Source organism: Equus caballus, chromosome 24, assembly GCF_041296265.1.
Source record: "Equus caballus isolate H_3958 breed thoroughbred chromosome 24, TB-T2T, whole genome shotgun sequence".
Classification (NCBI taxonomy): domain Eukaryota; kingdom Metazoa; phylum Chordata; class Mammalia; order Perissodactyla; family Equidae; genus Equus; species Equus caballus.
This window is the reverse complement of record NC_091707.1, coordinates 42,926,944-43,071,122: the sequence shown is the minus strand read 5'-3', so window position 1 is coordinate 43,071,122 and position 144,179 is coordinate 42,926,944. Positions and strand designations below refer to the sequence as shown.

The following is a 144,179-nucleotide window of genomic DNA, read 5'->3' as shown; positions in this document are numbered from 1 at the left end:
ATTTTATGAGTCTGTGTGTGTGCATCCACCAAATATTTTACTTGATTTACAAAACTGTCCCTTTAAAAAAAATACAATAGAGATTCTCTTTACATTCAGTTCAAGAGTTACCTGATGTTTTGAGTCAATTTGTTTAAATAACTGTTGAGAGTTCCAATTATACATTTTATTTGTAAACGCTTTTAAAATAAGTTCGAAAACTTTGTTTCCTCTTGCTCACCATCTTGCATGGTGTTCAGCAGGAGAACATATATTTTCCAGATAACTCTGAAAAAGCAATACTGAACACTTTTTTTCTCTGTGAAGAAAAGAGTGATGTCAATAGAGCCCATTAGATGGGAATGCTTTTATCTTTTATGTTAGCAGGTTGTGTTGCCTTTAGTTTGGTGAAGGTTGGCTGCTGAGCTAGAGATAAGCAAAAAGAAAGTCACATCAAATAACACAGTTGGAATAAACTAGAGATGTGATAGGGCTCAACTCATCCATGCCCTGCCTGTAAACTCAGATATAAACTCTAAATTCAATACTTCTTTAAATACACCAGAAAAGCATGTTTAGATAGCCTGAAAGATCTGGCTTAGTAAAGTCCAAAAAGTAGGGAAAAAAACCCTCATAATTTGAAATATGCTATCACTAGAGGGATCTGGCATTCTAAGATGAAACTGAACTTTCTCAATCTTCTTCCTATCATTAGACCCATTTTTGTTGGTACAGATATAAAATTCTGTAAATATTCTATAATTCTGTAAAAGAAAAAAGTCCTGAAAATATTCCTATTTTCTTTCTCTCTGCCTTATAAATAGTATTATTATATAACTTTAAATAAAAGATTGTGGTAGTCCGGGTCCTCTGAGGAAGACTTCAAGGCCAAATTAGCCATGAAATAATTTTGTTAGGAGGACTCTGAGAAAGAAAATGAAGAAGGAGCCATGAAACACTGAGAGAGCTGTCACACCACAATGCAGGTCTAACCCCCAGTGAAGAAGAGAGGGAAGATGAGGTGCTGTAGAGATTCTAGACAGCTGGCAAACTAAGGAAGCTTTGGCAAGGCCACCAAGAAGTTCTTGAGTCATCTGAGTGCACTACGTCTTCCAGGAACAAGCTTGCCTTAGTATAGCTGACACTCTCAGTCGCTAGTTTGGAACAGCCCATGGGAAATGTGAACTTTTTCAACGTGGTGATGAGTTTCTGTTCAATGCAGCAAGCAGCTGGAACCCTTCCTCCATTACATTCCCTCAAGCTGGAAACCTGCAAGGCATCTTGTCTTAGTCGCCACAAGTACAGTTTGTTTTAGAAAATACCCTTCAACCTTGCTTTCATGTGTCACAAAGAAGGATCAATCTTTTAGAGGAAGAGTAAAGATCAACAGGATGAAAGAAATGCTATAGCATGGTAGAGCATAGGCAATAATGTCACAAGATTAACAGTAATATGGCATTCTGCATCAGGATCAAGCTACTCTCGCTCACACTCTCTCTCTTTCCAGCGTGTGAGAACAAGAAGGACCTCCAAAATTACTGAGAAGCCCAAAGAAATTGACAGAGAGTTCACTTCATTTTGAAACATGGGGTCGAACCACTATATGGTTGATTTAATGAATAGCACTGTTACTCTTCAGGAAGAAGAAGCAAAGAAAAAGATAAAAGCAATGCTGACTGGATTTGATTAGATTTTACTGATCACATATGAATATCATCTTCCTCTCAGAGTTGGAAAAAACCTTTTTGAAATCCAGTCTGTCATACTTCCAATATGACATTTTCTTTTAATAAATAAATGTCTTCGGGCATTTTTTTCTTGTTGTTAAAAGGAGCAGCAAACTACATAGTGGTGCAATGTATATTACTAAAATAAAGATAAGTTAACTCAAACTCTCTTACAAAAATGTTTATTACTGATGAATAATGCAGAGCCCTGGGAAAGCATCCTTTGATATTTCCATGTAATATTTGCCTTCACTGTTTTAAAGAAACAAGAATGTGAAGCTACCAACCCATGAGAAATTGATCTTCAGTACTTTAATGCAATTAGTTCTTAATTCCCTCTCCAGTTTTTCTGGATCTGCTTAAGTTTTGAAACCAATTCAAAGCAATGTTTTAATTATTACAACATGTAACTTAGTGGGAGTTCTTTTGCATCTCAATGCAAACACCTAACAAATCGCTTTCACCCTCATCCTTCTGATGTCTGTATTTAATTTTCAACTTTCCACAAACCAGGCATGCATTTGCCACAGAGCAATGAAGTAAGATGATCACTGTTACACATTAACACACATCCTGGACTTGCCATTTTGGGTTTTGGGAGAAAGAAATCAAATCTTCCTTCATAGACCTTGGAGGTGGCAGCCATTAGTTATCCACTGAGGATATTTGATCTATTTCTCCAGCAAATTCCTCTACTTTCATTCCATGTGATATTCTACTTTTTATTTTTTTTGGTCATAATGGGAAAATTCAACACTTAGAGCCCAAGTGTTTTACAAACAGAGAACCAGACCCCATGATTCTGTCAGATGAATAAGTTGTCTTTTAGGTCTAGTTCAGGTACTTTCCAAGGTGTCAGAATTCCTTTGGGTCATGAGGGTGTGATAAATTACAGCGACACATTAACTAGTAAGGTACGAACAGAAAAGAATGAGGTTCTCCAAGTGGACACATAAACTCATTTGCAAACAAAGGAAGATTTAATTCATTTTTCTTCCTCAATAACTAGTCTCTTGTTAGTCAGACTAAATTCAGTCTTTTGTTTTCTCCCTTCAAAAAATTTTGTGCGTTTAGCTGCCTATAGCATCTCTATCTCAAGGGGTGATATAGTCATTATGAATTGGCAAATTGATTATAATAGCCTTTTGTAAACCAGTGTTCTGTTTTGTTTTATTTTAAAGAAATTCTTTTCTTTGCCACCAAAAGAAAAGTTTCTAAAAGAGCTACATTAAAATACATGTTTTACTAGAACCATTGTCTCTAATGAATCCAGTCTTAGGTTAACATTAGTTTAATGTTTTATGTTCTAATGAATGTTTAATAAATGTTTTCTAAGCCCTAATTCCAAAGATATAGCTTCATCTCTCTTTGTCTGTTTATTTGTTTTTTCAATATAGGGCATAGTAAAAATAAATTTATTTGGAATTATTAAAGAAGTATACAAGCTATAGTTGAGAAAGAGTAACTAAAGCATACACATAATTGCATTTAGACCAAGGCAGGTAGAGAAGGTCCTGAGCTCAATAATAAAGTAGATGTAGTGTGTTTTCAGTGTCCTTTGTTCTGACCCACCCAGGTATCCAACTGCCAGAATCCCCACAAGTTACTCCAGCCTCATCTCTTTGTCATGGCTTCTGTCTTCTCCTTTATCTAGTCCTACTTACAAAGTTTTCCACTTTCTCATAGCTCTTAAAAAAATTGAAAGAAATGACTTCAAAATAAAGTATGAATATAATAGGTAGATTAGTGGGACATATCTTGGAGATATTAAACTGGTAACTTCTGGAGATACTATACATGAAACTCAAAAAGTATGGAAATCATAAAATTCCAGGAATAGTACTAGCCAGCAGTCAGACTCTTGGGAAAATAAGAAATACACAGTTGCAAAACACCTCCAATGAGCCAGACATTTAATCATTCAATTATCACAAAAGTGTCTGGAAGTAGATCTCATGTTTTTGGATAAGGAAAGTGAGACACAGAGAAAGTTGACTTGAATTGCTTAAGGTCATGCACACAGGAAGTGACAGAGGGGTTGTCTGAACTCGAGTTGCAGGCTTTAAAAATGTGTGTCCTTCCCACTACAATGCTATGATTCCTCTTAGGAGGCCATTTTAGTGACCCTTGAATAGCACTACAAAATTGGCAGTTTATGTTCTAACTAATGCTTCTTTTTATAGAGTTTCTTAATATACAGAAAAATGAATTCACAATCTGGACTTTAAAATGCCATAATGTCGTGACATACAGTTATGTCCCACATAACAATATTTTCGTCAATGAGGGACCACATATGTGATGGTGGTCTCAAAAGATTAGTACCATATAGCCTAGGTGTGCAGTAGGCTAGACCATCTAGGTTTCTGTAAGTATATTTTATGATGTCTGCACAATGATAAAATTGCCTAAATGATTCATTTCTCAGAATGTATCCCCAACTTTAAAAAACGCGTGACTGTACAATTACAAAATATCTCATTATATCATATTATAATAAAATATGTCAATAAAATCTCTCAAACTACCCATTTTGAAATAACTCATCTGTAAATCCTATCATGTACTGAAGTGGTAAAATTTTCTGGTACTGGATCATGTATTGGTGTCTGAAATCACTCTTAAAGGCCTGCTCGACACCTTTCTCCATCTTTTAGACTTTCTTCCCATTTTCACCTTTCTTTCTAATTCCTCCTCTATTTTTCTACTCTTCTCCAATTACCCTTTCTCTACTGCTTCTTTCATAATACTCTTATCAAAGGCATACACAGACATTGATTAATTTCATTTTTGTTCCTTTTTGCTTAGATCAGCAACTCTTAATTAGGAAACCTTGAAATGTATGTCTACCTTTGGGGAAGTGGGGAATAAGTTCCAACCTTCCATCAGATTCTCAAGGAGCTTCTTGACCAGAAAAGATTATAAATCTCTGTGTAGAAACATTTCTTCAACCAACTTTGCAAAGTAGTTCCTGACTTTTCTTTAGAACTATTATTTCTTTCATTTTGATACTAATACAAACTGTGGAAGTCCAGTAAGAATCTAGTGGCAGACTTTGTGATGTATTTTTAGATCATTTGCTTGTGGAAAAAATGCTTCAAATGTTAGCTGCTGTAGGAGACCGAAATCTAAGACGGCACCCCAAGATTTCCATTCTCAATCAAACACCACTCTAGGTACTACTGTGAAGGAATTCTGCAGATGTGATTAAAGTCCAAATCAATTGATTTTAAAATATGGAGATTATTTGGGTGAGACTGATCTAAAAACAGGAGCCCTTTAAAAGCAGTTTCTTCTGTGGGCAGCAAAAGAGAATGAGAGAGATTTGAAGTATAAGAACGATTTGACATGAAGGAAATTCTCTGTTGCCAAGATAGAAGAGGCCACATGGCAGGGACCTGTGAGGGGCCTCTAGTTGCTGAGAGTGGCCCCTGGCTGATAGCCAGCAAGGCAATGGGGACGTTAGTCTCCTACAACAAGGAAGCGAATTCTGCCAAAAACCTGATCAAGCTTGGAAACATATCTTTCCCTAGTAAGGACTCCATATTAGTAGTTAGCTGACTGACACTTGGTTTCAGCTTTTTAAGACCCTGAGTAGAGGACTCAGTTAAAATCTGCTGGAATTCTGCCCCAGGAAATCCGTGAATAAAAAAAATGTTTTCATTTCAAGCTGCAAAATTTGCTGTAATTTCTGATGTAACAATAGGAAATTAATACAGTTGCTAACTGATAAACCTCAAGTTTTTAGTATTTTTTATGGAATCAGGACATCCATTTACCTAAACTTAACAACTGCAAAACTGTTGACATGTTAGTAATTTCTCACTCTGGCAGGAAGTGTTCTGTGAGCCAGACATAAGAAGATAAAAATGGTGAATTGCTAATTTATCTGTTGATCATTTCCTATTTAAAACCTACAGCAATTTGGAGAAAACGTACATTTCATTATCCTACTTTAAAGGATGAACAATGATACTTAAAGTGATGGGAAAGAGACCATGGCTACAATTTCACTGTTTGCTTAATAATCTCTAGTATTTTTTAATGTTTAAATTGAGCTCTCTGTGCTCACATTTTCTTTATGTAAATTTGTTCTGAATCAAATCAATTAAATAGACCTAATCTTTAAATAATTATAAGAATAAATTTGGTTGTGTCTTATAAATATAAATTTCCAAGCATCTCCAGAGGAAAACTGAGATTCAGTTCTCTAGGGTAAATTCAAGTAATCTGTATTTTTCACAACATTCGAGGTGGATCTTATGGCCACAGATATGTGGGAAATTCTGTCTCAGAACAAGTGCAAACTTACTGGAAAATCTGACCTGGTTTATCTATAACATGTGGCATTAAAAGGAAATGGAGTGCTGATGCCCAGAGGAAGTTCCCATCTTGCAATGAGAACAATATAAAAGCATTAAAAGATATGTAAACATACCATGTAACATATGGTAAATTAAGGACATAGCCAATGGAAAGGAACATGGGAATCTATTGGTGAAAGTCTTTACCACAAACCACTGCGGTCAGAGGAGATCTACTTTGTTCAACGAACCATAAACCAGATTGTTTCTAAAGCATGAAACCAAGGAATTCTGAAGTTCACTCACCAAAACAATGTTTCCGGATAGTTTGCAGATATCACAGGACATAAACTGCAAAAGATGGAGTCTGCTTTTCCACCGTTCTTTTTGTCCCTTGCACTCTGAGTAGTTCGTGCGTCACAATCCGTCTATGCCAACTTTTCAGGCATTCAACAATCCTTCTCAAAACCTTGCTGTGAAGAAACTAGACCAATATTCTTAAATTTTTACTCATTTTTCATAATAACATTTCACTTTACCCTTTTAAATCATCTCTTAATTCTGACAAAATTTGTACAACTAGTTGTACATATAGAGATAGTCTAACATCTTGGGAATGAATTTTAAAGGGATTTTCTTTCACATCTGCAAATAATTTCACAGAAAAGCATTTATATAAACCTTGCCAAGTTTAATGCCATTTCATTAACAAGCTGTAGCACTTGATTTGGTTTTTAGAGCTCCTGCACATCCTATTAATCAACTGATAACCATTAATTGTAAATTTCTCAATAACTAACCTATATCAGGTACCCTTGGATAATACAGAAAAAGTATGTAATTTATTCCTATCAGAATAAGCTAGTTGCTCACCTTTCATTTATTTCAGCCTGAAACACCATCTATACTGCATTTCAATGCTTAGAATTACTTCGGTTTTTTACATCATTCTTGATGTTCAGTAATAAAAATCTGTATATGTTTATGTATTTTAAAGACTTGTGTTAAACGCAGATGCCATGGGACTCCAGAAAATTTCTCTACCTAAAAAATTGGGGAGAGGCTTGATCATTTCTACTTTGTCATAATCGGCGTGTATATTTACCCTTGTTTTATAGATGAAGAAAATTAGGTTCAGAAAAGGTAAGTAATTTGAACTAGATCAAAATACTAAGAATTGGGACAATTAGAGTTCAAATAAAATCAGTCTCCTGCAGAAATTCATGCTTTTTTCACTGCAATAATCCCAGTTAGGAGTGAAGACTCTGTCCATAATTGCAAGTATACTTAGCACAAACCTAAATAAAAAATGTTTTTCAAACAAATTTAGGTGATGAGTAACTCATATTGCTCTATACACACATACATATATAAAAACACAAAAATGCACATGTAAACTTTTAAAATACATAGACATTTCAGGGCAATGATAGGTGGTGGCATCCTAACTAGGATATTTGTAGTTACATGATGCTCTTTTGATAATATTCATCAAAAATACAAAGCTATCGGCATTGTGTAAATGCACTCCAACACAATCAACCCACTACAATCGAATACCCTTAACCTTAGCAGTAGAATTAAATTTTATTTTTAATAATGCCCACCAGGGGGTGCTGGCACATTGACACTGGAATGTGGAAAACATTGAGTGTCCTATGAGGTCAAATAAAATATTAACAATTAACCCTCTTTGCAAGAATCTATTTCTGTGGATAGTTTTTAGAGAATAAAAGTTATTCACACGTATTGGCTAAGAATGGCAATCCTAGAGAGAAAATTTAGAATTGTAAGTCAACTAAAGTTTTTGTGATTTAATAATATTTTTTATAAAAGTACTTGGACTCCAAAAGTGGATTTGGATGAAACAACTTTGATATAAAATGTTTTTTATCAAGAGTGATTGTTAATATAGACATGGCTTATAACTATCCAGCTATCCTTAAGTTTCTTATTAAATATCTCAAAAAGAAACAATCACTTGTGCTAAATTATCTATACAAAATGTAAACATAAATCACTTCTGAAGATATCTGGAACCTGAGATATACTATTCATTACTAATTTAGGAGGTAAAAATAAGGAGGTTATTTTTAATCAAATGGAACACTAAGCAAAAATATGAAATGCTATTAATGTCATTGCCTGATAACTATTTAATATATAACTGCATCATTTCTATCGATAGAAAACAGTCAGTTCAGTAAAATACTATTTTCAGCAAGTTATAAGGTATTTTAAATACAAAACAATCTCAAAATGAACTAAACTTTATTGGGGGGCATTTTGATGATATAAGTTGGACACAAATCTAGGATTTTCAGTAGAAACAATCTCCTTCCTCTTCGTCAAAGATATTTTTACCCATGGAATGCAAATCATTCGACCATAAGCAAAATCTATATTCTTCCATTTGTGGGCGAAAGCTATCTGGCCACAGCATCCCTTACTCAATCATTTCCAGGTTTGATTCAGTTGGTCTGGGCTGCCAGGTACACTCCAAAGCTGCGTCCTTGATTCTAAAGACAATCTTCCCAAAGAGAGGAGAAACATTCTTTGTTACTAAGTCCTTGAGAAGTTGTGCCCTGCCAATTTGGATCATCATTAAGTTCTTCAGGGGGAAATGAGGAGGAGTTTATAAGAGGATGGTGTTTTGTTCCATTGTGTCTACCTCAAATGGTATAGGATTGTCTCCAAATGTTTATGGAATTAACGTATATTAAATTTCTACTCTGGATTTATCCCTCTTCAACTTTTCTCAACTCTTTTCAAGCCTATTTATATATGTCCAGCCCATCCTGCCACTTTAGATCCAAAAGTGTATTAACCTTTTTATCATTAGTCTTAGTACCTTAATATATTCACAATTGTCTCCTTGAAGTTTAAAGAGATCCTCAACATACTAATAATCAAGCACTTAATGAGGATATTTGCATTCAGGCAATTCAGATCCTTCAAAATCCCCTAGACATTAATCATATCTTTTACCCTTCGTTTTCCCAGATGAGTCATATGAAATACTCAACCCTATTGTCATATGCGAATTCCTTGCTTTTATTGATGTGGTAATCAATCAACAAATATTTCTCAGATGGCTGCTTTGCCACTAACATGCCATGAGTTTAGGGGCACAGAAGAAATGGCTCTGCCTCTTAGTCTTCCCCTGTCCCAGCCTTTTCAAACTTCAAAGGTATTTGGTGCAAGTTCTATCCATCCACTGAGCCAACCATAACCAAGACTAGTAGCAGAATATGTAATCTTATCCTGACCAGCAGGGGAGATTTAGAATCAATCTTATTGTCTCATATTCAGGGTGGAGCATACCAGGAATGAGCTCCAACTCTGCCCTAATTTTAGCTGATTTGTCAACAGTATTTGACAGTCTACTCTTTTTTTAATTTAAAAAGATATTTGTTCTTTCCTTATTGAATGCCATATACAATATATACACAATTCTCACTATTTCATATTTAATTTTTATGAGAATATAAACAAAAATGGATAATGAAATATAATTGACCGCTATATTTACCGTTACTACTACTTACAATAAACTCTGTAAAAAGAGCTAAATTTCCTCCAAGAAATGAACAGATATATACAATTCCTTTATAAAAGTAAAAAAGACAATTCCAATTTTTAATGTTTCATGCTTACAAATATGCAAACATTTCTCCATACCTCCAACTTGTTGCTTCTAAAACTGCAAATAAGAGAAATAGGCATTTTTTTTTTTGCAGGAAAAAATACTAATATTTGTTTTATTTTTGTTTTTTTTCCTTAGTGTACTGGAATTTATACATATATGTATGTATATACACACATACATACATTTATTTATGTTTACATTTATATTTACATACACATTTAATGAGTGAGAAAAGATTCATCACTATAGATACCCACCTATGCAAAGAATTCACTTGTATAGACAACAGGAACCTGGTCAATTGAAAACAATTCCTAATGTATAAATAATTACTTTTATTGAAATATTGTTGACATACAATATTCTGTTAGTTTTGGGTATACAACATAGTGATTCAATATTTGAATTCATTAAAACATGATCATCATGATAAATGTAGTGACCATCTGTCACCACAAAAAGTTATTACAATATTATTGACTATTCCCTACGCTGTATATTGTAGTCCTGTATTTAGTAAAATATGTACTTTTTTTCTCATGGTTTCCAAAACTCCACATTCTCTCTTTTTTCTCTTACTTCATGAGCTCCTCCTTCTCAGTCTCTTTTGTTTTACCATTTTCCTCTGCTTTACCTCTAAATATCAGAAAGCCCCAAGGATTGAGACTGGACCCTTTATCTTCAACATATGTCAATCCATGAATCAACTCAGAAAGAAATGTCTGGAAGCTTCCATTTACCTGACAGCAAGAATCACTACTGCCAAAAGGCTTCTGCCACCATGTCCTTCATGTAACCCCATTAACTTTGGAGCACAGAATATATGGGACCCTGTGTGTGGGACTGTTTATTGGTCATCCTTTTCAAGAAAGTGACCTTTAAAGCTGCACTTATTCTGTAGCTCAGTTGGACTCTCACTTATTCCTCTCTTCTCTGGTTCTCAGCCTCGCAGTAAGGTCTCCAAGTAACGTGAAACCAAGTCCACATTTTTTGAAATGTTTTCATTTGTAATTGAAGTTTAACAAACTATACATATTTAAACTCTGCAATTTGATCAATTTTGACATATACATACAGCCATGAAATCACCACTGCTATCAAGACAATGAGCATTTCATCACCTCAACAAGTTTTCTTTTGAAACTGCAATTACAGAGATTGCAATCTAATAAGAAAGAATGAGTGTATGTCACAATATGAAACATAGCATTGCACGGCCATCAGTAATGATGGGAAATAATGGTATGGATGATAAGTGGTATAGTAATTCAGAGGAGGCAGAGAATTATTGTGGGCAGGATAATTGGAAATGGCTTCATCATTGCCTATCCCATGCATTTTCTTATAGTATTTTTCTCTCTGCATTTTACTTGATTACTGGCATTAATTATTATCCTGTGTTTTCTCCAGGTATTGATATAAAATAGGCAATACATTCTATGTTTGGACTCCTTTGGTCTTCATATAAGGATGCAATCTTTTCTGCTTGGGCTTCTTAATCCTTCTTCATGCCAAATAATCTTGACTTTTGTATCCTGGATGCAGTCACAATATAAAATAATTTTAACGTTAGAAGAGATCTCAGATTGCCCTTTTACAAACTCCACGATACTGTATAAGTCCACCTTCTCTTTTTCATTATTACCACAAACATACCAGTACGAGCTTTCATGTCTCCTATTTATATTAGTGGCTCAGATAAGTTTTAATTATCAGGATTGTTTTCATTTATTTTCTGAACCACCATCTTAGACAGAACTCCTTATGTTGCCAGTGATAGAAATGATTCTTTGACTCATGTAACTTAAATGTCCAAGGTTCCATTGATTTTTGGCAATGTTAGATATAGAAGCTCGGATTGAGGTCATTATTCACTGGTGTTTTTCTGAAAATTTTCCCCTGGACTTATTTTTCTGTTTACTAACTTCATCCTGTGCTTCTCTAAGTGGTTTTGAATCACAGTGCAGGTTTGCTTTTTTTTTAATTGTGTCATTCTTGAATTCCAAAACTATATGTCTTTCCATATCTTGAGCTGTCTTTAACTGACCCTATGCTGTAGATGCATATTGGGGCAATGTCTTCATGGAATTTTCAAGATCACACTTAAATTTCATTCCTTGATAACATTTTGTCCATTATACTTTTAGTATGATTTTACCTATTTTTACCTTTCCTTTACCAAAACATAACTGTCCCTTATCTTGCACGGCTGGGATCCTGGCAGATCCTCCAATCTCTTTCTCAAAATTTAGTATTTTTTCACCCAGAAGAATCTAGTTTGAGTAGGATGCTTAGAAATTTCAATGTGAATCCCCTTTTACAGATAAGTTACAAAATATTATATATGACCAATTTGAGCATTAATTCTTGGGGGAATAACCATATGTAACAGAAGATAATGTGTAAGTGTTTCTTTACAACATTTACTTAAGTGAGGACAGAAGAAATGTGCCTGGATTTCTGTTTTTATCCCACGTCAACCTAACAGAGTTAAACTGATGATAGATAGGTAGACAGATAGATAAGCAGATAGACTATACATGTAAGTCATTTAATGTACATGAAAATACATATAATAAAAATTCTTAACCAAATATAAATCTTAAGAGGAGATCTGAGTGTTATATCTTGTAGGCTTTGAAGCTGATTAAAGTTGCCAAATTCTCATTTCTGAGACTCATTACAAATATCCATACTGGCAACATGTATACCCCACTCAGAACTTCAAGGCTTTAGAAACTGAAAAATAGTTTCTCCTCATAAAAAATGTTGAGGAACTTCTGGAAAAAGTCTAAAGTGCAATGCTATGGAAAAGGCAAGTGATACAGAATCTGAAATCCTGTATTTGAAACTTCATTCTGCTGCTTACTGCTTAACCTTGGACAAATTATTTGCTTGCTCAGCTGGAAAATTAACAATAAGGTGAATTCAAATTCAACTTCATAACTTACATGTTATGTGACTTGGATAAGTTATTTTTCTTCTCTTTACCTTGTTTCCTGTATGCATAAAAATACTAATACAAAAACTTAAATTCAAGACTTATGAAAATGAAATAAAATATTATAAAGCTTTGTACATATTGTCTCTCACATACTATGAGATATATGTGTGTGTGTGTATATATATATATATATATATATATATATATATATTAGATTCCTTATTCCTTCAGTTTCTGAATCAGCATCATTGGGGTTTTTGTGAAAGCAGCTAATCATTAAATCCTCAGAGGTTTGTTGATGAGATAATGCATATTAAAGAGTTTGCCAAATTCGAGAGTTAGTTTTACCATTAAAATACTAAGAATCACTTCTTTTAATACTACACTACTCTTGTAATAGAAATAGGGATGAAGTTGGAACAATGCTTAACTAGGAATAAGGAAATTTGAGTTCTAGGCATAATTAGCTTTTCACTTATTATCTACTGTTGGGATGTAGCATTATATGGAAAGTTCTATTCATCTTCCCTGGCACTCAGTTTCTTCATTATTATATGATATTATATTTATATATAAATATATATATAAAACCATATTTGTATCATTACAACCCATACATTCTCTTTGAATTATAACGTACTATAATTATGAGTATGGCATTTGACATGACTGACATGAGAGCTAACTGTCAGTGGCCAGCAATCCCTTCGAGACCTTCCTCAACATGACAACTGCTGAAGAAGGAAGGTCCATGCAGCCAGCTGAGTCCCTTGCTGCTCTCTTTCTTTGGTGCTAATTAACTTCCAAAACCGGAAACTACCACACATAAGCAAACAGCTTCTAGAGAGTTTTGCCAGACCAGTTGAGTTTTTTTCTTTCTGAATCCCAGTTTAAAACTCTTCTTGATTTTTCTGTCTTTGAAACTTAAAGGAGATTTCACATTTTATTGCATACAGGAAAAAAAAATAGTTATCCGTGACTCTACATCTTGCTGATATGGTAATCTTTTATAATTCACTAAATGCTAGCTTCTTGTTGTTTCTCATGTACATTTGAAATGTTCTTAGATGTTAGATTATAGGCAATGCCACATCATTACGACACAATGAGAATACGCTGCCTTTACTGTTACCAGGAATGCAGGTTAATGCCATCTTGTGAGACGATCTAGCACAGTCTTTGTCAGCGCTTTCACTAAAAAAATCCAAATTTGTAGCCATTTATAACATCAGCAAACAGGATTTCAGAGGGAGTAATACCATCTGTTGTTATTACGAGTGACATTGCCCAAGGTTAGTCCAGACATGCAAAAACCCTTTCATCTTCAATATATCCTCGTTTCTCTCTGTTTACTATGAACTCGTCTAGTTGAGTTGATGAAAGTATGCAAAGATCAATTTGGATTAAATCCATACCCTAGTGAAAAAGCTGTGAATCAACTGAGGGAAGGACTGATTTATCAGCTCTTGTTCTCTTTGTGATGTGATAACATCATGTATATACATAAGAATTTATCATTGTAATTCCAAAACCTGTAAAAGTCTTATCTATCCTCAGAAAAACTCAGACAGTTAGAGTCTCTTTATTCATGTTCTGAAATAAGTAACTCCTCAGAAGACAGTCAGCATTCCAGAGTCTGGGACAAATTCAAAGAAACTGAATTCTGAATGTAGAAAAAGCATCTATCTTGGCATATGAATAAGTGAGAGAGTAGAATGATATATCAGCAACCACAGAGTTGGATCAATACATTAAGCAGAAAAGAAACCAGAAAATAATAAGGCACAGATATCATGCTAGTTCAAACTATCATTTTATATTCTTGGAAGACAGGATTACCAGAAAAAGTAGCTAAACCAACTCATTAGGATAAAAACATAAACTATTACTATATATCGTTATTATTATTAACAGAATTCTGTGTAATCTATCTCAAAATAATCTTTAAGGTTCATTAATTTTCACATTTTTCCTCCAAGTTTTGGAAAGTTACTATGATGATCTCTATAACTATAATAAACAAATATTTAAAGGACTTTTAAAATGACAATCTCAGTTGGAAATCTGCAGGGGTTAACTATGTCTGAAACACAGTGTAGATTCTTGTCACCATATGCTTTCCTTCCTTCTCACTTCATTTTTAATTTTGATTTCCTTCTTCCACGGTCCTGCCCTCAATTCTTATTAGTGGTCCCACATATTTTGTCATCTTTTTTGTGACTATTCCTCAGGCATGTCAGCAGCATCTAGTGATGACAACTACATCAAGGCTTAAAGGTGTTACTAATTCTTGTCCTAATGAACAAAAAGTGACTTCTTTTTAGAAAGTCCATTCATTGTTTTGAGAACCCTAGCATACAATTTAGCAAATGACTGTGTGATAATAATAACTTATAGTTATCTGGCACCTTGAAATTTACAAAGTGCTTTTATACACATAATATCATCTGATCTTTGCCACAACCCATTGGAAAAGGTTGAAACAAAAATGACTTGCTGAAGTCATACATTTAGGACATTTGACAAGTCTTCAGTAAAACCTTTAAAAATTTATAAAAATTTAGAAGATGGTATTTTAATTCCAGTACTTTTTGACCAAAGGACACTAAACTCATTATTTTGCAGCCGCTATCCTCTATAGCCTGTGAAAGTTTTTTTCAACCATCAAACATTATTCATTTAGATACTTTCAGTGGCAGGGAGGAGTACAGATCCATCCTAAACTAATAAAAAATTTACCCCAATCAAAAACGTAACATACGTATTTATTTAATAAGACATCAGTAAGGCTAGTTTGTGATAATACAATTTCCTTCAGGAACAACAATTTGACCCTATCTGTGGTTCTAAGATGAGTTCCATTGGAAACTTCTGTGTATAGACATTGTTTTTCCCAAATACATTATTTTGCTTTGTTATATTTTTAATATTGGTGATTTCACCATTAACTCATCATGTTTTCTTTTCACATTGGTAAGATGTAGATTTTGCTTAAATACACAACCATTTCAATACTTTTGGTGATGAAATCAGTAACAATACCAAAGCAAGTCCAATAACTACTTCTTTAAAATAGACATGCATTTGTATTGTTATTTTCTATTATTATTTTTATTTTATCTTTTTTAATTTTAATTTTTGTTTTTATGACAATAACATTGGATTATAACATTATATAACTTTCAGACGTACGTCATAATATATTTCAAATTCTGTGTAGATTACATCATGTTCATCACCAAAAGACTAATTATAATCCATCACCACACATGTGCCTAATCACTCTTTTCTCCCTCCTCCGCCCCCCCCCTCCCCTCTGGTAACCATCAATCCAATCTCTGTTGCCATGTGTTTATTTGTCATTGTTTTTATCTGCTACTTATGAGTGAGAACATATGGTTACATTGTTAAAAATTAAAAACAATATATATATAAATATATTTTTAGTTCCCATTTCTCCCCATCAATTTTCCTTTAAGTGGCTACTTTTATTTCTGCTTTATATTCACCAGAGTTTATTTATGCCTATACATAGACATGTAACTATATACTCCTAACATGATAAAATTCTTTTTTGCACTCTCCTTTGTCACTTACCACTCAAGATAACTGTGCTCATTTCATATTTGTGTAGAGAGAACTTGTGATTCTTTACAGCTGCATTATATTACATTATATAGATGTATCAAAAGCTATTTAATTGATTTGCTATTAATGGATAATTTTTCAACAATCTTTTCCTCTCACAAACAAAGTTAGGATGAATACTCCTATAAACCATTTCCCATCTGGGTGAAGAAATATGTACAACAAATTCTCAGAAACGGAGTTTCCTGGGTCAGTGGAGTATATGCATCTGTAAATGTGATAGATATTGATAAGTTGCACTTCATGGGAGCTGTACAAATTAATGTTCCCAACAGCAATATGAAAGAATGCTTATTTTGCCATAATTTCACTAAAAAATCATTTATTCGACTCAGACTTTTGCCAATCCGATGTGGAAAATGTTCTCAGTGTTGTTTTAATTTACATTTCTCCCTTTTTTTGGTGCAGAATATTGGCCCTGAGCTAACATCTGTTGCCAATCTTACCCTTTTTGCTTGAGGAAAATTGTTGCTGAGCTAACATCTGTGCCATTTTTCCTCTATTTTCTGTATGTGGGACACCGACACAGCCTGTCTTGATGACCAGTGTATAGGTCCACACCCGGGATCTGAACCTGCAAACCCTGAGCCACCAAAACAGAGTGAACGAACTTAACCACGATGCCACCAGCCTGGCCCCCTCCTTTTTGTTAAAGAAAGAATCTGGTGGCATTTAAATATGGTTAAAATTCAATTGTGTCCCCTATTCTGTGAATCCTATACTTTTTTCCCAATTATTCAATTAAATAGTCTTTTTTGAATCAATTTCTAAATACTCTTTATATATTAGATTTTTTTTAATGAATTGGCAATCTTATTCTTTTTTGTTGTCTTATTTATGTATATGTTGGTTTTATTTACCATGCATATAATTTTTAATTTTATCTGGAAAATTTTATCAATCATATCTTTCATGACTGAGTTTTGAGAACTAGAAAGACTTTGCATACATGAAGCTTATAAATTAATTTGCGTATATCTTTTTCTAATACTTGTATAGTTTCATTTATACATTTAAATATTTGAGTTATTTGGTAATTTATCCTGTACATTGTGAGATATTAATCTAACTTCATTTTTTTTCGCATGACTACCAGATGGTTGCAGCATTAAATATTGCTCAATTCTTCCTCTCACCCATGATTTTAGAGTTTTTCTTTTTGATATTCTATATTGCTGAATATAATCTAATTTTGCACTTTCTTATTTTGTTTAATTGTTCTGTCAGTATAGAAAAGAAAAAAGCTGTTTTAATAATGGAAATTTTTTCATATGTTTTAATATCATATAGGGCACAGGCCATCACCAAATTTCCTGGCAATTCTTTTATTTTTTTATTCGGTAATTCTTTTTATTGTAAAGAGTTTTAGATTTATGAAATTATTTGGAAGAAAGTATAACAAGTTCCCATATGACTTATAACCAATTTTCACTATTCTTCCCATCTCACATTACTATGAAACATTTGTCACAATTAATGAACCAATATCGATCCATTATAATTACTAAAGGCTATACTTTATTCAGATTTCCTCAGTTTTTCCTAATATCCTTTTTTGCTTTTCCAGGATTTTTATGCAGGATGCCACATTGTATTAAAAAATACTAAAAAGTCGCATCTCCTTAAGTTCACTTTGGTGGCGTTTCTTAAACTTTCCTTGTTTTTGATGACCTTGACAATTTTGAGGATTACTGGTCAAGGATATTTTAGAATGTCTCTCAATTGAGATTAATCTAATGTTTTTCTGACTAAGTTTTTTTTAGCTAACTAATTTTTTTTAGACTAAGATGATGTATTCTGGGGAGGAAGCCCACAGAGGTAAAGTTCAGTTCTCATCCCATCATAGTGAGAACACATGCTATCAACAAAATTAATCACTGTTGGTCTCAACCTTGATCACCTGGCTTGCGATAGTGTCTTTTAGGTTTCTCCCCTGTAAAGTTACTTCTTTTATTCCCCCTTTTTATACTGCGATTTTTGGAAGAAAGACACTATAGACAGCCCAAATTTAAAGAGTGGGGAGTCATGCTTCCCTGTGGGAAACAAACTTATCAACTAGAATATAGTGCTTATGTACTGTTCCTTTTGCCTTTAGACTTCCGGACTCTGCTCATTTTCAAACTTACATAGGTTAGCACTTTATCCCCACCCTTTTCAGTGAAGTTCTTTCATTCATCTGTAATACATTTAGATTCTTTTGTCACATTCTGTGTTCCGTCAGTAAAACCTCCTGATTTCCTAAATATATTTAATTTGCACACCTTACCGTTTACTCTCTGTTTTGTAAAGTTCTACAAATTTGGCAAATTCTTCATATTTTGTATTCATTCTTATAGTATCATACAGAATAGTTTTACTCCTCTAAAATACCCCCTGTGCTTTACTTATTCAACTTTCATCTCCAACCCATCAAACCTCAGCAAAACGGTACATTATTGCCTTTTCCAGAAGATCGTAAAACTGGAATCATACAGCATGTAGCTTTTTCAGACTGATTTCTTCTACTTAGCAGTATGCATTTAAGACCCATCTATATTGTTTTATGGCTTGATAGCCCATTTCTTTTTATTGCTGAATAATATTCCATTATATGGATGTTCCACAGTTAGTTTATCCATTCACCTGTTGAAAGACATCTTGATTGCTTCCAATTTTTGGCAGCAATGAATAAAGTTGCTGGAAACATTCGTGTGTAGATTTTTGTGTGAAAATATGTTTTCAAATCAGTTGCGTAAATACAAAGGAGCATAACTGTTGAATCATATAGTAAAATTATGTTTAGTTTTATAAGAAACTGCTAAACTGCCTTCCAAAGTGGCCAGTACTATTTTGAATTCCCACCAGGGATGAATGAGAGTTCTTGTTGCTTTGCCTTCTTGCCAGCAATTGGTATTGTACTTTTTTTGAATTTTGGTTCTTCTAATAGGTATGTAATTGCTCCCCATTGTTATTTTAATTTGCAATTCCTTAATGACAATTCATGCTGAGCTTCTTTCTATAATCTTACTTGACATCCATATATCCGCTTTGATGAAGTATCTATTCAGCTTCTTGGTTCATTTTTAATTGGCTTGTTTCTTATTGTTGACTTTTTAGGATTCTTTGTATTTTTTTTAAAGATTTTATTTTTCCTTTTTCTCCCCAAAGCCCCCAGTACATAGTTGTATATTCTTTGTTGTGGGCCCTTCTAGTTGTGGCATGTGGGACGCTGCCTCAGCGTGGCCCGATGAGCAGTGCCATGTCCACGCCCAGGATTCGAACCAACGAAACACTGGGCCTCCTGCAGCAGAGCGTGCGAACTTAACCACTCGGCCCTGGGGCCAGCCCCTGTATATTTTAAATATAATATCTTTATGAGATATGTATTATCTTAGAGTCTGTGGCATGTCTTTTCATTCTCTTAACAATGACATAATCCAGATATTCTCACTTTTAAGTCCAACTTATCATTTTTTTTCATGGGTCCTCCTATTGGTGTATTTAAAAATTCATCACCAAACCCAAGGTCATACAGAATTTCTTTTTCTTTTATATTTTTTCTAGAACTTCTGTAATTTGTATTTTATAGTTGGTTCTATGGTCCATTTTGAGGTAATTTTTGTGGAAAGTATAAAAATGAGTATAGATTCTTTTCTTTTTTTTGCATATGGACATCAAATTTTTCCAATACTATTTGAATATCCTTTCTCCACTGAATTGCCATTGATCCTTTGTCAAATATCAGTTGACTATATTTGTGTGTATCTATTTCTGTATTCTTCATTCTGTTGTCTTTATTTATGTCTTTTCTTTCATTATATCTCAACCTTATATCTTTATATATCAATTAATGTAACTTTATAGTAAGATTTGAAATTGGGTAGTGTAAGTCCTTAAATTCTGTTCTTCTTCAGTATTAGGTTTGATATTCTTGGATTTTTGGGGGTTTTTTTTGAGGAAGATTGACCCTGAGCTAACATCTGTGCCAATCTTCCTCTACTTTATGTAGGGTACTGCCACAGTATGACTTGACAAGCAGTGCTAGGTCTGCACCCAGGACCCAAACCTGGGAATCCTGGGCTGCCGAAGTGGAGCATGTGAAATTAACCACTACACCACTGGGCCGGCCCCCGGATATTCTTGATTTTTGATGTCCAAATTTACTTTAGAATGAGTTTGTCCCACAAAATAGCTTGCTTAATTTTGATTGAGATTGTGTAGAATTTAGATATCAAGTTGAGTTGAGAAGAATTGATATCTTAACAATATTGAGTATTCCAATCCATGAACACAGAATATCTCTCCATTTATTCAGATCAACTTTTATTTTTTTCATCATGTTTTGTAGGTTTTCATGTATATAGCCTATCTATATATTTGTTCAACTTATACCTAAATATTTAATTCTTTAAGTGCTATTATAAATGATATTTTTTAATCTCAATTATTCACTGTTGATATACAGTCTTGCTCCAGTCACTTAGTTATGGGATTTTTTTAATTGATTCTTTGGTATTTTTTACTTAAATAATGGTGCCATCTTAAACAAAGAGAGATTTATTTCTTCCTTTCCGCTATGCAGACATTTTATTTTTTTCTTGTCCTTTTGTATTATCTAGAATTCCACAACAGTGTTGAACAGAAGCAGTGAAAGAGGACATCCTTATCTTATTACCAAACTTAGGGGAAAGTGTCCACTGTCTAACCATTATGTATAATGTTAGCTGTAGGTTTTTGTTGTTGTTGTTGTTTTGGTGAGGAAGATTTACTGAAAGCTAATATCTGTTGCCAATCTTCCTCTTTTTTTCCTTGAGGAAGATTAGCCCTGAGCTAATATCTGTACCAATCTTACTCTGTTTTGTATGTGCGTCACTGCCACAACATGGCTTGATGGGTAGTGTAGTTCCACATCCGAGATCTGAACCTGCAAACTTGGGCCACTGGAGCAGAGCACACTGGGTTTAACCACTACACCATGGGGCCTGCCCAAAGCTGTAGGTTTTTAATAGATGTTCATTGTTAAGTTGAGGAAGTTCCCCTCTGTTCCTAATCTGCTGAGAGTTTTCATCATGAAAAGATTTGTATTTTGTCAAGTGTTTTTTGACAATGATTGATATGATTGTTACTGGCACATTGGATTTTTATTGTCCCCCAGGATGGAAATCAAGAGAGACAACAAAAGAGAGTATAAAAGTAAAAGTTTACTAGCTTGTACACAGGAGAGGCACAGGGAGCCAGTGTAGAAAGGAAAGGGGCAGGTGATCCGCTCATTAGGGAACAGGATCGTGGGCCTTTGGTTACACAAGGGTTGGGGAGGAGTGCCTTGTCATGGCATGTAGAGGTGGGGTTGTGCTTGTGCCTGCATTGTCACATAGCATGCACTACATTCGACACATGTATCATTAGCATGCTAGCTCTCCACCCCTGGGTGTGATTTTTAGTACGGTAATGGGGCTGTGGCCCTTCAGTGGACTCCTGGGTGCCAGGGCGCATGTGTAAGCCGGGAGAAGTCCTGAAACTGCAGAATGTGGATCTTGCTGGCCTCTGTCTGATTCTCCTAGCTTGGGGATTGGTTAGGGGCCTTATCTTGATAGGCCAGGGGCCCTGCCGATGGCCCTGTCTCATTAGGCTGATTCTTGTCTCATGATTATATGAATTTTCTTGGTGCATTACATTAATTGATTTTCAAATGTTGAACCAGCCTTGTGTGTATGTAGGCTCCCTAATATATAGGAATGTTTGTATTTACTTTGCACTTTAAAATTACATTTATACAATAATATTATATAAGAATTTGCTATATGAAAGTTTAGACATTTCATTAGCTAACCTATTATTTACCTGATATAATTAATGATAAATTAGCATTATTCTTCCCCCTCCCTCAATTCTCTGTCCTCCTCTACCCCATTTCCACAATATTTATCTTTCTCAGTACTTTTAAATGTTTATGAATCTATCACATGACTTGTCAGCTTTAGAGAAGTAAACACTGAACTTACACTATCTCCTAATTTCCTTATCCCTTTTCCTCCTAAATTTTTGTGTTATTTTTACATTGTCATAGCATATATAGTTACGTTATGTTTTGCAACCTAATCCCACATTTGTTTTAGTATTAGTTTTGCACTTAAACATTTTTAAAATGTCTAATACCAGTGCTGTAATAGTTTCCCCAGACATCCCTTGATTGGTCTAGTTTATCTTCAAGTAGTTCTCTCAAGAAGAGATCATTGGGAAAACATCCCCTGATTCTTAACAGGTACAGAGCTCTCTATAGACTTGATAGTTGTAGGAAAGCTTGGCTCACTGTGCGCTCCATGGCTGAAACAATTTTCCCCGGAATATCTTATTAATATTGCTGCATTCTCTTATGACATTAAATGTTGCCAGGAGAAACTTGGCCAGTCTGATATTTTTGTCCCTCTATGAATGACACACATACAATGCTTCACATGTTAGCATTCTATGCTTGTCCCGGGGCTATAATATTCTTTTCTATATCATTCTAATATTAACATGTGTCTACAGAAATGAACACAAATAGTTTTTGAGTAGATTTAATCTTTATTAGAATGGATGAATTAGTTGAGCTTGTAAACAAGTATTTTGAGGATTTCTATTCAGTTACATGAAATAAAACTTTACAATTCAGACATATATCACAATGTCTTAAGCAATGAATTACGATTATAGTTAGAAATCTAACATATGATTGCTTTGTAAATTGAAGTCCCCTAAAACACTTTCATTTGAAGCGTGTTAGTATATACTGGTATATCTATTTCCAAAGTTACTAGATTCACAGACATTTATTGAGATTTCTAAAATTCAAATGCTCTCATCTATACTATCTTCTTTTCCCATTTAATGAGAGTTCCTTGGATATAGTATTAATGTTTTCCAAAGTTTTTCTTCATTGTCTACTGAAAGCATGTTGGAAAAATCATCACTGATCTCTAACATTTATTCTGTTTTATATCAAACATGATGTATCTAAGTTTTATTTTAATAAGGACACACTAAGACAGTTTTTCTCTTTCTCAGTCTGTACTGTAATTCATAGCTTATTTTGTCAGGATTTTATGGATCTAATAAGCTATAAATTACAAGGTTTTGATAGGCATTTGTTTTCTTTCAGCAGTTATTCTTTGAGTGCATGCTATCTGCTAAGCACAGTTCAAAACTTTAGGGATGCAGGAATGAACTAAGCACATAAAACTAAAGTCCCCTGGAGTGAAAACTGGTGCCATGTCAGGTGTGATACAGCTGTGCCCCGGCTGTTGGAAACATCCAGTGCTGCTGGCCAATTGCATCCACCCTTGGGAACTGCTCTTGGCCATAAGAACTGCCCTACCCACGGCTATCGCTCCTCTCCTAACCCTGCTCTCCACCCTCACTAGGAGTAACCACTCGGAAAGGTCATCTCAGCTCCAGAGCTTCTTACAGGGCCAGGTAAATCTCAGTTGGAACTGCTTCCCAGGTCAGCTTTGCTCAGGCCTGCCTTTCCAACTTCTTTATTGGTAAACCTCCCAAACGCTGCCAAATAAATCTACAAGTCCCCCTTCATTGCAAAATCTCTTTCTAAGAAACCCACTCTACAACCCTCCCCATGACACATATTCCACTTGAGGAACAAGATAAGAAATGAAAAGGCAAATCTCTGGTTGAGATAAATGTTAAAATATAACTACTGGGGCCAGCCCCGCGGTGCAGCAGTTAAGTTTGCATGCTCCACTTTGGCAGCCTCGGGTTTGCCATTTTGGATCCCAGGTGCAGACCTATGTGCCACTTGTCAAGCCAAGCTGTCGCAGGTGTCCCACGTATAAAGTAGAGGAAGATGGGCACAGGTATTAGGTCAGGGCCAATCTTCCTCAGCAACAAAAGAGGAGGTTTGGTGGTGGCTGTTAGCTCAGGGCTAATCTTCTTCAAAAAAAATAAATAAATAAATAAATAATTATTAAGTATTTACAGGGACTAGAAGTAGAATGCATGTTTGTGTGCATTTGCATTTATGTGTATATGGGTTCTGAGTTATATTTTAGACTTTGAAACATATGTAAATAAAAACCTGAGGCTTCTATTATCAGAAAATTCTTAATAGCTTGTTTGCTGCTCTGAGCTAAGCAGATGTTATACGTGCAAATAAAATTAAAAGACCCAAATGAGAAAAGTGAGGATCACATGTTTCTGGTTTGGAAGTGCCTAACTAGTAATAGCAATAAACTTGAATAATAAAATATCCTGTCAATATGGGAGGCCCCCTAGTAATACTCTAATAAAATAGTAATGATATAATTTATGTTATTGTGAAACTATGATGGTATAAGCCCGGACTATGGGACTCTGGGGATCAGTATTCCCTGGATCCTTTTAAATTTTGATAGTGGCTACTGGCAACATGCGCATCCTTGATATCCTCTGCATCTCAGCTCATTCCACCTACACGTTTGCACACAGGACTCCCACTTAGCAGAGCCTGCCTATGTTATATCGAAAGAGAGAACCAACCTGAAATTTATCTATAAATAGACATGGCCCTTGTATCTCTGTTCGATTTTAGTTTTGCTTTGAATAGTTGTGCCCATCAAACAAGTTGGAGATCAGTGAACACACAGTAAATAGTAATTATGAGGTCTTAAAAACCAGATGGTTTCTACAGAAATGCATCCAGTCCTTCCTTTACTGACATTTCAAAAGGTGTCTTTGCAGCAACTCAGCATCCAAGTAGTATCTGAAAAGCTGATGAAACACTTTAATAGTGTACATTCACTCCCCAATCATTATTGTTCTACAGAATTGCTGGATAAGTTTGACATTTATAAAGTTGAATTTTTACTATTTTTAAGTACTTTTTCTTGAGGCAAAATGCACACCCCAGGTCTCCACTAATTGAAATCTAACGCTTGTGGACATTGGCTTGGCTAGAATTTAATATTTTTTCGTTTGGTATAAGAAAAACATTACCAAGAAAATTAGTAGTTTAAGGACATTTTCAGTATGTTTAATATGCTTAAAGAAAAAGGCCAATGGTAAACACTAGGAGTCAAAATTAAAGATGTGATAATTACAAGTTATTTATTTTCATTGAAATAACTCCCCCAATCTTTGCTTTATAGTGCCAATTTTGAGTTATTGCTTATGGTATAATGTAACAAGAAAGCTTTTAAAACATGCATTATAGAATCCATATAAGTCGCTAGATCACACTAGTCTGCTCCCGCATTTAATAAAAACGCGTTAGCCACTACTTCGTATGTCTTCGTTAACAGTGTTGCAGTTATGTGTTAACTAAGCTCTGAAATAATTATGCTAAAAACACAAGTGCTCATAAATTTCTATCCATATTTTCAGACCATACTGAGAATCTGCCTGGTCACAGGCCTGTTTAACCAAGGTGCATGAAGCCTACCATTTAATTGGCCCAATAAATCTATAAATCTATCACTGACACTTCTCCAGCCAATAGAAGTCCTCATGGTGCCATCCCTTCCGAAAATAAAATAGTAAATAATATAAAATTGTTTATAATATTTTTACTAGGGCTTATAAAATCAGTGATATTTTTCTACTTCATGAAATTCTCTCTTGATTGGTACTCAACATGAAAGCAGCAAGTTCATATATCTCTATTTATTTTAATATCTATAAATAGAGGGGCATAACCCGTGTTGAATTTCTCCATGTTGCCACACTGTTAGAGCCTTGGTCAAAAAAGAAGGGTTCATTTGAGGACATATGTCAGTAGGAGCTTGAGAAACATTTCCTTGAGGAACACAATGCTGCCTCTTCAACCTGGGCCTCCTGTGGAGATTCATTAAGCGTGCAATTAACAAAAGTGCATTAACAAAAGGAAGCCTCTTCTGTTCAAATGGAAAAACTCAAGGAACCTTTGATAGGGGATAGGTTTAAAAGGGAGGCATAGATGAGTGCATTTTTTAAGTATTCAGAAAACTGTCTTATAAATTATTTTTTAATGTTGCAAGTTTCCTTGACACATCTGAAACCCAGCTATTCTTGTAAAACCAGAACAAAAGTATTTGATGTCTACTTAAAAAAGTGCAATAAATATTTTTCATATTCCTCAGGGTCATCATTATGACTATGAAAATTATTCTAGGCGATGGTAGAGATGTCTTCAGTATAGCATATTAGCTCTTAACTGGATGGCTTCATTTTGTTTCTTGTATTTCCTTTCGATATATTTTTTCTCTCTTCTATCACTGTTAGATTCACTGTCACTTGTCACTGCCTTCAGAGAACCTGACTCTACCTACCTTCTGTTTCCAAGTTTCTTGCTTTAAATGTGCTGTGTCTTGTAGTGATCTGCATTCATCCATCCGTCTAGCTAATCTATCAATTATATATGTATATACATATACCCATATACTTACATATCAAAATATTGATGTTTTATTTTTATATTTACATAAAGTGTTTTTATATCTCTGTAACCTTATATTTGGAAAATATAAAGTGTCATATTCATAATTCATAAAATAAATTATTCATGAAGCAAATTCAATAAGATGAAAAATGAATGCATATCTAACATAAAAATGTATAAACATTTCAAAACGACAATAAAAACACAAATTTACTATATTGTAAATGTTAAACAGTATAATCATTTTAATAAAAAATATTAACTGCTACTGGCTCTCCTTCTTCATTCTAGTTCTGCCCCCTGCAGTTGCACCTGCTCTCAGCATTAATGGCTTCAAGGCCCCTGGTCCAGTGGGCTCCTGCAGTGTTCATCTTCCCTGACTGGATCATTCAGAACCAGTGCTTCTGGAAAGCTCCTCTGTCCAGCAATTTTAATTGCCCTTCCCACTAAGCTGGGAGAGGTAACCTTAAATTTATATTTTTTCTGTGGAAAGATCTACTTGCTTCAGAGGATCCTTCTGCAAGATCCAAGCAAAGCTCTTGTCTTTCCTTGGCATGGAACAAGATGAGATAGGAGGCTGGGAGAAGTTTGTTGCTGGAGCAGAATAACAGTGTAATGAGAGTTAGGTTTTCAGGGACGGTGAAGAAGGGCAAAAGTGGCAAAAAAAACCCCAAACTCTTTCATGTCAAATAGAATGACTGAGGCCACTAATCAATGCCTGAAATAAAGTTATTGCATAAACAACAATACTGGCATTCTAGAATATCAGAAGACCCACTCCTGGTGTTGCAATTTTATGGAAAGCAAATTAATGAAGGTATTAAAGAATCAAAGAACTGAGTTAGGTTCAGAGGTACTTTCTTGCGAGCAAATTAATGAACTTTATTGCTGACGTATCTTTTGCTTGTTTGAGATCTTTGGTTATTCATCTTCTGATTCTCAACCGTACTTCAATGTGTAAATGTGTCATGTAAGATGGATAAGTGAAATATAACTATTATATAAGATGAACTGAGAATACTCATGTAAGAGTGAGGCTGTGTGTGTTTCCCGTTTTTCTGAATGGGTTTAAGTTCAAGGATAGACAGAGCCTTCACCTATGAAGCAGAGTTTCTGGTTTAAATTTATAAATAGTTATGAGTTATTGCCTCCTGTTCTGTCCTCACACCCAGGAGGTAAGATGGATATAGCTTCCAGTTGATTCAGGACATAAGCTTACTGGCAGCGTGATTTCCTTTACTTATTGTTTACATGCACCTCTTTCTCCATCTAAATGTCCTCATTCTCCCTGAATTGATTATAAAACCAGTGCTAAAAAGACCAAATATCTTATTTAAAATTTGGCAAAGCCATTTAACCTCCCAGAGGCTGAATCTCTATAGCCAAACTGTTGTAACTTTTCAGAACGTTGGTTTAATTCCAATCCTCTGGTTACCCACAGATTCTTTAAGAAACACAACTAGATACTTTTCTATTTTCTAATTTGTCGTTTGGGATTAGAAGTACCTGACCGTACTGCTTTTCAAGCTTATAGAGAACAACTCTGATGACGCTTTGTAACATGACATCTTCGCTCCAGGAAGAATATTGTTCTCATTTTATTTTTAAAGTGTATTATATAGAGAGAAAGGAGTACAAATCATAATAGTACAGCTTGATAATTATTGAAAAGTAAACACATCTGTGTAACTACTACCAGATTGAGAAATAGAACACGACCAGCTTTCCAGAAGACTGCCTCAGGCCCATCCCAGGTGTTACTCTGCTGAAAGAGAAACATTATTCTGACTTCTATAATCATCAACTCATTCTGTCCATTTTCATTTTCACGTGAGAAAAATCACAGAGCATGTACTCGCTAATGTATGGTCTTTTTACTCAAATTTGTGTCTGTGAGATTTATGCATATTTGTATGTATTTAAATTTAATTTGATAATATTGTTAATATTTAGGAAGAATATATCACAAATTATATCTCAAATTCTACTCTTGATGGGCATTTGCATTATTTCCCCTTTGGGTTATTATGATTAATGTTGCCTTTAACATATCCATTGGTTACATATTTATGCATTTATGTTGAACATATCCATAGAAGTATACTTGTTGGATTATAGGCTATGCATATATTGAAATTTAGACGATGATAGAAAACAACTTATGAAAATGGTTGTACCAATTGAAATTCCCACTAACATTTTATGACAGTTCCAGTTGCACCAAATTCTCTCCAAAACATAATCTTTTTGAGTATTTTATTTTATTTTTCTATTTATTACTTAACTGGGGTTTTGTGATTATATTTCAATGTGCTTTTCACTTGCATTTGCCAAATAACAAACAAGATTGAACACTTACTAATGTTTATTGGCGATTTGAACGTAGTTGTTTGTAGAGTGACCTTTCAGTCCTTTACTCAGTTGTCTTTCTGAGTGTTTTTTTTTTCCTAATGACTTTAATAATATCTTTATAATGCACAGCCTTTTTGTCTCCTACTCTATGGCTTGACTTCTGATCTTCTTGATGTTGTTCTTTGATAAATAGAATTTCTTGGGGCCGGCTCCGTGGCCGAGTGGTTAAGTTCGCGCGCTCCGCTGCGGCAGCCCAGGGTTCGGATCCTAGGCGCGGACATGGCACCGCTCATCAGGCCACATTGAGGCAGCGTCCCACATTCCACAACTAAAAGGACCTGCAACAAAGATATACAGCTGTGTACAGGGTGGGTTTGGGGAGATAAAGCAGAAAAAAAAGAAAAAGATTGGCAACAGTTGTTAGCCCAGGTGCCAATCTTTAAAAAGAAAACAAAGGAGAGTATCTTTAAAAAAAAAAAAAGAATTTCTTAATTTAATCTTGTCAAATTTTTTGGTCTTTTCCTTTATAGTCAGTTCTGTTCATCTTCAGTTTAAGAAATATTTGCCCACCGAAAGTCATGAATATATTTTCTTACATCATCTCCTAGCAGCTAGGTGTTGGTTTTTTGCCATTGTTGCTTTATCTTTCACATTTAAGTGAAAGAGCTATCTGCAGTTGACTTTGTGAATGGTATAAAGCAGGAAACAAGAGTTTTTTAAATCATTATTATTGTTGGTATCCACTTGTCACTGCACCATTTTAAACAGACCATCCTTTCTTCACTGCAATGAAGTGATACTTCTCTCACTTACCAAGCAACTATATATGTGGGCTCATTTCTCTAAATTCTGTTTTATGATCCATTGGTCTGTTCCTGTCCTTTTGCCAATACCATATCATTGTAATGTCTGTTACTATATGTCTTGACACTCGGTATTGTAAGTTCTCCAACTTTATCTCTGCTAGATTGGCTCTTTGAATTTTTGTAGATTATTGGAATCAGCTTGTCAAGGGAACTTATTGGAATGATGATTGGAATTGCATAGATTATTTGAGAATTGACATCTTTACAATATTGAACCTTCCTCTGAAGCCTAGTAAATCTCTTCCTTTATTTAGGTCTTTTCAATTATTGTCCAAAATGTGTTGTAATTCTCTGTGTACAGACTTCACACAGCTTTCTTAGATTTATTTTGAGTGTTTGATTTTGATTTAATCATAAAAAACATTGTTTTTCAATTCCATTTTCTAATCTCTCTTTGCTAGTTTCTAGAATTAGAATTTATTTTTTATCATGATCTTAAACACAACAGCCTTACTCAATTTACAAATTCTAACAATCTCTTTTGAAATCATGTTAACTTTTCTACATACACAACCATGTATAAATAACAACAAATATAACTAATGAGAGTTTCATCACTTCCTCTCCACTCTTTATATATTTAATTTTGTCTCACTTTATTACAATAGCTGGGGTCTCCAGTACCATGTTGCATAGAAAGTGATCGGTCTGTTTCTAATCTCAAAGCAACAGCTTTCAATATTTACCATTTAATATAAAGCTACCTGCATGTTTTTAGATGGACAAATATTTTTGTAAAGGTAGATTTCTTTTTTCTCTTAAATCATCATCGTTATTGGATTTCATCAAGTACCTTTATTTCATCTATTGAGATAATCATTATCATATGATTTTTCTTTTTTTTTCTCTTAAAACAGTGAATTATATTGACTGAGTCTGAAATGTTAGGGAAACTTTATATTTCTGGAATAAAAAAATTACAATATATTATCCTTTGTGTATATTACTGGGTTTTATTTATTAATATTTTGTTAGGAATTTTACATCTGTGTTTGTAGGAAAGATTGGACTGTGACATCTCTTTTTTTTGCACATATTTTGGTACCAAGGTTCTCTTGATCTTACAAAACACTTTGCGAAGTATTTCCACAATTTTAATTTTCTGAAATATTTTGTGTAATATTGATGTTGTTTCTTTGTTAAATGTTTGGAAGAATGCATTGAGAACTCTTCTGGGGCTCGAGTTTCCTTGCTGGAAATATTTTAGTTAAGGATTCGATTTTTTAGTAGATGTGATATTTCAAGGAATTTGTCCAATTTATGTAGGTTTCCAAATATATAGCCTACAAATGTTCTTAGAATCATCTCAATATTTTTAATGTATAAAATATGATATAACGTCCATTTTTAAATTTTGAATATTGTTAATTTTGTATTCTCATTTTATTTATTGTTCATTCTTTCAATTTTATTATAATTTTCAAAGAAATAACCTTTGGCTTGGTTTATGATTTCTGTTGTACATTTGCTGTATATCTTATTTTTTCCTTCTTCCAATTTTCATTGGGTTTACTTTGCTAATCTTGTCCTAACTTCTTTCTAAATCAAACTTTACCTATGTCCTACAAGTTTTGATCTTTTTTGTTCTCTTTTGTTCTTTTCTTGGACTGTGGCTTATTCAGAAATTTATTGTTTAATTCCAAAATACTTGCAGGTGCTTTAATTATTTTCATGTCAGCGATTTCCTATTTGGAAGGTTAGTTAACTGTTGATATGTGTTCTTTCCTCTAGCCCCAGCAACAGCTGAGGGGGATGCTTGCCAGAATCCTTTTACAATAATAAATCAAGAAATTTGTAGGAGCAAATGGATCCATAATATGCTGTGTTTTGATTGAGCACTTGTACTTTATCGTTGAGATGGTTTACTGAGTAACCTCTAATTGATGAGATTGAGTCACTCTCAACAATGGGAGTGACATACATCTCCATGAGGAGGATATGTAAACAGCACATTATAAAGCCTGAAGGAGTCCCAAAGAGGCTGCCTTCTCTGGGCTGAAGTGCTTTTATACACACTCACCCCAGTCCCTCATTACCATGTTCATCCCAAGAGTATATTGGCGACCTGGGCTGCTATGCCTCAGATTTCTGCTGTGCTCTTGACATTCATGCTGTATTGCAGCTCTTGTATTTTTTTCCTCAAGCTAAATAAATTCGGCAGTAGATAAAGCCTATTGTGTCTTGTAAACTTTTTTCTTTAAAGATTGGCACCTGAGCTAATATCTGTTGCCAATCTTCTTTTTTTCCTTATTCTTCTCCTAAAAGTCCCCCAGTACATAGCTGTATATTCTATCTGTAGGTTCTTCTGGCTCTGCTATGTGGGACGCGACCTCAGCATGGCTTGATGAGTGGTGCTAGGTCTGTGCCCAGGATCCAAACTGACCAAACCCTGGGCCGCCAAAGCAGAATGCACAAACTCAACCACTCGGCCACAGGGCCAGCCCCTGTAATTTTTAATTTACAATCAAATCTAAGACCAATGAATCCTGTCAAGCTGAATGGGAAATATGTTAAAATTTCTTGAAACTTGCTTTACAGCCCAACATTTTGTCAATTTTGTAAGTGTTCTGTGTGTGCTTGAAAAAAAATGTGTATAGGGGCTGTTCCCGTGGCCAAGTGGTTAAGTTTGCCCACTCCGCTGCAGGCGGCCCAGTGTTTCGTCAGTTCGAATCCTGGGCGCTGACATGGCACTGCTCATCAAGCCACGCTGAGGCAGCATCCCACATACCACAACTAGAAGGACCCACAAGGAAGAATATACAACTATGTACCAAGGGGCTTTGGGGAGAAAAAGGAAAAAAATAAAATCTTTAAAAAAAAAAAAAAGAAAAAAATGTGTATTGAGCAATTTGGGGATTCAGGGTTCTACTAAGTCAATCTGGCTTATTATATATATCCTTGCAGAATTTTTTGTCTGCTTGATCTGTTAGTATTTAAAGAAAGTGTTTTAAAATCTCTCATTATGATTGCAAATATATCTATTTCCTTTTTGTTTTTTTTAAGATTGGCACCTGGGCTAACAACTGTTGCCAGTCTTTTTTTTTCCTGCTTGATCTCCCCAAACCCTGCTCCACCCCCCCCCCCCCCACGCCCCGTACACAGTTGTATATCCTAGTTGCAGGTCCTTCCAGTTGTGGGATGTGGGACACTGCCTCAACATGGCCTGACGAGCCGAGCAGTGCCATGTCCGCCCAGGATCTGAACCCTGGGCCTCCGCAGCAGAGCACGCAAACCCAACCACTCGGCCACGGAGCCAGCCCCTATCTATTTCTTTTATTTGTGTTAGTTCTGTTTTTCTTTTCAATGGTGCTTGCATGGTATGTCTTTCCTCCTTTAATTTTCAACCATGTTGTTGTAGGAAGTGTATAGTTTTTGTTTTTGTTTTAATCTGATCAGATAATTATTATCTTTAATTTGTCTTTCTTTATTTCTATTGAAAAGCTAGCCACCAGTCTTGTTCTTGCTCCTTTGAAGGTGTTGCATCTTGCTTTTAAGATTTTCTCTTCATCTTTCAGCAATTTTGGTGTGATATAACTCAGTGTGGTTTAATTATAAATATTCTGCTTTGGTTTAATAGATCTTTGAGAATCTGCACTTCGAGGTCTTTCAACAATTTTGAAAAGATCTTTCCAAGTGATTTTACAATATTGCTGTCATCTCCTTCTATTTCTTCTCTCCTTGTACTTTAAGCTAAAACTTTTCATTCTGTCTCATATGACTCTCTAAGTTCTTTTCTGTATTTATCATTTTTTCCCCCTCTGTCAATTTGGATATGTTTTTACTTAGCCAGCTTCCAGTTCACTGATTCTCTCTTTTGTTGTTCCTAATTTTCTGTGTAGGTCATTAAAATTATAAATTTCAGTCATTACTGATTTCAGTTCTAATTTAATTTCATGATTTTTGATGTAGATTTCAGCACTCTGGAAAAATGATCTGTATTGTGTTCTATTTTCTTCAACACTTTTGTACAGTTATTTTAGTGTTCATGACTGATAACTCCAACATATGGACAGCCTGTCTGCTTCTGTTGTCTAAATTTTGGGTTGTTTGTTTTTATCATTTATTCCTGTCTTCAGGCATGCCTGTAATTTCATTTTAAATTCTGGACTGAGTGTATGAAACATTGTAGAGTCTTTAGGTATTGTATATTTTTTTTTCCCCAGAGAAGATATAATTTTCTTCCAGAGGATCACCTATATCAATCCATAACAAGATGATTCCAGTCTGAGGGAGGCCTGATCCACTTCCAGTGCTTTTATTTTAGGAAATAACCTTTTAGGAATCTTAACTAGAACCCAGGAAAGTTTGCCAGGGTTGCTTCTCCTTGATGGGCTCTAAATTTCTAAATTTCTTCTTCCTGAAACTGTGAAACTATCAAAACTTTTGCTTATATTTTTTAACTCATTACATGCTGTTTCCTTGACTTTGAGAAGAAAAGCCTTGGGGAATATCAGGCTAACCACAGTGCATCTCTGATCTCTCTGGCATCTTGTCCCCTCAAGTCCTGGCTCCTTGGACATGCTTTCAGAGAGCTATATTTTAAAAAGTATTATCCATAACTGGACAATGATAATGATGATATGTGGCTTAATGATTGGATAATCCATAGTTATGATTCTACAAATGGCAGATGCACGGCTTAATGATCGAATAATTCATGCCTATATTCCAGTTATCATAGCCAGATCCAGAAGTTTCAAAGGAATGATTCCTAATTGTGCAGTTTACTTTAAGAATTTTAATACTTTTCACTTTTTTACATGACTGTACTGAACTTATGTGGAAAAAAGAGAGGAAGAAAGAAGGAAATCCATAAGAGATCTAATATTTGAAGGACACCTATTATATAGCAAGTATTTAAAACAGATAAAAGTACTTAACCCCAAGAACTAATCCACATAGCATGAAAAGACATGGGATTCGAGGAATTATAGATTTCCTTTCTATAAAACTATTATGTTGAGTATGCTGAGTGATCTTTCCAGAAAAGCTAAATTTTATTTCAAAGAAAAAATATTATTGAATTATAGAGGAGAAAGTAGACCTCTAGAGGGCATTTAATTCTTATTTTACTGATGAGTAAACGCACACTCAGGGCAGAGAGCACCTGGACAGGTAAATTCAGAGCTCTGGCTAGAAGCCATGCCTATGGACTCTTTGTCCCGTTGTCTTCTCATTGTTACCCTGTCCTTCCTGATAACCACAATGATCAGGAGATAAAGATACTCAATGATAAACACATTTTTTTACCATTTCAATGATAATGAAAAAGGAAACAGAGATTCCTAGCATTAGGGTCTTGATAATTATTTCTTACATGGCATGAGGTTTTAGCCTTTTCTCATTTGGTTCACAGGTTCAGTATGCCCATTGTGTATTTTAGTGATCCAAATGAGGCCTTCAGGAACTATTATCCATTAGAAAAACTGATGAGAATGTGAAATAAATAGACCCAAACTGTGGCTGCATACCAGTATTACAAGCGAGCATGTCTGTCTCAGCAATCAAACAGAAAGCAGCCCACTGCATAAAGCAGAGCACTCAGCTGAGTGCTAATCGAGGCCTATTTCCTGGCAGGCTCCCACAGACCATCTGTCAATGGTCACTGTCACATGCAAACACGTGTGTTTATCTGATTGCTGAGACAGCGCTCAGACTTGGCGTGCTGCCTCTTACAGATCTCCGAAGAGTTAGCCTCACAGAAACCTCTGGGTGAGTTTTCAATTGCAGATTTCATTTTCTTTGCCGGCTCTGACATTTCTAAATATCTCTTACCAACTTGTGGCTGAATACTAACCATCATGACACACCCCAGAGATGCCTAGCTAAGGAATGAATCATGTACTGTCTCTATTCAGATTTTACAAAGTCCTCAGGGGTAGCTCTAGATACACAAGGGAATGAATGTCATTATAACAACTAGCTCAGTTTATTATTAAGACTTGATATCCAAACTCATAAATGCAGTTTCCTAATGAGTATTGGGTTACAAAGCAATAAAGAATGTGCTCCTTTAGAAACAGAGGCCTTAATACTGCAATTATGCATCTGAAGTAGCTACCTCTCCACTTTAGGACTAAATTATTATAGAAATTTAAGGAACATGATTTTGTTTTTAGTCATTAATTCAATGAATAAACATTTATTTAGCATGTGCTGTATCAGAGGCCCTATACCAAGTTCTGGGCTACAACGTTCAACAAAACAGATGTAGTTTCATCCATAGTAATTCAGAGTTTAGTGAAGTGGTATAAATACCACTGGATTGGCCATCCTGAGGCCTGGATCCTAGTTCTGGATTTGCTCTAGTGAGCAATATGCCAGCAATCATTTCTTTTATATTCATTAGGAGGCAGTACCCTACAAGTAGGAGTAAGAGAAGTTTTCACTAGAAAAAACTGATGAGAATTGGGTCTTATTTTGAATCCCAGGTCTCCTTCTCACCCTAGTTTCATCATCAAGAAAGTGAGAATGATAATAATAATAGTATCTATTTGGTAGAGTTATTGTTGGGATTAGATGGAGTTTTATATATGAAGCACCTAGACCAGTGCTTGGCATACAGTAAGTGTTTGGTAAATTACAGCTATTATTGTTTTGTAACTAAAGCAGTTGTCACATCTCCATCAATTTAATTCAGCAAACATTTATTGAGACCTGACCACATTGCTGGTATATATAAAATAAGACACACTTCTTTCTCTCCTTGGAATGCTCACTATCTGGGGTGAGACGCAGAACTCTTAGACCCCAAAATAATTCATTATATTATGCTAAAAAGAAACAGAGATATATGCATTGCTATGTATGTGCAAAGATATGTGAGAAACCAAGTTTACCTGATAGACAGTGATAAATATATTCTGAAGGATGTAAATTTGAACTGGTTTTCCTAGATGGGTGAATCACTATAATTCTAACAGATGCAATGATCCATGAGAAAATAATTCTAAGATAAATTCCAATTCACTCTCCATATACATTTTTTCTCTCTCATATACACACATCTACACATGTACGTACACACACACAATCATACTACGAATATTGGATAGTATACAGAATTTACATCTCAACTCCATCTCATTTTTTCCATGCCAGGCAGTGTAGATTAAATGGGAACACATGGCTGTAATCAAAGTTGGGTTTGATTTCTGGTTCTTATAATATAGCCTCCTATCCCGCTATTGCTAGTTAATCTAGAGAATCTGCTGTATGCTTACTTGCTCACTAGGTATAAGTAATAGGTGCAAAATACTTCTACAAATTCCTGGGCATTTACAAAATTGGATGGAATGAAAGGAATTTTCCAGGAATATTGTTCAGCAGATCCAAATATCAGACTTGTCTCAAGTATGTCCTGTACCTTTGGAAAAATATGGAACTCATATAAGTTTCCGTTCCCAAGGTGTAAAATGGCTATAAAATTTAATAAGATATTTATTGCTACATTGTTTGGAGGATTTGAGACTTATTCAGCAATATTCAGTAAACATTCACTGACTGTCTACAAGCACTAGTCTAGATATTGGAATGGGAGCAATGAAGAAGACCGTCAAAATCCTTGCCTTTTGTAAGCTGACGTTTCAAAGATAATGTATGTAAAGTGAAGTCACAAACTGGTCTGCCTGAAATAATATTAGCTTCTATCACCTTCAGCATTATTATCACCATTATTTGAAGATAACTTCCTATGTTCTCTGTAACAAGATTTCACCATTGTAAAAATGTTGGGTAATGGATAGTTGAAAATACAGTGTGTTTCATGTGCAAAATACAGAGGGAAAGGACAAAAACGATATAGAAGAGAAGGAAACTATGAAGAAAGGATAAAAGCAAGACAAAGTTAATTCAATTAATTAAATTGCAGTTGGCATCATATGTTTTCCTTCTAGTAAATAAAAGATTTCAGGAAAGATTTTTCACAAATTATTTTCTTTGTGACAGGTTTTTTTTTTCTTCTTGAAACAAAACTAGAGAACGTAAGAACGTGATTATATGGAACTATAAAACTAGTCCTAAAATGATTGATGGGTCCAAAGATAGTAGAAGTGAGAAAATAACAAACAAAGATTACAGCAGAAATAAATGAAATAGAGACTAAAAAGATGATTGAAAAGATCAATGAAGCTAAAAGCTAGTTCTCTGAAAAAATAGAAAAAATTGACAAACCTTGGGCTAGACTCACCAAGAGAAAAAGAGGACTCAAGTAAGTAAAATCAGAAATGCAAGAGAAGGTATTATAACCGATTACAAAGAAATACAAAGGATCATAAGAGATTACTATGAACAATTTTACACTAACAAATTGGACAAGCTAAAAAAAATAGATACATTACTAGCAACATACAACCTATTAAGACTGAATCATGATAAAATAGAAAATCTGAGCAGACCAATTACTAATAAGCAGATGGAATCAGTAATCACAAACTTCCCAGCAAACAAAAGTCCAAAACCAGGCAGTGTCACTGGTGAATTCTACCAAACATCCATAGAAGAATTAATATTAATCTTTTTCAAACTCTTCCAAAAAATAGAGGAGGAGGGAACTCTTCTAAACTCACTTACAAGGACAGCATTACCCTGACACCCAAACCAGACAAAGACTCCAGAAGAAAAGAAAATGACAGACCAATGTCTCTGATCAAAATAGACTAAAAAATTCTCAACAAAATATCAAACTGAATTCAACAATACATTAAAAGGATAATACAGTATGATCAAGTGGGATTTATTCATGGAATGAAAGGATGGTTCGACATTCACAAATCAGTCAATCTGATACACCACATTAACAAAACAAAGGATAAAAATCATATGATCATCTCAATAGAAGCAAAAAACCCACCTCATTTAACGAAATGCAACATCAATTTGTGTGTGTGACCTCTCTTATACATGGATCAGTGGTTGCCAGAGGTGGGGGGTGAGAGTTGGGAGAAATGGGTGAACTATTTTTGTGGTTTTTTTAGTTTAAATAAATTGAATTAAAAAAATCAGTAGACCCTGGAAAGGCATTCAAAAACATAAAATATCAATCCTTATAAATTTTTTTAAAGTTAAAAATAACAAGATACTTTCTAGACATGATATATTGGAGACATTTCTAAACTTAGAAGCTTTGGAGGAAATCGTAGAGGAAATTTTACATAGATTAAACAACTTCCAGTTTTCAAAAAAGATGTCTCAAATTAAAGGGGAAAAAAAAAACCCTGAGAAAATACATTCAAAGTAAATACAATAAACAAGGATTGATATTCAAATTAACAAAATAAGATTGTTGGAAAACAGTAACAGTGAAAGGAACAACGATAAGAAAAAACAAAGCAGTTTGGATGATCATCCATCCTAGTTACATATAAATTAAAGAATTGAATATGACTTAATTAAACCATATAAAACTGGAAGAAAAATATGCATTTTTTTAAATCTCTATACTCTAGAGTCCAGAGAAAAAAGACTAATAAGCATATAAAATAGATAGAATTTAAAAAAAGATTCATAGATTTGATTTCAAAGAATCGGATTTGATTCTATAAAGGTCAAGATTGTCTACATGCCAAGAATAAAAATATAAAGAACAAAATCAGAAGAAAGTGTTTGTAGCACATGTAGCTGAGAAATCTTTAATATAGAAAATATCTATTAATATCTTTAATATAGAAAAATTAAGAAAGAGCAATAAGAAAATGATGGTGTATAATTTACAAATGAAGAAAAATAATAGAAATGCAATATATGAAAAATGCTCAAACATCATAACATTCTCATAAACCTGAACTGCGTTACCCAAATTCAACACATGCACTCCTGCCAGATTTGCAAAGTTTAAGAAATGATGGCAAAGACATAAGAACAGTTAGATAGTTGATGTATCAAAAACTTAAGCTGTTCTTATCTTTTTACTAGGAATTCCATTTCTGGGGCCCAAGCTTACAAAAATAAATTCAATAAAGAAAAACGTTTTTCCTAAATATGTTCATTTAAACCTTATTTTTTAAAGGAAAACCTCAGAGACCACACATTTCAAAGTCTATTCACAGAATAGGATATTATAATATTGTTCATTAAAACTCATGATAAATGTGTATATGCTATAAGGAAAGAAAAAGTGAAAATGGAAATCATGTGTGAACTATCATACACACTGAAAGAAAAATCAGCCCGCATAAAAACAAAATAGCACTGAGGGAAGACACTCCAAAGTGTAAATAGGATTAAAGTCTTTGGTTTGATTGAACTGTGGGTGATTTTTTTTCAAAATTTCTCTATTTTCAAATTTCCAATGATTGAGCATAAAATTCTGTAGTCAAAATAAACCTTTAAAAAATTAGTAAATATAGCAATCAAGAAGTTATCCTCTACAAACGTAATAGATATCAATGTGCTATGAATGTGGTATGTGTGTGTTTTCAAGGAAATAATCATGAAGCATTCATTATGTGCCAGAATCTATTCTAAACCCTGGAGATTCTGTTTACCTGGAAAGTATGATGAATCCAAGGGTCCTCACGCTAATTATGCCAGTGCATGCTGGGTTCATTTAAAATTTTTGTTAACTCTGCATTAGTTTTCATGTTTGTGGATTTCTCTGTTTCTCCTCAGAGTGTCTGGGACAGTGTCTGTTTAGCAGATTTGCCCTGCAACTAAAAGTCTGAGTGAAAAAGCAATTTCTAGTCAACCTGTTTAACCCTACCTGGGTGTCTATACACACATACACGTTCCAGGCTTTAAGAAAATGATATCCACTTAAAAGAATCTGATGATGACATTTACAGAACCATACAGCTCCAAAGCCATTCAAGTAGAAGTGTTATATCCACTCACAGTGGGAGGGACACGGTGGGAAGTATTTTCTCAGTCTAGCACTCACTTGTAACACACAGTATGAAAGAAAGTTCATGTCATTTTCCTGAAGGATCTTGGTTCCTACAGGGAAAAAAAATAGCCCTTTTATCAAATTTTTATAATAAAAATTCTCCCAGACCTCATAAGATGTTTGTGAAACTCAAGTGAAGAAGACAATAAAATTTTCTGCATAAGTATAAAATATTATTATTATCATCAAAGTTTTGTTAGTATGTTTTTTTCCCCCAAACAACTCACAGTTTGTGTTGGATCTCAAAATTAACTAGTTTAATTGTTGGATAAGTTCTGCTCATATAATTTACTGATTCATGTTAACTATATAATTTATACATTAGAAAATATAACAACAGTAGTAACAATAGGAACAATGGTTTAGAAAGTGTTGTTGGAATTTCTAACCCTCAAATAGCATACTTGAGAAGTCAGCTAGAAGATAGACGACGTGTCTGATCCATATAGCAATGACTGCACGGGCCAAGTATTCAAATTCAGGACATCCATTTGGAGGTCCTGTGCTCTTGATGCTCATCCTGTGATGTCTAAATAAACCCCACTTTAGTCATACTGGTCATATTAATAAACAAAATGTTTGATTATTCATGTTACCATTCAGAGGAACAACCTGTAGCATTCAACTGAATATTTTACTCTCACTTGGGAAGAGTTTATGGCTTCTCACTCAAAAATAGGTGATAAGTTCACCTGTCTTTGCAAAAACAGTCAGGGAATCGTCGGGGGATTACTGTTTCTTCTGGCCTCACTCACCACTAACCCAAGTACAGCTATGAATAAACGCAAGTATAAAAAATGAGGGGAGAACTCTTTTGGCACATCATCCCCCTTAATTAGTCTGCCAGCAAATATAAGTGCCTCTTCTCCAGACCCGGGTAGCAGTTAACCCACAGAAGCACAAAGTCCTAATGCAAGATTTTGACCTTGCCCACATCGCTCAGTTTCTAATAGGTGATGACAATGCGCTGAGTCCTTTGATGACGTAGACTGTTTACTTGCCGTCCTTCCACCAACAGCTTAATGTTTGACAGAGTTCCATGAAGTGGTTTGCAGCCCTGTTGTCCAAAAATAAAATACATTGTCCACAGTGTCCTGGAAAACTGTTAACACGTTGTTAGTACTTTCCAAGCAAGGACATTGTTAACCATATTTCATATTAATGTAGTCTAGCTCAGTGGCAATTTTCTCCTAGTAGAGAAATATGGGGTTCCTGAAAGGTTTAAACAAATAATACAGAGTACACTTGAAACATTCACAAGTCACACATTGAACTTTCTCTCTTGTATCTTAATAACCAAATAATACATTGTATACCTAATTACAAAGTGTTTTTTTATGTTGACTTCCAGAGGGTTATATATTTTTTAGAAGTGTTATATTAAAAACCCATAATGTAGAGAGAGATAGCTATTTTATGTACATTTGGCTGGAAGTTTTTAAGCAAAGTTAAAAGGTGGAATGTGATTTCTTGTTCACTCTACAGTGAATTGTTAATCAGAAGAGGTTAATGAGATTCAATTAAGGATTAGATGCTTATGAGAAATTTAATAGCGTGTTCTTAGGAAAAATAAGACTTTCTCTGTAACAGTAGCATGGAGATAAATAGTTATCAGGCCTCAGGCACCATGGGATAAACTAACCAGCTAGCAGAGTTAAGAGGAAATTTCCTTGGCAATGTTATATTTCTCAATTAGGTGCATCATGGTGAGTTTATGGCTTTCTCCTAAAACATCCATCATTAGACACAGTAGGAAGCAGGATGCTCGACTGGATGGACCATTGGCCATTTCTGGTGTGCAAATTCCTGTTTGGAACTACAAAACTCTTCATATCCTAGAATCCAACAGGATTTCCTCTGGGCTCTGGAGACTAAATCATCCTTTTGACCAAAGGAGATAGATTTATGCTGCTGAAAAGGAATGTACATTGTGGAGCAGAGGAGAGAACAGCTATACGGTCTGGAGAGTGTGATGGCACTTTATCTATCAGCGATTTTAACCCACTAAATTATTTTTTTTCCCCAGAGAGTTTGTGTAGTTGTTAGTTTATTATTTATTTTAAGACTGATCTGGATTTGGGGGGGTCAAATATATAAAATTGAGTATTTAGCCCAACTTCTAAAACTTCAGAAAGGACATATCCCTTCTAATATGACTATTAAATGAGCCACAACACTGATTTATTGTCCACTAAACATTGGAGAATGTGTAATATTTGTTGGAGGCAATGAGGGAAAACTGAAATGTTGAGATTAATATGTTCGTATTAAAATCTAGTACTCTCCATCAAGCAGCCATGCATTTTCTGGTGATTACAACTGAAAATGAGAAGGAGAAACTTGCCTCCTGATTCACTACAGATATTTTAATTATTACACAACTGATACAGCTTCAAGGACATTGGTAGAAGGAAAAAAACACAATAGTAATGACAAGGTACATGAGAAAATTGGGTATTTAAGAAGATAGGTGATAACTACTGTTCCCCAAAGGATTGTTTTTGTATGAAATAAAGGATAAAACTTAAGTGTTCAGAGTATCTGAACAATTACCACCACCAAAATCCTTGCCTAGAGTTTGAATTACTCTGCAACATCCATTCATTTAACATTCACTCTGACTTACTCTGTTTTCTAGAATTGTTATCTATTACCAAGCAACACTTTTCTGTAAGGAATTACCTACATGCGCCAGTATCCTGTTTCTTGTTGAGACATTTTTATCATGATAAAATTATTATTTATATGAAGGCAAAGTTTATTTCCTTGTGGCTCCCAGACATATATGCTTTTGCCTTTCAGGCCCAATGGAACAGCTCTAATCCCTCCATGACATACATCCATTTATTGTGAGTCTTCATTGTGTGGCAAACATTGTTCTAGTTGCTGGGATTTAAGAAAAAAAGAAAAGTAAAAAGCACCAGAATGTGTAAGAGAAGGCTTCCTCTGCTATGGCTTTGCTGTGTCTCTCTGGTGCCTTCTATTGACAAAGCCTAACAGCGTGCCTGTGGGCAAAAGAGAAATAATTATCAGTTCTGTCCATCATATCACAAAGCTGGGCAAACAAGGGTGGATTTGAAGTGGAAAGGGAATAAACTGACAACAGCATAGATGAAAAACAAGAGTAAGAAAAATCAATTCAGAAACCACTGCAATAACACAGGAAAAACTATAAGGCCAAGGAAGGACAGAGAAAGTATATAAAAGGGTGAATGGATGTAAATGATATCTCAATGACAAAATATATAAGACTGATATTGTCTTTCCTCTGTGAGACCAATGTATGTTGAGAAGAATATAAGCTTTGGAACCAGTGAAGTAAGATTGAACTTGCATTTGAATCCTGGCTTCATCACTTGCTGTCTGTGTAAATGTGAAAAATACTAATTTTCTTCCAACTTCAGATTCTTCCCTATAAAAGGTGGTAGATAATAATGTGTCTTCCAATGTCGAGGTGCCTAGCACAGAACCTAATACATAACAGCTACTAAATAAATGATACACCTCATTGATAAGTATATTAATAGAAAACTTTTCCTTCCTCTTTTAGACTTTCTTTACGGTGGCGAACATCTATATCTTGTTTATTCCTTATTGTTCTTTACCACCCTGCTAAAACTCCATCTTTTCTGTTCCCTCCTGACATCCTATGCATATACACTATAGCTATTAATCATAAAGGATCAAAATTATGAGGCAGAATCAATAAAAATCAAATACTAATTGCTACAGAAGTGTTGATTAGTATAGTCTTATTCTATTACAATCCAGAAAATAGGAGGAAGGACTCTGCAATAATTTTCCACTTAATATGAAAGCTAATTATAAAAACTATCTTTCCTGGATAAATGTTTTACTACCTATCACAGATATATCTTGTAACCAAAAGCTTCATTGAGCCATTATTCCAGGTTTAATACTTCAGAGAATAACATTACTTCTGCATTACATACATTACATACAGAGAACACTGTATGTAGAAAAATGGTTGATATTTACATTTCCAGACTCCTCTTAGATTTACATTCCTTCCTTGGTCAGTGGCATTCAGTGAGCATCCCATTTTCTGAGTGACTCTATCTTTATGGTTGGAGCTGAGTGAGAGGGTGAGAATTACCCTAACTAGGAATCACCTGTTCAGGGAGTTCCTTGAGGGTTACATCAGAATAGTTCAGTCCCCAAAAATGTGGCAGCACATATCCCATGAAAGGATTAGTGATCCCTTTCTGCCTTTTTCCACAATTGACATTTACTCATCCAGGGAATTTTCTGGGCTTCAGACACAAATTTATTTCCAAGTGGAATAGTTATTATAATATAAAATCAACCATTTCTAAGTTCTGGTTTTCATCCTTCACAATCCAGGCAATTCAGACCTTATTTGAGTATATTCCTTGATTACAGTAGTCATTCAGTGGAAGTAATTTCTTCCTCCTTTTGCCTTCCTTTAAAAATGGTTTACACGTCTCTTATGTCACATTACATTTTGCCTTTCATTGCAATTAGGGGACACCTATCTCTCGATACCAAGTTACAAACTTTTAAGGCTTTTGCTCTTCATCTTCTCCTACAGTCGAGCATTTTATCTTGGATGTGCAGGGGCAGAGCAAATGAGTGGTGAATTCAATTGATCTGAGACAAATTACTTTCCATAGCAATGTACATGGATCATCAAAAGACAAGTGATCTAGAAGAAAGGTAGTTTAAACAAACATTTTAAAAGGTCTTAATCCAGACCAGTAATGGTTGGTTTTATGTGTCAACTTGACTGGGCCATGAGCACCCCAGATATTTCATTAAACATTATACTAGGTACGCCTGTGAGGGTATTTATGGATGAGAATAATATTTGCATCAGTAGACTGAATAAAGTGGATTGCCCTCCCAAATACGAGTGGGCCGCATCCATCCATTTACTATAGGCTGAATGCTTATTTCCCTCTGCAAAATTAATGTATTGAAGCCTATATGCTCATCTTTGAAGGTGGGCCTTTGATAGATGATTAAATCATCAGGGCTGAGCCCTCATGAAAGGGATTAGTGCCCTATGGAGATCCTAGAGAACGCTCTTGCCCCTCTGCCACTTGAGGGCACAATTGAAAGGCAGTCATTTCTGGACTAAGAATGAGTCTCTCATCAAAGATCAAATTTATTAGCACCTTGATCTTGGACTTCACAACCTCTAGGACTGTGGGAAAGACTTTTCTGTTGCTCATAAGCCATCCAGTCTCCGGCATTTTATTATAGCATCCCCAATGGATTAAGATACCATTGAAGAACTGAATAGAACAAAAGGCAGGGGAAGGGAGAATTAGCTCTCTGCCTGTCTATCGTCTAGCTGGGACATTGATCTTCTGCCTTCAGACTCAGACTGGAACTATACCATCAGCTCTCCTGGGTCTCCAGCTTGCCAACTACAGATTTGGGATTTCTCAGACTCCATAACCACATGAGCCAATTAAATATATATATATATCCTATTAGTTCTATTTCTTTGGAGAATCCAGACTAATACACCCTCATAACTGTTCTGTCAATCCAAGAAAGAGAGAAAATCATGCATGAAATGCACATGCCGCATAGTCCCACACTGTCTTGTCTCTATGGCCACACTCAAATGTCAAAAATGAGAATGAAGGAGTTAATTATGACCCTCACCTCATAGATTCACGCTATATAGGGCCATTCAACTGACAGGAGTAGTGCTATTTTCTTTGCGTGGCCCTCGACGACACTCTTTCCTTCCAATCATATTCAAACTAAATAACCACCTAACACTCTGTGGGTACCCATCTCCCTCTCAAAGGCTTACCAGCGATAGCTGCTACCCATCCTGAGGGACAGCGATCGCCCTAAACAAAAATTTGATGCAACTTAGATGTTGGAGTCTGAAATATTTTACCTGGATAGGTCTATTACATAATCTCTTCAGAATACTTGTTTCTCCCACTTTAAAGAGTATAAATAACTTCTTGGGTAATTACCAAATAATGAAATAACAAAAATTACAACAGAAAAAAGTAAATACCCTCCCTCCATCCCCACCTCTACCCTCATGGAATTAACAATGCTAAACACTAGTTTATTTGATTAACCAGGATTAAAGAATAACAGTTGCATTTTGGTCTCATTGTGGGAAGAGCGACAGAACAAAACCTAGGTAAATAAATAAACAATCATACATATCAGTGGTGAACAGGAAAATACATAAACAATTATGCTGTAAATCACTTAATCAAATAGTTTAAACAAGCAGGAATAGTTATTAAAGTCTGATTTATCTTGTGTTTTACTTAACTTCATTATTTTCTGAATAATTGTACCTCTTATATGAGAAACGAAGTCACAAGAGTACAATTAAACTTCCCAAATGCCTCAGGAAGTATGTCCTTTATCTGTCCTCCCACCATAAAATTAGAAAAGGAAATTGATGCCTTTAAGCTGAGAGGAGCTCTGTGGGTGACTGGAAACCCGCTGAGGAGGGACAGAGAAGAAAGACATTAGCTCTATTTGAACGGTGGTCAGTATCTTGGAGGGAGCGGAGTTTTGCCTTAGGACCTATAATACTAAACTCTAGACTCAGAAGCTACACACTGACTTAGCGTTTCAGGAAAGTACAAGTCATGCCTGTATATGTTGAAATAGAATCTAAGGAGACACAGGTACAGATTTACCAGTATTTGCTGCATATGATTCTAATATGCTCTAGAGCGACACTAGTTCAACATGGAAGTTACATATATCCATGTAACTACGGAAAAACAGACTTTCTGTGAAGCACTAAAAGACCATGGATAGGTCTTTATTTTCTCTTGCCAAAAGCACATGGTTTGCATAAGGATCGATTGGAAGAGCAGAGGGCAAAGTGTCATGAAAGATTGGAATTATTATAATCAGGAATTATTCCTCTGATTGTTGTTGCTTTGGCTGTGGTTTTCTCTCACAGCACCGTAATGAAGCAGAATTCCATTACTGCCAAATTTCTTGATCAACAAAGAATAACAAACTAAGGTAATTCACATCTCGTCATAAAATGGAGCTCTTCCAGGCCCCCAACATTGTTTGTTTCAGTGTAAACGTAGACTTGTTGGGCTTTGCAATGTCAGGATAACTAGTTAATTTCTCAAACTCTTTTTTCATTTTAAACTTTCTGACACATGAATCAATTTTCACTCTTTGACCTACGTCCAACAATGAGAACACACTCAAAACTCCTCTCCTCTCAATGCAAAGTTGACTTGATTGATAAAATAATCATGAATATCAAGCTACACTATAAATTGCTTTTTATAATTCAATGATCTTTAATTTTTTTTCATTTTTTTGTTTTTTTGCTAAACAAACACCAAACCCATGTAGATGTCCTAATATGATTGACACTTTCAATGAGTGCTATGTGCTGATGCATATGTTTGCTTACAATATGTGCTGGCAAACATAAACGATGAGGGTGAGAAAAATACTTTGAAATTTAAGATAAAAAGGGCTTCTTTCAAAGTTGATTATCTTACTCCTCTTTTCTTTGGAGTCATTTCCAGTCATTGCTGGGTGGGGTGATTAGAAGAATTGATTATTTAAATGGGACTTTATCTTTAGAGGTTGCACTCAGGGCAAGATGAATATTGGATATCTTGGTAATGGAAGCTGTCCCTAAGGGTATTAGAGTTTCTTTCAGAGTGGTTTAAGTGCCATGATAAATACTCTGAGTACTTATTGTCTGCTATGTTATCAAAAGATGTGAACAACTTGACATAGAAAGATGATAATTCACATTTGCCACAAACTAATGCAGTTTCAGCCATTTTCCAAGGCCTGGGTACATGAAATGCTGCTGGAAGATTGTCTCAATAAATCCAAATTGTCCCTTTCTTCTTTTCCTTCTTGCACAGATTGTTATCTGGAAGAGAATCACATTCATGTACGAAGAGAATAACTTATCAGAAATGGGAAACGGCTCAGGGAATCCAGAGGCTCAACTGTTCCCATATGCGCTCAGCTTCTGAGTCATTCTGGTTCTCAGGAAATGGGCAAATCTCTTTTTCACAGCAATTTTCAGAGCCATTTGGGGGTGTCTGGGAGGCCAAAAGCTACTCTGAGCATGCATGGGGAGGTCATGTTACAGAGAAGGAGAAACGTTAGCTTTCAATGGGAATAAAGAAGGATAAAGAAGGAACTAGTTTGTGTTTTGTATGTCATTTATCTCTTTCCTAACGTTAGCAAATAATTTTCTTTCCAGTAACAGAGAAATAGTATATTTCAACATTGTCAAGTATGTTTGTCAGAATATTTATATGCAATCTGAGTCATTCCCAATGATTTCCCTATTTCCAGGCACTGGCAAAGGTAGATAATCAACGTTACCCAGTGACTACAAATAGTTTTCTCAAAAGACTGTCTTCCATTTCAACAGACAGATTGTCAAACTACCAAACAGGAATGTTCAATGTTCCAGAAATAGCACTTACTTGACTAATTGCAGATTATCGCTTTCTAGACTTCAGTGGTATTACAAAGTTGCGACGGCTGTAGGACTTTCTTTTCCTTAAAGAGAAAACAATACAATAGTCCAGGGCCCATCAAAGAAGTCACTTGCACGTATAAAAGCACTTAGCAGCTACTTTTTCTTTCTTCATACAAAACTAGCATTCTTAGTATCAAACAGATGTCTGGAGGATGAAGGAAGCAATGTGAAATACTATAAGTTTCTTTAAAACAAAACAGAGGAAAGTTTGAGCAGTAAGAATATATTCATATATACATAATAAAATAATTCAAAAATAAGTAGGAAGATGATTTATAAAAGTATTAAGAATCCAGTAATTTCATCAATAAAATGAAAAAGCAACCTCGTGAATCGGAGAAGATATTTGCAAATGATATATCTGATGAAGGGTTAACACCCAAAATATATAAAGAACTCCTGGAACTCAATATCAAATAAACAAATCATCTGATTAGAAAATGAGCACAGGACCTGAATAGACATTTTTCCAAACAAGATATACAGATAGGCAACAGATAAATGCAAAAATGCTCAGCATCACTAATCATCAGGGAAATGTAAATCAAAACCACAAGGAGATATCACCTTACACCTGTCAGAATGGCTATTATTAAAAAGACAGCAAATAACAAGAGTTGGTGAAGATGCAGAGAAAAGGGAACCCTTGCACACTGTTGGTGTGAATATAAATTGTTGCAGCCACTATGGAAAATAGCATGGAGGTTGCCCCCAAAATTAAAAATAGAACTACTATATGATCCAGCAATTCTACTTCTCGGTATGTATCCAAAGAAAATAAAAACACTAATTCAAAAAGAAATGCGCATCCCCCTATGTTCGTTGCAGCATTATTTACAATAACCAAAATATGGAAGGAGCCTAAGTGTCCGTCAACAGATAAGTGAATAAAGAAGATGTGGAGTATATGTATACAATGGAATATTAGCCGTAAAAAAAGAATGAATTTTTGCCATTTGTGACACCATGGATGGACCTAGAGAGTACTATGCTACGTGAAATAAGACAGAGAAAGACAAAAAACATATGATTTCACTTACATGTGGAATCAAAAAACGAAACAAAATAGAAGCAAACTCATAGATACAAAGCACCAACTTGTGATCACGAGATTGGGGGGGTGGCGGTGGGCTGGGCAAAACAGGTGAAGGAGATTAAGAGGTAAAAACTTCCAGTTATAAAAAAAATAAGTCACAGGGATGTACTGTAAAGCCTAGAGAATATAGTCAATAATATGGTAATAACTTTGTGCGGTGACAGATGGTTACTAGACAGGCTGTGGTGATCATTTTGTAATGTATGTAAATGTTGAATCACTATGTTGCACACCTGAAGCTAATATAGTATTGTATATCAACTATACTTCAAGTTAAAAATCCAGTAATTCATAAATAATGAAGGCAATATCAGGATGCTGGCTAGAGTACAGAGCATTTAAAGGCTTCTGCTTTCCTTCCCAGATTGAGTAACTCCTCTTCTCAGAAATCGCTTCTGACACTTTTTCCCTATACCGTGAGACTCTATCACTCCATTATTTATAGAGCCCTAAGTTGTATGATGGGAGATGCCTCTGTTTCCCAGAGTTAAAACTTCTGGGGGATCAATTCCAATATTTCTAATATTTTTTAAAAACATCCTCCCAGCATTAGTTTGATTCAAAACTTCAAGGGTTACATGAGTTGTTTTGTAAGAAGGATAGAGTTTGAGAGGTGGGAAAAGCTTAATTTTCAGCCCAGGTGAAAATTTTGTAACGTAAAGTGAGGTAAAACTCTGATAAACTGAGAAAACCTGAGCAAAAAATGTAAATTATCAGAGATTTTATTTTTATGGTACAGAATTCTTTAGTGCTTAAGAGCATGAGTGTTATGATCAGAAAGCCTGGGTGTCAGGTCATGGCTGCCACTTACTAGTGTGTGATCTCAGGCAAGTTATATACGCTTAGTCTCAGATTCCTCTTCTGTAAAAGTTGGGGTAATAATTCACAAGAGGTTTGGTGAAGATTACGTAAAGCTATTAGCACACTGTCTGGACTATATTAAATGATCAAAAACGGCAATTATAACAATAACAATTACTTTATAATATGATTAATAATTATTATCATTGTCAGGGACTTTGAAGTATTATATGGGAATGCTCTACACATATGACTGGCCCAGGATGATACTGGGGGAAGTAATTAGAAGATAATTTAAGCTGGAAATTACGTGATCTCTTGCTTCTGATAAAGTTTTTCTCCTTCCCACCTGACTCTACATTTCTGACCCTGTCCTGAGTAGGTACTCGCTGTCTGCTGAGGATGCTGTTTCTAAAATAAGAGATAAACCTCGAGACTGATGATGAACTTTACTTAATTTGCCCAGTTTTCTTCTGAATTTTCCTTCCTCCTGACCTCATGGCTGTGATTTCCCTAGGACACATGTTTAATTGTAAAAGCATCTCCAACCTCTGTCAGGCAACATACTCACAATCCAATAAATGAAAAATAAATCCAATCAGTCAAGTAGTATTTATTGATCTCCCGTTGGGTCCCACACACTGTTCTAGGTGATGAAGATGCATCAATGACAAAAGATAAGCCTTCTCTCCTTTATGTACCTTATAAGGAATGATTGTGATTTTCACAGGGAACTACTTTAACTTTGTCAACTAAGATCAAGTATGCTCCAAATATGAAGATTTCGGATTCATTTCTCATTATTTCCTCTCTGGTACAACATGTGTTTGCCTTCAGTACCTTTCTAAGGATAATCTCTGCCCATGCTTCTCCAGGGATGAAGTGAACAGACAGAGATAAGTGCTTGGACCAATCTAAGAATAAGTTGAGAAAAAATATATATGTACAGAATAAGAAATCACAACCATTATAATTTTCACGTAATCCAAGACCTAATTGAAAAGGCATACTTTCTACCACATGAAAGATTGACTTTTGCACAGGATTGAATGCTGGGGAGTAAGAGTGAAAAAAGAATCTGAAGCTATATATCCAGGGACCAGCCCCGTGGCTGAGTGGTAAAGTTCACATGCTCTGCTTTGGCGGCCCAGGATTTGCTGTTTCGGATCCTGTGTGTGGACCTACACACTGCTCATCAAGCTGTGCTGTGATGGCATCCCACGTAGATGAATTAGGATGACTTACAACTAGGATATACAACCATGGACTGGGGTTTTGGGGAGGGAAATAAAAAAGAGGAAGATTGGCAACAGATGTTAGCTCAGGGCCAATCTTCCTCACCAAGAAAAAAGAAATATAAATCCTTCTCTCAAGAAATTTGGAGGAAGTGTTTTGGAATCAATGATGTAACAAACCACATCAACATCTTCAAAAGAATAAAGAAGTTAAGTAAAGTAATAAAAGCAAGAGGATCTACATCAAGTATGTGCCTGTTTATACAATACCTTTTTGGAAATTTCTCTCCATTGAAAATTTTAATGTCCTTAAAGTTAGACTCTCCCACTATCCTAACTTTATTAATATTAATTTAGTTTGGTCAAAGAATTAATCAAAAAATTATCGGTAGAATTAGCAGTGAGAGAATGAGATTTCTAAATTGGCCACAAAATAAAGAATGCTGGCTTTGGAGGATGGCATAGAATGTTCAGCTCTTATTGATCAGTGCCAAAAACCCAAGGGCAGTAGAATGTGTGTTATATGCTCAGAAAATTATAAAAGAAACTGAAAACAATAGGTGGCTCAGGGGAGCGGTAGCAGATAGCAAATTCAGGAGTGAAAATGAGACATTTTCCTATTTATAACTTTTCAATTCTATACCATTTTAATGTATTTCCTGCTAACAGAGTTTTCAAAAGTATTCATCTGACCAAAAATAAAAGTATCAAAAATTTTTGATAAAACATAGTAGTTGTGGGGCTGGCCCCGTGGCGGAGTGGTTAAGTTCGCGCGCTCCGCAGCAAGCGGCCCAGTGTTTCGTTAGTTCGAATCCTGGGCGCGGACATGGCGCTGCTCATCAGACCACGCTGAGGCAGCGTTCCACATGCCGCAACTAGAAGAACACACAACGAAGAATACACAACTATGTACCGGGGGGCTTTGGGGAGAAAAAGGAAAAAATAAAATCTTTAAAAAAAAAGAAAAAAAAAGCGTATTGGTTTTAAAAAAAAAAACAACATAGTAGTTGATCATATATGTAAATCTCTGGTCTTCCCCAGAGCTTCTATTAAAAATGAATGATTTCTTTCAAAGGCATAAACCCATAAGCATAAAAAGAATGAATGGGAGAGAATCATTGGTCATGGTGAGATATCAATAAAATGTTGCAAATTGGAGAGCAGATGAAGAAATAGAAAATGATTCAAAGCTGAAGTTCAAGCCTCCATAAGTAGACATCAACTTGCAATTTACATCCAAAACTGGAATGGATCGAGATTTGTAAAAGATCTATAGATAAAGATATACAGAGGTCCTCCAACTAAAAAGCCACATTTTCGCTCTTATCTTCCTACAGTGAAGCCCACCAAAAGACGTCAGGTTCATACATACCCAATTTTCCAATTTGTTAAGACCTCTCTCTTAGAAATGAAAGCTGGCTAAGGATCAGAAAGTGTTTACGGAAAGCATCTAAAGTGAAAGAAACAAAACCAAGCCTACAAAATAAAAAAAAAAAACTTCAAGGAAACAGAGACACTGCTTGGAATAGAAGAAACATATAAAAACACTATAATTAATATTTTGAAAGAAACAAGAAAAAATGTTGCATCAACCGAACAACAGAACATTCTAAAATATTAATATAACAAGAATAAGCTCTTAGAAATTAAAAATATGGCAGCAGAATTTTTAAAACTACAACAGACATTGGGAAAACAAAGTAAAAAGTTTTTAAAAACCATGTAAAACAAAAAAGGAAAACGATATAAATTTGGAGAGAAAGACATACAAATTAGAGTATACACCCAGAATGTGATTAATATGAGTTCTGGAAAAAGAGAGCTGGGAAAATTGAGAGGAAAAAGTATACATCAAACAACCAAATAAGCAGAATTTTCCATTCTGAAAGGATGTGAATATTCAAATAGAAACGGCCTGCAGAAAGCCCAAAAAAAAAAAAAACACATAAAAATGAGACTTTTGTCAGGTTACACCACTAGAAATCTTAGAAGACAAGGGATAAAAGTTTCTGAATGTCTGCAGAAAAAAATCAGGTTTTTAGTTCAGAAAATATCAAGACCAGAAGCTAGATCACTTTGCAGGAATGCTTTGAAAATTCTGAGGAAAATAATTTCTATTCTATAATACTGTACCCAGTAAAAAACAACAATCAAATGTGAACATAGATTTGAAATAATTTCAGACAATGTCTCAAAAAATGTACTTGATGTCAGAGCTGCCAATATAGTTGTGTGAACTATGCACCATCCATCTTTAAGTGTTACCATCCACATAGACTGCAGACTTTATGGAATTTCTGGATTTCTACATCAAGGTGATTCTATTTTCATTCATCCTTTGTAATGAAGTTACTGGAGAATGGGCTCAACAAAATAAGATATTAATGCAAGAAAGAAAGAAGATCTGAGGTCTAGAAACCGTAGCTCCAACGTGGCAGAGAGGAAAAGAAATTCCCAGAATTGTGGTTAAGGGAAGTTCTAAGTCTAGGATACTCGTTGTCCATTAGGCCTAGAGAAAAACAAGTCTATATTGGACAGAGAAATAGAAGTCTTAAGTATTCTTCCACAAGGAATGTGAATCTGTTGATTCCCAGATGTGTCTTATCATTTTGAGACAAGATTTACAACCACAAAGGAGAATTTGGTAACAAATTAGTAATAAGGACATTGAAGATTAAGAAAATAAATAATCTAGGCAATTATTAACTTTAGAGAAAATAAAAAGATTACAAGTAAGAAAGTACATGTTGCATGTTTTTACTTTGAAGAATATTTATGTCATAATCATGATCATTTAATGCTGAATATTAATTAAACCCAAAGAAATATATTGGGGGAAAGGGGAGAGGGGAGGAATGTGTGGTTGAAGTTGTGATATATGTGTGAATGGTAAATCTTCTTTGCTTGTGGTAAGAAATCAGAAGATACTATCTCAAGTTAAAAAATTAAAATGTATTATGTATAAATATGCTGTTTGAGAATGTAAAAGTAAATAGCAGAAGAAGGAGCTAAAAGACTTGAGAGTGATTGGCTTTTAGAAATGGAAATCAGTAAAGGGTAGGAGTGAAAAATGCATTTATACACATATTACTCGGATGCAAATACAAGTTAAATTAAAAAATTGAAAAATGTTCATGTCAATAGCTTATCTTTTTCAAGCAGCCTGTTTAATAATTTTGTTGATATGATTCTTCTCAACTGTTTGCAAAAGTTTTTATAACCTTTTTAATTAAATGGTCAAATATTTTAGACACAAACGAGAGTTCGATTGTGGTACAATTGCTTGATTTTGATTGTGGTACAATCGACACAACAGTAGAACTAGTGTGCACCTCCAGAGAAAACTGCACACTGTATTATCATAAAAAACACTTGAAAAGCATTTCTTCCATAAAACCAAATGCCCCTTGCCTTGTCTACATGTTTATTTCTGTCTATCTCAGTTAAGTTTTGCTGCATTAACAAACCAACCCCAAAACTTGGCGGCTCAAAATGGCTTAAATTATTAATAAATTTATTTGCCCAGGATGCAGTGGTCAGCAATTCAGTCTGAGGTCAGCTGGACAATTCTCCTGATAGTCTCACCTGGGGTCACTCATGTGGCCACTGTCATCCGGCAGCTCATCTGGGGCTGTACAGGCCAAGTCATAGTCTTGATGGCTGTTGCAGGCTATCTGCTGGATCCCTTTTACAGCATGGTCTCCTATCCTCAAGATGACTAGCTCGGAATCCTTCAGGGGTAGCTTCAGTGTTTTGAGAGAATTAAAACCGACGTTGTAAGGCCATTTGAGGTGCAGGGTCAGAACTACCACATCACTTTCATCAAATTCTAGTGACCAAAGCAAAGTGTAAGGCCAGCCCAGATTCAACGGCATAAAAAATGTCTCCATCTCTTGAGGGGAGAAATTGAAAACATTTTCTGGTCTGCTTTAAGCCACTACATATCCCAGCATTGACTCTAATCTTAACCAGTTTGCAAGTGAGCGAATTTAAAGTAACATCATCATCACAATTTGCATTTGGAGGTCTGACATCAGTTTACACTCATCTCTTGGTATCTCGTGTCCCCCTCCGCACTCACACATACTCACCCCTATCTTAAAGAATGGCATTCTTTCCAATTTTTTGTATATCTGCTTTTTTTACAATATTGCAAATTTTATTAGGAGTAGAACTCATGTGGTATTCACTCTCCAAACTTGCAAATGATTTTACTAAGCACACGGTATAAAAAAGGGAGGCAGGGGCCCGGCCCAGTGGCACAGCGGTTAAGTTCACACATTCTGCTTCTCAGCAGCCTGGTGTTCACTGGTTCGGATCCCAGGTGCGGACATGGCACCACTTGGCAAAAGCCATGCTGTGGTAGGCGTCCCAGATATAAAGTAGAGGAAGATGGGCATGGATGTTAGCTCAGGGCCAGTCTTCCTCAGCAAAAAGAGGAGGATTGGCAGCGGATGTTAGCTCAGGGCTAATCTTCCTCAAACAAAAAAAAAGGGAGGCAGGGGAATTTCAATAAATTTTCTTTAATACCTTTGAAATAAATGAAAATAGGGTAAGAGAAAAACATAGCAACAATACGAGGGGATTGAGCTTGAAATTTTCTAAGATACATTAGGATACGTAATTGATAAAAACAATAATTTAAAAACCAGGCAAGGAAAACAAAGAAAATAACAAAATGTCAAATGTTAACTAATTATAGAACAGAAAGTCAGTTAAGCGTTGGCAACTAAGTGGGAAAAGATCCAGCTATTTTTTGACTTTTAATTATTATAAAGTCATCATTTTTATTAGGTTTTATTTGTCTTAGTGGCAATTGGAAAGCAGCTGGCTGTTGGCAGAAAAAACTTATAATACCCCAGAACTGTTAGTGAAAAAAGATATGAATTGCTGCATTTGATTCTACTTTTGTGTAAAAATGTATTATTATTATCACTAAGTAGCTCTGATCGTATCTATTAGGGAAACTTTGGGTAGTAAAAGGCAGATGAATTGTAGACTGAGGTCCAGAGAATAAAATTAAAAGATATTAAACAATAGCAAATTTAAACCCAAGATTTTATTGGATAAAGTGGGAGCAGGAAGTGGGAGTGAAAGGAGCCCTCTACTAGGAGCTAAAATATTGAATTATTTAGAGCAGCACAAAGGGATATGGCTAGGACCAATGAAATGAAACCAGGGAAATGAAAATTTTTTCTATGAGACAATGTTGCTAACATCAGGGATATAATGAAACTGCCTCCCAGGAGACCCGCTTCATCTAACATAGAACTTTTCAATCTAAAAGCCAAAATCTCATCTGACCCTGTAGCATCCTAGCCTCCCTTACCTATGCATCATTATGGCAGAATGAATTACGTTGTCCAGCCTTTAAGACACTTATGTTTAATGAGTTATTTCACCTGTCACACAAGAATTATTCCAATAACCCACATAAATAACAATACCCATTGCTGTCATCAACAACAATGAAGACCAGTCCTACCAAAATTATTACCAACATTACCGGCAGATCTTATGACTTACCATGTGAGTATGTAGGAAATCTCTTTTGAGTTAATTGCAATGTTGTAAATCCTCTTGTGGGAAAAACAATTTCAGTCTTTCAAAAGGTATAGGTCCCTCTACCTACAAAATGGGTTATGATAATGTCAGATTCACACCTACAGAAATAAACAAACACACAAACAGAATCACACTGTGATGAATACCTTCATGACATTTACAAAGTTGTGTAAGTTCCTCTAGGAAAGGATAGAGGAAACACAGGCCCACCATTTGTCACTGGAAATGCTTGGGGTCAGATTTGTTTAGGAATTCAGAATTTTGGAGAGTTTAGAAAAGCAATATGGTGCATCCACCTTAAATCTTTCCAAAGGGCCAGGAATCAAAATATTAACATTTGTGCAGTGAGATCACTGTTCACGCTAAATGGAAATGACCCCAGGTGTTACAACCAGATTGATTCACATGAGGTCAGGTTTTGCCTTTAAGAAGTTTATGAAAAAGAATTCCGCTTTTCCTGGTTTGGAATTTGAGAACCGCAGATATGAGGTTGTGGACTTACACCTGCTGTGTTTAGTATCTAAACAAATCTGAATGTCAAGTGAAAACATGTTCAAACACCTCTGGATGCAGAGCTTGTAATTGCATTTGCATATACAACTTGTTAAAATATCTTCCATTTTGCACTTAGGCCAAAAATAACCATAGTTTAACAAAGAAAAACAGATGATGAATAAGTGAATAAATCAACGTGATGAAGAATCTTGCAATATTTCAATGTGCCAAATAAAAAGTAAAACTCATATATATTTTTCAAAGTGAGGTCCAATAAATGGGTCACACATCTTATTTGAAAAGCTTGCGTTTAATTTTCAAGTTTTTGCAATGCTTTTATTTCCTTAGTTATATGTAATCAACAAATAAGCTTTTTTTTGCTTTTAAAGATGTGGAGATGGCTGGCTGACATCATAGGATACTCAGAAATGAACTTGGGGTTAAGACAACAACATATTGACATAAGTAAGTTGAAGCAACTATTGTAATTGCATGAATGATTTTTGTTAACGACCTTTTCACAAAAAAAAAAAAAAAAACTGCAGGAAGAACTGTTCAAAGGGAATATGTCCATTTTTATTTGTTTGTTTTGTTTTTGAGGAAGATTCGCCCTGAGCTAACATCTGCTGCCAATCCTCCTCTTTTTTTCTTGCTCAGGGAGATTGGCCTGAGCTACCATCCGTGCCCATCTTCCTCTACTTTAATATGTGGGACACCTGCCACAGCATGGCTTGACAAGCAATGCATAGGTCCACACCTGGGATACAAACAGGCAAACCCCGGGCCACCGATGCAGAACATGTGAACTTAACCACTGCACCACAGTGCCAGACCCCGGAATATGCCCACTTTTACTATGTAAAGATGCTGACCAACCCATTATGGAAATTCACTGCATTAACACTCACTTAATAAATTTAAAATGTAAAAAAAGAGAGAGAATCTTATTTTAGACAAGGCATATACACTCATATTACAAAGGAAATATTTTAAAAATTTGTTTTTCTAGAAATGCGTAAGTCTATTTCTCATTCTCCTCCATATTATGGATTTGAGGTAAGATATAATCGTTAGATTCTTGGGACGCAAAGCTAAATAATCTCAACAGGGCTTAACGACCAGATACGCGATGGATTTTTTGCACAAATGCTTATTGACGCAGAGGGTAACAAGTTTTGCTTTGTTTCAAATTTTCACAAAAGCATTAAAGACATGCTCTTGCTAGTGTTATTGCCATTATGCAGTAGGGATCTGTGTATTTTTTACTCCCACCAAATTTGATGAACAGATGCTTTTTAAATGATTTCTCCAGTATAAATATGAAAATCCAAACAAGAAATCAAAGTGCCAGGAGTTTTAAAGTTTTATGAAGGTGTGCGTTCTGGTCAATGCAAGCAGAACTTGAAACAGGTAAGTGTGCTGCAAATCTTCTGGGTTTGATTTTTTGTTTGCTTTGCATATAACCCTCTTTTATAACAAATTTGTATACAAGTGCTATTAGAGAATGAATCTGAGAAATTATTAATTTTATTTACTGAATCTTGTGTATTCCACGTTGAGTGTATTTGCATGTTTTCTTCAACAAAGGTACCTTCACAAATAATCTTTACCCCTTCCTTAAAACCAGTGATGTTGGGGTCATGGTCAATCACGTTCCTGGCGAGGGGAGTGGGAATAAAATCTGGAGGGAAGCAAACTAAACAACAGCAGTAACAGTTCATGAGCAAAACCTACGTATCATCACACCATCATCAAGAGTTGACTTATTCTTCCCACTTTTCCTATAAAAATGCTACATCTGCAGCTTTATAGGTTCAAAAGTAAATTTGCAAGCCCTAAGTCCCATAGTGAATAAATAGCATAACCACACATTTTCCACCTCTCAGTGCTGTCCGTGGAAAATTCCTGTAACACAAAAACAAGCTAAGCAAACTATTTATTAGAAGATAAATCTGTTGCCATTCTACTAAAAATGACATTTTCAATATTTTTTATTTTGAATTATCTATACCACCTTTCCCTTCATTTATATAATTGAAACTTAACTCTGTAATCTTTCTTAAAACAAACAAAGAAACAAAACTTCTTTATTCGCTTAGCATAGATCCTGCACAGATTAAAATTAAAGCCATAAATTGGGTGCTCTCTTACTTCTGAGAATTCAAAATCATTATATGGGAAAGCTTCATCCTGACACTCATCCAATTAATTTCATGGTTATGCAGCTATATTTCTTGGGGATTTTGCTTATAATTGTACTTTATTTGAAATTCTTAACCATCTATTTGAGTTTTCAGGGATCTTCAAAGTTCATGGATTAGCTGTTTTAAAAGCACTGAACACATTACTTAAATACCTCCCAAAATTCGTACATTGAAGTCCTAACTCCATCAGTATGTCAGAATGTGAACTTATCTAGAAATAGGTTTGATTGAAGATGTACTTTGTTAAGAAGAGGTCATACTGGAGTAGGGTGGGCTCTTAACCCAGTATGACTGGTGTCCTTACAAAAAGGGGAAATTTGGACACACATACACACACAGGGAAAGCACTATTTGAATACGAAGATCATGACTCAACTACAAGCCAAAAAATGCCAAAGATGCCAGCAAGCCACCAGCAGCTGGAAGACAGGCCTGGAAGAGATTCTCAGTCACAGCCCCCAGAAGGAACCAACCTTGCCACCTCTATGACCTTGGACTTCTAGCCTCCAGAACTATGAGACAATAAATTTCTATTGTTTAAGCCATCCAGTTTGTGGCATGTTGTTACGACAGCCCTAGAAAACTAATACAATGTCCAAATAGTTATGTTCCTATGAATTCACGTTCTAATAAATGTACATTCATCTCTTTAAATCACAGGTGCACACCTTGAATTAGCCTCTAACTCAAAGTGTCCTCAGCCTGACACTATGTAAAAACTTGGCGATAAGTTAGGAGTTTACACATAGGAAATACAGTCACTCTTACCATGCTCAGTTTTCTCCTCCCTACCATTCAGCCAAGAAATAAACACCAACTGTAGACTATCGAACCATCATGAAGATGTCTTATGGACTTTCCTTATGTCTTATGCTGAATTGCTTCCCCATAATTTATTGACAACCTTATTATCTGACTTTTTTCTCTCTGTACAGAGAAAGCTGAGTAAAAACAATTCCTGTCCTGTGTTCAAAATAAGTGTTCTGTGTTCAAAATAATGGCCCTAATATTCAGAGGTTACCTTGACTGTAACTCTGTCATAGAAAAATTCACCCATAGCTTGTCCTGGGCTTTACCTCAAGAGGAAAAAGGACTGTATAACATTTAGAGCTATCTAATAACGGATCTTGCTCCCTGGAAAAGCACAGGCACTGATGCAGCAAAGGGATGTTGTATAGGAACCCAAACCCACCAGGGGACTTTGGATTAGCTGACAGCTAACTTTTCCTCCAAGTCTCAGTTTTACAGTTCCATAAAGCAAATTTAAGTATTACTGTATATTTTTGGGGAGGAGGGGTTCATCATGCTTTTAAAGGATGAAAGCTTCCTGCAAAAGGATGCCAGTTTTCAACATCTTACTACTTCGTTCACTGCACAATGGGCATTTAATCAATGTTTACTACTGCTAATAGTAATAACAACATAATCAACAATACGAGCCACAGTTGCCACCTAGCCTATCTCTCACTGGAAATAATGAAAATTTCATCCTTGACTAAAGAGCTATGGAAGAGAGGATGTTCAGATCATAAACCTGAGGGAAGTCTAAGAAACCACAGAGGTATAATGAAACTGCACCACAAGAGATGAGCTATCAAGGTAATGGTCATTAAACTGAATGTTTCTCTAAAGGAAATACAACCAATTAGATGGCCGAAGCCAATTGTAAGTAGAAAACCAATGCTTATTTTATTTGAAAATGCAGAATACAACTTCTAGATATTATCATATTTAGTTTGAGAGTAAAGAACCTCATACATAGATGGTGAATTGATCTTTAACAGTTAACCTATCAATAAGGTTTTTTTGTAATAAAAAAATACATAACATGAGAGTTATCCTCTTAACAAATTTTCAACTGTGCAGACCAGTATTGTTTACTATAAGCACAATCTTGTACATCATATCTCTAGAACTTTTTCATCTTGTATAACTGAGATTTTATACCCATTGAACAGCAGCTACTCATCTCCCCCTCCCCCCAGCCCTTGCCCACCACCATTCTATTTTCTGCTTCTATGAGTTTGACTACTTTAGATACCTCATGTAAATGAAATCAGACAATATTTGTCCTTCTGTGACAAACATTTCACTTAGCCTGATGTCCTCAAAGTTCACCCATATTATCACACATGATAGGATTTCATTCTTTTTTAAGGCTGAATAATATTCCATTGTATGTATATACCACATTTTCTTTATCCTATCATCCATCGATGGACATTTAGATTGTGTCTACATCTTGGCAATTGTGAATAATGCTGCAATAAATACGGGAGTAAAGTAGCTCTTTGACATCCTGATTTCAATTTGTTTGGATAGGTACCCAGCAGTAGGACTGATGAATTACATGATGGTAAATTATTCTGGTTTTTTTTGTGGAATCTCCATACTGTTTTCCATAATGGCTGAAACATTTTATATTCCCACCAACAGTGCACGAGGGCTCTAATTTTTTCACATCCTTGCCAACACTTGTTCTTTTTTGTTTTTTTTGACAATGATCATCCTAACAGGTGTGAAATGATATCTCAATATGATTTTGATTTGATTAGTGATGTTGAGCATATTTTCAAACACCTGTGGGGTACTCGTGTGTCTTCTTTGGAGAAATGTCTATTCCTTTGTTCATATTTTAATCAAGTTGTTTGCTCTTTGCTATTGAGTTGTAGAAGTTCCTTATATATTTTAGATATTAGCCCCTTATCAGATATATGATTTACAAATATTTTCTCCCATTCCGTAGGTTATCTTTCACTCTGTTGATTGTATCCTTTGTTGTGCAGAAGCCTCTTAGATGGATGTAGTTCCACTTTATTTTTGCTCTTGTCGCCTGTGCCTTTTGGTATCATATCCAATAAATCATTGCCAAGACTGATGTCATGATGCTTTTCCCCCTATGTTTTCTTCTAGGAGTTTTATAGATTCAGGTCTTACACTTACGTCTTTAATTCATTTTGAGTTGATTTTTGCATATGGTGTAAAATAAGGATCCAATTTTATTTTTTTGCATGTGGATAACCAGTTTTCTCAAAACCCTCTGATGAGGGAACTATCCTTTCCCCATTGTGTATTATTTGCTCCCTGGTGGAAGATCAATTGGCTACAAACATGTGAGTCTATTTCTCTCTATTCAGTTCTATTGATCTTTATGTCAGCCTTCATATCAGTACAATATTGTTTTAATTTATGTACCTTTGTCACATGCTTTGAAATCACAAAGTGTGAGGTTTTCAGCTATGTTCTTCTTTCTCAAGATTACTTTGGCTATTTGGGGTCCTTTATGGTTACATATGAATTTTAGGATTATTTTTTATATTTCTGTAAAAATGCCACTGGGATTTTGACAGGGACAGCCTTGAATCTGTAGATCACTTTGAGTAGTAGGACATTATAACACTATTAAGCCTTCTGATCCATGAACACAGGGTGTCTCTCCATTTATTGGTTCCTTCTTTAATTTCTTTCACCAACGTTTTGCAGTTTTCAGTGTATAACTCTTTTGCTTCCTGGGATAACTTTATTCTTAAGGATTTTTTTTGATGCTATTGTAAATAGGATTGCTTTATTAGTTTCCTTTTGTATTGTTCTTTGTTAGCATATAGGAATGCTACTGATTTATGTATGCTGATTTTGCATCCTGCAACTTTACTGAATTTATTTATTATTTTGTGGTGTGTTAACGGTTTTCTACATATAAGATCATGTTATCTGCAGAGATAGTTTTGCTCCATCTCTTTCAATTTGGATGCCTTTCATATCTTTTTCTTGCCTAATTGCTCTGACTCGGACTTCCAGTACTCTGTTAAACAGAAGTGATAAGAGTCTCATTGTTGCCTTGTTCCTGATCTTAGAGGAACAGTTATTCGCTATTGAGTGTGATGTTAGTTGTGGGTGATTCATATATGGCTTTTATTATGTTGAGATAATTTCCTTCTATGCCTGGTTTGTTGAACGTTTTTATCATGAAAAGATGTTGAATTTTGTCAAATGTTTTTACTACACCACTTGAGATGAGCCTGTGATAATTATCCTTCATTGTGTTAATATGGTATATCACACTGATTGATTTTCAGATGTTAAACCATCCTTGCATGCCAGATAAACCCCACTTGGTCATGATGTATATGATCCTTTTGTATGCTATTGGATTCACTTTGCTGGTATTTTGTCTAGGATTTTTGCATCTATATTCATCAGGGATATTGGCCTATAGTTTTATTTTCTTGTAATGTCTTTGTCTGGTTTTGATATCAGTGTAATGCTGGCCTCACAAAATGAGTATTGAAGTGCTCCCTCTTCTTTAATTTTTTCAAAGAGTTTAAGAAGGATTGACAATTCTTTTTAAAGTGTTTGGTAGAATTAACTAGTGAGGCCACCTGGTCCTGGACTTTCCTTTGTTAGGAGGTGTTTGATTACTAATTCATTATCCTTACTAGTAATAAATCTGTGAAGATTTTCTGTTTCTTCATGTTTCAGTCTTGGTAGGTTGCATGTTTTTAGGAATTTATTACTTCTTCTAGATTCTCCAGTTTGTTGGCATAATTGTTCATAGTGGTCTTTTATGTCCTTTTCACTTATGGGACATAAGTTTTAATGCTTCATCTTTCATTTCTGACTTATGTATTTGAGTATTTTCCTTTTTATTTTTTATGAGGAAGATTGTCCCTGAGCTAACATGCTTCCAATCCTCCTCTTTTTCCCTGAGGGAGATTGTACCTGAGCTAACATCTATACCAATCTTTCTCTGTGCTGTATGTGGGATGCCACCATGTCATGGCTTGATGAGTGGTGTCTAGGTCCATGCCCAGGATCTGAACCCGCAAACCCCGGGCCACTAAAGTGGACCTTGTGAACTTAACCACTATGCCACCAGGCCTTCCCTTTTTCCCTTTTCTTTTTAGTCTAGCTAATGGTTTTATCAATTTTGTTAATCTTTTCAAAAGACCAACTCAGTTTTGTTTATTTTTCTATTGTTTTCTATTTTTTATTTTGTCTACTATGGCTCTAATATTTCTTATTTCCACCCTTCTGCTATCTTTTGCCTTGGTTTGTTCTTTTTCTAGTTTTTGAGGTGCAAAGTTAGATTATTTATTTGAGATATTTCTTTGTTTTTCATTTAGGCATTTATCATTATTGTTTGTCTCAATAAATTTTCTAGGGGCCGACCCGGTGGCGCAGTGGTTAAGTTCACACATTCTGCTTCGGCAGCCCAGGATTCACCAGGTCGGATCCTGGGTGTGGACCTACTCACTGCTTATCAAGCCATGCTGTGGCAGCCGTCCTACATATAAAATAGAGGAAGATGGGCATGGATGTTAGCTCAGGGTCAATTTTCCCCAGCAAAAAGAGGAGCATTGGCTGCAAATATTAGCTTAGGACTAATCTTTCTCTAAAAACAAACAAACAAATAAACAAAAACAAAATTTCTAACTTCCCTTTTGATTTCTTCTTTGCCCCATTGGTTTTTCAAAAGTGTGTTGCTTAGGTGATGGCCTGGTGATGTAGTGGTTAAGTTCAGGTGCTCCACTTCAGTGGCCCAGGGTTCATGGGTTTGGATCCTGGGAGCAGACATACACATTGCTGGTCAAGCCAAGCTGTGGTGGCATCCCATATACAAAACAGAGGAAGACTGGCAAAAAAAATGTTAGCTCAGGGCCAATCTTCCTCACCAAAAAAGAAGTGTATTGTTTTAATTTCCGTATATTTGTAAACTTTCCAGTTTTCCTTCTGCTATTAATTTCTAGTTTCATTTACTGTGTTCAGGAAATATACTTGGTATGATTTTAGTCTTCTTAAATTTGTTAAGATTTGTTTTGTGACTTGTTCTGCATATGTTTGAGAAGAATGTGTATTCTGCAGGTGTTGAGTGGGATGTTCTGCATTTATCTGTTAGGTCAATTTGGTGTATAGTGTTGTTCAAGTCTTCTGTTTCCTTATTGATCTTCTCTCCAAAAGTTATATCCATTATTGAAACTGGGATCTTGAAATCCCCTAGTATTATTGTATTGCTATCTATTTCTTCTTTCAGTTCTATCAAAGTCTGCTTCACATAATTGAGTGTTCTGATATTGAGTGGAGATATATTTATAATTGTTAAATCATCTTGGTGAATTGACCCTTTTATCACTGTATGATATCCTTCTTTGCCTCTTTTGACAGTTTTAATTTAAGTTGTATTTTTCCTGATGTAAGTATGACCCCCCCCCCCAACTCTCTTTTGGTTACAATTTTCATGGAGTATTTTTATCGATCCTTTTACTTTTAGCTTATGTGTGTTTTCAAATCTAAAGTGAATCTCTTTGAGAGAGCATATACTTGTTCGTTTTTTTTAATCCATTGAGCTATGTCTTTTGACTGGGGAGGTCAATCCATTTGCATTTAAAGTAATTATTGATAGAGAAAGATTATTGCCACTGTAATTATTTTTTGTCTGTCTTGCAGCATTTTTGTCTCTCTTTACCAATCCTGCTGTTTTCCCGGGTGTTTTATTGTTTTTGTTTTTTTTGTAGTGACATGATTTGATTACCTTCTCATTTTATTTTGTGTATTTTCTATAGGTGTTTTCTTTATGGTTACCATAAGGCTTACATAAGACATCGTATACTTCTAACAGTCTATTTTCAGCTGATAACAACTAAACTTTAATCACATACAAAAACTCTATACTTTTACTTCTCTCCCTGACACCAACAATGCTATTGATGTCACAAATTGCATCTTTTTATATTGTGTATCCTTTAACATATTTTTAGAGTTATAGCTATTTATATACTTTTGTCCTTTGACTTTAATACTAGACTCAACAATGATTTATGCACTATTGGTACAACATTACAGTATTCTGTATTTTCTATATATTTACCTTTATCAGCAAGCTTTATTCTTTCATATGCTTTCATGTTGTTGGTTAGCATCTTTTCATTCCAATTTGAAGGACTCCCTTTGGCATATTTTGTAAGTCTAGCCTAGTGGTGATGGATTCTTTCATCTCTTGCTTATCTGGGAAAATTTTTATTTCTCCTTCAGTTTTGAAGGATAGTTTTGCCAGATGTAGTATTCTTGGTCAGCAGTATATTGTTTTTCTTTCAGCTCTTTGAATATATCATCTCACTCTCTTTTTGTCTGCAAAGTAATCCACTGATCATTTTATAGAGGTTCCTTTGTCTGTGGCAAGTCACTTTTCTTTCCCTGTGTTCAAAATTCTCTCTGTCTTTGACTTTTGACACTTTGATTATAATGAGTCTTGGTGTGGACATCTTTAGATTCCTCTCATTTGGATATTTTGGGCTTCTTGAATCTCGATGTTCATTTGCTTCCCCAGATTTGAGAACTTTCAGCCATTATCTCTTTGAGTACTGCTCTGCTTCTTTCTCTCTCACTTCTCCTTCTGGGATTACTACAATGCATATATTGCTGTTGGATGGTTTCTCATAAGTCCCTTAAACTCTTTCAAGTTTTGCTTTTTGCTTCTCTGACTGAATAAATTCAAATGACCTCTCTTTGAGTTCACTTCTTTCAGCTGCTTAATCAAATCTGCAGTTGAACCCATCTAGTGAAATTTTTAGGTAAGTTATTGTATTGTTCAGCCCCAAAATTCTGTTTGGTTTTTAAAATATATTTGCTATCTCTTTGTTGAAACACTCATTTTGTTCATTAATCATTTTCCTGAACTCATTGAGTATATTTATGATGGTTATTTTGAATTCTTTGTCAAGTAATTCATATATCTCCATCTCTTTAGCATTGATTTCTGGAGATTTATTTTTTTTTTCCTTTATTTGGGCCATATTTCCATTTTTTTATGTTTCTGGACACTTTATATTGGTGTCTGTCCATTTGATTAAATAGCCACCTCTCCTTGTCTTTACAGACTGACTTCATACAGGGAAAGACCTTCACCAGTTAGCCTGGAAAGAGATTCTGGGGGCCTCTCAAACATTTTCTGTGGCTGTGACTTCTCTGGACGTGTGCATGTAAATTTCTAACTAGAGAGATTTGCCAGTTTCTTTTTTAGAAGATAGTAATCTCCTGTTCCCTCTCATTTATGTCTGCTGTCTGTGTTCCAAGATAGGCAATACAGAGGCCAGTCCCTCACACAGACCCTCCACCCGATTTGGAGATTGATGCTCCAAATTTCTTTCCTCAGGGAGAAGCTCGGATTTGGGAGTTTCACCTGCTCATTCTGCATCGAGCTGAGGGGAGGGGTTATGGCGATGAGTACATATTATAGTTCAAACTATTCCTATACAATCAGAGGTTCTTTTTTTCATGAATAACATGTAACAACCAGCTCATACTGTTGCCTTTCTTTTCAGCAGAAGGTTCCTCATAAAGTCAACAATAAAGCTACCATATCATCCAGCTGTCCCACTTATGGATATATATATAAAGGAAATGAAAACAGAATATTGAAAGGTTATCTTCATTCTCATATTCTTTGCATTATTCACAATAGCCTTTGTATATATATACCACACTTTATCCATTCAGCTGCTGGTGGACACTTAGGTTGTCTTATAAAAGAAAAAATTCTTGCCATTTGAGATCACATGGATGGACCTTAAAGGTGTTATGCTATGGGGAAATAAGCCAGACAGAGAAATAAAATTCTAAATAGTGGCACTTATATGTGAAATCTTAAGAGAAAAAGAAAAAAGCAAACTCAGAAACAGAGAGAAGAAAAGTGATTGTGAGGGGCTGGGAGGTGGGAGAAAGTTCCAGCTAGAAGATGAATAAGGTCTATGCATATAATGAGAAGTGCTGACTATAGTTGATAACTTTGTATTGTACAAGTGAACTTTGTTAAGAGAGTAGAACTTAAACGTTCTCACCAAAATAAAAAGTAAAGATATGTATGTGAGGTCATGGATGGGCTAATTAAATTGATGGGGGTATCCTTTCACAATATACACATATATCAAATCACCACAATGTACACTTTAAATATTTTACAGTTTTATATGTCAGTTATACCTTAATAAACCTGAAATTTAAATCAGTCAGAGATCATAGAATTGGATAAAAATTTTGAAAAAGTAAAATCCAACTATATACTTTCTGACAGACATCCATTTTAAATATAAAGACATAGATAAATTAAAAGCAAAAGAATAGAAAAATATACACCATGGAAACACTTATAAAAGAAAGTTTGAGTGGCCATCTTATTATCAGATGGACACATCAGGCAAAGGGCTAAGAACAATAATAAAGAAGGAGATTATATGATGACTAAGGGGATGATTTATCAAGAAAGAAAGAAAGAAAGAAATATCAAGAAAGAAATCTTAAATATTTGTAGACTTTCAAAATAAATTAAACAAAAACTGAGAGGAGAAACAGACAAATGTAACAATTATATTTGGAGGCTTCAAAACTCTTCTCTCACTAATTGACAGAACATTAAATTAGTAAGGACACAGATGACCTGAAAATACTTTCAACTGACTGAACCCATTGATATTTATAGACCACTCCACTCTTAGAGAGCAGAATACAGATTCTTTTCAAGCGAACATAGACAATCACCAAAATATCCATACAAAGGACATATAAAGGACACAAAGACCTTATTCTATGTATAAAAAACACATTATTAAAGTTAAAAGATTAAAATGATTGAAATTATTCAAGTACATTCTCTACCATAATGAAATTGACAAATGAGGTAGACAGAGGGACTACCATTACTTACTCATAAATAAAATGAAAGAGACAATAAGTGGCTAGGAGTTTGCAGAAATGTGTTAATAATGACGGTTGAAGTTGTTGAAAAAAAAATTTTCTGAGGAAATAGAATTTACTCTCATCTTGATAAATTTGTATATTTTAGGTGAATGCTTTCTCTCTACCTCCTATTCCAATCTATGATCCATTTTCATACTACTACTATGTAATCTCAAACTGAATCATGTGAATTCCTTGCCTATAAATACTTGATAGTGCCCTACTTTCAGATCCATATATTCCCATTTCATTAGCATATTAGACAAAACTCTTCTAAAACCCTTCCTAAGCCAAATTTGCCTGTACATCCTCTCTCCTACATGAGGACAATATTTTCTTACAGGGTCTTGACCAGCCACACAGAATTTGAGTACTGAGGGAATGGTTATGAAATACAAACCACCTGGATATAGTCTGAACTCGGAAGGAAAGAACAAATGTTGGCCAATGAGACAAAGAAAGAGTTTTAAGAGACCAAGTAAAAACAGATCCAAGAAAAATTTTAGGCAGAAGATAAATCCAAGATAAATCCAACTGCGTCTCTCTCTAGAGATAAAGTTAAGAATGAATCTCAGGAAAGAATAAAAGGAGGGTAGAGGATGATTGGCAAGAATGGTGGTGGAACACTAAAGTTGTCGGCAAGAGAATGGTGCTTGATTGGCCTATTGCTTCAGATCAAGGGGAAACAAACTTAACTCTGGAAGAGCATCTTACGGTACATCTACCCAACACATATTCTAACCTTCTGGTTGTAAACTGAGAACCCAAAGAAGAAATAATGGTTAAACAGTTATCAGTCTTCCTCTTGCAGAGACAAAAAATTAAATAAAAATTATTTAAAGAAAATTAAATAAACATGCAATAAATTAACTAAAAATGGAATTAATTGCCACCATTTTAAAACTGGAATATTTTACATTAAAGTCCATATTTTTGCAGCTTCTCTAGTAAAACAAAAAATCTGTTCTTGCCAACCCATCATTCCAACATGGCAACAATTATCTGGAGCTGAACATCAGAATCTTCTTTCACAGGCTGGATTACACAAGTCCTTTACATATGTTCTTTATGAATAGTCCCTTTCTGTATTCAAACATTTAGCTGGATTGCCTTTAGACTTCCCTTAGCCATAAAGACATTTGAGATTTAAACCCCTAATCAGGTGGGAATATTCTGTAATCCCCATAACTTGAATAAATACTGATGACTTACTCCTTTGGCTCATGCCTCTCTCTTGGGTGAATTTATTCTAATCATCCAAGATTCAGTTAAAGCCTTTGTCTTCTGTGACTAACTTTAATGCTTAGGCAAAAATAAAATATCTCTTCCTTTGTTCTTTCATAACACTTTCTACCTTTTTCATTTGAGCCTTGACTACATGTTAGTCGTTCACACACCTCTCTCTCATGTTGTGTAGTAAAGTCCTTGAGATCAAGACTTACCTCTATTGATCTTCCTATCCCAAAATCAGCACCCTACTTGGTACATGGGAGACACTTTAAATCCCAGTGTCTCCCAAGAGAGGTCACATATGGTCCTGGATTTTAGCTGTTAATAAGTTGGGAGGATGAGAATTCTCACTTCTAGGGACGTCCCAGGGTATATTTTGGTATGCACTGATAATGACTGTGGCTTCTGCAGAGTTGGGAAACAGCACCAAAACTTGTGGCATGATAGGAGTTAGTACTACTGCATGGTTATCAACATCTTGTCCCAGATATCATGAAGAATAGGTAGGAAATGCTACAGAGATACCAAGCAGGCAAGTCAGCTCTCATGACTGACTCACTCTTGAAGTCAGTGCCCTGTTTCTGCACTGTAGTATCTTCCCCCAGACCAAAAAAGAGAGAGAGAAAAAGTGGTAGATGCTACATAATAGGAGAGAATGAGCTCCTCGGCACACATGGGGCTCACCCCTGGGGACATCCATGAATAAAGGCTTAAGAAGAACAGCTGCTCCTACAATAGCAGGTGAGAGAGAGCCACATAAATACCATATGCACTGTTATTACACCATAAATGTGTGTGTAAATATATGCACAGCATATGAATATATACATACATATGTTTATAAATGTATACACATATGGATGTATACCTATGTGTGTATGTGTATATTCAGTAGATTAGTTAGTTGAAAATTTTCCAGTATCATAAGAAAATATATGCAGCAGGAGCAGAGGCAGTAGGAAAGAATTATAGAAGTTTGAGTGTTATTTCTCACTGTGGAAAATGAGATACGTTCATGAAAAGAGGAGATAGTTTCACATATATTCACTAGAGGAAGGACTGTCTTTTTAACAGTAGTTTTTCAGTCTTATACAACAGATCTTAATTCACATGAAAATGTCATATAAAGGGAAGAATCTGTCTTTAGAACATTTGTGAATAAACTTGCCATCTGGAAACTAACAATTGTGATTTTTCAAAGTGCAGAAAAAAGTTTAGCTCTCAGGTTTGAAAATAAAGCCTTTTTAGGCATTTTAATTTATTTAATATTCAGTAAGCTAAATAAAAGTTTATTTCAAACTTTATTTATATTAAGAGAAATCAAAGTAGAAAATCCCCTGAATTTAAAAAGCAAAAATATTTTGAGTGCAACAATTGTATATATGTTTGTATATGTAAATGTATGTATATATACACAGACACACATGCACACACTCATATATATATACATACATAATTAGCAAACATTTTAAAGATCTGGTTGTGAGGATATTGTTAAATATATAAAAAGCAATGGGGAACTCTATAAGAAGGTTTCTGAGGATGTGTGAAGGAAGAGCCCCCAAGTGAAAGTGCTTCAGCAGAGGGAGGCAGGACAAAATAGATACAGGTGTAGGTAGTTTCGCATGTGTGGAAGTAAGAAATTGAGGGAGATCTAGTCATATTTTCTCTGTGAAGTAAGAGGTAAAACGGGATTTCTGTTGGGGGCTGGGAGGCATTGCTGGATTCCAGTTTTGAAAAATGTGGGGAAGAACTGATGCTTTTAATGCAGTGAAGAAATCATCAAAAAGAAACTTGGAGGGGTATCCTGCTTGTGTAGTGGTTAGGTTCGCATGCTCCACTTCAGGGTCCCAGGGTTCGCTGGTTTGGATCCCAGGTGTGGAACTACACACTGCTCAACAAGCCTTGCTGTGGAGGCATCCCACACAGGAGAACTAGAAGGACTTGCAACTACGATAAACAACTATGTACTGGGGCTTTGGGGAGAAAACAAAAATGAGAAAAAAAAGGAAGATGGGCAACGGATGTTAACTTACGGCTAATCTTCCTCACCAAAAGAAGCAGACCTTAAAAAAATTTAAAAAAGAAACTTGGAGTAAGATTTACTGCAAGTGTTTATGCTGAGAAAGGATGTTGATAACAAAAAATGAGATGCTTCAAGGACCATATGATAGAAAGGCAATGAACTGGAACCTTCACTGAGGTCCTGAAATGACCATAGCTAGGAAAACAGGTTGTACTCAGAGAATGTGATACCTGAATTAGTGATTACACAGTAGAAAAAATCTACATTAATAGCAAAATTCATAATGTGTGAGAGAGAGATGTGAATTGGAGCTGTGGACAAGGTCTTTAGAGATGAGGATGTTAAGGACAGAGAGTCCGTGTGCACACGGGTGTCACCAAAGATAGTAATGGCAGGATTTGCGTGGAGATAATGTTAGTGAGCCAGTCACCAAAATTTTTGATAAATAATTGGGAGTATACTGGATTTTTCTGTTGACAATGGCAATAAGATGGCAACGAGAAATGTACAGTGAAATATCATGGATCTCAAACGAGTTGTAATGTGTGTGTTTTACAAGAGAGTGGAGGTCTTATTGCTGGAAGTACTGCTGGAGAGTATGGAGTGCAGAAACAATATCTCACCACCCAGGACTATGAGAAATGAGCAGCTAGCACTTAAGAGCTTAGCAATGAAACTGGTATCTTCATCTGAGAGTCAGGTTTTACTTAACGGCAAAAAGGTGCAAATGGTGAAGATAGGGCTATTTTTACAACCCCACAATGACAGTTCTAGAGGTTATGGTGGGAAAGTTTTGAAAGTAAAGGTGTGGTATGGAGCTGGATCCAAGAAAAGGAAATACATAATGTTGGGAAGAACAGTGCAGTACAGTATAAAAAAAATCACAAAGCCCTACTCATGAGGCATCGACCAATTTAAACAGAAAAAGAGCAATGATGGATGGGGAACCCCTTTGAGCAGGGTGGTCTCTGAGCACAGGGACCTATAGTTTCACTTTTTCAGCAGGAATGCCTACAGTCCCAACACTTTCCAACTCTGTTTACAGGATACACAGCTAGGGTGAAGGTGCTTAAAGAAACCGTCACCATTATAAATTAATACATTGCCATTTTATTTATATATTAGTCCTCCCTAAGTCTTTTTAGTATGAACCATTGTAAGAGCATAAGTTTTTAGTATATTAACACAATTGATTTTCTGCATCTGCAAATCTAATGTTTGGTCTTTAAATCAGTATGTTTTCATCAAGGTTGTTACATTTACGGGATACAGATATGGGCCTTGTAACCAGAGAGCCTAATTTGGAAAAAAAAATCACATTATCTTATCATACCTTTTCAACCACAACATGTATGAACACAGATTTTTATCACATATGAAGAAAAATAATCAGCCCATTAATCAGTATCATAATAAGACAGGCTATTCCCACTCTTGACCGAGAGCTTATATCTTAATTTTCTCAACTGTTAAAAAAAATATTCAAACCATTGCCTGTGTTTCACACAACTATATATCCTGCCAACTATCATTAATCTTTCTAAAACTCAATTACATAAGGCCTTTGAAAAACGAAAGAAAAAGAGGTGACCACTTGATTTCTTTGTCCCTTTTGTTCACTCTGCCAATATGCATTTTTCTAGAACACTTTCTATGCACTAGGTATTGCATTAGGTCAAACCTTTGGCCTTGAGGAGTTCATGAGTTGAGGGTATTCAGTTCCCTCAACACTCTGGTGATCTTACAGATGACATACTTCAGTTTCATACTTCATGTTGAATATTGATTTTCCAACATTTTCAACAAAGAAAGGTCATCCTAGGGAAAGATCTTTTACTTTAGTAACAATCTTTAATTTTTTTTTCAAACACAAATGCTGAAACTCATGGCCTTCATTCAAACAAGCTTTCATTTAAACAGATTTTCTTCTTTTCTCAGACTTGAATGTAGCTGGTGACTTGACAGTTGAACAGCTGTTGACTTAAATTTCCATAAGTCTGTATGTTTTGAAAAAGAAGATTAAAATACTTCACTTTTCTATTCAGGTCCAACAAAAACAAGGGCAGCCAAACCTAAACCATTTTGTGAAGAGAAAAAGGATAGAATTCTTTTGGTCTTTTGCGTTGTATCTTTTCATATCACTCCCCGACATCCCCTGCCGCCACAAGACACGCAAACACACACACACACACACACACATGCACACACACCCCTCTGTCCCCAAAAGGAGCCCAAACTTAATTTTTCATGGGGTTTGTAGAAACACACGTAATGAAAACAGTATTGTTTATTCAACATCAAAGACTTTCTAGATTTGTCTCTTTGTCAGCAGCTTTTGAGAATCATTAATTTAAAGCAATGTAGATAGTTGTCTTTATTGGATAAACATCAAAACCCTCACAAAGGAAGAAAAAAGAGAAATGCTCTGGCACTGGAATTAACGCTTTGGAATAGAGATCGAGGATATTGTCGGTTGATTTCAGAGACTAACAGAACTTGTATGTAGACATTCTCAATTGAACATCTCATTCGGTGCTCTTTTCTCTGTTTAAGCCTAGTGTTAATTTAAGTGGAGGACTCAGCAGACTTTGCTTTTAGTATATCTAAATAAAATACACTCTCTTGCAATATATGTAAGGATATCACGTCAGTGAACACTACATTTTTGGTTATCTATTGAGGGAAGGAATAAAAGAGGCTGAGACTCTTTTCTCTTTCTTCACTGTTTGTGTAACCATGGCCCTCCCTGTTCTGTTTTCACGTAAATGAAAAACAAACAAACACACAACATGATAAGTGCACAGTTACCCTGGATCTTAAACTAGAGAAGAATGCAAGTAGTTATTTAAAGATAATCAGCTACATCAACAGCATCCAGTCTGGCCAACTATGTGGCAGGTTCAACCAAGCAAAGCTGAGTCAGGTGTGATGTTGACTTCAGTTGGCCACTCAGGAAGGTCCAGATAAGATGAACATTGGGCACTCCCTTAAAAAAAAGACATTCAAGGGACTGGCCTCGTGGCGCAGTGGTTAAGTTCACGCATTCTGCTCCAGTGGCCCAGGGTTCGCTGCTTCAGATCCTAGATGCAGACCTACACACCACTTGTCAAGCCATGCTGTGGCAGGCAACCCACATATAAAGTAGAGGAAGATGAGCACGATGTTAGCTCAGGGCCATTCTTCCTCAGCAAAAAGAGGAAGATTGGTGGCAGATGTCAGCTCAGGGCTAATCTTCCTCAAAAAAAAAAAGAAAGAAAAAAAAGGCATTCAAAGTTCTGTACATATTTCATTAGATTTCACGTTTTAAGAATATCCAGTATGTAAAATAGTCAAGGTATTACATTTTCTCCAGGAAAAAAAGCATGTAATGAATGCTAAATTTTATTAATAATTTGAAATTTAATTCTGATCATAATATGATAAATATGATTAAAATTCTATGAGAATCCATTCACTTAGCCAGTATTTATTGAGCATTCACTAGATTCACTCAGCGAACATTTTTTGGGCACCTTCCTGGTGACAGGCTTATTTGTAGATATTGAAGACACAAGAACAACATGTCATATCTCAGATCCCAGGAATACAGAGATGAAGGCGGTGTCGACAAGCAAGATTGACAGGACCATACAAAACTAATTTTGAGACATTATGATAACAGATAAAATAGGAATTAATAAAAAAGTTATTAGTGTTAAGGGGAATAATCAATTAATTGAATACTGGGACAAAGACCAGGGAAGACTTTCCAGAAGATAAGGTATTGATAATGGTCCAGTAAGGAAGAGGAAACATTGCCAAGGTAAGATAAAAGAGGAATGCTCATATCTCTGAGAGCTATGAAAGAGTATAATTAGTTTCATTGTATTGTTATTTGATCTGCTTTTTTCAAGTATTGTTATTTCACGTACATATTTCTATATAAGTTCATGGTCCTAAACTGTAACATCTTAATAGCTGTATTGCATTTTAATGCATGGATAAAGCACAGTTTAATAAACTGCTGTTAGATATTTGATTGTTTCCAGTTTTTCATTAAATTACCATATACATTTCAGAAAAAAAACTTTGAAAAGTTGAAGTATATTCATAGAACTGATCCCATACTTTTCCAGACATAAGTGAGTTTCAGGGTTTAACTCTGATGGACCAGCCCTGGTTAAAGTTTGGCACACTTGGTTTCAGCAGCCCAGATCTGCTTCCTGGGTGTAGAACCATACCACTCACTTGTCAGTGGCCATGCTGTGGCAGCGGCTCACATGAAGAAAAGAGGAAGATTGGCAACAGAACTTAGCTCAGGGTGAATCTTCCTCAGCAAAAAAAAATAAATAAATAAATAAAAATTTATCTCTCAGGAAACTGCAACTATTTATTTTGAACATCATTAGTGACTGATAAGCACACTAGATTTCCTGTAGTTTAATAAGTTTTTACTGGTTCATTAAATTTCAGCTACACTGAGGCAGAGATCATTTCATTCGCTAATATATACCTAAGACTTGTAGTGCCTGATACAAACCCTCAGTAATTAATTACTAAATGAATGAATGAATGGATGGACATCATCATTTAACTTAACTCTGTTTATTTAATAGGTGTATTTTAACATCATAGAGTTTGCTTATATCCACATGTTGATTTATTATTTTCTCGTCATATACTATCCACCTTGTACTACATTTATATTATAGGGTTATCTCGCACACTCTCTGGTTCTTAACCAATAGCTCTTCTACTCGTTCTTCTGGTTACAACATGCCACTTGTGTTTGGAAGAGTTAAGCGCCCAAGCCCAGGGAGTAATCATGACTATCTAAGCCTACAGATTTCATTCTTCTTTGCCAGACATCTACTTTTGCAGCCAGCAGCGGCCATATGATCCATTTCTTATCACTAAGATTAAGAGAAAGTTTCCTGAAAAAACTTCTTGGAATTATTTTTTTGTTATTGGGGGAAAAAAAAACAAAAAGAAAGAAAACCACTTGAGGAAAAACCCATTTTTATCAACGTCTCTCATGATTATTTGCTTTGAATGCAGTCATGATGTCTGGAGGTGTCGCCATTTGGAAACCATATTTCAACATGCCTGGAGTCAAAGAAGCAACCAGCTGCAGACAATGGAGTAGAAGCACGTCCTTGGTAAAATGATGGAGCTGTACCAACTCTGGACTGCTAACCTCTGGACTTCCTTGTATTTAAGGTAATTAAAAAACATTATTGCTTAAGTCACTCTAAGGTGGAGTTTCCATTACTCGAATGTGAAAGTCTTTCTGGCACAATTTTACTGTGAAACTTTATTAATGTTATACTTAAACCCATCCACCATAGCTTTCATGTTATCACTCCTTTCATCATTGGTCAAATTTCTTTAGATCTGGAATAAATATTATATTGTTTTCCTTTAATTTCACAAATTAATTCTATTTAGGTATATCTCTTGCAGTTTATTTCAACATACGAAATGAAGAATGGGATAAATTAATCTTTACACTCAGATTTAAAGCCCATAGGAACATAGTTACTGAATTTTCTGTTGGAATTTCTGCAGTCAATTTTTACTTTTCTTTCTGCTGGTCATTTTTTATCATTTTTAACATTACGTCAAAAGATTTTGTCAATTTGGGACTGGCCCCGTGGCTGAGTGGTTAAGTTCGCGCGCTCCGCTGCAGGCGGCCCAGTGTTTTGTTGGTTCGAATCCTGGGCGCGGACATGGCACTGCTCATCAAGCCACGCTGAGGCGGCATCCCACATACCACAACTAGAAGGACCCACAACGAAGAATATACAACTATGTACCGGGGGGAGCTTTGGGGAGAAAAAGGAAAAAATAAAATCTTTAAAAAAAAAAAGAAGATTTTGTCGATTAAAAATTTGGATGTATTTTAAAAGCTGGCATGATCAGTTTGGCATCATTAATTTAAAAATATGTTAATCCTTGACTAAATTAATATACTTACCTAATTTGATTTTAGTAACAATTTGTCAAGTTCTAGGAAATATTCCACGAGGACTTAAATTATCAGGAGATTTTTCCACAGGGATAGAAGAGGGGAAGGTAATGTGACCACAGATGCATTCAGGAGTTATTCGGCTACAAGCCAAGGGGTGCCAGTAGCCGCTAGAAACTACAAGAGGCAAGGAACAGATTCTCCCCCAGACCCTTTGGAGGGAGTATGGCCCTGCTGACATCTTTGATTTAGGCCCAGTGATACTGATTTCAGATATTTTGCTTCCAAAAATATAAAGAAAAAAACTTCTACTGCTTTAAGCCATCAACTTTGTTGTAATTTGTTATAGGAGCCATAGGAAATGAATACTAATGTCTTTGTTATTGTTTCCATCATTCTTCTATATGAACATTACTTGTGCACTGCAGTTTGACTAATTGAAAATTCTTATCTCTAGTAATTTATTTGCCTGAATATTCTCATACACAATCATCTGCAAAAGTGCTATTTTTATTCCTTTTTCCTAATGCTGTATTTTTCGTACTTTGTTTTTTGCTATTAGAGATATTGCATGAATTCCAATACAATACCAAAAGAACGACAGGATTGTGCTCTAATTTATCTACATCTTGTTTTGAGAAAGAATTGTCGGTGCTTATTCATTGAATAGAATGATTTCTTATTCTCTCAATATATATTTTTGTTTTACACATCTTTAGAAATAACATGGGCCTTTATAGCATTTCACAGTACAATCAATGTAGAGTGGTATAAAATGATGATCGAATTTATAGTATAATAGCTGTGAAATGCATACATCTTACATGATAGATTAAGTTAATAATTTCCTGATGGTTATCATCATGTGGTTGAATCTGTATATTGAGCTCTTACTCAGATTTTTTAAAGATCACTTTGCTATTGATAGTTTACCCACCCCTCGCGTAAGAAGGTTGCCAAGAAAAGTCTCTGGGTCTCTTTAGATCTTGGAAGTAGAGCTCTCTGTTGATAAAAGTTATAGAGTTGCAGATTCAGAAGGAAAAATTTCCAAGCACTGAGAAGGCAAATGTCACAAAGTATTTTTATCTTTTTGAAAAATGGGCTCATAGAAATGATGGTGCCAAATAGCCCATGAACAAAGGATTTTAAGGGTAGAAAGTGGTATGTTTGGGCCAATGCTGGAAGGACTGAAGTACTGTCTAAGTTTTCCCTAGGAAAGAGGAAAAGAACTGGATTTAGAGGATAGTCATTAAACGGGACAGATCCATTTCTCTGCTCCAATATACAGCATCTAAGAGAGAAGGGAATTTGATAGGGAAGAACACAGAGTCCAGAAAACTAAGACTGACATCTTGAGAACCATTGAAAAATCCACGCACAGGCTTGATAAGGAAGCAGTGAATCCACAGACCTTAAAGGGAATATGGATGTTTGGGCAAGGAGCCTGTGAGCCATGAAGAGAAAAAACTAAAACCCAAAAGACACTTCTCTAAATGTTCTTCATAACTTACATCCCCGCTCCTCCTTCACCAACTCTACAAGAGGAGGAGGCTCCAAACGCTGCCAAGATGAATTTCTTCCAGCCAGGTAGACGGAGATGAGAAAAGAATTATCGAGAAAGTACCATTTCTTTTACGTGATGGTCGAACAGAAAATTTATACATACTGAACAGGTCTTTCTTCCCTAAAAGTACTTAATCATATAGTAATATTATAATGTATTGAATTCTGTTTAGTCTGTATCTAAATTCATACATGATATTTAACTCTAATTTGTCTGGACTATTTTGGATATTTTTCTACTAATTTATAAACACACATATCCATACACATTTGCTTTATAACAGCTTACAGAACATAGAAATTATTCTTTTAATATTTATAGTCATTCTACAGGGAATCCACTGGAATTTATCCTATAAAAATTATTTTAGTGACTTTTACAGTATTTTATTGCTTATTGATTATACTTGGACTTTTTTATTTGTTTATTTATTTATTGGCCCATAAAGTTGATCCTTTTCCCACTTCAATCTATACTGGCTTTTAAATGCAGCCTACACTCACATTAGCTTTCCTGGTACCTATAGACACCATTGGTTGACACTGAATTTTTAGTCAACTGTAACACTTAACATTTCTTTCAGACAGGCTTCCAAGTCATTTTTAGAATTCCTATACATTTGACCTTTTAGTCTTAAGTGTAATAACATAGGGATTTTATTAAAATTCATCTTAATATATTTTCATTCATCTTGTATAAGTGATTCTATCAAATAGTAATTATTATATAATGTTGAATAAATGAATGATTTCTGGAGTCTGATTCTGTCATCCGACTGACATTACTCTTCACATTTGATAAGCATGCTATCTTCAAAGTTATTATTTGAACTATTGCTTAAAACAGAGCAGAGAAAAGTGTTCTGGGAACGTCCTTTGAAACTTCCCTTAATTTTGATATCAATCCATTAATCAAAGCCTTTTGGTTTCAGTTGTTCAGTCATTTATGAACCCAACTTATTTTATTATATCTAGCCATATTTTTCCTTCCTAAACATGATGTTATTATGAGTTAACTGGTCAATATTTTGTTATACTCCCGACTCACTCTCTCGATTGCATTATCTTGATATATTGATCTAATAATCAAGGTAAATAACTTAATTAGAAATTGGAATTTGAAATTACAATTATATCTAGATGTAATTCTATTTACTTTGCTTACATTTTTCTTAAGGTCTCTCAATGCTATATTGTTTGAGATGTATTCCTTCAGTATTGTTAGTGTTTTTTTCCCATATATTCTATATTCCTTAAAGTAATGTTTCATTCTTTTAAGTAATTTTCCTATCATACATGTATTATGTGATTCCACAGTTAGAAATTCATGCATTGCTGTTACCCACATAAGCCTGGTTAAGTCTAAATTACTCTCTTGTTTTTAGTCTATTTGTGTCTTCTACTTATAAATGAAGTAATTTTGAATATTTTTTTAAATCTAGTCAGTGACCTGTATATTTCTGTAGGGAAGTTAAGGCCATTTACATGTAACCTGATATATGCATACATATGTTATAGATGTATATACAATATGCATGCATATATACAAGTGCATATTCCAATATGTATACTTACATGTATACATATACATAAATATGTGTGTATTTTTATGTGTATTGTATACATATATACAAAATCCTAAGCAATGTTAAAAATTAACCTTTAATTCTTATCTCTTTTAATAAATTTATTTGGTATTTAATGAGTTTAAGCTCTTTATTTCCTTGAACTAGAATAATTATATAGGTTCACTAACTGATGGGACATGAGCAACATGAAAATAGATGTTTAAATTTGCAGCAACTACATTTTTTTTTTTTAAATATTGGCACCTGAGCTAACAACTGTTGCCAATCTTCTTTTGTTTTTCTCCTGCTTTTTCTCCCCGAATCCCCCCAGTACATAGTTGCATATTTTAGTTGTGGGTCCTTCTAGTTGTGGCATGTGGTATGCCGCCTCAACATGGCCTGACGAGCAGTGCCATGTCCGCGCCCAGGATCTGAACCAGTGAAACCCTGGGCCACGGAAGCAGAGCACGTGAACTTAACCACTCAGCCATGGGGGCGGCCCCTGCATTTTTTTTTTCATTTTTCCGAATTTTCTTTTGTTGGATAGTTCTTAAAATATACTATAGCACATCAGCTATTCATTCTTTAATATGTTAACAAATATTTTAAAATAACTTGAGAATTCTATTGTTTTATTTATTCACTTATTTTTTTTTAGATATATCTTTTCATTCATATTAACAAAGATTGAGGAAGTAGCTTAACAATATTTCCTAATTTTGATATATCTTTTGTTATTATATTTTGGTTAAAAACTTTTTGAAGAAAAATTTCATATGTTGTCACACTATATAGCCTTCTGTTTATTAGTATATTTTGCTTAACAAAACTAAATTTATGCTAACATTTAAGGTCAGTTAACTTTCCATAACTTATATTGTCCTTTAAGTCCTTAATTGTCTCTTACTTTGAGCATAGCAATAGAGATTATAAGCTAACAAATTATTTTCGTCTCCTGATTTGAAATGCAGTCACTCCTTCCTTCCTTCCTTTCTGTCTGAGGAAGATTGGCCCTGAGCTGACATCTGTTGCCAAACTTCCTCTTTTTGCTTGAGGAAGATGGTCCCTAAGCTAACATCCGTACCAATCTTCCTCTACTTTGTATATGGGATCGTGTCAAAGCATGGTTGATGAGCAATGTGCAGATCTGTGCCCGGGATCCGAACCTACAAACCTCAAGACGCCAAAGCGGAGCACACAAACTTAACCACTATGCCAGAGGACCAGCCCCACTTTTTCCTTTTAAATTTAAAAATAACTTTGGCCCAGTTATATTGATTTAAATTCAATTATCTTTGTTTAGCTTCTCCTACATTATTCTTCCACATGCGCTTGGTTTTAGGAGTTAAAATTATTTATCTTCATAATTTATCTTTCCTTTCTTTCTGGCAGCTCATAAGATAATGCCTTTCTCTTTAAAGTTTCAAAACTTTTACATCAATGCCTCGATATTGTCTTTTTGTTGATTATTCCTGTCAACTCTGCTGAATTCCAGACAAAATTTATTTTTTAATATAAGACATAAATCCATAATGTTATTCTGAATATGGCTGGGGATACTGTTTCTCTGGGTTCTAAGATCTGAGTCCTTGAAATTAAGCATTGTGTCCTATTTGTATTTTTATCTATAACAAGAAGCACAGTGCCTGCATTTGTCTTTATCTGCATCAATATCTGTATCTATCTATAACTATGCTATACCTAATCTATCTCTTGACTGAGCTAGTTAGCTCTCAAAAGAATTATGTGTCTCAAGCAGTATTCGTGGCTGCATGGGACTTACTCCCCAACTTCAATAATGCATGTGTCTTACAAAAGCATATATGCTGCTTACTTTTTTCTTTCTCTACATATCCTGTAAGCATGAGGTCACCAATGTGGTAGACCAGCGTGACATTTGAGGTTTGGCATAATGATCCAGATTTCTGTGGGCTAAAATGTGGTGCAAATTGGGAGAATTTATCTCAGAGGTATAGCAAAGAGGAGGTGCCTTACAGGAGATAAGAAAGTGCTTGCCATTTTTTCTACTTATTGAAATAGAGACAGAGGAAAAAATAGATTTCTTTACCAAAATATGAATACCAAATACTAGAGATTTTATACTTAGCTATGCCAACATACAAGATGATCGCTCCAGTGGAAATTACTATGTGGTTAAGCTTATGATAACCCATTGACATTTTACAAAGTCTTTTGCATTGGCCAAATGGGAGCATTAAACAATATTTTGTTGGAAGTGACAACTTATGCATCTCTCAAGTTTTGATCATTGCCATAAAAGGTGTGATATCTCCCACTGCTGAAATGTGATTTTTTCTTTTGATTAATTCATTTTGAAACAAGAATTACTTTGGAGATTCTTCCATTTAGTCCTTCCTATCATACTAATTCATATTCCATGGGTCAGTCCAATATAGACATTTTGTCAGTTGCTCACATCTCTTCCACTTTCATACTCAGGAACTGAAGAAAAAAATTAAAAGCTTAATTTGAAATAGCCTAGGTCCAAGTACTTTTTGGGCCTCTTCTCTTTGCTAGCCACACTCACCCCCTTTGTAATTTCATACGGGTTCATGGCTTTGAATACAACCAATACGAAATTCCTCCTTCTGGACTTCTCTCCTAAATTCCAGATTTATATATCCAACTACCAAACATCATCATTTGGATGATTTAATAGCATCTTGAATTTAACTTGTCCAACCTGCTTCAAGCGCAGCATTTCCCATCTCAGAGGATAGCAGCTCCTTCCCCAAAGTTACTTAGGTCAGAAATCACCTTTGATTACTCTTTCTGTCCTCCCTATCAGGAAATCCTGTTGACTTTACCTTCAAAATATCCAGAACCTTATATACCACATCTACTGCTAGACCATAGTTCAAACCACGGTCATCTCTCGCCGGGATATTTGCAAGGACCTTCTAAATGACCTTGCTGATTCTTCTCTTACCCCTACCCCTAAAGTCTGTGCATGACAGAGCACACTGGGGTATCCAATGGCAACACAGGTCAGATTACCTTTCTACTCAGATCAACCTACTTCAAAGCTTCTCCATCTTTTTCAGAAATATAAGCGTTATCTGACCTCATCTCCCACCACTCTTCCCTTAACTGCATTGTTGCGGCCATATTGGCTTTCCCATTGTTCTTAGCACACCTCAGGCAAGGCTACAACTTAGGGTCTTCGCATTGGCTCACCTCTCTGTCTGTAATTCTCTATCTGATTATAACCCTATGAATAGCTGCTACACATCTTTGTGGTTTCTGCTTGAAGTTTTTACCCTAATCACCCTTGTTAAAATCGTATCCCCCTCCTGACTCACAGCATGGCCAATATCTCTATCCTTTTCTACTATTTTAATTCACTCATAAATTTCTAATATACAGTGTAATTTACTTCTTATATTTACATCTGGTGTTTATTTTTTATTTTTCCTCTTCCTAATAGAATGTAAGTTCCATGCAATCAGGGAACTTTTTCTCCTATTTTCTTCACCACGCTATTCTAGGCACAAAACACAGCTAGACGGACAGGAGGCATTCAAAACTTGTTTATTAAATGAATGACTAAAATAATGAATGAATGAAAATTACATTTCACTAGTTCTTCATTGGTTCCATTTCTCACCAGTAAACTTACAATAAAGGGCAGAGTCTCTGTTTTAGGGTTAGCTCAGAATCAATGTCTAACAAATAAAGAACAATAATACTGTGGGTAATTCTCCTTTCTCTGTGTACAGTTAGCCACGGCAAATGGCTGCACGCCCCGAGGGGAAAGGCTAAGAGGAACATCAGTAGTGTATATTTGTGACGTCTAGTCTTCATAGAATCCTTCTTCCACTGTACTCAGACTCATTCAAATAGCTTTAGATCCGTGAAGTTACACAAGTTTGACAAGTGAGTGAGGGCTTGCAATTCACTATCATAATGTCTTAAAACAAGGTAGTAATTAAACAAATTTTGAGATTTTTCCAGTTATAATAATCATATATGTCGGACAGCCTATGTATCTGGGCTCTAGGAGACCAAAAATCAGTTAAACTGCTAAATACTCCAGCATGTCAGACCATTCTGACTTCCATGGCAGCTCCTTGGCCTCTCCTAGTGACTTTTCTTTGTGTGCCTCCACTTAGGTGCAGTCACTCTAGGATTCTTCCAATCCCCCCTAAAAACTATGAGCTCCTTTCAACCACAGCATTTCATACCAGCATCCCGGTTGACAAATACAGCCACTAATCACTATTCAAATGCTGCTTCCTTCACTGATGTATTTCTCACAGCCTTGGGTCTGCTGGGTTTTCATGAAGAACAGAGTGGGTCAACGAGCTGGTCACTCATGACATATTCACTCGAGCATTTCACTCTCTCCTGATTATGTGGAGCACTTCCCCAGTATTATTTTTTAAATGCTCACATCTCAACAAGGTTTAGTATGAGACACTATTGAAAGAACAATTATGAGCAAACAATTGTTACTATCCCCAGCTGCTTGAGCTAACACATTGAATTCAAAAACTCTGAGAATTTTAGCCATTGGTGGATTCAGACTGATAGCAAATTATGTTCTTCTTTTGCAAACATCATCAGCCTATGCCCAAATGTAAGAGCAAAATTTTTTGCTGATAAGATTCACCGAAGTCCTAAAATTCTCTTAGTGAGTCAACCTCTTCTCTAGTATCTGACTAGGCAATTGACATTCAATCAGTAACCCTCTTCCACACACTGGAGAGCGTGGTCATGAGGCCTTACAAGACTTATGCCAGTGGGCACTTACAGGGTAACTCCCTCCGGAAAAGAAGTTACAGCATTGTACTAAAGATGGACTAACAGACCATTAAATCTATTCTGTTTTCTGGCTGTAGAACTAAATAAATTTTCCTATCTGTCTTGAATATAAGTGTGACATGGGACTAATTTTCCCCAGTAGAATGTGAGTAGAATTGATGTTTCACTTCTGGTGTGCCCTCTCTACTCCTTCGTTTCTGTTTCTCACTGCTAGCTGGATTTCAATGCCTAGGATAAACTCAAGAGACATGTTTTGTAACAAAAAATCTAAAACATGTGGCAAAGGCATAGCATACAGGAAACAAGAAATAATAAAACTGTTATCAGAGGCTGAAGAGATGACGATCCGTATTACGTAATGGCAAAACATTTGGTAAAACTCTTGCCTACAATTTCCTGGGGGAAGATCACAAGTCTACTGAACTGGCAGTTGTGGGGAAAAGACTGACAAGAATCAAAGTATTCATGTCTGTTAGATACTATTGTATCTTTTTGTCAGCATATTACAAGAAAGAAACACATCCAGAAGGAAATTGGCCAGTTTGCAAGCACAAACAGGAAAGAGAGACTGTCTGGAAATTCAGAGCCTTTGAGAGTGGCAAAGCTAACTGCTTCTAACCACCAAACAGTGGGTAATGTGATGAAAAAACCCTTGAGAAACAAAAATCACATTAAAACACAACCATGCACAGGAAAAATCCCTTCCAGCAATGATGAAGTAATAGAACCCCAATTTATTATTTTCCCCTAAACAACTAGAAAACTGAAGAAGGTATATGAAAGAATGAAAAAGAGGAAGAAAGAAAGGGAGGGAGGTAGGAAGAGAGAAAGAGGGAAGAAGGGATGAAAGAAAAAAGACCTATATGACTCTCTCAATAGATGCAGAATTTTTTTCTTACAAAATTCAGCACATACTCATAAAAAAAAAAAAAAGATTAACCAATCTAGAAATAAAAAAGAAGTTCCCAAAATTGAAGCACACTTACAAAAAAAAAAAAAATCCTCCATAGTTAACATTATACTTCATGGCAAAAGATTGACTGCTTTCTTTCCTCCTATGATCGGGAACAAGATGAGGATGCCTTCACCACTTCTGTTCATCATAATGAAGGTAAGAAAAGGAAACTGAAAAGAAACTTTACAGTTTGGAAAGAAAAAAGTAAAAATGTCTTTATTTGCACATGACATGGTTTTCTACATGGAAAATATCAAAGCTACTACAACTAATTAATGCACATATGAAGGATACAAGAGCAATATAAAAAATCAATTATATGCCTGTATATTAACAATTAAAAATTGGAACTTGAAGTAAAAACAATAGCATTTCTGATAAAATAAAAAATAGGAAATACTGAGAGACAAATTTAATTAAATATAAGCAAAATTTGTGAACTGAAATAATACACAACGTTGCTTGGGTAACATAAAGAGAACCAAAAGAAGTGGAAATGTATACCATATTCATGGTAAAAAACCCAGAAAATATTAAGATGTCCATTCTCGCAAAATTGATCTATAGACTAAAGGCAATCCTGATCAAAATCTCAGCTGAGGTTTTATGATTTTGTTTTTGGTAGAACTTTTTGACAAGCTTATTTTAAAACATAGGGAAATGAAAAATGAACCATTATCAGAAACAAGTTTTTGAAATAAAAACAAAGTTGGAGTACTTACTATACATCATATCAAAACTTACAATAATGGTCAGTAAATAAGACAGTGTGACATTGGCGTATAGACAGACATGTGAGATGGAACAAAGATTCTAAAAATTGACACCCACATATATAAATAGACAATATTGATATATATTACTGATATTTCAACATATTTCCAAGGTGATTCAATGTAGAAATTTTGCTAAACTAGTGAAGTAACAATTGATATCCATATACAAAACAATAAACTTCTATCCTTACCCCTCACCATACTCAAAAAGCTGATTCAAGTGGACCATTGACTTAAAAGTAAGAGCTAGGGCCCAGCTCCATGGCCAAGTTTTTAAAGTTCCATGCTCTCCTGGGCTGTCTGGGTTCAGATCCCAGGTGAGGACCTACTCCGCTCAGTAGCCATGCTGGTGAGGTGTTCCACATACAAAATAGAGGAAGATTGGCATGGATGGTAGCTTATGGCTAGTCTTCCTCAAGGAAAAAAAAAATAAGGATTGGCAATGGATGTTAGTTCAGGGCAAATCTTCCTCAGGAAATACAAATAAATGCATAAATAAAAGTAAAGGCTAAAACAATTACAATTCTAGAAGAAATCATATGAGAAAATCTTTTTATCCTTGGGGAGGGCAATGATATCTTGGATAAGACACAAAAAGCAGAAACCACAAACGGAAAAAGTGATAAACTAGACTTATCTAAATCAAAAACTTCTGCTCCATAAAGGACTCTTATGGGAATTTAAAGGCAAGTCACCAACTGGGAGAAAATATTTGCAACATAAAATTTGACAAAGGATCTTTTTTTTTGCAAACTATGCAGAACTCTATAACTCAATAGGACAAAGAAGGGGGACAAAATATTTGAACACATGTTATAGAAGAGGATAAAAAAATTATATAAACACATAAAAAGATGCATACCATAGTCATCACTAATGGGAAATATCACAATTAAATCACTGCACACTTTCCAGAATAGCTAACGTTATAAAGATTGACAATATTACATGGTGGAGAGAATAAGTGAAACTCGTAAATTGCTGGTGAGAATGTAAAACCATATAACCACATTGGCAGTTTCTTGTAAAGTCAAACATACATTTACCATATTTATCACTCCCACATTTATCAAAAAGAAGTGAAAACACATTCTCATAAAAATTTGCACACAAATGGTCACAGGTCATAGAGCATGACAGCCAAAAACTGGAAACAACTCAAATGTTCATCAAGAGGATAACGGAGAAACATATTTTGGTATATCCATATAATAGGATACTATTCAGCAAAAAATAGAATGAACGCTTGATATACAATATCAAGGAAGAATCTCAAAATCACTAGGCTGATTAAAAGATACAAAATAGTGCATACTGTATGATTTCATTTATAAGAAATTCTAGACAAACTGAAAAAATCTCTAGTGACAGAAGGCCCATCAGCAGTTGCCTAGGGCAGTCCATGGAGCAGAGGTTGACTGTACAGGTACATGAGGGAACTTTCTGGTGTGCCAGAAATGTTTTCTGTCATAATTGTGGCATCAGTTACCCAATTGTATATTTCATAAATATCATCGAATTGCACACATAAAATTGGTAACCTTAATTGTATATAAATTATAGCTCAAGAGATGATGGAAAATTCAGCTTTGCTGCAAAGGTGATTAATTGTGTAGCCTTTCCACTGAATCTTGGTAGTTTCAATGTAGCTACAATTAATTTAAAAGTTAGGGCAAAGAGGTAAGAAAATAAAGAAATAAAATAGATTTGAGACTATGTGTAACAATTTAAGTATGATTACAAACATATGTAACTGAAATTAAATAGATTAGAAGCCTACAAAATTTATGAAGGAGTAATTTTGCCAAATAAACTATGGGGCAGACTGAAAATTATTTGACTTTTTGTGACTTATAATAAACTTTGGTCCTCCAAACTTCCATGTACAGAAAGCTGGCTTTAAAAGCCTTACAATTTCTCAAGAGGGCATTATCCCTGCTTCAGACATTGTCATGGAGCATGATGGATAAGACAGAACTTCTAGACGGTAGAGTCAGGGCCACAGAGATTATTTCCTCTTCTGGGTTCAGAGGTCTTCATAATATCTCCCCAGTGGGATTTCAGAATTGCTACAGAAGAATAATTACCGAGTCTCTCATTCTTCCTCTTTATGATGGATATCATCATTACCCTGTCTTTATTCCCTGTACATACTGTACATATAATTCTGTACGTAGTAGGAGAAAGTCTTTTCAGTTTACAAGCAGCCAGACCACAGGGAATCCTTGTCACACCAAATGCAGATGACTGTTCAAGTTCAGGAGATCCTGGATTTTGAGTAGATACAGTGACTGGATTGGACCTTAGGTTTTCTTTCCTGGGCATGGAATTAGTGTGTGCTATATGTGGGCAAAAGGCTAAAATATGTTTAAATTTTCCAAGGCAATTGATCCAGAGCTGAGCAAATGGAACTCACAGTCATTTCCTGGTTTCCATCCTTCATTCCATTCATTCTCTCATCCACTGTCTATTGCATTTTTACTTGGGCACTGGGAAGGTAGAAATGAAAATCACACAATCCTCCTCTGCAGCATCTCCCATTCTAGGCAGATAGTCTCGTGTGCTCATATTTGCATTACAGTGCATCCGCCATGGAGAACAAGCGTACATGCTGATGGACTGAGAGGTGAGCTCCTAAAGGTGAGGTAATCTTCCGAAAAAGGAGAGAATTGAGTGTGGATTTAAAGGATGCAGAAAGACTATGAAAGTGAAAAGCTTTGGTCCATTTAATCAGATTGCTCAGGAAGCTCCATATAAATGTTTATCATAGTAATCCACTCATTAATTACTCATTCATTTATTCATCTAACAAACCTAAACCCTCCTTCAATTACAGAGATTTTCTGTGCTGGGGACCATGTTAGGTATTATATTAGTTTTCTATTACTACTGCAACAAATTGTCACAAACTTAGTGGCTTAAAACAACCCAAATTTATTAACTTACAGTTTGGTAGGTCAGAAATGTGGCATGGTCTTAGCGGACTAAAATCAAGGCGATGGCTGGTCTGCATTCCTTTCTAGAAGCTCCGTAGGGGAAAATGCATTTCCTTGCATCTTTGGGTTTCTGCAGGCCACCCTATGTTACCTTCTCCTTCCTGCATCTACAAAGCCAGCAATGGCAGTGGGAGTCCTTCTCATATCACATTGCCCTGACTACCTCTTCTGCCTCCCTTTTCCACTTGGAAGAATGCTTCCCATTACAATGGGCCCACCTGGATAATTCAAAATAATCTCCTCATCTCAAGGTCCTAATTTAATCGCATCTGCAAAGTCTCACATAAGGTAGCATCTTCACAAATTCTGGGGATCAAGACTTGGACATCTTTCGAGGGGCATTATTTGCCTAGCACAGGCACAAATCTGCAGTGTTTCCCTTTACTCCTGAGATCTACAATAGGGCCTGACTGTGCCTGTCTCCCCAAATTCCAATTAGCTGCTAATCCACCAAGCCAGCAAATAGTCTAAATATTCCAGTCTCTCATCCATTCTTTGAGGAAGAAGTTGTTTTGAGAAGTTAATCTCTTTTATAATTCTCATTTTAAAGATGAAGCAACTGATATTCTGGGAGTTTAATTAGCATGCCCAAAGTCACAGGTGATGGAAGCAGAATATTGTTAAACTTCAGAGCTCATGACTGCAGGTCCCTTCATTTCCCAGAGCAAGATTCTGTCAGATCTCATATAGAGTTCATTTTAAGTTGTTCTTTTTTTAAAAAGTCCATTATTTAATGAGACTAATTGAGGGAAAGGTATAAAAATTTAATCACTTTTTTTCTTATTTTACTAATAGAGTACCTTCAAACTTTCAGTGAAAATACTGCATTGAACAAGAAATCCTACTATTCAACTCAATGACAGCTGACTATGACGCACTTTCAAATGACGGGTACTTGGTGATGCATCTGTTCACCCCAGGAAATCTCTCCCATGCACGTCTCTAAATCTTCTCTATTCTAAGTAAATTGCCTGAAGATGAATTTATTATCATTTTGCTACATTTTCCAAGCAGTATTTAAACAGCTGAATGGAAGGAGTTATCTGCCACCCTTACAGGTTCCTTCCCTTGTTATTAATTATTTGGGTATTTATAGGGTATCAGTACAGAACTCCATTTCTTGAGGACTATTAGTTACGGTAGCAATGAGATAAGACTGATTTCTGGAACTTGTTCCAGAGTACCCATGTTTATAGAGCACCTTCCAAATAAAACTGGATCCATACACCCGCTAACTACAGACTTAGAGATGCTATTCTTCAGATGGGATAGTGTGGGTCAATGGACAAGGACGCAGGATCAGTCACAAGGCTAATGAGTAGTAGAGTCCAGATTTGAATAGAAAGCTCATGTTCTTTCAATTATCCCATGCTGCTTTTTAACTCATCACAAACTTTGTCAAATAGGAAGAAAACTTGCTAATGTTTTAAACTACTGCAAAATGTATCTAAACCTTACTGGTTCAAGTTTACATTAGCAAAACATGGAAAAAACAAACAGTTTAGCCCAATCCAACAAACTTAAAGTTGTGATTTACAAGATGGATATTTCAGAAAGATGCAAACATTTTCATCCACATGAAAGAAACTCTGTGAAAAGACATATGTTCAGAGTATTGTAGTCATAAGTGCTTAATACTAAAGGCAGTCAGGCAACACAGATGCAAGAAGCTTTAAAAGCTTTTGGAGTCTAAGGTTGTAACCTTTGGGTAGGATGGTGAGGCTGTCAGTCCACTGAAACCCAGCACTTCCCCTCAAGTGTCTACGTTGCCCTTCCTTTCAAGCTAAGTGCCTACTCTGAGCTCCTCTGGCCATTACATAAAGCTTTTTAGGAAACATCAATTCCAGACAGATGTTTAACCCCAGGCTCTAAGGGGACTACACTGCGCATTGCTAGGTCTGTTGATTAATTTTACATGTGCATGCATGCTAATGTAGTCTGACACCGAGGCCCTCACAGCCGGTCAGCCACGTTAAGTAAACAAGTGGTTCAGGCAAATCTGTACTGAAAGTTGTCTGCACGAGATGCATTTCTGACCTAGTCTTGAAGGAGAAATGGTTCTTCTTTTTCTTCAGCAGCTCTCAGAGGCCACCTGGTCAATATTATCCCAAATCTTCCTTGATTCACTTGGGATATGCCACCTCACTTTTCACTACCTGAGTGAAATATGAAGTATTTAAAAACAATTGAAATTGAAGCTCAAGGATAGCAAGACAATAGAGGAGCTTTTAACAATTTGATTATGGTTGGTGACAGTGATTACTCAGATAGAAATTAAACTGCATGGTCTATGTCTGTTGGTATTATGTTTTGTGAAATTTACCAAATTATTATCATTAAATGTGATATGGTATTATTTAAAAAATGATGATTTTGAGGGGCCAGCCCCATGGCTTAGTTGTTAAGTTCAATGTGCTCCATTTTGGCAGCCTGGGTTTGGTTCCTGGGCTTGATCCTACACCACTCATTGGCAGCCATGCTGTGGTGGCATCCCACATACAAAATAGAGGAAGATTGGCACAGATGTTAGGTCAGGGCCAATCTTCCTCAAGCAAAAAGAGGAAGACTGGCAACAGATGTAAGCTCAGGGGGAATCTTCCTCAGCAAAAAAAAAAGATGATTTTGAGAAAAATTAGTGAATAATATATCATTTATAAATATCAATATTGCATATTTCCCTTCTGATATTTGTAGATTAATTCAGATTAACTTTCCCACTAGGGGCAACAAGAAGAGCTGGGGGAAACTTTTAGTACCAAATTAGTTTGAAGGTACTGGAGAAAAATCAAGGCAGCCAGGACTTAAGAGATTGGAGTCTTGAGGAGAAGAGATGCTTAGATGTAAGCCCAACAATCAGCACAGTTTTCCCTTTGAGAAATTTGCTAACTCACAGCTGGAGGTCTGCAGGCTGAGAAACTGAGCTGGGAGCTCCCAACAATCACAGGGTGAAGGGAGACAGAACTCAGAAATCAAGACTCCATATGAAGGAAGAATCCTGGTAAACACTAGCAGTTCAGTTGAAACCCTTGAAGTCCTATACTTAAAGAGGAGAGAGAAACCCATCCCCACAAAGACTGACACCCTCCATCAAATCAGACAGGACTCGAGTCTAGCTGCTTTCCAGAAGCAGAAGTAAACAGCAACATCACAGAGCCTAACAAAATGTCTTGAACTCTGTAGGTAATTAAGAAAAATTAGTTAAATTTTGTTCTTATCAAGAGCATTGAAATATTTTCCAATAATAACAAAATGAATGGAAATAATTATCTTTCTTTTTTGGAGCCCTTGACTCATGCTCAGGTTCTGTGATCTTGGTTGTGTGCATACTATCGCTAATTCTTGTACCATATTTGCAAGTTAAGAATTATGTCTGATTACAGACTGCGGTTTACCGATGTTCAGTGACTTACAAAATCCACACAGCTATTCTACGACTGAGTTAAGATTGAAACTCTGGACTGTGTGCTTTCAACAAACACTTTTCTGTGGGTCAGGTGGGTGTACATTTTCACGCAGTATAATAAAGGGTTACTTTAGGAGAGAAAGCAGAGGTCTGTTAGGAACTCTGGGTGTATTTTTGAAGACAATTATCTCTTGTGAAAAGTAATCATCTTAGATGTTTTTTCCGTGGAATTTGGAAGACATTCTAAATAGCACAAGAATGTCTCTTAAAACACTCATCAAAAAGAAAGATAATAATGAAATAATTCATTCGAAAATATTTACTGGGTGTTTATTACTTACCAGGCACTCTTCTATATTTTAGAGCTACAGCAATAAACAAAATCGACAAAGTCCATGGCTTGATGTATATTAGATTCTATTGGAGTGGACAGCTAATAAATAAACAAATAAAAGTAGAATTTAGGGAGTCATCAGTACTGAATTGATATTTATAGCCCAACTGGAGGGATAGGATGAAAGTCTGTTTGAGTAAGGTTCAAAAAACAGAAGAAAGCTACTACAGACACAGTGTATAGCTCAGGCAATCTGTGGAATTCAGAAGACGCCCAGGAGTTAATGTGTTAGAATAAGTAATGCTTCACCCCATCATTCCTCTTGAAGGCCTGTCCTCTTCTAGAAGAAGGATGTAACAGTAGCATACAATGATTTCTCTGTCGTGGATTTGTAAAAGGATCTGTGATTCTAGACAATGGATTGAATGTGGACGACATCAAAACAATGAGAACTGTTCCTTACACTCTTCCTAGTCAACCTGTATGATTATAGGGTATCTGAAAATTAATCGGATCAAAATAAACTTTATATTAGAATGACAGAGGAAGGGAGAAAAAATAGAATATGAATGAAATAAACGTGTCCAATCAACAGACTGGCATCAGCATCAATCGTCTTTCATTCTATATAATGTTTTTATGAAACAACCAAAATTGTAGTGTTTCACCCAGCAGGGTTGGCATCTGTGCCAAAAGCATGAGAAAAACAAAGCCCTGAACTGAGGTAACTCTCTCATTAAATTGACATTCTATCTGCAATCCTGCCTCTTAGATTACAAATCATAATAAAGGCTAAAATAAGGACACATATGTGATTTAAATACAACAGCATTATTTGCAGTCATGACAATCTCCACAGTGAGTTTGGTGCTAGACCCAGCCATCCGAGGTTGCCTATGAAAGAGATTTATTTATCTCAAATTTTATTTTCTCTAAACTGAGCCTGGCTTTGCTGACCAACAAAATTTTCTGAAGGGCCCCAAATGCCACCTGAATTTCAGTTCTATAAATTCAACAGATTTTTCTCCGTTTTCCAGGCTGGGATTTCATAGTGATGACAATTTCATTTTATCATGAATTTGAGTGTAAATCACTCAAAATAATTGAATAGTTCAGCACAACAGAAGAAGCCATTTCACTAAAGAAAGTATAGCAACAAAGTATGAGAATACTGCAGCCATAACATCGGGGTTTTTTTCCGTTTTCTAAAACCTCCCACACCCACTTCTTTAGCATATAATCAGTGTTACCACCTGATACAGTTCGTCAAATGATATTCAGGAATTTAAATCTTCTGGAAGTTGTCATAGCAAAAAGATGAGTATAATTTGGGTAGAAGGCATTGAGTGTGGCTTCTATTGAGCACTGATGCATGAAATAAAATGGTTTTAATTTAGATCAACTCTAAAGTACTATAAATTAATAGGTGATTTACCTAGAGGAAATTTTAATCAGATATAATCTGAAGTTACTCAAGAAATATTTAACAGGTGCCATAATAGCTGCATCAAAAATATCAAGGCAACAGTTATGTGGCTTTCTGTTTATGGCAATGACAAAACTGGACTTAGGAAATTTTTTGAGCAGCCAACAGTATTAATCCATTACTTGAAACAGCAGGTCCAGAGCAGTGGTGGTTTTACCAATTTAGTCTGATATAAAATGCTTGTCTTTCTAGCATGCTGAGAGAATGAGTTGTTTTGTATAATTGACATTTTTCAGAAAGACAAACAGTATCCTGACTCCTTTTAATTTCTGTTGGAACTTTTTTTCGCAAATATGTTTCACACATTTCCAGCTGCTTAAACTGAGGGTCCTAAATCATAATTTAACGTTTATTTGATTTTTTCCCAGACAAGAATTAGGAAAAATAATTTCTAAAGATTTTCATGGCTTTTTGGTTCCTACACTGAATGCCCCCCCCCCCACACACAAACACACATTTTGTAATTTTAAATAAATATTTTTAAAATGTTATTTCCTCATATCAAGTTATCCACTGTTACTTTTCACTAGTCTCAAGGAATCAGACACTAAATCATCTTCTTCCTGCTTAATGCATATCGTTTCAAGATGTCATGAGAATTATTTCTATTCAGCTTAGCTAAGATATTATGTGAGAACTGTTGGGGGCAAGTTTATTTAATAATTATGTGTTGCTCTAGTTAACATTAAAGGCAGTTCACATTATTGAACATAGCTTCAAAAGTTAGAATTTGTCATCAAAACTTAGTAAATTTGAATTAAAAATTTGCTATGTTAAATCCAAACTTACCAAAAAATCCACATCTGAAAAATCCATTTTTATTTCATTGCTGCTTTTAAAAAGATTTAATCAAATATCAGTGTTGTGGACTGAATTGTATTCCCCCAAATTCATGTGTTGAAGCCCTTACCCCACTGTGACTATATTTAGAGACAGGGTCTTTATGGAGGGAATTCAAGTTCAATGAGGTCATAAATCTGGGCCCCTAATCTGACAGGACTGATGTCCGTAGAAGAAGAGACGGCAGATGTCTCTCTTTCTCTCCTAGCACACACACAAGGAAAGCCATGGAAAGACACAACAAGAAGCTGGGAAGAAAAGTCTCGCCAGAAACCAATCCTTGCTGGCACCTTGGTCTTTGACTTCTAGCCTCCAGCACTGTGAGAAAATAAATCACTGTTGCTTAAGCAACCCAGCCTGCGGCAGATCGTTTCGGCAATCCGAGCTAATTTATACAACCAAGGATGCACTCTTTCTCCCAATTGCTGATTTGCTCCTCTGTGATATCAGCAAACCAACGAGTTACCAAGTAGGATAAAATCAATAGTGCCATGCAAAATGGTCAGGGAACCTTCGGACAGGAGAATATAAAAATTGCTCTGGATTCTTTCCCTGTAAAATATTTCCCATTATGGGATATTGAAATGCATCTTTGTATCAAAAGGTCTGAGATTCTATAGTACAATGAAACCCACTCAACGGTTTCAGTTTATTTTTCTAAATGTGTTTTTCTATTTTGAACCACAGTTCTAGTTTGTGGTTGCGAAGAAAAATGTGGGCGGTGTCTTGGGAAGAAGACCTGATTGTTGCCAAAAGTAAGGGCCTCCTTTGCTTCAGAGCTTCACAGCAACAGCTTGGAGCGGAGTCCCCAACCTCTGCTGGGAGTTTTCTCAGTCCCCACCGCACGAAAGCCATATGGTCCCTGGATGGACTCCTGCCGTGCTCCATGGCAGGACTGCGAAAGACTGCATAAAATGGAGGAAACAAAAGCAAAATATTCGTCTAAGGTCTCTCTGCATTTGTTTTTTTCTTTCCACTGGCATGCAGGAAAGAATTAAATCACAACAGTCATGATGTCCTAAAGAATGCAAGATGCTGTTCCAAGATGAAGACAAAAAGGTGCACAGAAAGTCACCCCTGTATTCCCTGCAGAGCTACGAAACAAACACTCTACCAATTTGAAGACCAGAAATAGGTATTAGATATCTTCTGGTATAACCTTCTTTTAGGGACAAGTAAACTGAAAAGTTAAAATCCAAAATGACTTATTCCAGTTGCCTTGCTGTCCTTGAGTAGGGTCAGGATCAAATTTAGCCTCAGATTTCCAGTCAAACTCTTCTAATGGAAGAATTTTAGACCTCTGAGCTCTCACAAGAAAGTCAGAAGGCTTGTTTGCATATCCTCAGGAACAAGCCGAAGGTCTCATACTTCCTCCCATTAGTTACCCGGGTCCACCTTCCACCCTCTCTTCTCCATCCTGCCCTCCATTTCCAGTCCTTGCTGCTGCCCTCATCCTGGTCTTGGGAACTACTTCAGATTTCACCTTCAGCTCCCTGTAATGAGAGGTTAATAATGGATTATCCACCCGCTTTTGTGTCTTTCCGCAATGCCAGAAGTTATTATGGTAAATTCAAGGATCTCCCGGCAAGCAACTGAGTTCTGGAAACGGTAAAAACAGCCAGGTGTTCCTTTACAGTGACTCAATCAAATGTCACACATTAAATTATATGAGTATCGTTAAAATATATTAATTAACAGCAAACACAGCATCCAATATGCAAGGGCTTACCAACCAAAATCCACAAAGTCCTTGGCACGGTCCAGTGAGTCTGGAACGGGAGATTGGTCCAGCATAGGAATCAGCAAGGCTACTAGCTGTGTGTTGTCCTCTCCCTGGGATGGCTCACTGGCATCAGCATTCCTTCCTCTCTCCCTTTTATGATGTTTCCACATCTTATCCAGGTCTGCAGTTGTGCTGTGTTGTTATCTCTGGCTGTGTCTTTGTGCCCTCTGGTTATCTCCGGATGTTTCTGTGGGTGTTCCTTTAAGGCATTGTCATTTACACCCATAACTCCATTTTCTTGTGCCTTTCATGAGTCCTTAGCATGAATGCTTCCATTTTGTATGCTCTCTATACTCCCTCACTGCAATTTCTTAATCAGCTGTTATTATTTGTCAGGACTCCTCTCATGGTAAATAGAGACACCAATAACAACTGGTTACTTGACTATAAAGTAAAGCCATGCATCACAGACCCATGGGCGCGGATGTTGATGGGTTTCAGGAAGAGCCTTCAGTTGGAACTGAGAAGTGAATCTCGCTCATTTTTTGTCTCTCATCTGTGTTTCTATATACTCCGTTTATTTGTAGATTGGAAAAGGTAAAATCAGTCAGAAATGATAAGTTTTTAATTTTAAGGAGAAAAGACTCATTTGAGCAATCTTAATAAAAGTTTTATTAAAAACATAAATGTGACAGAGAGACTGAACTACAATGGATATTTCTCTAGATTTCTAAGGAGTAATGTCACTTATTGAAAGCTGCATTATAGCAAATATGTGGGAGTAAGTTGAAGACGGGATTATAAGACCCCGGGAGTAAACAAAAAGTACTTTTAGCAGTTTAAACAAGAGGCAAAGATGGTTATCAGAGGGTAGTAGCTATGAAAAGCTGGGTAAGTGGTGACTTAAACAGGTCCCCTTCTTTAAGGGGAAATCTGGCCTGATCTCTGGTCTCATGGCAGGTTGGTAGTGGTTCCAAATGAGCAAAAGTGAAGCCATCTTGTTACGCTAAATGGCTTTAGCCCTTTCTCTGTTTGACTACTCGCTGCTCTGCACACACTCTAAAAAATTCACATGCTCTCCTGATTTATGGCCTCTGCTTATGTATGTACTCCCCAAGAGCTTGATAAATTAAAACTTTGTTCTGTTACTTTCTCTTCAGGAACAGGCTGACCAGAGGTAGGAAACACACCTAAAAGGTATCCATCATGACTAGCAGACGAATGGAACAATTGGAACAATGTGATGCCCGGAGCCCATCGCTCCTGGAGACCAACATCCCTGGATCCTCTCCTTACTGCCCATTTTCCCTATGTAACTGCCTCAAGATTCTGCAATTCTTGAAGATGGTTTTTGTTTTGAGACAAGACTCTACCATCTTCCCTATTATGCTGGTTAACTGAATTAAAACTTCCTTTCTCAATCCCTAACTCGTGATTAATTGGCTCAGATTGTGGCAGGCAGAGCAAGCCCATTGCTGGGTATCAATGGGGACAGAGAAGATTGTATGTGAATCACAATCTTTAAAACAAGAATCATCAAGAGATTTAAATATGATATATTTTAACCTAGGAATTTTCCACCTAGAAAAGTATCCTAAGGAAATACCCAGACAACATCCATCCCAAGGGAACGACCAGAAAAGAACGTACAGATTTTTATAGGCCTATTTATCAAAAAGGTGATAGTTCACATTAATGGTTTGTTACTAGGTAAGCCCTCATGGGGTGTGTGGGGGGCAGACATTATCAGAGCATTTTCCTACCTGGGAAAGGGACAGAAGGGCGTTTCTCAAACTCCAGCCCTCTCTAGATGGGAGTAGAGAAAAAAATCTAAGAAATGTTTAAAGTCACAATCTACCCCTTCTACCAAGAGTATCAACTAACTTTACTTCTAATTAGCATATAGTATGTCCTCTTTTGTTTCCGGCTTCTTTTATTGGTGTTAAGTTTGTGAGATTTATTCTATTCATATTGTGCATATTCATATTATCATTCTGTTTCATGGTTAATCTTTCATTCTCATTGCTGAAAAGTGTTATATTGTGTGAACTAAAAAAAAAATCATTCTATTCTCAATGGGCATGTGGGTAGATTCCAGTTTGAGGTTATTAAGAATTGTTCCATTATGGACATTCTAGTTCATCCTTTTTCATAAACATATGCCACATTTCTGTTGCATATATACCAAGAACTGGAATTGAAGGATCACAGAATATGGAATTATTCAGTTTTAGTGGAAACTACTAAATAGCTTTCCAAAGTGATGTTAGCCCCACTGGCAATTATGAGAGTTGTAATTTTCTTTGCATACTTGCCAAGCCTGGGTATTTACTGTTTTTCTCATTTTAGGTATCTGGTGATTGGATATAGAATCATATTTTTTTGACCGTTGAAGTTGAGCACCTTTCTTATGTTTATTGGTCATTTGGCAAACCTTTGTTAAGTGTATGTCCAAGATATGTGCTCATTGTTGCTTTTCCATTGGGTTGCCTGTCTCTTTCTTGTTGATACGGGAGGCTCGCTTTTACGGATATACATCCTATATATGAGCTCATTGATGGATATATATAGAGAGAGAGAGATAAATATATAATTATAAATAGTAAACATCTTCTTCCCCTCTGGGGCTTGATTTTCACTCTTCTAATGGTAACATTTGATGAAAGAAGTTTTTAACTTTGAGAGTTTTTAATTTTTAATTTAAGATAAAATTTAGCAATTTTAACTTTTGCTAAAAGATATTTTCTTGCCTATTCCAAGATCACAAAGGTGTATTCTAAATTTTCCTCCAAAAATTTCATTATTTTATTTTTTATGTTTAGACAAGTAATCTATCTGGAATTGATTTTGTGTATAGTATGAGATAGGTGTTCAGACTCTTTTTTTGAATGGATATTAACTGACTCAGCACCATATGTGGTACAATTCATAAAAATTTAGTACAATATATTATTCTAAAATGTAGACTTTGTTGTATTTAGGGGATGAAATAACGTATAGATCTGTTTCTGTATTCTCCAGTTGTTCCTATTAGTGAATTCATCTATCCTTAATGCCAATAATGCCTTAATGCCAATAACACCAATAGCACACTGCTTTAATAAACTTAGTTTTACAATAATGTATAGGAAAGATTCACTGTTTTCCCTTACATCCTCAGACAGAACACCTCTGTGACCAGATGTATGGGTTTCTTCCCACACTGATCCATTCTCCAACATCAGCTGGGTGTCCTACAGTTCAATTCAATTCTGAGTCTAACCAGAGTTAGTGCAGACCCCACAGGTTAATCGCTCAGTCCCAGAAGACTGCCCTCTCTTTCAGATGCCAATTGCAAGTAGTGGGTCCCAGGTGACCCACAATTTCTGTCCTACTTGGCTACAAATGGTAGGTTCCCACAAACCCCACTCCTCGGGTTCAACGATTTGCTAAAGCAGCTCACAGAACCCAGAAAACAGTTTATTTATTACTGCTGATTTATTATAAAGGATATTTTAAAGGACACAAAAGAACAGTCAGATGAAGTAGTACATAGGGTGAGTTCTGGAAGTGTCCTGAGGACAGGATCTTCTGTCCCTGTGTAGCTGGAGTGTGCCACTCTCCTTGCATGTAGCTGTGATCAAGAACCCAGAAGGTCCCTAAATGCCGTGCTTTTGGGATTCTTATGGAGGCTTTATCACTTAGGGAAGATCGATTATTAACTCACTTTCCAGCCCCTCTCCCCTCTCTAGAGAATCGGGGTGAGGCTGAAAGTACCAAGATTCTAATTATGCTAGAGCTTTCCAGTGACCAGCCAGCATCGGGGAGCCTCCCAAGAGTCACCTCATTAGAACCAAAGATGCTCCTATCACAGAGGAAATTCCAAGGGATTTAGGAGCTCTATGCAAGAAACCAGAGTCAAAGACCAGGGGCATATTTATATACATATATAAATACGTATACATACACACACATATATGATTATATATATTTATATATATAATTTAAATTTTATAGATAATGTAAATTATAATACATATTATTATATAGTATATATGTATATTACTTTATAAATAAATGTAAACATATATTTATATATTATAATTATGTATATATAATTACTATTTCATAAATAGCTTTTGAGATCTGTTAGTATAGATCTTTCAACTTTGCTCTCCTTCAAGTTTGCCCTAACTATTCTTGGTTCTTTGCATTTCTAAAACTTAAAATTCATCTTGTTAATTTCTATAAAATTTCCTGCTGGAATACTTTATTAAGATTGCATTTAATGGGGCCAGTCCCATAGCCTAGTGATTAAGTTTGTGCACTCTGCTTTGGCGCCCTTGGTTTGGTTCCCAGGTGCGGACCTACACCACTTGTTGGCAGCCATGCTGAGGAGGTGACCTACGTGCAAAACAGAGGAAGACTGGCACAGATGTTAGCTCAGGGTGAAAGTTCCTCAGCCAAAAAATAAAAATAAAAATATTGCATTTAATTAATAGCGTAATTTAGGTAAAATTAGCATCCTCACAATATTGTGGATTGAATCCATGAAAATGGTACATCTCTCTATTTATCAATGCTGTTTAATTCCTTTCAACAATATTTTACAGTTTTTTGTTTAGGGGTATTTCAGAACTTGTATTAAATTTATTAGTAGGAATTGAATGTTTTTATGGAAGATTAATTTCATTTTCTAAATATTTGGTGCTGTTATATAGAACCATATTTCAGTTTTTATATTGTTCTGTATGCAGCAAACTTGCTAATTCATTCATTAATTCTAAAAGTTTATAGATTCCTTTGGGTTATCTATCTGCATAATCATGTTATCTGTAAACAATGATACTTACAACTTTACCCATACCGTGATTCTGTTTATCTTCTTTGGCTTATGAAACATGAATAGAAGTGATGATAATGGGCATTCATGTACTTTTCCCAATTTCAGGGGAAAAGATGTCACTATTTCACCATTGTGCACAATGTGTGCCATAAGTGTTTTGGAACTATTCCTTTTCAGATTGTTTCAAATTTCAGAAAATCTCTTCTATTTTTAATTTTCTAAGCGTTTTTTTAAAATCATAAATAGGTGTTAAATATTGTGAAAAATGCCTTTTTTGCTTTTTGCACATCTATTAAAATTATCTACTTAGGTTTCCTCTCTTTTCCACTAATGTGAATTTTAATTACCTCAATGTATTATTTTTAGTATATAGCTACATTTTTGCATTTAAGTTCCTGAGAAAAAAATGGCCAAAATAATATACCTTTTTTTCTTGAATGACATTTGTCAAAAATTTGGAGTGAAAATTGTGTTAGCCATATACAAAATTAGGAATCAATCCTTGTTTTTTCTATTCTAGGAATACGTTTGGGTAAGATTGAGGTTATTGGAAAAATTCCCTGGAAAAGTCATTTAGTCCTGAATTTTCATTGTGGAGGATCTCAAATTATGGATTCAATTTTTAAAAAGTACTAAAGTCGTCTGATTTTATATTTATTTGTCTCTCACCCTTGTAGTATTCAGTGAAATTTTCTATTTCATCCAAATTATAAAATTTAGTATTTTAAAGTTGGTCATGCTATAGTCTTACCATTTGATATTGGAATTATTTGTATCTTTTTCATGCCTAATGCTAACTAGTATCATTTAAATTTTTTTCTTGAATATTCTCCCTAGTGGTTTATCAATTTTATTGGTATTTTCAAAGAACAAACTTTTAGTGCTGTTTATATTCTCTATGTTATTTATATTTATTTCATTTATTTCTCCTCTTATCTTTGGTATTTATTTTCTTGTACATCCTTTGGATTTGATTTGACTTTCTTCACAAATTTTGTGATGAATGCTTAAGCCACTAATTTTTAGTCTTTACTTTTTTTCTAATATATAAAATTAAGCCTATAAATTTCTCTCAAAACATTGTTTAACTGTATTCCACGTTTTTAAACAGAGCTTCATTAATTTTGCATTTGAAATATTTTCCCATTTGCATTTGAGTTCTTCTTTGACCCTGGAATAGTTAGAAGTATGTTGCCTAAGATTTTGGAGTTTGGGATTTTTCTAGTTATCTTCTCTTTTTTTTTTTCATAAAACATTTTTTAAAATAAAAGAAATTCTAAGCTTAATCCCTTTGTGGTTAGAGAACAAACTCTGAATAATTTCATTCTTTTGAAATTTGTTGAGTCTATCTCTATGGCTCCCAATCCTTTCTACAGAGAGCAGTTCAGATATTTTTACCTGGGGACTAAAAATCTGCCATTTCGTATTAGAAGGGAAGAGGGAGGTAATAGAAGGGTGGAATCCTAGCTGCCCCACTTATTCCTGATGGACTTCTTTAATTAATTACACTAATAATTGCCCTGTGTCCCACCTGTCCTTTGTGCAATTAGCTCAGATTTCAATACCTCCAGGGTTCCCTCAGTAAAGATTCTTACCTCTTGTGTTTTGAATTGTGAATCTCTCTATTAATATCAACCCATCTGCTTGAAATTTTCCAGATTTCCTCAAATATTCTGGTCCACTGGTTTCTTGTTTCCCTGCAGTTAGTCTTCTTATTTGTTTTATAACTTCCTATAATCCCAAAGGAAGTTTGGGGAGAAAAGGCAATAAAACCCTGTGCTCAGTCTGCCATCTTAAATAAGCTTGTGCATCATTTTTAGTAATATTTTCCGTGATCCACATTTAACTTCACTTCTGCAAACAGGGTTACATAAACCCGCATTAAGTAAAACATTAGAAGTGGGCATTCTGGTAAGAAAATTTTTTGTAATTGGAAAAATCTATTAAAGTTTGATTGTTCCCTATACTTTATTAAAATGAAACATTTGTTAGCTCAATTCAGTTAATCTGTAGTTCAATAGGGAGAAAATTAATTTTTCCATAGAAATGAAGTGTCCAATTACTTGCAGTACCAAGATGACTTTGAGTCCCACACAGCCAGCCCAAGAGTACTAGGTCATCTAGCAGGCCTCCAAGAATTGTTATCAAAGGGGAGCTGTACGGTCAACAAATTGGGGTAGTAGGTACAGCAGGGAGAAAATAAGTGATCCACAAGAGGCAACATACCTTGATAGGACTTTTTGTGCCAAAAGCTTCATCAATTTTCCTTTCATCTGCTGATTTCCTCTGGTCCCTTCAAGTGAGAGAAAAGCTAACTTGTCAAAAGCTGACATTCTTCCTCTGAATAGTTTCTCAATTGTTACGGCACTTTGGCTTCTCAAATTTGAAAAGAGAGGAAAATTCCTCAGGGAGAGAAGTGGAGAGTTCAGTGCATTGCCCTGAAAAAAGATTACAATAAATACTCTCCAGGACTGGACGGTGAAGATTTAGGTCTGAAATCAGAAACTCGTATTCTATTGTCATAAGATTCTCTTTGAAATATTTGTCTCTGTTATAACTCGGTCCACTTCTACTTGAGAGAATCAGCTGCATGTGAAATATATGAATCTGTTCAAACTCGGCTATTTAGGCCCTTCTCTCAAATTTTCCCTGTAAGCACTTCAATCTCTTAAAATTGCTGAGATATTTATTTTTTTCCTTTAATATACAATCCAATCGATGCTCATATCATGTAAGAAAAATTATAGAATATCTCCCTCATAATGCAGCCTTCTTGTATGTGTTACATGAGCTATTGTGACAATCCTTTGTGAATAGTTAGTGGTACAAAATACATGAATTTCCATACTCATGATCTGTGACTAAGCAGGTGTACATCAGGAATATTCATTCCTAACTGTCTCAGCTGTAAGAGCTTGGGGATAATCATGATTTAACCCCGAAGTACAAGGGGCAGGATCTCCTTTCTTGTATCCTTCTAGGTGAGCAGGGGTCCAGTTGATTTTGCAGTTTCTCAAGCACGAACTCCAGAGGAGCATCACTTACAGTAGCTGGCTCACAGAGAAAATTCTCACGGCATTGGCCTGTTGTTGGCTAGAAGACAGGCTGATGAGGGCTCTTAGTGAAGTTGGCACAATTTTTTTTTTTGAGGAAGATTAGCCCTCAGCTAACATCTGTCACCAATCCTCCTCTTTTTGCTGAGGAAGACTGGTCCTGAGCTAACATCCATGCCCATCTTCCTCTACTTTATATGTGAGACGCTTACCACAGCATGGCTTGCCACGCGGTGGCATGTCCGCACCCGGGATCCAAACTGGAGAATTTAACCACTGGGCAGGGCCGGCCCCTGAAGGATTGTTATTCAACAAAGTTTTTCAGCAATAAAACAGTGCTTTTTGCATTTGATTTTTTTCCCTCCCTTTCCAGGTTCTTTTACAAAGTGCCCTTTCTCTGAGACCACGCTCCTGTTAGAGGAACCCTGATATTCAGGTGCCCCTTCCTTCTCCCGTATTTTTCAGACTCTGCCTCTTTCCAGCTCATAGCTTTTTGTTTCCTGCCTCAAAAATGTATCATTCTCTTTCCTGGAATAATAACACTTGAAAGTCAATGAGTAACCTGGAAAGTAATCCATTAAAACCAAATAATGAACAACAGAAAAAATGTAAAAAAAGGTTTTCCCCTCTCCTAAAGCGCAATGAAGGCTGAATAACTGTGTAGTTGATACTTACCCATATAGAAGAGAGATATTCTGCTTCTGGGAAGACAACTTCCTCTCGCAACCACTCATTCTCTAATCCTACCAAAAAAGGGGCTGAATGAACTACTTCTAATCCAGCTAAGAAAAGAAAATAGAAAGCTTATATATGTATATAATTCTCAGCAAAATATATATATATATATATACACATTTTTTTCTTTTTTTGGCTGAGGAAGATTAGCCCTAAGCTAACATCTGTTACCAATCTTCCACATTGTTTTTCTTTTGCTTGAGGAAGATTAGCCCCAAGCTAACATCTGTGCCAATCTTCCTCCACTCTATATGCAGGTCATCACCACAGCATAGCTGACAAGTGGTATTGGTCCATGCCCGGGATCCAAACCCACAAACCCGGGCTGCCAAAGTGGAGTGCACCAAACTCAACCACTCCATCATGGGGCCAGCCCCCAGCTTATATTCTAATATGGATCAGGATTGGCATTCTTGTTCTTCTACTACTATATAGTAATGTATATTGGAAATTTTGTTAAGAAAATATCAAAGGCTTACCTTTTAATTTCTGAGTCTACATTCTTGAATTCTATGGTTAAAACTTTATCAGTACATGACTTTTTGTTCTCCTGAGTTTCCTATGTCATAAAATCGATGTTTAACAAATCTTGTGAAAAGCTTATAAAAGATTGAAAATTGTAGTAAAAAACCCTACAATTTTTAACATTGTAGACTAGCCGTAGAGTTTACCCTAAGCTCTTTTATCTGTTCCAGAATTCATAGATAAGCACACATTATAATTTTATTGAATTCAGTGTATTTTAAAAAATTGAAAAGATGTAATTTTTCTATTTATACCCAAAATAGAATCTGTGAATTTAAAAAAAAACTTCAAAGACAACTGGAGAAATTTGCCTTTATCTAAAATGAGGCAAAAGGAAAAAATAAGCAATTACAATTGGCTAATTGCTTTGCAATTTGGCTTTACTTCCTTGGCACTAATGAAGAATTTCTAACACCTACACAGCTAATGAGTTGGGAAGTTATGAGCATTATCTGAATACAAATATTTAGTCAGAAAGAAAAAAAAGTTCATTTACTGCTTAGAGAATAGAGAAGACTGAACAGACACAGGCTATGTCTATATTTCAGCCTGCTGGGCACCAGTGTATGTGCCCTAAGGAGCTTGCAGTTTAAAGGCAAACATGGGTATGCAAACATATTTTCAATCTCCTGTGTTTAATGTCATGAGAGACGTCATGTCAGAGCACGTAGAGTGATCATCTAAATAACAACAATAACAAATGACAATAGCAATAATTATCAGAGCCAACTATGAAATGTTCATTATATCCTAGATTCCCTGCTAAGTGCTTCTTATGCAACATTTCTTGAGTTTTCACTGAAGAATGTATCAAATCATTCTAACCAAAAACAATCATAATGATTTGAGAGAGAAATATCTTATTTCCACAGCTTGTAGGTGGAACATCCAGGATTCACTATCATAACTATCTGCATCGAAAGCCCATGTTTTTAACCCCTCTCTTTACATCCTCCTACGTGGCCATCAGGGAAATTTTTCTGGAGGAGATCCAACCAAAGTTGAATCCAGACACAAATGTGAAATTAAGCAGGCATGGAAGCAAAGTGAGAAAACTAATTTAATCAGGAAGAATGTCACTTACATACCAGAAGAGGAGATCACTATATTTTTATGGACTCCAAAGCAATTTTTGGTCATATGACTAGAAATTGCATAGAGCAAGGGGCAGACGTGAGGCTGAAGAGTTAGGCTGGGGGCAAATCATTAGGAGTTCAAATGCTCAACTAGGAATCTGAGGTTTTTAGGTCACAGGAAACGATTGAAGCTTGAGCAGGGAAATGGCAAGGTTGGATTTGCATGTTTGGTGGGAGTCCCCCCAGACCAGGTAAAAGGGTATCTAGTAGAGCCATTCCTAAGGTATCTAATAGACAAAATGGAGCAAATCTGTGAGAAAAACAAGACTCCACATTGAAAAAGGGAGAGATTCCATCAGAGCGACCCATGTATTGCACACATGAGTTCTGAAGAAAGGCGAGTGCTAGAACTAGGACTTTAGAAATCCTCAGTGTAGGAAGCTGCACTTCTGTCTGGGTTGGATCCAAATAGTGGTTGCTCTGTGTGGGATGATACTATGATGTGGGCTCTGGTTTGGCTGGGGGTTGTCTCATTGCCTCAGACAATCAAGTGAGGTCTGGGCATACTGAGGCTGACCCACTCTTAGGCAGGTATACTTAGTTCCATTTGGCATGCTCAGTCTGTACATAGCTTTACAAAGCACTTCTGCTAAGTCATAACAACTCTCCCACCCACCTCAGTGCTTTGGTATCTTCTTCTTCCTTACTACCCAACAGCCACCCTTCTAGTCCCTATCATATTCAACTCCTTTTCAATCTTTATATCTTAGCTCAAGCACCATGTTCTCAGGGATGGCATCTTTACCACTACCCCAACCAGATGAGAGTCCCCACTCCCCTAGTCCCCTATGCTTTTCTTTCACAGCACTAATCACAAGTAGTAACTATACATTTAAGAGATTACTTGATTAACGCCTATCTCTTCCATTATTCTGAAGCTCTCTGAGGGAAGGGAAATATGTACAGTATTCTTGAACATGTCTTACAAGCCTAGCACATCTTCTGGAACATAGTGTATGCTCAATACATATTTATACAATGAAAGAATGACTTTTCCATCGGTGCCACCTCATTTGACATGTTGAAATGAGAAGTGTATCTTGAAGCTCTGACCTCATTGATCTTACAATTGTATTAAAAGAAAAAAACTTGAGGATTACTACAAGTGTTACAGTAAGCATCCTTGTGGGGATTTTCCTAGTATGGTCATGCATTCACTTATTCATTGCACAAACAATAATTGAGAACAATGCCCTGCGCTAGGACTGGGAATACAAGGATAAAAAGGACTTGTATTTCTTCTCAAGGGTTCAGTTAGTTGCACCCACCCTCCAATCTGAGCTTTCTATAATTTTTTTCAACAAGCCAATCCTACCATCAGAAAATAAGTTGCCAGTCTTCCAGTCCCTTGTGTCTTCTATAAAAATTTGCTGCAAAATGAGACACGGTCCTTTTGCTATTTTCATTAGAAAGCAAATTGCTTGTGATACCTTTGACAGGAATTAAATGGATGCATAGAGTCAGCTCTACCTTGTTACGGAGTTGAATGTTTGAGAAAGAAATGGAGTCTGTCAGATTCAGAGTTTCGTTGTTGCTTTTTAAAAAAATGGTACCAAGGAGCTCTTGAGTCACTGCATGAAGACACCTAGGCCTAGTGTATAGTGTCAGTTTTTACAAAGAATTTTACCCTATAATGATTGTCCCTGTCGTGTTATTGTTTCAACTGGTTGCTAGAAAGTGTTTTCCTCTTGCTATTTCAAAGAAAACAAGAATATTTTAGAGGTTTAGTATTTGAATACTTTTCTTCTTTCTTCAATTCAACATATTAGAAAAGAGTGATAGTTTATGGTTTGTGTTGAAAATAAAATACTGCAGGTGAAACTTGTTTTTGCAGTTTTCCTAATGTGTCATGTTGAAGCTAACCTTTTCAAAAGGAAATGTTTTGAGGAACTTTCATTACAAAAACAGTGCACGCTGAGCTGAAAGTATGAATTTGGTGGGAGGGTGAGCAAAATGCTTATATATCTTACTCAACAGCATTTGGTGAGTATAATGAATCATATTGAACTAGAGTATTTGTTGAAAATTATTGTAACATGGCATACCTGCATTTATGATTGCTCATATGGATTATATGTCTGGGTTCATTTGTTTCTTTATGATTGGCCTTTTGCAAGAAAGGATTTAAGTAAGTTTTGCCGACTCTTCACCAGTCACCAGATACTAGTCTTATCATACTGTGCCTTTAATCTATATGGAGATGAACCAACAGGGATGGAGTTCTTAACCTTCACAAAGGAAAGAGAACGAAGTCTGCTCATAGGAATTTCTTTTGCTCACGTTTTGCTGCAGTCTTATTCCATCATTTGGTGTTCATGTTACATCTAGTTGCCTTGGTCCTGGGAAATAACTCAAAGATTCTGGCTCCCCAGTTTACTTCATCCAAATGTGAGTAATTATCATAATGTACTTGGCCCTGATTTAGCCCCTGATCTTCTCCTGACTCCAGGATCTAGACTTGAGTGTATGTTGTGGTTCTATACTTGTCTTGGCAACCTCACTTGAATATGCAACCAAAATTAAATTCTGCTTCCCACTAGGTCATGCATAAGAACATACTTAGAAGGACCAAAGAAAATGAATTTTTTTAACAAAAGAACAACTCAATTGTCTGAATGTACAATATGATCATTTCCAAAAACGTAGATATTTGAAATATGCCCACTTGACTGACTTAATTGTACCCTTTCATTCAGATTTATAGTCTCATGGAAAGGCAACTGAAGTTTCAGTGAACCAAGCAGAATATATCTAAAGTAGAAAGCATCAAAAATAAATACTAGAAATAAAAATCACTGTAACAGAAAAGGATGAATGCCTTTGATGGCTCATTAGTAGGCTCCACATGATTGAGGAAAAATAAGTGAGATTGAAAATAGGCCATTAGAAAATTTCCAAAATATATGCAAAGTGAAAAGGAATGAAAAAATTAGAAGAGACTATTCAAGAATTGTGGTATAATTTCAAAAGGTGCAACATACATATTATTGGATGGAAAACAAAGGAAATGCATTGAAAACAGATTTGAAGTAATAATGATCAGGAACTATCCAAAATTGGATTACAGATACTAAAATACAGATCCAGGAAAATCAGAGACCAAGCAGAATAAATATCAACAAACATCACTTCTTAGTATATCACATTCAAATTACAGAAAACCAAAGAGAAAAAGAATATCTTGAAACTATCCAGACCAAAAAAAAAAGAGAAAATCTTACCTGTAGGGAAACAAGGATTAGAATTAAAGTGAAGTTATCAGGGAAATCATGCAAGCAAGAAGAGAGTGAAGTGAAATATTTAAAACATTGGGGAAAAAACCCCACCAACCTAGAATTCTGTATCCAGTAAAATTATCATTGAAAAGTAAAGAAGAAATAAAGACAAAGACAATACTGAAGGATTTTATTGCCAGCAAACCTGTCCTGTATGAAGTGTTAAAAGACATTCATGAGAGCTAGGTTTCTCTCTGTCATAGCGGTAGGTTACAGATAAACAAGGGAAGAAGGCAAAAAAGATGCATGTGATAGTGAATTAGAATTGGAGATACCAGTATGAACTCCTACTTAACTTAATTTATTAAAAAAGTTACATACAATAATATTTATAGATATATACATATACACACACACAGGTTAGTGTGCACACATATACTCCCTTACTGTGTCAGCTGAGAGAGCCTGGAAGCAATGACCCCCTAGTAGCAATGAACAACCCAGGACCCAGATATTGGTTTCTAGTTCTATTTGCCAATAAAGGGAATTTGTGCTCCTTAGAGAAATGGCTGGTGCTAGGACCGGAGCATAAAATATACAAGACGAGCCTGGAACATCTTGAAGTGCCAGTAAGGCAGTACTCAAAAGAGAATGTAATGATATGGGTATGTCAAAGGAGACAACCAAAAGAGCACAGTGGTCAAAAATGCAACAATTTGAACAACAAAATAATACATGATTGGCTTATAAGCAAAAGTATTAAATAAGTATCTATGAGTGCACATTGAAATAAGTGAATTCTCAAGAGAGAATAGATAAATTTCCTGTGCAGAACAATTCCAGATAATTTATGTAGATACTCCATGCTCAAGGAGGTAGAGCATAAGTCCCCACTCCTTAAATGTGGGCTATGCGTAATTACTTCCTTGTAGAGAGTACAGTATAGAAAGTGTGGTAGAGATGGGAACAGGCAAGTTAACTTAATGGTGGAGAACCCTGCCAAACACTGCCTAGTCCAGCTGCTCACGGTTAACTTCAAGAGTGGTAAGTTTGGTGATTGTATGATGTAATAAGAATGGAACTTTACCTCTGTGGCCTTCTTTCCCAAACCCATAAACCCAGTCAAATCAGGAGGAAAACACAGACAAATCCCATTTCAGTCTTTTTCAACAAATAGTGCTAGAATAACTGAATATCCACATGCAAAAGATGAAACTGGACCCTAACCTCACAGCATATGCAAAAATTAACTCTAAATGGACCAACAGCCTAAATATAAGTGCTAAAACTATTAACTTCTTAGAAGACAACATAGATGTAAATCTTTGTGACCATGGATTAGGCAATGTTTTTTCAGATATGACACTTATAGCACATGCAACCAAAGAAAAAATAGATAAGTTGGACTTCACCAAAATTAGAAATTTTGGGATTCAAAGGATACTATCAAGAAAGTGAAAAGACAAATGGGATGTAAGAAAATATTTTTCAGATGCAGTATATCTGATAATGGTCTAGTATCCAGAATATATTAAGAACTGTTGGGGCTGGCCCCATGGCATAGTGGTTAAGTTCACATGCTCTGCTTCGGCGGACTGGGGTTCACTGGTTCACATTCTGAGTGTGGACCTACACACCACTCATCAAGTCATGCTGTGGTGGCGTCCCACACAGAAGAACTAGAAGGACTTACAACTATGATACACAACTACCTACTGAGGCTTTGGGGAGAAAAATAAAAGGGGAAGATTGACAACAGATATTAGCTTAGGGCCAATCTTCCTCACCCACCCACCCCAAAAAAGGAATTCTTACTACTCAAAATAATCCAATTAAAAAATGAGCAAAGAATTTGAATAGCCATTTGTCAAAAGGAGATATGTAAATGGCCAATTAGGACATGAAAAGATACTCAGCATCATTAGCCATCCAGAAAAGGTAAATTAAAACCACAATAAAGCACCACTTCACACCCACTAGGATGGCCAAGTTGAAAAAGACAGACAATACCAAGTGTGGACAAGGATGTGGATAAATCGGGACCCTATACATTGCTGGTAGGATATCAAAATGAAGCATCCACTGTAGTATACTATTGGTAGTTCCTCAAAGAGTTAAGAGTAGAGTTACCATATGATCCAACAATTCTATTCCTAGGCACATATTCAAGAGACTGAAACATATGTTCACACAGAAACTTGTACTCGTAGCATTATTTGTAGAAGGCAAAAAGGGGAAACAACCCAAATGTCCATCAATTGATGAATGGAAAAATAAAATACAACATATCTGTACCATTGAATATTATTCATTCACAAAAAGTAATGACATACTGATACAAGCTACAACACAGATGGATCTTGAAACCATTATACTAAATGAAAGAAACCAGACATAAAAGACCACATATTATATGATTCTCTATATATCCATTGTCTAGAACAGACAAATCCACAGCGATATAAAGTATTTTAGTGGTTCCTGGGAGCTCGGTGGAGGAGGAAATGGCTATGGGGTTTTATTTTGGGGTGATGAAAATATTCTGGAATTAAATAGGAGTAATGGTCGCACAACTTGGTTTGTATACTAAATCCACTAAATAGTACTACTTAAAAGTGTAAATTTTATAGTATGTCAATTATATCTCGATTTTTTAAAATCTCAATCAAGGTCCATTTTGACCTATAATCCTCACCAAGACCCAACCAGTACTCCTCAAAACTGTCAAGGCCATCAAAAATCAGGAAACACTGAGACACTGTCAGGCACAGCCAAAAGGAGACTAAAGAGTCATGGAGACTAAATGTAATGTGTATCCTGGATAACATCCAAGAACACAAAAAGACATAGATACAAACTACAGAAATCTGATTAAAGTATAGACCTCATTTAATAATAATGTACCCATATTGATTCATTAAATATGACAAATATACCACAGTCATGTAAGACATTAGTAATAGCGGGAGCTGGAACAATAGCAGGGCCTATGGGAACTCTCGGTACTATCTTCTCATTCTTTCTGTAAATCTAAAACTGTTGACAAATTCAAAGTTTATTATAAGAAACTCAATTGTGAAGGACCAATATTATTCTCTATTATAAAGATAAGTGAATAGATGGAACCAAAGCTCAAATAACTTGCCTAAAGTCATAGCTAGTAAGGGCCAAAGCTGGTATTTGGACCCCATCAGTCAGGCTTTAGAGTCTGTGCATTTGATCCTTGTGCAGTGTTTTCTAATCTACCCTCCACCCTCTTCAACCTTCTCGATGTCCCTAAAAGCTGACCTGTAGGGCCCTGCTTCGAGATGCATTTGAAAAACATGAAGTATCAGCAGGGTGTTGGAGGGAGTAAAGAGAGGGCAGCAGACAGTTATGCCCCCATGTCTCTGTCTACAGGGTCATCTTAGGCTGGCTGCATCCCTGGTCTATCAACCAAAGGTCCTAGCTCCCATCTGGAGGTTCTTCCTATGCAGTTTTCTTCAGGATCCAGTAACAGCCCCCTCCCCAGACCCTCAAGCCTAAGCACTATATTATCCTTTGTGTAGCCCTTACACCCTGCCCGTATCTTTGCCAATAGTCCACATATTAAACTCTTCTCACTGCACTCAATTTGAATAGATTAAGTTTCTGGTCCAGTCCTCCCTTCCTGATACCATCATTATTAACTCTCAACTTGTTGTCAAAAACATAGGTTAGAACCATGAAGCAGGAGAAGTTTACCTTCAGTGGGCTCTAACTTGTCCATCTAACTCTTCCAAATATTCAATGAGTTTTTTTCAGGACAAACACAGTATTTAGTCATCTCTGTAGTCCAATTTCAGAATTTTGTATATCACAGAGCAGGTATTTACTTATGTGAATGAATGAATGAATTCCTTCTCCCTCTCCTTCAGTCATGTTCTCCCACAATGCAATGAAGTACCTCTGTCAACAGACCACTGAGTTTGATGACTCACAGATACAACCCAGTTTGGTCCTATCTTTTAATTTACTGCATACACATATATATATAGCTTTACTACTGGTGAATACAGTGATACAAAAGCAAAATCATTGACATTGTCACTGCATTTGGATTTTATGGTTTATCTGTAACGAAAGTGAATAGTAGCATAAAACTAAAATGTAAACTAGAAAACTTATGAAGCTATTTTGCATACACAAGGATAAATAGAAGAATCAAGAGATAATATGAAAAGAAAAAACAAACAATCAAAAACTATATATAAATCATGAGATAGGGCAGCTTTTCTCTCTTCCTTGATAACAGGCCTTAAGATCCAACAAAACACTAGTACAGCCATCAGTGGAATTCTTGAGTATTAGTCTCCTGTGTTATTTGTTCTCTGATACTTGGAATATCTGTAACGGTTTTGGGTTCATCTCTCCCCTTCAAAGATAGAAATGAGTGTATGGGTCATTGATTAATCTCAAAGGGGTGTTGTAAAAACAAGATAATTGTAGAGTGTTATAGAAAGAGTGCAACAGATTAGATCAATAATAGTGAGATAAAAGAGATTACCGGGGGATTTGAGGCCAGGGGACGTCTAGAATTTGTCACTGAAATATTATGAACCATCTTTTATGAGGCTTTGGTCTACATTTGATAAAGCTTCTCATAATCCTGCTTCAGGTAAATGTTTTACTTCACTAAATCAAATGGAAATCAAATCCAAAGATGTAAGTAATACCATAGTCCTGGTTACAGAAGATATTGCCAAAATAATACTTTCTCATAACTCATAAATGATTATAAACTCAAAAAGAAGAAAAGTTTGTCTCTTGTTCAAGAAGTCATTTTAATTTAGAAACTACTGAAGTTCTCTAGAAAGGAAAGTTCTTGCTTTCTACTGAAGTACTCTTTGGAATGTAAAAAGTCTTTTCCAAAACCTATATATAAGGATACAGAAGTTAAGCTTGAGTTGCTCTTTTGAGCAACTGCAGCTATCTACATCCATCCATCCATCTATCTATCCATCTGTCCATATATCTAGCTAGCTAGCTAGCTAGCTGTCTATGCATACATAGGCTAAAGTGTCAGTGCATTCTGGTGGATTAAAAATGGAATAAAGTTAGAAATAAGACCTGAGAAATTCTGAAGGCGGTTCCCCTATGATGCGGCTGAATATAGGAGGCTGTGTGTATGGAAAGGCTCGAATTAGCCTCTTTTATTTCCTGACTATTAAAGGCCTGATCAGTAACTTCTTAGGTACACATAAAAAGTTAAGCTGACAATGAAATATTACATATCTAGATATACAGAGATAACTTGGACTAGCTAACCCCCAAAGATAAAATTATTCTTTATTTGGAATTGGGCAAAACCCAATATGAGCTAAATGGTTTATTAAATGTCTCTATGTCGTCAATCAAATCTTTGTGAATTGTTGAGCAAGCTCTTCTAATTCTTTTGATATCGCTCAGAGGAAATAGGGAAACATATATACTTTAAAGATTTTAAAATGAAACCTAATGTAACAATAGTCATATCAAATAAATCACATTATATTAGAGACAATCTAGCACAAAATTCTTCTTTCTAGGTGTAAAAGATTTTTTTTTTAATTTTGTGCTTTCCACATTATCTAAAATACCTCAGAACAATGGCTAAAAAATGGCATAGAAAGAGTTGTTCTCAGTTATCTCAATTCCCAGAGCAGTTTGACAATGGCATTGTGCGTATTTTGATGTAATTGCTCCACAACAATGTGGTGGATGAGTTTAGAGATCTCTTGGGATCATTTGTTTTGTTTTTCAAAAATGAAATTTGCGAGAATGTTCATTTTACGTACCATCTCAAAAAAATATGAATTACTCAAAAATAAAAGATCTTCTTTTATTCTTACTTCCCTGACTCTTAAAGGCCAGATCAGCAGCTTTTATATATTTATAAAAAGTCAGGCTGCCAATAAAATATTTAAACGTTTCCACCTAGCTGAGCTAATTTAAGCCTGTCAACATGCACACAGCTTCCTTTATCCAGTCATACCTGGGGGATGCCACCTTCAGAATCCCAGTCCTTATTTCTAGCATTCTTTCCTTTTTAATCCGGCAAAATGAACTGACAATTTAGCCTACACAACCAGTCACCTTCAAAGAATGGCTAATGTTCTAGGAAAAGACTTGTTGCCAATCTCCCTGGCAGCATTACTTGTTGTAACGACTAATTTCACCCTCAGAATATTCTAGCTGTCTGTTAGCATTCTAGCACAGCCAGCAGCAGCTATATGGGAGAACGAACTCCAGATAAGTAAGCTATTGTGGATTCTGTCGTGCACTTAGTCCTCCCATCTGAGCCCAGGGGAAAGATGACCAGAGAGACACTTTACTTGGTAGGCGGCCCCATCAGGGAGAGCTAAAGCAAATCAAAGGCCACATTCTACTGATGGCAGCCTCAGCTAGCTGCTGGTTCACGGAAATTGCTGAAGATTTTCTAAGGCAGGCTGAGCAAATTCATGTTCACGAAAATCAGCTTTGAATATGAGATTGGTCCAGATATCCTTTGAAGTCCTAGTCAACCTGAGATTCTGGGATTCTGGGATACTCTTAAAGTTTTACTACAGAAATTTGGTACATTAGAGTTACTTATCCCAGCTCTTACCCCTTAGAGATCTGTGATAGTAGCACTGAGGGGAAAAGAGAAAAGTCAGAATTTTGAGGTGAAGTGTGAGAAGGTCATTTAGGTCAACATGCTGCCTTTCTAATCCAGTCTTACCCACAAAGCTTTTTTCACTAGCCACCTTCCAGCTAGTGTTAGCCATTTGACATAGACCTGATCAAAAAGATATAGATTAGGATCTCCATGAAGAAAAAGGCAAGAGTTCCCTATGAAATTCACACTAGATGTCCGAAATGATAGCCGCCATCTTGAAACAATGTAGGGAAACCTACTGGCTTGAGGAAGAAAGATAGAAAGAAGAGGATCAAGAGGATCAAAGAAGAGGATCAATGACTCCAGCTGTCTCAGCTCTTGAGGGCTCCCCCTGGACTTCTTGTTATGTGAAATAAGCAAACCTATGTATTTTTAAACCACTATGTCCTGTTTTCTGCCATTTTTAGCTACTGAAACTGACACAGTTACCAAGGTATAATATGTGAATAAAGGTTAATGGTCAAAATCATACACTTAGCGAATAGCAAGGAAATGACAAATCTGTGAAAGGGGGAAGCTGAGAACTGACATTCAAGCAATCATCTGAGATTAGAGCAGAGTTTGATATAAAGAGAAAAGTGAACGACGGGTCTCCATGAACTTGGTTAGTTAGTGTTGTGCTCTTAAGAGCCCTGACACGGCCCCTCTCCATCTGCTTTCTATGGCCAAAATGCTTCTTTAAGACTTAAAGGCAGGAGTAAGGATATAGGGACAGGATTTCCATATCCTAGACTATGTCTCAAGGTCATGAATTCATTACATCAAACTCAAAGACATTCATTTCTTCTAGACTAGAAATAGCAAGACAAATGAAAAGTTATGCCATTTCATTTTGAGGAATGAAAGCTAAGTCCAGCTCTAAGGGATACAATTGTATAAAATTTGTAATTAGAAGTTCAATCTCTTTTTAGAGTGATAACATTAGGAAGAGGGAATGGTCTAATTTTCTATAAAATGAAGCTACTTATCTCAGAAATGTTAAATTCTGTTACTTTTTGCTTTATCTGATTGGAAAAGCTGGTGGTGAAAGGGAGAATAATGAGAATTCTAAACTTGGAGAAGGCCTACATCTAACTTAGGACTCCATCTCTTACTACTTCTGTAACTTTGGGCACATGGCTCTGATCTTCAGTTTGCACCTAAGCAAAAGGAAATAATACCCCTCCTATCTATTACCGTGAGAATCAAACCCATTGATTCATTCAACAAATGTGTGTTGATTGCCAGCTGATTGCCAGGCACTTTACTGGGCTTCAGGAACACAGAGTTAGACAAGAGGAACATAACCTCATTCCTAGATAATCTCCCCTAGAACAAATGTGTAACCAAACTTGAACAGATTGTGATGAGTAATATTCCAGGAAAAAACATGGGGGTAGGGAGGAAGCAACCTGATCCATGAGACAAGGAGATTATGAAAGTGAAATGACATTGCAAAGGGTAAAATATTTAGTCTAAATGTAATATTATTGTTTCGAGCTATGCTCGTTGCTTTAGCAATTATAACAAAAGATATTGAGTACACATGTATGCCAGTCTGGGCATTGCTGCATCTCTGTAACCCTGACATCAGATGAGCCTCCCAAGCCAAATGATCTTCATCTCAAATCCTTCTACACCAAATAGTAAACCTGATCTCTCAGAGGTATTTGTGATATTTCTAGTGGGCTTATGTTCTCTCTGTCACTTCTGTGGCCAAGCTCCTGTTTCCAGCTGTGCCCTTTCTCTCTACCATGTTGAACCAGAGATAAAAGTCAGCTAAGTCTCCTCTTTCCTCAGTTTCCGCTACTACCACCACCAACAATAAAACACTCACATAATCAGCAATATGAATGGTAGATATCATAGAGACTTCTGGAATCATGGAAGCAATTACATCAACACCATAATCGCATACTTGATGTTCTTGTTATTTAATGACTTAGAAGTCTTACAAGACCAGTCCGCCACAGCCTCAGATCTATGAACCCACTTGAGATCCAGAAACTCCCAGGAGCATAAATCAATTTTCTCTCATTTGCTCATGCAGAGCGGCTTAGCTACCACCATATTTACGCAGGATCTTACCTTCCACCCCTATATTCTCAAGTTATTTTCATAACCAAGTTATTTCTCACAACAATACTCAGGAGTACACATTTATGTACATTTTCAGAGGAAAAAATCTAGGCCTTACATATGTGATGTCACCTGTCCAAGGTCATGTAGCCAGTAAGTGGCAGGGCTGGAATTCAAACCTGGATCATTTGATGTAAAAATCTCCATTCAATTCTCTGTATTGCTGATCTACACTGCCCTTCCTTTGTGTATTTCATCCAGGCTTTATTTTTTGAAGGCAATTTGAATATACCCCAAAGTTTTGAGAAAACACTTCCTTCCCCGAGATGTAAAATGAGCTTTAATTAAGGCAGAACTGCACCAAAAAAGTATTTTCCAATTATGTTGATATAATTGTTTCCACAGCATGACGTCTCCTGGTATCAGCTTTAGCAGGCAGTGGAGACATGGTGATATTGGGCTATTACCACTGCAGGCCTGCTCTTAAATTAGACATGGCATTTGGAAAGCGGGCTCTACTTCAATATTCTTAAACAAATATAGATGAAAACTTTTGTCTCTATTTAGACTTCCCACAGAGCTTCATTAATTCATTGCTGTCTGGCCCTTTTGCTTCCCCCTGGAAGGCCATAGCTGTAATGATGAGATACAAACTCAACTGAATATTCAACTTCACAACCTGGCAAGACGCCTAGAGCAAGGCAATGACAGCTCACTATTCATGTTCCTATGTAAATTTTGACACTTAGCAAGTGAAAGAGTAGATCATCTGATCTTTACCTCTAATGCAACCAGAAAGAAGGCAGGGATTCTGATGGGATAAGACTTTTGCTTGGGGTGCAAAGCAAGGTCAGAGTGCTACCCTTGAGTCTTGCCAAATCTACTAAAGAGGAAAAAAAACACCATAGTTCTCTTTAAATACGTTTTATTAAGTTGTGATCTGAGCTGGATTTTAAGCTAAGTCACATGTTTTGTTTTTCTTTTTTGAGACTTTTATTTTAAAAAGTCCTTTAGTAGACTCCAAAGATATCGTATATATGATAAATAAAAGTAATAACAGCTCACACTTGCAGAGTCCTTAATATGATCCAGGCACTATTCTGAACCCTGTATATAAGCATATATTAACTCCTCTGATTCCCTTTTAAAATAAGTGCTGTTATTATTCCTGAGGCTCAGAGAGTTTAAGGACTTTATATGGCATCAAATAACTAGATAATTTATATATATGTATAATGTTATATTTTTGACAAGAAAGAAAAGGGATGTATCAGCAGTCTCCTATTGATTTCTTTTTTTTTTTTTTTTTTTTGAGGAAGATTAGCCCTGAGCTAACATCTGCTGCCAATCCTCCTATTTTTGCTGAGGAAGACTGGCCCTGAGCTAACATCCCTGCCCATCTTCCTCTACTTTATATGTGGGACACCTACCACCTACCACAGCATGGCTTGTCATGTGGTGCTATGTTCACACCTGGGACCCGAACCGGCAAACCTCAAGCCACCAAAGTTGAACGTGCACATTTAACCGCTGCACCTCCGGGCGGCCCTCCTATTGACTTCTAAGGAGGGTGAATCATCATTAGCAAAGGGGTTGGTTGGCTTTTGAATCAAGGAAAATGGATTTGGGGATTAGAGTGTTTAACCACTGCCACAGATTTAAATTACTCGTAAAATAAATAACATGGAGTGAAAATACAGAAAGACTCGGAAGGAAGACTCCTGGTTCTGGTACCCAGGACCCAGCAGATAGGAGAGGGAAAATAGAGAGGAAAATAGAGAGCTGTTCTGAAAGTGTACACAGAGAAGACTTGGTGGCTGAAGGACAAAGTAAATGTTTGGAAAAGAACAGAAATGACAAATGGTAATTCACATTGATTTTTTTCTATGTAACATTTAACATAAGCCCTCCTGTTTTTTTCAAAGAAATCTTCAATAAAAATACACATTTCTCACTAAATACTTGGTGAGTAGATTTGTTTTTTTATGGCAACATGAGGCATTGGATTCTGCTAAAACTTTGGAAGGTTAGCACAGAACAAAATCAGTGGCTGCCCATGTGAGAACAACACAGACAGGATATGTGTTATACATATTCCAACATTCCAACTTCATAAAGTCAACTTCGTTGAACTGGAAAACTTATCAGTGTGGTTGGAGAAAGGCATTCAACTCCCAAACTGATGTCCTATGTTCTAAAATGACCAGAATGTATCATTTCTGTTTACCAATTTCTTAGGCTAGAATTCTGGCATCACTCTTGCCTTCTACATTAGATCCAGCGGCACTGGGTTCACTGGCAGTCCTGAACTCTTAGAAGATAGGGCCTTCATTACACATTTTAAAGAAATTACAGAAATCAATTAAAACATTTAAATATGAAAAAGCAAAGGGAAAAACCAAAGGGACACTGGACTTTCTTCGTCACGGATCAGACTTCTTCACTAGCCTCCTGGAAATTTAGACCATCAAAATGTACATAGTCTACGCAGCCAAATGTACATACTACATCTTTCCTTCCTGAGAGAAGATGAGATGAAAGGAACAGGACTCTGGTAATAGATCAGAAATGGAGAAGGAATTGAAGAGCAGAGGAGAAGAGAGGCGAAGAAAGGAGAACCAGAGGGGTTGAAACCTATGAGGAGGAAAAGAGAAGTGAGGATAGAAAATGGCTCATGTCAAAAACTTGCAAGACTTTGCATCCCCTACTGTAAAGAGGTATGCTCTGGCCATGCCTTCTGGAAAGATACAGGGTATAGAAGGATATTTACAGTCTTTAAGATAGAAAAAAACTCTTCTAGACCTATTGGAAGATACTCGTCTAAAATTGTGCTTCGAATATTTTAGCATTCATTGAGAATCACTAAAAGAAGTTACTTACTGAAAACTCAGATTTGTGGTCCTCACCCCAGATATTCTGATTCCAATGACCTTGGATGAGGCCCAAGAATCTTATGTTTAATAAGATTATGTTTAATAAGCTCCCAGGTGGTTCATACACAAATTCACAGAGGATGAGACTTTAAGAAACACTAAACTAAAAGGGCAGCCCCCTGAGGGTTTCAGGCCAGAAAGACAGTGAGAACTGTGATTAGATTTCGTTCTCTTGTTAACACTAGGCGCTGAGCTCATTGACTCAGAACCATTTCAAAGTTTCTGCCGTAGAAGCTTAGTAGACAAAACTGTGTGAATAAGATAAAGAACTCAGCTAATGATCCAACCAGTACCTGGGCAATGCTTGAGTGAAATGTTTAGCGCGTTGTGGATTAATAGCAGGTTAACCTAGATGCAAAATTACCCAGGTGATTAGACGGGAACAGCTGCCATTATGTCTATCTGTTCTTTGGATCCTCAAAATGATTAATAGGCAAGTTCACAGATCAAGTTTCCATCACCAACCCTCTAAAGACATAATTCTTTGTATACCTCGTCTATAGACCTTCTGTAACTGCTTGTTTCACAATTCAGACTTATTTCTTACAGAGCACAGGTCTATCACGCAGATGCTAGAAACGAAATGAAATTGGAGATGATCATATCCTCTGTCAAAGTGAGCAAACCATTTCCCCCTTTACTCTCCAGGCTTTTCTAACAATGTCCTGTGCTATCAAGCTTCCACTACTTCTTTCCTTCACTGAAATATAAATCCACTTAGAATAAAATTGTTTTGTTCTTTACTGACTATGTCATAGCCAATGAATGTCCCTTATATATCAGCCTGCTTGTCTTTTCATGTGGTTCTTATCATATGTGATATCTAGTCACTAATAGATGGGTTAACTTAAAAAAATCTAAAAATATATATGTGTATTATGTATGCGTATATGTATTTCCGTCCGTATGTATATATATTAATGAACATATTTTTCAAATATATGTATATATTCTTATTTATATATACATCCTGTATTTTTTTTTCTGCTTTTCCTCCCCAAACCCCCCTGTACACAGTTGTATATCTTAGTTGCAGGTCCTTCTAGTTGTGGGATGTGCGACGCCACCTCAACGTGGCCTGACAAGCCGTGCCATGTCCGCACCCAGGATCCAAACCCTGGACCGCCTCAGCAGAGTGCACAAACTTAACCACTCGGCCACGGAGCTGGTCCCTATCCTGTATTTTTACATAAAATCATCTTGTGATATAAAATATATTTAACAGAAAAATTACAGAGCACTATAAACGATATTCACAAAATAGATTTAAAAAGAAGGAAATCATTTTGAACCCTTATTAAAAAAAACTTGTTTGAGCTGCTATTTCCCTACAAGAGGAGAGGAAGGGCTGTAAAAAGAACTAGCACCACCGTGGAAATGTTATAATCAAAAGTAAGGATAAAAGGAATATCTTAAAAATATCTTAACAGAAAATATAGGCAAATGAGGCATTGTCAATGAAAGTATAGAGCAAGTAGAGTTTTGTTATTAGAAAAATTTTGTTATTAATAAAAAATTTTATTACTAAATCAAGTTAACACTAATTTTAGTTAATGAATATGTTGTCTTTTTATACTCTCAAGAAACAAAAAGTGATTCGGATAATTCTGAGTCTAATTAGAGTACCTGGAAAGAAATATGACTATGCATCATCATTATAAATACCCAGTGGCTCCATCAGCACATATGGAGGCAAGGTGAACTACAGAAGCGCTCATGCACAACTTTTGGGGTTTTTTGTTTGTTAATGATAGCTGCCAAAGAAGTTTAGCAGTGACTAAGGTTAACTACTCACACCACAACCTGTTTCTAAGCTATAATGAAAGCATGTCTCAGATCAAATCCTGCCACAAACAGATATTTATTTGTTACACATGCATTAACAAGTAAGTACAAAAAACAGCCCACGTGACCCGTCTTACACACTCAAGGCCCTCTCCGCCTGCATGGAGGGTTCACTCAAGGTAAGTACCAGGGTTTCAGATTCAGGGCTATTTCATCGGCTGGCATCAGGCAACCAGAGTCCTACAGAATGAACAGGGGAAAGCAGGACAGTCTGCTGATTTAGCCTTGAACATCGTCCCCATGGGTAAAGGATTAAGGTCTCACTCACTCCATTCTTATAATGACATTTTCACGAACGTGTGAGACACGTCTTTAAAATATATTTAGTGAGTCCCCATATCTTGAATAACTTTAATTTCTGCAGTAAGAGCCCATTTCTAACATTCACCAGGCTGATTAGCAAGCAATTAAATTGATGAATGGAAATCCTTTTCTGATAGTCACCATGCTTACGGATGAAGGATGAATTTATAGACCTATGGCTGGAATGTATTCTTTTTGATATAAGGTTTGCTGTCCCTCTGATGTAGATGCTGGGTTAGGGCAATGGCCCCCAGAATTAAAGATTTTTTTTAACTTATTGGCAGGTGTGTACTATCTCAGTGTCATTAGTGAAGTATTTTACAGCAAATTACAGATATCATAACATGGACTAACAAGTTGCTATATCGGCAGTGAGATGTGAAAGATAGCAATTGGCCCCCCAGGCTGCTGTTGACATTCTCTCTAGGGCACGTTAGCAAGGCTAAGAGGACTGAGTAAGGACCGTGGAAGGCTGAAGCAAAAAGTGAGGACTCCAAAGCCTGAAGAGCTTGTTGGAGCATGGGGGAGTGGATTTCAAACATGATGGGAGAATATCATGGTGATTTCCACCCTCTTCTCCCTCCATCTCTCACCCTTCTTATTCTGGAAGACATTTGATACCAGTCTCCTACAGCTGGGTTGGAACTGTAGAGGAGGGGAGATTGGATAGGAACCATATTTAGGAGATATAAGTGGGTTAAGAGATGGATAAAAGGTGAGATTGGATAGGAACCATATTTAGGAGATATAGATGGGTTAAGAGATGGATACAAGGTGGCTCTGTGGCAGAGTGGTTAAGTTCACGTGTTCTGTTTTGGCGGCCCAGGGTTTCGCCGGTTCGGGTCCTGGGCAAGGACATGGCACTGCTCATCAGGCCATGCTAGGGTGGTGTCCAACATAGCACAACCAGAAGGACTCATAACTAGAATATACAACTATGTACTGGGGGGCTCAGTGGAGGAGGAGGAGGAGGAGGAGGAGGAAGAGGAAGAAGCAGAAGCAGTGATGGATACAGTGAGGGGGAAGAAGACACGGCAGAAATGGAGAATGATTCCCAGTTTTTACATTGTGTAACCGCACAGGTGGAGGTGCCATTTATTCATTAGCTGCAGAATGCAAAAGAACAGAGTTGAGCAAAATGTTGTTTGTAACTTGCCCATTTTGTGGTTCAGGAAAGTCATGATGGCAGCTGGTATATTGCTTTTCCAGCCACCTCCTAAATCAGAATAATCTCTTTGATTTTAATGACCTTAAATCGCTTTCTGAGAGAGTTACTGGAAAAGCAGACTAAGCTGCTGGGATCATGACCATATATGGACAAGTTCATATTTTTTATTTCTTTATTTCCAGAAAGCCTCTGCTACAATTTACTTATTAAAAAATTAGATAATTTTCCTATTAGAAATATCATAGTATTAGAAGACAGACATCTCTGATTTTAAGTTTGGACACTGGCCTTTGTTAATTGTGGTGTCCTTGGGTGAGTAACTTAAACTGTACGAGTCATAGGTTTAACATCTTTAAAATTAGAATGCTAATACCCCTCATCTCTTCTTTACAGGGCTATGTATCAATAGAGTTGAAAGATGAGAAGTGTTTGTGAACTATAATTTATGGCATAAATGTTATTCTTGTTTTCATAATCTTCATTATTATAAGAAGTTTTTTTCTTTTTTCTTAAACATATAACTATTTCTAAGATCAAGTATTTAATGCCATTTAATTGTTTATCACAATTATATTAATGTACAACATAGGTCATCTATAGGTAATTTATTGCTTAGGAGGCCAATAGGTCAATTGAGGTAGGGGGTGTGTGTCTGTGTGTGTGTCTGTGTGTCTGTGTGTGTGTGTATTCTGGAATATTCTGAAATTTAAAAAGATACTCTGAATGTAGTGTTTTGTGATTGAATCGATCAACATATCCATCATAGAATATATTGATTGCAGTATTCCCAATTCAAATAAAAAATGGAAACAACTATCCAATGTAAGACAGCTTTTGCTAATGACACATGCAGAGTTGTCCAAAAGATAGCTTTTACTAAAGTAATATCATTATTGTTAGTGTCATAAAGAATAATTTCATCTGTCTTTTAGTTGCTTAAAACCACTATTTACTTCCCTAACTTTTTACTTTCTTGGGGAAAAAAAAACCAAACAAAAAGCAATAGATGGCGTTCTTATATATCAATGTTAGTATAAAAATTCACTAAGTTAGGTCTAATCAGCCCAAATTTAAAACAGCAATTCCTGCATCAGAGCAGGACAAATCAGGTCAAGATTTCCTGGTGTTCCTCTTTTCCTCAATCTTTCAGATTTTTCCCCCTGCACCTACGTTCCCTCATCTGCACTTAGTTGAAACAAAGACTAATTCAGAAATGCCAACTGCATACTATTTATCTAACAAAGTCAAATATTGAATGAAATACACTTACACAAACAATAGTGGCCTTTTCCTTGTGCAGTATAGGATGTGGTCAGTCATTTAGCAACTCAATTTTGGCTTACTATTAACTATTTATTTGTTAAGTCCAGTACTCTGGGCTGCAAAAGCTTGGAGAAGATTTCTTTTTTGTTTCTACAGGAAACTATTAAATTTACAGAACCTAATATTCATTTCACAGTCAAACTTGTACTATTGCATTGATAAATATTTAACGGTAGTGAACTAAGTGGTTACTGTCTTGTACATTTCATTTAAATGATGTTTTATCACTCTAAAACTGGAGTGTGGTCCACCGAGGAAGGAAAAGAAGAGAGAAAAATCTTTCCAACCAGAGTTGACATAGAACTCAATTTCAATTTGGAGCAAAGAGAGGAAGAGGAAAAACAACCAACCAACCAAATATTTTTTGAGGTCCCGACAGATTCTGGTTTAACAAAGTTTCCATTCAGAAAAAAACATCTGGAAAACTCTATGAAAAATTTCAGAATCATTTAAGCTGAAAGACTCTTACAATGCCACAGATTCAAAACTATTTTGAAAGAGAAATATAGACAGATGATGATGTAAATTCTGACGTTTCTACAAATGACGCTGCCTTAGTTTATTCAGAGGGAGGTGGGTGGGGTAAGAAGAAAAAGAGATGTCAGATGAAAAGGGATTTCTATAATAGAGAAAGTGGGTATTTGGGAAAATGAGTAAAATGAAATATCAATCTCTGAGTGAAAAAGGACACTCTGGTTGCATTTATAAATGAAATTGAGCTTATAAATAAAAAATGCATCCCATCGTAAAACAAAAACAGATTTTGTTTTTGCAGCTGGTAGCTTTACAGTTCAATACAGTATTTTTCATGTATGAGGACTCCTTATAGATGCCAAAGAATTTTTTGGAACTCCACAATATAGTTAGTGGACTGCCAGTGTCTGAAAAAATGGCTAAAAGCTATTATAAATTTAATGACACTTTAAAACATTTAAAAAATAAAACAACGTCATAGCAGTATAAGCAAGCCAACAAACAAAAAAGGTGGTACCTACAGGAAGCCAGATTGAAGAGACATGCCAGAGAGCTGACCAGAATGCCAATATATAATGGGCATTCAAATACCACTGAAATAAATTAAAATAGTTTGCCAGTTAACTCAAGTCAATCTGACACGTTAAATTTTCGCTGAATTGTAAGTTAGTCCTACTTCTCTGCTTGCAGTAGCTAGAGCCCTCAAGTGAAAATTTTTTTATAACTGTCTTCAAGGGCATGTAGACCACTAGTCCACGGCCCTTCCAATTAGTGTGGCTATATTTTATGCTTCTTGGGCAACAGGAAGGTTGTCATTCAAAGTGTTAATTGGCAACATTTTCGTAAGAGTCCAATCACTAGGAAGACCTAACAATTCTAAATGCATATACGTCAAAATTCATATAACAAGATTAAGTACAAAAGGGAGATGAGGACAAATTTGCAATCATAGTTGGAGATTTTAACATTCTCTTAGTAAGTGAGATAACACCCAGACAACAGCACTTGCATAGAAGTAAAATTTATAGATTTGAATATGAATATTTGAATTTAAATAACACTGCCAAACAACTTGAAATATCTGCTATGTATAAAATACTCAGTCCAATAACTGAAGAATACATATTCTTTTCAAATGGTACATGGGACATTGACCAAGATAGATCATATGCTTCTGCATAAAAAAATAATCTCAACACACTTCAAACCACCAAAATTTTACAGACTGTGTTCTATCACAGAGGAATTAAATCAGAGATTAATATACAAGATAGATAGAAAAGTCAAAAATATTTGGAAATTAAACAACTACGTATAAATAAGTCCATGGACAAAACAGAAGTCACAAGAAATCACATACAATATTAAATTATAATTTAAATATAGCATATCACATTTGTGAGATGCGTATAAAAGCATAGGCGAAGTATTGCCTGAAAGCTATATTTGAGCAACAGTCTGTTTTTGTAAATAAAGCTTTATTAGAACACAGCCACATCATTCATTTTTGTATTACCTATACTTATTTTTATACTATAACAACAGATTTGAGTAGAGAAATAGATAGTAAGGTAACACTATAAATAATTTTATGAAAACAAATTTCACAATTTAGATGAAGCAGAAAGTTTTTTTGAAAAACAGAATTTATCAAAACTGACAAAAGATAAAAAACACATCTAATAGCCTAATATTTAGGTGAATTTGAATTTTTTACCATAAATTATCTTAACAAAAAACTTCAGGCACATGGTTGCACTGGCGAATTCTATCAAATATTTTAAAAAGAAACATCACATACAAGTTATACAAATTCTTTCAGAAAATAGAGGAGAAGGACGATTCTCTAACTTTTTTACGAGGCCAGAATAACTCACATCAAAATCTTGAAAAGATATTACAAGAAAAGAAAATTATTGACTAATATTCCCTCATAAACATAGACACAGAAATATTTTTTAAATATTATCAAATTAAGCCCAGCAACATAAAATATACTAGATTATAACCAGCAGGGTTTACCCTACTTGATTTAACATTTAAAAATCAATCAATGTGATTCATTAAATTAACAGAACAAGAAAAATAATCACACATTTGAGAAACACATTTGACAAAATCCAATAGCCATTCCGAATAAAAATTCATGGCAACATAGGAAGAAAAAAGAACTTCCTCAAATAGATAAAGCATATCTACAAAAATTCCACATCATATTAATAGTGAAACGCTAAACTTGTTTTCTCTATGTTTAGGAACAAGGGAAGGCTGTTTATCTATCTTTATTCAATGTTAGAATGGCTTTCCTAGCCATTGCAGTTAGGCAAGAGAAACAAATAAAATGCAGTCAGATTGGAAATGACAAAATCAAACAGCTTTTACTTGCTGAAAGATAAAACCTTAGGGAATTTCCAAAAAGCAAAAACTATAAATAATAGATGAATTTAGCAAGATAATGTAGTACATTATCACAACTCAAAATTCAATTTTTTTCTATATACTAGATGGAAACAATTAGAAAAATAAATAAAACATTCACATCATCAGAATATGCATCAAAATATGCATAACCTCTATTTTGAAAATATAATCATTGCACAGAGAAATTAAAGAAACCCAAAATGTGTGGAAAGATACATTATATTCTTGGATTAGAAGATTTAATATTGTTTAGACATTAATTCTTCTCAAATTGATTTGCAAATTCAATACAACCCAAACAAAAGTCCCCGAAATCTAATTTTGTAGAAATTTAGAAGAGGATTCTCAACTGGGGACTATACATTCCCTGGGGGAATTTGGGGAAATGTTTGTGGGGCTGGGAGTGGAGAATTTTGATTTCATAATGATGGGAAGGGGCAAAATGGATTTAAATGGCTAGAGGACAATGTTTATCAGCCTGAAATAAGAAAGATATTTCGACAAAATAAAGACTCTCCATATTTCTTTGAGAATTACAGCTCTAGGTTATTTAAATCTAGAGCTATAAAATGTGATATCTAGAAGAGATGCAAACTGAGAGCAAATTTGTCATTTCACTGTGAAAAAATTAAATCTAAAATGTTAATTTTATTTGTTTGAGGTCATCAGATAACTTTTGACAGAATTAGAAATAAAACTGAGATTTCTCAACTTCCAGTCTAGTAATCTTTCTGCTTTACCATCTTTCAGAGCTCAGGTAAAATCATAATTTAAAAAAACACAGAATCTTTAAAGTCACATAGTTCACCTTCTCTGATGTTGATTTTAATTTTTATAGGAAAAGTCGGCTTTCAAAGAAAGTGGTAGATGCATACAGTGGAACACTACTCAACTTAGTGGTTTCAAACATTTTAACAAACATTTTACTATCTCTCATGGTTCTGTGGTTTTGATGGACTCAACCAGACAGTTCTATGGGTCTCTGGGATGCTGAGATGGCTGGATGTCTCTTCTAGCCATGTGCTTTCAATGCCTCTCTTCTCCGTATGGTCTCTCCATGTGATTTCTCTACCAGGCGAGTCAAAATTTTTTTTTATACTGACCCCTCTTAGACATATTCTATTAAATAGTTCTGATATAAAAGCAAAATCTGCCTATGAGTTGGAATTTTGGTAAACAGTCCTCTCTTTTTTGCGTTTTTTTTTCCTTTTTATTGAGTCCATAATAGTTTATATCATTGAGGAATTTCAGTTGTACGTTATTTCTCATACATCAACACGTAAGTGCTCCCCTTCACCCTCTGTGCCCACCCCCAACTTCCCTTCCCCTGGTAACCACTGAACTGTTTTCTTAGTCCATGTATTTGTTTATATCCCACATACGAGTGAAATCATATGGTGTTTGTCTTTCTCAGTCTAGCTTATTTCGCTTAGCATAATATCCTCCAGCTCCATCCATGTTGTTGCAAATGGGATGATTTTGTCTTTTTTATGGTTTAGTAGTATTCCCTTATATATATATATATACCACATCTTCTTTATCCAGTCATCAGTCAATGGACATTTGGATTGTTTCCATGTCTTGGCTATTGTGAATAGTGCTGATGAACATAGGTGTACATAGGTTACTTTGGATCGTTGATTTCAAGTTGTTTGGGTAGACGCCCAGTAGTGGAATAGCTGGGTCATATGGTATTTCTGTTTTTAGTTTTTTGAGGAACCTCCATACTGTTTTCCAAAGTGGCTGCACCAGTTTGCATTCGCACCAGCAGTGCATGAGGGTTCCCTTTTCTCCACGCTCTCTCCAACAGTTGTTATTTTTAGTCCTAGTGATTATAGCCACTTTAACTGGTCTTAGGTGGTATTCTACTGTAGTTTTGATTTGCATTTCAGGGGAGTCAAACTTTTATGTAATGGCTCAGGTTAAAAGGCAATTCTTCCTGGGTCTTTATTTGTTTTTGTTTTTGTTTTTTTGAGGAAGATTAGCCCTGAGCTAACTACTGCGAGTCCTCCTCTTTTTGCTGAGGAAGCCTGGCCCTGAGCTAACATCCATGCCCATCTTCCTCTACTTTATATGTGGGACGGCTACCACAGCATGGCTCACCAAATGGTGCCACGCCCGCACCAGGGATCCCAACTGGCAAACCCCAGGCCCCTGAGAAGAGGAACGTGCAAACTTAACCACTGTGCCACCAGGCCAGCCCCCTTCCTGGGTCTTTAAAACTATGCACATCTTGTGAGCAGAAGCAGTGACCTGTTCCTCTGTTTATAAAGCAATAAGCAGATGAAACAGTGATTTTGCAAAATTACAAAAATGCTTAATGTTTCAGTTTTCTTATCTGTAAATGTAGTGGGAATAACAGTGCTTACTTGCTAGAGTAAGTGTAGAATTAATTGAGATAATACATGTAAAATTCCCAGCACAGTATTAGGTATTATATTTATACTATTATTGACAAATATTCTAAGATTTTATTTCATGTTCTTACCTTACCTTTGTTAAGTTTTTCCAAAAAACCCATTTTGCTTTCTTTGTTCCTTTACGCTACCTCATTTTGTGTGAAGCAATCAAAACACAATCAACTGTTGATGCGAAATGAGAATTGATTTCTACTCTAGCCACTAAATTTAAACTTCGAGCATTTTCTATTTTTTATAATAAGATCATCTCTTGTATTATAACTCATCAACTAAAAAGCTTCCCATGTTGGTTATGATGAATTTTCCTCAAGTTTATAGAGAGAAATATTTCTGCCATTTTTGTATTCTATAACAAATCATTCCTTTCTTAACTTCTAAACCAATTTTATGAAATTCTGGGATATTTTTATATCATAATATGATAAGCCGAGATCACAAAATAAATTTCGTCTTCAATTAATAGAATAAAAATCAGTTTCAAATCTTTCAAGAGGAATATTTCACTTTTTTTTTTCCCCCTACTTTGGTCTATGGACATTGACCGTATATAAGAATTAAGGGTACTCTGATGCAAACATCAGTTATACAACAGTTAAGAAAAATCTTTGGGATGTGGTAGATTGACAGGAAAAAGGTGTTGAATATCTGATCAAATTGGCTCGCAGGACACAAGTCTTCCCCCCGCCATAGAGCTACATGTGCACCCCTTCCACTGAAGTTGCACCCTTAAAGAGAACAACCTTACCAGGCAGAATATCCTGTACAACCTCTAGTGATTATGTGACTGGTCACATGAGTGAATTAGCTTAGGCCTAGAGCTGGCACAGTGTCACCTCCGCTGCCATCCATTGGTGAAGCAACCACAAAGCTCTCCCATATTTAAGAGGAGAGGAAATAAGTTCCACTCTTTATGGAGAGAACTAATAAAGAATTTATTACAGCAATCTTTAAACCAAGGTAGTCTGCCCTCTGGGCACAAATTAGTTATATTCTTCTCATGAGCAAAATGTACTCCCTGCATTCCAAGATCTCCAAAGTCTCACCCCATCATATCATCAGGCCTGAAGACCAAGATCACATCATCTAAATCAGGTTCAAGTGGGAACAAAACTCAGGAGCAGCTCCTATAATCCAAAGACCTGTGGACTAGGAAGTAAAGAGGGAAATTACCCCCCTAGTCTCCTCGAACATAGAGTTACCATTCTAAAAATAAGGACAGGAAAATCACTATAGATTCTTCTACTCAGAAAAGGAGGAAATGAAAGGCACATTGTAGGCAATGGTCATAACAATTCTGAAATAAAGACAGCATATGTCCCAAGTTCCTTGATTGGGACCCAGTCTATAGGCCATGAACGATTCTCCATGGCTCTTGTGTCTGATCTGAGAGTCATGCTTCCTTTTTAACAAGAAACGGAATGAGCTTGCAATGAGTAGTTTTTCTAATAGAAATTTGAGAGCCCAAAGTCCTCTTTTCATTTTAGTTCAAGCTAATAGTGCTTCCACTGATACAATTCTTAAAACAAACAAGGAAACAAAACCATGTGGGTTTCCTATAAGTCTTACTGAGTTTCATTCTATTATAACAAAGCCATGCACAGAAATCTCTGCAATAAAGGCCCCTTGCTACAGAGCTGAGAATCAGGGAACTGTGGCAAATGCTCATAAGATTCTTAGAAGCCTTTTTGCCTAGTTAAGAGGGTCTAAAATGCACTGACTTAAATCTTTGTGAGGTCTTAACAAAGGGTCACACTTTTGATATTTTGATTCTGAGGTCTGTATTGTACTGAGAGCAATCTGGGTTTGATCTCTCTTCTGAGGTCATTGCTTAATTTGAGAGTTTGCTATTGCTGCTTAAAAAAGCATGCCAAAATTTAGTAGCTTCACATGATAGTTTGCTTTTATCTCTCATGGTTTTGTGGGTTGAATGGTCTCAGTTGGGTGGTTCTTCTTTGGGCTCTCTCCTTTAAGGTGACTGTAGTCAGATGTGTCTGGGCCAGAAATCATCACAATGTCCAGGATGGCTTCTTCATTTGTTTGCCTGGTGCTCCAGCTACTAAGGAAGGAACCCCTGCCCACTGGCTGCATATCTAACCTGATATGTGGCATTTTCATCTAGCTATCTTGGCTTTTCTCACAGCATGGCTATTTCAGGCTAGTGGAATTCTGAAGCAGGAATAAGTGATCCAAAAGAACCAGGAGGAAACTGTAAGGCTTCTTATGAACTAACCTCAAAAATAATACAGTGTCATCTTTGCCATGTCCAAAAGGTCAAAAACAAGTCAGTGCGTCACCAGGCCAGCCAACAAGCAAAAGGAGGGACTATATAGGTATACAACGTATACCTATATACATATACATAGGTATATGGTTCATGGAGAAGGGGAGAATTTTACAACTAGCTCCTACATTTATATAGCTAATAAGTGGCAGAACTAGAGTTTTAACCTTGATTTGATGACTTTCAAAGTTTATACTTCTAACCAAGGTATTTTCCCTCTCTATTTCTTTTTAAAGGTTATATATGTCAAGAAATTTGTTCATTTTGGAAGAAATGATGGTTAGTTTTATGTATCAACATTTTTAGGCTGTAATATGCAGTTATTTAATCAAACATTAATCAAAGTGTTGCTGTGAAGGTATTTTGTAGACATAGTTAACATGTACAATCAGTTAACGTTAGAGAAAAATTACCTTCGATAATGTGGGTGGGCCTCATCCAATCAGTTTAAAGTCCTGAAAAGCAACATCCAAAGAATTTTGGAGAAGAAATTCTCCCTCGAGATTACATTATCAACTTCAACTTCTGTCTGAGTTTCCAGTTGGCTGGCCTGCCCTACAGATTTCAGACATACCAGCCCCCACAGTCATGTGAGCCAGTTCATTAAAATAAATATCTTTATGCAGACAGAAACGTATACACACAGACACATATGTATACATAATCATTATAGGTATATATGTGTATATAATGTATACACACATATTATATATAAAAATATTATCATATAAATGTATATGTGTGTATATGTATAATGTGTGCATATACACATATACCTATATATTTTCATATATAATGTGCATATACATATCATATTATATAACAGCATATAATAACGTTATATATATGTAAAATGTGCATCTCTGTGTGTGTATGCATATATACATATAAAATATATCCTATTGCTTCTATTCTCTGGAGAACCCTGACTGATACAGGGGTGTGTATCTGGCCTATAAGGGAATGACATTTAATTTGGGACCACTTAAAAGTGGTTTAGTGGGGCGGCCTGGTGGCGTAGTGGTTAAGTTCCCACTCTCCATTTTGCTGGCCCAGGGTTTGCCGGTTCAGATCCCAGGTGCAGACCTGCACACCGCTTATCAAGACATGTTGTGGCAGGTGTCCCACATATAAAATAGAGGAACATAGGCACGGATGTTAGCTCAGGGCCAATCTTCCTCAGCAAAAAGAGGAGGATTGGCGGCAGATGTTAGCTCAGGGTTAATCTCCCTCAAAAAAAAGAAAAAAAGGTGTTTAGCTATGTGGGTCTGAACTGCCCATGTTTTACAAATTCCACTGTTTCAAATGTCTCTACCTGAGTAGGTAGCAATGTAGCCCTTAAAGTGCTCTATGCACAGAGGCCAGGTCTCTTTAAAACTCAGCAAATAAAAGAGATTTTACTCTATTCATACAAGAGACCATTTGAATATGGTGATAACTTAATAGAACCAAAGAATACAAAATCCCACGGTGTGGCCAGCAAGCTGAACAAACAGAAGTGAAACAAAACAAAAAGCATAATATGTGTAATTTGGTATTAAAAAAAACACAGAAAAACAGAACACAGCCGCGATGATATCACATCTGAGTGAAAGTTCCTTTGCTGGTTTGGGCAAATCTAGTCCAAAACTTAACCTGTTTAGAATGTCGATCTGCGTGGCTTTTTGGGGAAACGCACTGAAGGGGATGGAGGATGCTGCCGGAGCTTTGGGGCTTTTGCATTAATCTCCAGCTGGGCCCAGCAGACACTGTCCAAAGATGACCTCCAAAGAATTAAATGATTTCCATATGTCTGCTCATGTATAGTTTTCAAACTCGAGTTTCGCCATTTCTTTCCAAGCCCACTGCTTCTGACTGTGCTGGTTCAGTGCTTAGAGGAGACCCACAATTGGAAACCATCAAATATTCTACAATTGAATGATTTCAAAAAAATGTAAAACTACAAATGTCGGTCCTTCTCATTTGATCTATAAAATGGATCCCTTCCTAAGTATGATACCACAAGACTGATTTCAGGTTAGAGAATGCTCATTTTGTTTTAAGTTTTTGGAAACAGTTAAAGAATAAAATTGTTTGAAAATGAAATTTCATTGAAAACTAAGAGAACGTAAAAGAAGCTCTGTATTTCTTAAAAAGAAACTTAGATATTTACCAACTCTTTACAGTAAAATACATTTTCTACTGGCAGAGAGAATATTCGACATGAAATTTGAACACCTATTTGAAATTTCTTCAAATAGAGTATGATTAGGTTTTCAATCAGCACTTTTGATTATGTGAATAGATAGATTTTAACAAAAGACAATGGAGCTATTGGAACCTGTGGTAAGAAATGCTGTTGTCAAGGAGGATGCATATCAGAGCTTATATGTAAAAAGGACACAGACTTCAACATTATTATTTTAAAATCTGTGCACCTCCCTGTTTATTTCATCAGGGACCCCTTTTTCAAAGTCTATTTAGAGTCAGTTTAGGAACTGTGATCTGGCTCCTTCCTTTATGGTTGGCAAATGAAGGCCCGGGGCACAGCTTGACTGCCACCTGATTTTGTAAATAAAAAATTTGTGGAACACAGCCATGCCCATTTGTTTGTGTATTGTCTATGGCTGCCTTTGCTCGACAATGCAGAGTTGAGTAGTTGTGACAGAGATGGTATGGCCCACAAGCCACAAATATTTACTATCTTATCTTTTACAGAAAAAATTTGCCAGTTCCTGCTTTATACCGATGAAGTAATAAGAAAGCATCACCTACTCTATCCATTTATTTATTCCTTCCATGAACACGTATTTAGCATTTACTGTGTTTCAAGAATGTGTTATACAATATGTCTACAAAGATGAACAAGACGCCAAAACTGACTCGAAGGATCGTATGTTCCATGGAGAGAGAGTTATGAAATGAAACAATTACAATACAGTGCAATAGATGCTAAAAAAAATAGGTTTACATTTCACATGAGAGAAGAGGATGAAGCAATTAACTGTATGAAAGCAGAGAAGTGCTATTTGATGAGCATCCTAATGTGGGAACATTCATTCACAAAGTTGGATGAGAATGACATTCAGCCAGAAAGTAATGCAAGTGCCAAGCCCTGGTGAAACATAATCTTGTGTAGAGGGAATATCAAGTGAAAGAGTCAGAGCTGAGATCCATGAGGGGGTAACAGTAAATAAGACTGCACAGGCAGACCAGGGCTCTGTTCAATACTAAAGCATGCACTGAAGGGGTATGGGGAATCATTGAAGGCTTTAGGAAACGAAGCAACATGATCACATCTGCATTTCAGAATAACCCAGGCGAACATTTAAGGATTGACAGGAGTGGAGAATAGAAAATAATTACGAGAATATAAACCAAAGCCTATTTTAGTAGGACCTTATAGAAGCCCAATTAGAATTGACTTAGGCAAAAATAAATAAGTAAAATTAAATATATATATACATTTTAAATCAGGCTTATTCATTTGGAAGCCATCCACAGATCCAAATCTGTATTCCCCCAGACCAAGGTTCTCAATAAAGGAAAATTTCTGCTTCCCAATAGTTCTAGCCAAATTAACCCAACTCATTTGCAGAGCTTTGTTCTCATGCCACCCCTAAACCAACCAGTATGCACTGACCTGAAAGGAGACAGGAATTGTTTTCCTATAAATGAGTCTGAAGTGATAAGCATTAACATATATTAACTCTTTCAAGTTTTACCAAGGTGTTGTTTTAGTTCAGCCTTGATTCTCTGTTTGTTCATTCATTAAGCATATATTGTTTAATTGCTACTTGGTCCCAGGTACTGAGTGGTTGGAAATGTGGTGGCGGAGAAGCTGCCTCTGCCTTCAAGGATCTTTTCATCTAGTAGGTGGAAAAGCAAGCGGGTGAATAAAGAGATAGGTAAGCTTCAGGTGCTATGAGAACACGGCAAGAGAACAAAATAGGGGAGGCGGGGATGTCAGGAAGGCTGTCCCGAAGGATGTTTTCCAAATTGAGACTTGAAGGGGAGTAGAATCCAGCCAGGGTAGAAAAAGAAGCAAGTTACAAATACACACAAGGGAAATATACAAATCATTGACAGTAAGGCCAACTTAAAATGGAAGGTGGGCATGAGGATAGATGGAATCTAAGACGTAAGCCAAATCCAGGCCATGAAGGTTGGAGATACCATGATAAAGAACTTGAACTTTATTTGGGGGGAAATTTGGATGAACTGAATAATTTTAATTTGGGAGTTTCGTGATCGGATTTGCCCTTTAGAACAAACACTCTGCTGCATGGAGATCAGTTGGTGTCTCTTGGTGTCTCATTTCAAATGAGCAATAGCTGTGCAGAGAACTAGAATGCTTAACTTCAACTCAAAAAATGGGCAGATTCAGAGCAGGCACAGCACAGCTGTTCCTCTACTCACTGGGTAACCACTCTGAACCTTAGCTGGTTTCCTCTGTGTAAGGGAAATAATAATATTTCCTACTTTATAGGATTGTCATGGAAACAAATCAGATAATGTAATGCAAAAACTCTACAATAAAGCCAGATACATAGGAATTGCTCAATAAATTGCCACTATTTTTTATTATCATTAATGTTATGAGCGGTTGTTCGAGAATGCTCACAGGCATTCTATTCTGTGACGTTAAATAGATATTGAGATGTGTGTGAGAGGAAGGCAGAATGATGGAGAGAGCAAAAGCAAGAACAAGAATGGGAGAAAGATGTTTATCTGTCTCAGAGAACGGGGGATTTTCTTTTAATTGATATGAAGAAGTTTACAAACTGTATCATGAATAAACATTATTTTTACAGTTAGCAAAATGCAGCAACCTCTGGGGTGAAATGAAGCAGCTGCTTAACAGAGCACAGGCTCTCTGCAGGGGGAAAGAGCACTTTAGTCAACCGAAACCATAGGTACCGGTGTTAATCAAAACGTGTTTCAGGTAAAGATCATAATGTGTGTTTTCACAGCATTAATTAAGAAAGCACATTATTATCTGGAGGCAAATTAAAATGAGGAAGCTGTTCAATTAAAACTTCTATGGAGGAACTATTCCCCATAACTAGTCTCATAGAATCAGGGAGGAAGTAAGGAATAAGACAGAAACAGATCATATTTACCCACAGGGATGTAACTTTGCACAGTTTTACTATTTTCACTAATAAGAGAATAGCCACTTGGTTTTATGAAGCAAACTGGGGAAGCATATTGATAATTTAAACTGCTTCCCACTCCCCAAAGAATCTAACAAATACTATTTTGGTGTAACAAGACTTCTTTAAGACGGAAATGGCTTTAGTTAAAATGTTTTTTGTGTTCCTGTTTCTGTCTGTATCACAACCATCATATATGCCTTACAGATGGATGATGAGAATTCCCTCTTTAAATGAGATGCCCAGAGACCAATATAGACACATGGCTGGCTTTATCTTAAACACAGTAGAGAGGTATAGAGTTATATGAAACATATCACAAGTCCCCAGATATGCCCATAAACACACGTGAAATTCCCCTATTTTGGTGGGATATACAATGGCTATCCAGGATTTTTTTTTTTTTCAGCTAAAATACAATCATCCCTGGAAGAAAATACAATAATAAATTCCATAGGACAACCAAATTGATTAGAATCCTTTTTTTTTTTTTTTACTGCAGAAAAGACTGAGGGAGGAGGTGGGCAAACAGACAAAGGGAGAAATTAATATAAAGGAAAGGCCCATAAGGATGAAACATAGTTTTTGGGAGTGAGGCACTTAACTCATTCCCAACAGGTAGAGATGCCTGTTTGGGCTCTTATAAAGCATGACTGCAGAAGAAAGATTACAGCAGGCCACCGTACAGCTTGTTTCTTGCCCACGTCTGTTAAAAGATTTCATACAAACAACTGGAGTTGAGACTAGGGAGGAAACTCTTAAATTCAGACATCCCAAAGGGACTTTCAGTCTGCTCATTAATGCCTGATTTACTCATTCTTTCTGATCGCATGTCTTGCAAAAGAAATTTGTCTTTGCTCTTTTCATATTTTTCTTGACCCCTCTAAAGAAACTTTTAAATTGTTATTAATACCCTTAATATTTTTTGCTATCTCCCACATATTTCATCTAAGTTTCTTCTTGACTTTAATTCTTTCCTGTTTTTCCATGTCACTATCAGCTCCCATTTTGATTCATGTTTTCTCCAGGGGTCACATTAGAACAGAAGTTCAGAGGTGACCGCCATCCTCCCAAGGAATAGTAACTTTGAATTCCTCTCATCTTTTTAAGCAAATACAACTGCCCAAGTCATCTGCAAAAAATCAGGGCACATTTACAAATATAAATGAAGGAATAAACAAAGAATCTAGGAATATTGTCTAGCTCCACTTGGTGATTTTCAGCTGGTTAGAAAAAGAACAAAGGCTTCCGGTTTCTAGAATACTTGTCTTAACTAATACACACAACTACATGAATACATAATGCAGATGAAAATAATAGGAAGAAGGGTCAATATGGCCACCCTTCCTTCTCTGCATTCTGACACTTGGACTGGACAAGGATCCACCTGCATCACCATATGTCTGTACTGCAGAAAACTGAAAAGCTCTTCTCTTTGACCTCCTGGGATTCCAACATCAGATGGGATTGAGCTGAAGGCAACAGCTGGCTTGCAGATGTGCACAATTTACTCACATTTAACCAGCTTGGGCAGAGGCACAGACATCTTTGAGGTCCCCAATTCCATGTGGTCAATCAACAGCCTTTGGTGTGCGTGGATGTCTCTGGGACCCATGTCTTTCCTTTGCTTACAGGCTGATGGAAACAGACTGAGGGGGATTTTAGATGTGGTGGGGGTA

At 35.9% G+C, this 144,179-nt stretch overlaps 1 long non-coding RNA gene across 2 annotated transcripts; it reads left to right on the top strand.

Moving 5' to 3' along the window:
• Positions 1-35,481: 35,481 nt before the first annotated feature.
• On the top strand, positions 35,482-101,420 carry LOC102149692 (uncharacterized). 2 transcript variants are annotated; one of them, XR_289447.3, is made up of 5 exons: positions 35,482-35,547; positions 58,820-58,895; positions 78,657-78,818; positions 88,555-88,593; positions 101,156-101,420. It is a non-coding gene; the product is annotated as an uncharacterized lncRNA (long non-coding RNA). The 2 variants fall into 2 exon arrangements; XR_289448.3 differs by lacking the exon at positions 88,555-88,593 and having other exon boundaries at positions 101,156-101,398.
• The last annotated feature ends 42,759 nt before the right edge of the window (positions 101,421-144,179 follow it).